At 35.8% G+C, this 144179-nt stretch overlaps 7 protein-coding genes and 1 long non-coding RNA gene across 13 annotated transcripts in view; 5 read left to right on the top strand and 3 right to left on the bottom strand.

Annotated features, from left to right (window-relative positions):
• Nucleotides 1-1078, bottom strand: part of LOC110452518 — a 46310-nt gene extending 45232 nt beyond the window's left edge. The window contains exons 1-2 of the mRNA XM_021501097.1: nt 972-1078; nt 1-6 (exon numbers count right to left, since the gene is read on the bottom strand). The exon at nt 1-6 is cut by the window's left edge and continues 42 nt beyond it. Of these exons, the coding sequence (XP_021356772.1) occupies nt 1-6; nt 972-1026 (61 nt within the window). The 5' untranslated portion in view covers nt 1027-1078. The remainder of the gene's footprint in view (nt 7-971) is intronic.
• Nucleotides 1079-7749: 6671 nt separating this feature from the next.
• On the top strand, nt 7750-45143 carry LOC110452514 (hydroxymethylglutaryl-CoA synthase 1-like). 6 transcript variants are annotated; one of them, XM_021501089.1, is made up of 11 exons: nt 7750-7932; nt 12405-12430; nt 14646-15124; nt 15808-15933; nt 26499-26663; nt 27957-28113; nt 30787-30957; nt 35458-35690; nt 37576-37751; nt 40043-40159; nt 40489-45143. In XM_021501089.1, exons 3-11 carry the CDS (start codon nt 14668-14670, stop codon nt 40552-40554), a joined length of 1668 nt encoding a protein of 555 aa, XP_021356764.1. In that variant the 5' UTR covers nt 7750-7932; nt 12405-12430; nt 14646-14667; the 3' UTR covers nt 40555-45143. The 6 variants fall into 6 exon arrangements, with proteins under 6 accessions (XP_021356764.1, XP_021356763.1, XP_021356768.1 ...); XM_021501090.1 differs by lacking the exon at nt 7750-7932 and adding an exon at nt 11643-12050; XM_021501088.1 differs by lacking the exon at nt 12405-12430.
• Nucleotides 45144-57317: 12174 nt separating this feature from the next.
• Nucleotides 57318-61505, top strand: LOC110452515. The gene is made up of 6 exons (XM_021501094.1): nt 57318-57549; nt 58040-58144; nt 58575-58695; nt 58974-59066; nt 59550-59691; nt 60261-61505. Exons 1-5 carry the CDS (start codon nt 57443-57445, stop codon nt 59649-59651), a joined length of 528 nt encoding a protein of 175 aa, XP_021356769.1. The 5' UTR covers nt 57318-57442; the 3' UTR covers nt 59652-59691; nt 60261-61505.
• A 12356-nt stretch (nt 61506-73861) lies between these two features.
• Nucleotides 73862-76591, top strand: LOC110452516 (growth arrest and DNA damage-inducible protein GADD45 beta-like). Its single transcript, XM_021501095.1, has 6 exons — nt 73862-74022; nt 74368-74472; nt 74658-74781; nt 74969-75085; nt 75329-75466; nt 76077-76591. Exons 1-5 carry the CDS (start codon nt 73973-73975, stop codon nt 75437-75439), a joined length of 507 nt encoding a protein of 168 aa, XP_021356770.1. The 5' UTR covers nt 73862-73972; the 3' UTR covers nt 75440-75466; nt 76077-76591.
• A 4861-nt stretch (nt 76592-81452) lies between these two features.
• Nucleotides 81453-88440, top strand: LOC110452517. Its single transcript, XR_002463198.1, has 3 exons — nt 81453-81502; nt 83664-83804; nt 88235-88440. It is a non-coding gene; the product is annotated as an uncharacterized LOC110452517 (long non-coding RNA).
• A 14224-nt stretch (nt 88441-102664) lies between these two features.
• Nucleotides 102665-105522, bottom strand: LOC110452494 (growth arrest and DNA damage-inducible protein GADD45 alpha-like). Its single transcript, XM_021501055.1, has 5 exons — nt 105332-105522; nt 104520-104624; nt 104167-104290; nt 103734-103970; nt 102665-103574 (listed from the first exon to the last, which is right to left on the bottom strand). Exons 1-4 carry the CDS (start codon nt 105376-105378, stop codon nt 103776-103778), a joined length of 471 nt encoding a protein of 156 aa, XP_021356730.1. The 5' UTR covers nt 105379-105522; the 3' UTR covers nt 102665-103574; nt 103734-103775.
• Nucleotides 105523-107421: 1899 nt separating this feature from the next.
• Nucleotides 107422-114877, top strand: LOC110452549. The gene is made up of 2 exons (XM_021501157.1): nt 107422-107595; nt 113396-114877. Exon 2 carries the CDS (start codon nt 113400-113402, stop codon nt 114015-114017), a length of 618 nt encoding a protein of 205 aa, XP_021356832.1. The 5' UTR covers nt 107422-107595; nt 113396-113399; the 3' UTR covers nt 114018-114877.
• Nucleotides 114878-126261: 11384 nt separating this feature from the next.
• LOC110452492 (growth arrest and DNA damage-inducible protein GADD45 alpha-like) lies at nt 126262-128436 on the bottom strand. Its single transcript, XM_021501053.1, has 3 exons — nt 128294-128436; nt 127441-127765; nt 126262-127087 (listed from the first exon to the last, which is right to left on the bottom strand). The coding sequence occupies exons 1-3, from the start codon at nt 128338-128340 to the stop codon at nt 126983-126985; spliced, it is 477 nt and encodes a 158-aa protein (XP_021356728.1). The 5' UTR covers nt 128341-128436; the 3' UTR covers nt 126262-126982.
• Nucleotides 128437-144179: the final 15743 nt, after the last annotated feature.

Here is a 144179-nt window from a genome sequence, read left to right as displayed (position 1 = left end):
CAGGACCTTCAACGGAAATTACATTTATGTTATATCCATTGTATACAGTATTTCAACTAATGTTCATTTTAGCATAGGCAGCATAGAGCTTATGAATAGATCTACAAACATGCTAATCTTTAACACTTTTTTGGATCTATATAATTTATGTGTATTTAGAAGAGCACCTTATCACTGGACGAATATTTGGATATATAAGCTCATACCCTACACAAAGAAACTGCAAATAAAACTATCAACATTCTATTTACAGGCTAAAATAAAGTTCACTCTGTGTACTCAAATTTTAATTCTCACAGAAACGGTTTGTTTTTAAAGCCTCGTTTTAAGGTTATATGGTACTGAGGCTGACATTAGACACCGCTCCTTCTTTGTAAACAACTTTATCCTGCTGACATCATTTCTCCCACTTTTTAACTCGTAATAAACATTTTGAGTGTCAGTTAGACCCTGGACTTCATGCCCATACTCGTGCGGTTGTTTTTGTTTTGCCACAAGTCACGCGCGTAGCAATGTTAGGAAGTGCGCATTTCATTGACACAGAAACAGATTTTGTGAATTCGGCCGTTGCGTTCATTTTATTTGTAGATTTTACCCAATATTAAAATCATTACAACTCTTTAAACAAATACAACACATTTTCTGAACGTTTACACACGGCTTGCATTAGGTAAATAAAAACTCTAAGATACTTATTTTACAAATTTTAAATGATCGTAAAGCCCTTTATATCGACAGACAAATACAAATGTTCACAAAAAGGAAATTAACATTAAATATATATGTATAAACTATGTAATACTTCATTAATTGTACATTGTATGTATTTTACAAAAGAAAATATCACCTCTGGGGATAATACATCGTTCAATCATAAAAAAATAATTTCGAAACAAAATATTTTTACTAATTGAACGGTTGATGAGACATATAAGGATTATTATTTTTTCTTATATAAAAATTCAAAATACCTGCAAAACTTCCAGCCACAATGGCTATAAAAACTGCCGCTGTGTTAATATCCATGATAAGTCCAGTTCCCACTGTCGGGATGGACTAGTTACATATGTGCGGTGCGCGAGCTGGTTCGAGCTTTATACTCTCTTTGTCAAAATATGGTTCAAAGGTCGAACAGCAATACTAATCCGGACCTAGTACGGACGTAAACTACACCGTGTGCACAACGCTGTATACAAATAGAGGTGATGATGCAGGGATATCCGAACACTCCCGCTCATGTGTATTAAAGGTTAAACTAACACAAACATGTTCTATTATATAATGATAGTGTCTATTGTTTCATCATTTATGTATTTAATTTACTGACAAGGGTATGACATATGATATTAATGAAATTGAGATGTGGTATAGAGGATCTATGACTAGCTAAGATTTTCAAAACACAAATTATGTTCTTCTGATGAAATTATCTATTTTAGGTAAAGTCATATTTATCTCTTTGGCAAAGTTGCTCAGATGGAATTAACACAATTAACACAATTAAGTATCTTAGTTACTATGTGTTGTGAACTAAACTTTATTATTGATTTCAATGATAATTTTCAAATACATATTTAAGGCTATATGGTAACTTACTGACACATACCTTTTTTTCAAAAAGAGTGGCACACAAGTAACAGTATTGGATGGTTATTTATTGACTTGGTTACTTTAAGCGATGAATTGTTGACACTCATATATGAAACATATAATGATAACCAATACTACCTTTTAATAAGGGAGGTAACTCTGATAAAAAATACAATTTTAATGTGTATGATAGCGTCTAATGCCATTTAAGATAAGGTATGTTGGTGTATTTGCTTCCTTGCAATAGCACGAATCGAATGCCGAATTCAGAGTGCTACCTCATTGAAATACCATTACGAAGGCACCTAGCACATACTTTCTACATTTTAGTTACAGTGGGTTAACGGTAAATCAGTCGTTGCGCTTATCCTAAATGCTTAACGTTTAGCAGGGGATACACAATTTCTATTTTAAAGGACGTTGGTATGTCCCGGCCTGAGGACAGAACTTGTTGTCTTCCCCACTTAGGCGAACGTTCAACACTAAAATCAAAATTCAGGTATTTCCAGTAACGAAATAAAATAGCACATGTACTGGAAAAAGAGAGAAAATACAAAGGTCCCAATATTGCAATGAGTGAAGCAGAAAATCACAGTTATGCAAGTAAACATTTGCCTATGATGTGGTGCAATAGTGTGATGAGATAAGATAATTTATTAACCCTGACTTTGCAATTGAACGGCATCATTGACCGGCAATCAGCATACTGAGGTAGGGTTCATCCCAGATTATGAAGATAACTGGGAGATAACATTTTAAATAATAAGACATAAATCTGAAGATTTTGTTGACTTACATACTTAGAAACATTAGGGACGCGATTAGATAACTTCACCGGACCCCAAGTAGGTCAAAACGTAGTAGATATAACTGACAAACAGGACAAAATTAAGTCACCGTGATCTAGATACACGCCAACAAAATCAAGATCGGTTAAAATGTCCCCCCCCCCCTGTGTAAAATTACTCTGAGGTATTCCCATAACATAATGAACATGTTTGCAGGCAAATCGAATAATTACTAAGGTTTGTTCATAGTAAAGATTTTGAGGAGTATAAAGGTCTCATCCTTTTAGCTTTTTTAACGTGTAATGACAAGTATTTGTCTTCCACTAAATGATATCACTTTAGTGAGTGACCGACCAGTTTGTCCCTCAGATAGCACTTTAATGTCAAGCTCATGTCACGTGCACATGCAGACTCATAATCATAACGTGTTTTATTGGTTAAACGCAGATTGAACCGAAAATATACAGGCCCCCTTATGCGTATTCTGTTCAACCGGTTTGTCTGTTTTAAAATGTAACTTTTTCGGGTATGAATTCTGCACATTTTTTATGCAGGCATTGCAAGGTTTTCTCAAGGCTCGCCTGAAAGTAGCATCAGATTACTAGGTCTGACCTTATTTCATAAACGAACAACTCTGGTCCAACCGGTTCAACCGTTTGATCGCGATTAACGAATGCGGCCACAGTCATAAAGTATCGAATCTCAAAGAAAAGGAAAGAATTGGGCGATCAGGATAAAAGAGCATCAGACAAAATCCTGAAAAGAAGTCAACAGCAACTCTTGGAAATTATTCCTTTACTAGATTATGTAGGCTAGAAAAGTTGTTTTATCAAATTCTAGACCTCTCATATAGCCTTCCAACCAAAAAACTTTACTTTGAAAATAATTAATAAATGTGCGTGTATTATGCTTGAGTATATAGCGAGGGTAAGTATTTCACCATACTACATTAATATACTCATTACATGGGATACGCAAGTTTACGGTACGTGTATAAATAATTTTGATGTTCAGAAAATGATTTGGCTTTTGATCCGCGGATTGACTTTGAACGGACATGTGTTTGCTACGTAACATCTATCAAAATTCAACAAAATAGTTCCAGAACTTCTAAAGATTCGACATTCAAATTTAAAGTTTTGCTTGAGGTAGGTATGGACAATATGATAATATTTGCTATGCAAACGTGTTATAAAATGATTCAACAAGCACTAGAAAGCCTTGATACCTCAAACCCCATGAAAAAGTTATGACTAATTGATGCAACGTAATCAAGGCAACGGTAAGGTTTGGTTGATGCAACGTGATAGAGGCAAGAGCTAGAATGGTTTTTAGGCAACGTTATAAAGGCAAACAGTTTAAATGCATTGATGCAACGAGATCAAGGCAAGAGCTAGAATGGATTAATGCGACGTGGTCCATGCAAGAATTATGATGGATTGATAGTTTGCCCTTGTCGTGACTTTGATTTCGAGGGTCTTGTTTCAGTTTCAATGAAGCAATGTTCGTTCAGAAGGTGTTGTCCGGAGCAGCATTGAACTGATTTAACCTACGTGTTACATACACTGCTGTACCTGAGTGGAAACGGCTTTTGCCACGTACACAAACTGGTAGCACCCCGACCTTCAAAGAAATGTTGCAAAGATTTACCGTTCGGAGTTTGGATACGATCAATCCGGAAAGGCTGTATTATTTTCATTCGCAGTGGCACCATTCCCACCGTATAGTAATTATTAGTCCGAATTATTCTGACGTTTTATCGACTTTTTTATATCGGTCTGTCGTCGAGCGATATAAAAAAAAGTCGATAAAACGTCAGAATAATTCGGACTAAGTAATTACGTACCTTTGATAATAAAAAATAAATATATCTTTGAACAATTTCTTTAATTTGGACATTTTATTAATCCTTTTGAAAAAAATCTATAATATACTGGTAAAATTAATCTAAAAAATTAATAAAATAAAATACTGGTTAAATAGGTCAAAACCCGTCAGAATAATGATACGACATCTAAATTATCATACATTTAAAGTGAAGATGTTGGGGATTGTTTTTCTAGTGACCTGACTTGTCCGGTGAGATAGCTAATCGAGTGGCGTGATCACCTTGCCTGATACACTCTTCTTTCTGATACCACTGATCTCTGTCATAGTATCTAATAGTTTACAAAACATTTTATTTCTAAATATAACGTAAAGTGCTGTTTTTCCTGTTATTGAAAAAATCTGTGCACTGCTGAGACTAACTCATCTTCAGACACCAACGGACTACAGCAATACAACTTGCTCTTACCCATTACATGTATCGTAAGAGGCGACTAATGGGGGAACCCCCTGCAAAATTGGGGATTTGCTTTTGTGCCCTTTTTTGGGGGACAGGAAAGCGACCAAAATAAATCTGCTGCACCCATTGCAATATTTGGGATCACTATATTTCTCTCTCCTTCTAACTACCTTTAATTTCCTAGCGCCTTGCTTGGCAATATCTCACTTCTAGCTTTAATGTTGAACGTTCGCCCAAGTGAGGAAGGCAATGGTTTCTGTCCCTATAGGCCGGGACGTACCTAATCCTTAAAATGGTTGTTATTCCCTGTTTAACGTTCAGCATTAAGGGTAATGGCAACAACTGGTTCACCCGTTGTCAGTATAATGTGACCGGGCGGAATGCTGTGCTATAGGTGTTTTTCGGCATGGTATTTCAGTGAGATAGCAATATCACAAGAGGTCAATTACACCAACAAAATCTACTTCCAGCATACAAACATACATGCAAGCATATTCGTACATAACACACAAAGAGGCACGTCCTTTAATGACCTTAGCTGTTAATAGGACGTTGACCAAACGGAGTATACCCTCTGGACTCGAACCACGATCTATACCTTTTCGATAACCACGGATAATTTCGCTTCCTCTATGCACATTATTTATTATAAATAAAGGTATTGGTACCCCATCAATCACTTGGCGAGGAGATCCATCACTTACCTACTTGTACTATTTATTACAGTGAGCAATAATGTAAACAACCGAGGGTATCATTATTGACCCGGATGTTTATGGAACGCCAAATCAACATATATTCAATTCAATTGAAGAAAGGTGCAATTCATTTGAAGATATAGATAGGTACAATTCACCTGAAGATAGTTGCAATTCCATTGAAGATAGGTACAATTCAACTGAAGATAGGTACAATTCCATAGAAGATAGGTACAATTACATTGAAGATATGTACAATTCCATTGAAGATAGGTACAATTCCATTGAAGATAGTTACAATTCCATTGAAGATAGGTACAATTCGATTAAAGACGAATGCGTATTTTCGATTTCTCGTTTAAGGAATGTGTCACGGTTCCCCATTAGATTTTACGTACACGCAGGCTTGCTGAAAAGAAACTGGACTGCTCGTAAACGGATCATTAATACTGGTCCGGGAAATGAGAAATAATTATTTAGCGACACATAAATAATATGAAATGTATGTGCAGACAATTATTAAACAATAGAAAAAAACCCAAGGAAGATGTATTATTAAGAGATTAACTGATTGTGAATATATCAAATGTTGTACATTGCAATGCATTTTGAATTTGAACCTTTCATTGCTAGTTTTTTTGTTCGATCACAACTATCCAACGTGTAGTGAAAACCAAAGTATCAAAAATTTCACTTCAACTGAAATTCGGTTTATCACCACAAAATAATCACTACTACTATAAAATAGTTTCATGCATTTCCTCATTTTTTCTCATTGAATTCAATTGCAATTATTGTCAATAATGTCAATAATTTCAATTGTTGATAACAGACTTCCTATCACAACGCACCCAAACAGTAGTACTTGAGGGCAAACACTCCGACAAAATCCCTGTCTGCTGGTAACCGAAATACTCGTTAGTGAAGCGGACGTAAAACCTATCAATCAATCGACAAAATCCCAGTCACATCTGGAGTGTCCCAAGGAACCTGTTTGGGACCAGTCCTCTTCCTCATATACATCAACGACTTCCCCGAATACATATCACACAGTACACTAAGACTATTTGCAGACGACAGCATACTATATAAAACAATCAACAACAAAGACGATACAACAAAACTACAAACAGATTTAGATGCAGCTAGTAAATGGGAAGAGGACTGGCTCATGAAATTTCAGCTAGACAAATGCACCATACTCACTATATCACCGAAACGCACAAAAGTTAAACACCAATACACACCCCATGACCACACACTAGAAACTGTAAATTCAAACAAATGTCTAGGCATCACACTTCAAAACAGCTTAAAATGGGACAAACACATTAACGACATCACACCAAATGCAAATAAATCGCTAGGCTTTCAGAAACGCAACCTAAAAAATAAATTCACCACACATAAAAGAACATGCATATAAGGCCATTGTAAGACCAAACCTTGAATACTGCTCTTCAGTTTGGGATCCTCATTAAATCAATTAGAAAAAGTACAACGAAGAGCAGCACGATACGTTCAAAACAAATACCATAACACATGTTTTGTCACAGATATCATACACAATTTAAAAAGGCCAACACTACACACATGAAGAGCAAGAATACGAATTATTCTTCTCAACAAAATAATACACCAACATGTAGCAATACACACTAACAATATCATCCCCGCAGACACCAGAACACGTCAAGGACACGACCTTAGTTACAGACATATCTACACACCCAAAGACACATACAGACACTCATTCTTCACATACACCATAACACAGCGGAACCTCCTACCCAAAATAATCATCCAATCAAAAACACAAGCAGAATTTAGGACATGCACCACATATAACATAATCGAACGCACTCACTGCTTTTAACCTGTTTTTACCCTATATAGCAAATTAGAGAGAGAGAGAGAGAGAGTGAGAGTGAAAGAAAAAAAAACCACTGTACATAACAACGCACTAGAGCATAAGACCGAAAAAATCCACAATCGTCAATATTGACGGAGGAAGGATTAAATATGAAGAGATGTAGAAAACAAAAAATAATTTTATTAACCGATAACAGATTTATCTATTAGATGGATTTTCGTAGTTGCAAATTATTTTTTCGTTTATTGGCTTTAATTGTAGGCCTATCACAAGTTACGTTCTTTGATTGTGCTTCTACATTTTTGTGTAACTAGCGCACTACACTAACCGATACGCTTACCGGAACCGATCTTCAACTTGCATTGAAAAAAATGCCATATCCCAACAAGGCTTTAATTTAAACGCGGGAAACTATATCATGTGAACCAATGACAGCCCGGTTAACAACCACACCGTCGGTGTTAGAAGGTTTACTCTGATTGGCTATACTTTCTATATCATTCAAACGTTTGTAGCTAATGACGCATATGAAGTCGTAGCATGATACCGACTGATGAAATAATAAACACTGTATGGTCGCCTCGTGTTTGCCCTTGGATAGAAGAATGACTGTGGTCATTTAAATACCCTTTACGTCACATATGATGTGTTTCAGACGAACATTTACAAGAGGACTTAACTGTGGCCATTTTAAAGGTAATGCTTACTGTTGAATATTGCGAAACATGTTCAACTGAATGAACAGGAAACACGTTGTCACCAGTTGTCCACGACACTGACAGGGCTCGGCCGATAACCGATCGGACGAATGTATAGATAACCAGCATTCAAGTAGGCCTACACAAATAACGAGGAAAATAAAACTGCTTTGACTTTGCCGCCTGTGTTAGAAATGGAAATTGTTACAGTTTGATGCTAAACCAAAATAGCGTACTGCATGCATGCATGCTGAAATTAGTGAATGATAGGAAAATAGATGTTATACTTTCGCAATAAATTAGTTAACTACAAAAAAAGCCTTTCCAATGTATCTTATTCTTTCACAAATAACAAAGAAAGCTGTGCTGTACATGTACTGATAACAGTGTTCTGCACCTGTAACACAGCACAGCATTTTTTTTTTTTTTTTTTTACAAAGAAAGCTGTGCTGTGTTACAGGTGCAGAACACTGTTATCAGTACATGTAACTACAAAACATCTTACAAACAGGAAACAAATTGCCCATGTAACATGTTTTACTTTCAGCATTTTTGACCTAATTCATGAAATTAAATTCAATACTAGACAAGTTGTGATAAATATTGTCAGGGTTATATATATATAGATTGGTCGCTTCCTTATTCTTCTACTACCTCTATGACATGGTGTATGATTTGACCCCGCCCCCAGACACTCGGTTACGAGCAAGGGGAATACAAGCCCCTTTGCTAAATTTTTATTACTTCATTTCATGTTTGCTAATTTTGATGGCAGATAGTTTTGATTAATTTTTGGTACATAGTAATATAACAGAAGAAAGAGAAATTGCACAGCCAGACCGGGGTTCGATCCCGGGACCCTCTGAAATCTAGACGGATGCTCTTCCAATTGAGCTATCTGGTCGCCTACGATTGACCCAGTCAGGTTCCGTTACAGATAGATACAGAAGTAAAGAAGGGATCTCAGTGACTTCATGGTCCACTGATCATGAATAAAAAAAAGCAACATACTATAGAATTCTCTGTTAGGCTACTTACCAATCCCACTAATATAGTCACTGAAATTTGGGTTGGTTGGGTGGCTTAGTGGATATAGTATACTTGATTTTCACCAAGATTATCGGGGCTCGATTCCCTGATTGGCAAAGGCCGAGGGTCACCTCATAGTCCACTTGGGTTTTCCCTGGGTACTCCAGTTTTCTCCCACATTAAGACCCCCTGCACATTACCATCCAAAAACCAACAAGAGTGTTTAATATAATGGTTGGATTTTAGATTAAACCATATTTTATTCAGGTCAATTAAACATGTACAATATCAAAGACATCTAATGGAGATGATTGGGAAACAAGAACTAACTTATTTATGCATAGCTCCTTCTCGTTGGATGTTGTTTCATAATTGTGGTAAATTTCATTTAATTTGTTCTTTTTGTTCAAAAGAACACCACCAATTTCAACGATTGGATTCAATTATGCGGATTGTCTCCAAATGATCTGAAACTGATTCCAAAAATATCCGCTACAAACCCTAGAGAGAAGATTCATCATTTGGCAAATTCATTTTAAGTTGAAAATTTTGCAGGGCAAAATCATTATGATTAACAGTAGTATTATATTTGTATCAATTCAATAACCTTTATATTTTTTTCTTCACATTTTCATTGGTCTGATACTGTGTACATTTACATAGGGCAGATGTTTAGTTATAAAACAACTACATATATATACGTACTGCATTGGAGTCAGGAAACAACCACTTGGCACTTGCAAGATTTGTTCGTACACCTTCATGTAAGGTTATGCTAAAAATGCTGACCTTTATATATATTATATAGGTCTCATAAGTAATAACAACAGTATCATCCAATATTGGCACTGGATCCGAACAAACAAATGTTGGTTGGATGCATATTACTTACATAGATATATGGGGAAGGAAGTAATAACGACAGAATATATATATATACTAAGACAGGTGTAAATTCTATTCAATTTTCATCTTTTCCATTTGCAAATGATCGTCATAACCTGCACAGATTGTTATCAAGTTTAAAAAGCTTCTATATCTGCATTTGCACTGCTTAGCTCAACAATGAAAAGGTTTAAAAAGCACTCTTTAAACTTTAAAAAAACTGTAATACATGTACTTCTGAGACAAGACATATTAGTTAATGAAAAAGCAAATTATAGTTTTATAATTTTAAAAGATTTACTAAGTGAAATGACTGGCATTTTGACCATCTATGACTGTCATTTCGTTGCTGAGAACTTTATTAGTATGTGGATGCCCTAGTACAATTGTATATAGTTGTAGCTTAATGATATGAAAATGGTTAGAACATTTACTACATGTACTTCAAAAATAGAGAAAACAATAATAAAATAATTTATGAAATCCCAGTTATAAAACTGCCAGCCTATAAAATAGTACTTGATGTCGATAGAAATGAAACGTTGATTAGTGATACTATAAATGCTGGAATATATCATACATGTCAGTCTCAATATACCGCACAAATAATTTCCCTACAGCTGTCGACGCCATAAATTCAAGATGGAAACACAACGGCAGTAACAGAACATGATTGTTGATTACCAAGATACATGTTAGTTATGTACATGTACTTAACCTATCACACTTTTACACATGAGAGGGTCTAGAATAGTTTGCAACATACAAAAATGTATTTATTGCCTCTTGAAGCAAGGGGATCAGGAAATAAATTGTCAGATTTATATTGCCCAGGTCAGTATATATATATATTAGTGCTGGGAATCGGTTCCATTTTTATTGAGTATCAGTTGTATATTACTGATTGATAATTCATTATAGTTTGGTTTTGTGGACTGACTTTGGAATGAGTTACAGGGTGAGTCATCCATTTCTCTTGTTGAAAATATAGCAAATTTTGAAAAAATGTAAAAATTACAGGTTTAGAAGCTTTTAATCCATACTTTATCCTTATTTTCTGTTAATTAAATACTGAGCACAGTAATTTAACTGCAATGACAGCCTTTTTTTTTGTCAGTGTATTGAAAATTACCTCTTAAACCTAACTAGATCAAGCAAAAAAAGTAACTAGTTTCGAGATATCAAAAATGTCATGCTGCACCATCATGATATTTCTTGATATTTATTTCTGGACAGTTAACATATTTTTTTTTAAAGTTTCTAAGCCCATTAATATTGCATACAATTTTTCCTAAAAATGCTTGAAATACTTTAATGATATTGAAGAATTTTCCAATATTGTAATTTGATTTAGCAAGGAAGTATCAAAAAATATAGACAGGGCAATGTAATTACAGTAATTATAATCCAATGTCTGCTCTACAACACTGCTATCTTGAGTTTCCTTGGCCCTGTTATGTAAAGCCTGTTTAGCATAGGTCAACTGAATGCAAATGTTTAATCCATTACATGTTAAAATTAAGGAAATGTTTAGCTGAAATTGCCTAAGGACACAAAACACAGAACTATTTCTAATTCTTGCATTTGAAAATTGGGGTTAATGACCTGTGAGGGTGAACAAATTTTGTACAACTGGGCCTTGATTCCATAATATAAATTGTCCTCATAGTGTTATGAATATGTATATAAGTAGCATAGATAGATGAAATAATATAACTATATGTATTAGTGCTAAGTATGAGGTGTACTTTTTAAATGCCTTGCCATCTGTCAATAATGTTTTTTTTTTTACATACAACTTGGTATATTAGTAAACAACAAATTACTGGTATACAGTACTAGTAATACAGGTGTACATGTGAAGAACACTAGGTATTCACAATACTATAAGCTGGTTTAGGTTGGCCACCTTCCATACATACAATGTACGTAGTATCGTACAGAATCAGAGGTTTTCAGTTATAAATTTTGTAAGGGGGAACACACTAATCTAGGTCACTATACCTGATATACCAATCCTACTGCCTGACTGCAAACATCGTTATTGGCCAGGTGAGGGAATTTAATGATGCGACAACCAATAGAAAGATGACAGTAATTATCGAGAGCCAGGATTGATGCTGTTGACACTATAGCTACATATATTACACATGCGTATCTGTTACATTTCACGTGGTGGATCATTATTTACCTGCAGTGATGGTAGGTTGAATATTGTTTCATTCATATGTCAATTTAACTTTTTTGTCATTATATACCTATCATCTCATTTCATTTCAATTCAGATATTGACTTCAGGCCTTACAGCCCATCAGTATACAATACATACAAGTACATTTCATGTACATGAGAGAACAGACGGTAAACAGTTCAATGTACTATGTAATGTAGGTGTTATATAGATTATGTTCTTGGCTTATCTTTGTAGGTGTTACACACCAAGACAAAATGATTTTCGTCTTCGATTCAGTGACAGGCATTGTGGCTGAAAAGAAATACAGAATATAAGGATTTTAGATTAACTGAATCTTATAGATAAATATTTTATAATTTCAGTCCCCTCCTGTTGATGTCGCACAATGGTGAGACTTTCCCAGTTGATATTGTACAAGTTTAATATCAAAATGTTTGCCTGGACATTGTATATTATGATGGATGTTTACAATGCCCTAGTTGATGTTGTAGAAATGTTTGCAATTTTTGGAATCGGTGTGATGATGTATGATCCTTTTGATGTTGTATTGTACTTGTATGTTTTCATGTCAGTATACCAGTTGATGTTTTATAATGGTTGATGCTTACTGATTGTATGCTTGTTTACATGTCAGTATCCCAGTTGATGTTTTATAATGTTTGATGTTTACTGATTGTATGCTCCTTTGGATGTTGTATTATACTGTATGTTTACATGGCAATATCCCAGTTGATGTTCTATAATGGTACATTTATATACTCCAGTAGCAGTTGATGTATTATTACATTTCAATTACCAATGACCAGTTTATGCTGTGTTATAGTAGCATGTTTGCATGTAAGCTCTTTGTTAATATACTGACACTTCTATCATAGACTAACACTGTTATATATGTATACAGTAAACCTTTGTTATATTCTGAATATTTGCCAAGAAAAAAAACAACATTTATAGGGATTTGATGATAAAAAGAAGGAAAGGTATAAAGGAATTCATAGGAAAAAAATGAAAAAATAGAAACCTTGCAATATGTTGGCAGTAAGCAAGGTGGTAAGTGGAACGAGGGCTATTATATCAATGTTTTACTGTATGTCATCAACAGCTACTCTTGGTCTTGAATATATAAGACAGCGTAGATAGCCCTGATTACCACAGTTCTACCAAACTGTAGAAATGGTTATCAGCATCCTAGGAGGTAATTCCAGTGAAAGACGGACGTAGTAAGACATGAACTCGTGCTACCCACCATATGGGGGCCTGTACATCTCTAGAATTAAAACAAATGGAAAATAATATAATTTGGATCTCCTGGATGTCTGATTTAGTTTTAAACTAGTGGGGGATAAACTAATAGAAGAATGCAGTTGGACGGTTGTTATGAAAACCAATGTAGGGGACTTGGAAATAGCAGTGGTTCTGATCCAGTTAGACTTTAAGGCATTTACTATGACCTAATGTTTCAGTAAAATTCCTTTATTGTTTAGCATTGAATGTCCCTATAACATTTTATTGATAACTGGAATCAACTTATTATGTTTAAAGTTCAGCAGAATCTCTGTCTAGCACTCTAGATTTACATGAACTAGTATGAGATGAAACTATTTCATCATATCTGAAGGTGCATGACCTCAATTCTTTATACTTATATTACATCCGGTATTTTGTAATTATATAATGTTCCAGTCCACTGATTTTATTACCTTTATTTTCACATACATATATGTTCAATTTGTTTTTATCTCTTGTCTCGATTCCCAATGACATTCAGCCATTTCTTTGCAAATTTGACAATGAAGAATCCCTGGATTTCCTTCTAGCAAACAGGGTGTACAATATCTGAAGCAATCTACCCCTATGTCAGATTACACATTTAACAAAGAACAAGACACAAATATATGATGCAAAGAACAAAAATTATTTCAAGCTACTTTTTCATTTATATACATGTATGTGGGTACTTATTCAGAGTAGGTTCAGTATAAGTTTTATTTGGTTTAAAATACCCTCTACTGTAAACACGTTCCTTCTTAGTGTTGACTAATAACACAGGTATGTTGAATGAGTTTAGTGCTACTGTACATGTATATATACAATATATATAAAGTGCATAGTTAAATGTAATCTGGGTACCCTGAATTTATGTTTGTCATTATGTAGTACAAGCTGTCTGAGGCATTTTAAATGTCTAGTATGCTAAGTAAACTCTATTTTTATTCTGTATTTGTCATTACTAAATGTAGGTGTACATGTATGTTATTCTATTTATAGATGTTACCTGCTTTCTATTTTGATGCTAAATATAGATACCAGGTATCATCGAACCATTGCTATTTTTGATGGTATGATAGACGGTATTGATATATATATGCATGCTGTAGATTATTTTCAGGTATATCTGTAATTATATTTCAGGCAATATTAACCTGTCAATTTGAGAGTGGATCATAAAAAATGGTCCTTTCTTTGGTTAGTTTCTAATTCAATCTAATAGTGAGTTTTATGAGTCATTGTTTTGTTTTAGCAACAGTGATTGAATCCGAATATTTCGTCACTTTCTTCCAGCGTCAAATTAATTCAGTGGTCTTGTTCATTTGATTTTGTAGGAAAACTTAACAGATAGCAACAATGCCAGGATCAGCTAACATGGATGAACATTATAAACACTATCCGACCAATGTGGGCATTATTGCCATTGATGTCTACTTTCCGTCCCAATATGTTGACCAGGGAGAGTTAGAACTGTATGATGGCATCTCCACAGGAAAGTACACCATTGGTCTGGGACAGGACAAGATGGGTTTCTGTACGGATCGTGAGGACATTAACTCGCTATGTTTGACCGTTGTGGAGCGCTTGATGCGCAAACTTGAGGGTCACATATCTTATGAACATATTGGCCGCCTGGAAGTGGGGACAGAAACAATTGTGGACAAATCAAAGAGCGTGAAATCTGTACTTATGCAGTTGTTTGAGGAGTGTGAGAACACTGACATGGAAGGAATAGACACAACCAATGCCTGCTATGGTGGTACTGCGGCTCTCTTCAACGCCATCAACTGGATCGAGTCTAGTTCATGGGACGGTAAAGTGGATTTATAATTACAAAATTAAGTTAACTTAACTCATTCACCCCTTCATTTTTAAACTGGACTTGCCCAATCTTTACTTTGGTAAGGTTCAAAATCTATTTTAGGGGTGAATGGGTTCAACGCTTCATTTCCAAGAAAATTTCTTTTTGCAATCATGCTTCAAACAAATTTTGAAGAATATATTGAAAATTTTAGTGTTTGAGTTTTGAATCACAATCAATACTCTTCCTATTATGTTGCACTGTACTGCATAGCATTGTTATGATCCCTTGGTGACAAAGCCTTGGAAGCGGATAGTGGTCCATTTCTACATATATACATGTACAGGTGGTCACTAATTTAAGTGATTTGATTTTAAGGTGTATTTTTACTTTATTTTAAATGAGTTCATGTTTCATGGTGCCAATCAAGATCACTTTTAATATTTAAAGGACATTTTGGTCATTGCTCTAGCAACTTAATTTCTGAAAAGATTTTGATCAAACTTTGTATAATAATCCAGTATGAGAATATCTCAAACAAGTTAATGTTTCTGGGTACCAAGGTCAATTTTAAAGTCGGCGCTGATTGTGGCTATATAGTACACATAACTGCTATACATTGGGGGATATAACTTTCAATATACATAATGTAGTTCGAAACCAGAATAACTTTGTGTTTTTTTTTGGCATTTCAGGACGTTATGCTCTTGTGGTTGCGGGTGATATAGCGGTCTACGCGACGGGAAACGCAAGATGTACAGGAGGGGCGGGAGCCGTAGCAATGATCTTGGGTGAATACGCCCCCTTGGTGTTTGACAGATGTGAGTAACAATTGTATTACCGGTATTCAATACTTACAAGCAGTTATAATTAGGTATATTTTTTCAGGTGTCTTGGATACTGATCAGGGAAACTGGTGCAAGTTGTAAATAGATTATCTGGACTTGAACACTAAATATCTTTCTTCTAACTAATTTTTCTTTTTTACAGTGAATTGTATATGCGATTTGTGACCCAATAACAAAGAGAACCATACAAACTTATTGCAGAAAAGATAAAACTAATTTGGAAATATTGTAACCTCTTCATTACTAGCCATATAACTCATTCTAATGGAGTCCAAAAAGTGAGGGTTTAATAGATTTTAAAAAAAAATATTTTTACCAACTTACAAAGTTTATATAAACATATAATAGTACTTAGACTGAGTCTATAAATGGATTTTGAACAGTTCAGTATATATGGAGTTTATACATTTCATTAGCAGACTGTAGAAACTTGATACATGTATTGTTAAATTTAATAATGAACCCTGGTAATATTATAGGGGCTGGTAGGGGAAAAAAAATCAAAATAAATGGGTCTAAATGCGTTCTCTGGCCTTCCAAAAGTTATACCACGGCAATATGATGGTCGAGTTCTGCTTGCAATGTCCAGTTTTGACCACTGAAATCTCGGGGAAGCCCCACGTAAATTTAGCGCAGATCTATTTATATATGTCACGTGGTTGTTTCGAAATGTGCCATGTCGGACTCAACTAGCGGACAAGACAGCAATACTATACATAAATAATTGTTTTCAAAGGTCATGTATTATGCAAGTGTAGTATTCCTACCTATTTGTTGTTGTTATATATAACGGTATTGATACCTCGTGCCTGTCATGACTTTTGCACGCATCTTTTTCTTTCGCCACAATGTTTACATTTGGCCTTGTTGATGACGCGTGTGCGGCAAAATTACTTCACTGATCTGGGTCAATTGAGAGTTTTAGACTGTCAGGTGACGATTTAGGATTTCTTTAATATAATTATAATTTTTACTCTTAGGGAGTGAATTTCAGCAAAATTTGTATCGGTATATTTCATAAGAAGGTATTTTAAACATGTGTATGCCATTTTAGCAAATATGACATTTTTTCCCCGACCAGCCCCTTTAAAGGATGGCTGAACCTCACTTTGAGCCATTTATCAGTTTGTTCAACTATACAGTATCAAACTTCAATGGGTAAATAGTTTCTGTAAATGACTAAATCTACATTAACTTTCTCAAGTATTATTGACCACTTTGATTTTGAATGTATTTCCCATCCCAACTCCAGTTTAATTACAGTCTATGTTGAAACTTATACCTAAACATTTATTAAGAGGCTTTTATAAAAAAAAATGTGTCTGTTAGATCGAATAACAGGTTGTAGAATATGAATTGTGAGTTTCAGTGGCTGACTTTGTTGAAACTGATGCTTTGAAATTCAATACAAGACTTGAACTAAGTCTGTAGAATCTGTAGAAATCTGTGTAGGAATGGAGTCTGTGAAATCATTAAAACTTTCAGCTGTGTTTAGTCCCATCTCCGTTTCTGTAACCTTCGAGTGACACAAAGATGTGCTGTTATAGGTCCACAAAATGAGTGGTAATTTCTACATAATACATGTACATCTACACAGTAAAAATAAGACTTGGCATATTTTCAAGAGAGGTGATTTAGGATGTTGACATGGTGTATGAAGATTGCATGTATACAATTCTTTATGTAGGCAAGTCAATTGATTTTGAAATGAACTCAGTTGGCTCTCATTGTACACTTGTAGTATTGAGGGGGGCTATGTCATAATGATTATATATATACACAAACCTATCAGGACTTTGAACTTAACTTGATGTAACCAAACCTTTGGACTCTTGTACATATATACACACACAGCAGTCCTCCACTGACAGATTTGGCAACAGCCATATTATAGTTTACTCTTAAATAAAGCTCTCTCAGCGTGTGACATGGTCAAAGTCCAACATAGAGGTATTTGACTTTCTGTCGTTTTTGTCAACTTGTGTGAATGTTTCACAGGTTAAATCGGTAATCTGTTTTTGTGTATTACATGTATTTCAGTTTGATTTACATAAAATCAGATCTATAGAAATGGTCTCTATTGAAAAATGTGTCTTTTACCAGTCCGACAATGTGTCGGTTATTAAGCAGGAATATTTCTGAGGATTTTGTTTGCTTCCTTGACTTTGATAACACTTTGCACATGTTTTTAGATTTATTACTCTTATAGTAAAGGTCCAACTGTTATCAAAAAATGCTGACAGCTCTGCACCAATAAATATATAGGCATTGTGAGTGACCTATATTTTCTTCATCACTTATATAATTACTAATGCTACTGGTGACTAGTTATACTCAACCATCACCGATCATTATATGTGGATATCTAGAGGAGTTCTACACTGTTAACCTCAAATCTTGAAAATAATCGGCAGCTTTTTAGGTCACCTGAGCTTTAGCTCAAGTGACCTATTGCTATCCGTTTTCGTCCGTCGTCCGTCGTCCGTCGTCCGTTAACATTTTACATTTCAAACTTAAAGTCAAGTTCTGCTGGGCCGATTAAACTGAAAGTTGGTAGGAATGATCGCCTCATGGTCCTGACAAAGTGTTGTTATTTTTCGGGTCGATCAGAAATCCAATATGGCCGCCACGGCCGCCATTTTGAAAACCTATTTCAAACTTAAAGTCAAGTTCTGCTGGACCGATTGAACTGAAAGTTGGTAGGAATGATCGCCTCATGGTCCTGACAAAGTGTTGTTATTTTTCGGGTCGATCAGAAATCCAATATGGCCGCCACGGCCGCCATTTTGAAAACCTATTTCAAACTTAAAGTCAAGTTCTGCTGGACCGATTGAACTGAAAGTTGGTAGGAATGATCGCCTCATGGTCCTGACAAAGTGTTGTTATTTTTCGGGTCAATCAGAAATACAATTTGGCTGCCATGGCCGCTATTTTGCTACTAAGTTCTAATAGGCCGATCTCACTTAAAATTGGTCTAGGAATGATCAGCTCATGGTCCTGACAAAGTTAAGTTAACATTATACTATTTTTTACTCAAATTGGTACATATTTCAACAACAAAAATAAATACTGTAGACTCAGGTGACCGTTTAGGCCCATGGGCCTCTTGTTTTTCTAGTTAGGAATCATGGCCTATTTTTGAAATTATTTAGATAGTAAGTCTTCAATGACATTTACACTTCCTCCTTTTTTAGCATAGGAAAATATCATGTTATTTTCAAAATGTGTCCTTGATTAGGTTTTTAATCACTTTCCATCCGTCGTCGTCCGTCGTCCGTTGTGCGTAAACTTTTTACATTATCAACTTCTTCTCAAGAACCAGTGGATGGAATTTTTCCAAACTTTGTCAGAATCATCCTTGGTAGATGAGGCTACCAAATTGTAAAATTGGGATTCCTACCCCAACCCTAGGGGCCAGGGCGGGGCCCAAAAGGGAAAATTAGCCAATATTTCAAAAATCTTCTTCTCCAGACTCAGAGGTATTACAGCCATTTTCTCTGCATGGATGGAAAGATCATCAGGGGCTTTATTTAAATTGTAAATTTCAGGACCCCCAAGCTATCCGTTTTCCCTTTGGGAGGGGGTAAAGTTTACTATAGTTTATATATATGGAAACAACACTTTTGGGTATATTTTGACAATTTTCTGTTGGAAATCTTTTTTACTTGGTCAGAATCATCTTTGGTGGATGACGGTATCATGTTGTAAACTTTGAATTCCTGCCCCATCCCCAGGGGTTAGAGCGAGGACCCATAGGGAACATTTACAAATATTTTAAAATTCTTATCCTTTGTTGACATGACAAGTATTGTATTTCACTTAGTTTACATGCTGATTTCCACATCACATCTAAACAATAAAATAAAGCTACCAGTACCTATGATATAACTCAGGTGACCGCTAAGGCCCTTGGGCCTCTTGTTATGTTATTAAGTTAATCGTCAATGTCAGTTTTTACCAATATCCTTTGTAAGAGGTGGGTGGATAAAGATATATTAGATTTGTAAATTCTATCCTCAGATGTGGAATTTTGATATCTTCCCATACCTATATGGTAATAGACTGTAAGTCATTTGTCAGTACTCATCATATGTCCTCGGTATTAGTGTGATATTGCTACTCTTATTGTTGAGAGGATAAGTAGGTCAAGTAACTGTAAACATAGGTCAATGTAGGCTAAGCTCTTTGTGCCCTAACACAATGAATCTGTGTGGACTTCGAACCCTCCATGTATTCATACTTTGATCTTGATTAATCTCATTCCTGTGAATATTGACCAACTTCTGTACAGTCAACCAACCATTAGTTTTGTACAACATACTAAAATGACAAAGGTTTAGCGTGTAGACATCCATAGTAAAAATATGGCAATGATTTGATTTTAAAACGGAAAAAGTCTGTCTGTCTAAAGACCCTGTTTAAATACTGGTAAACATTATGTAAAAATTTGGTACTGTAAGTGTAAAACAATCTAAGTTTCTTTTATATAGCAATCAGATACAATATGTGAATCAGCATACAGTACAATATGTGAATCAGCATACAGTGTTGTTGAAATGTAATGTAATTGTTTACATTATTTCTTTGAAAAGAATATTATTCAATATATTAAAGTAAAATATTTTGATTTTGTACACTTATTAGATATAGCCATATCATATTAACACATGTCAGACATAAGTGTGCAATTAGCTTGTTGAAGTTATTTTACAAACTGACAGATGACGGGTCAGCTGGGTGAACTAATCACACTTCATTGTGTCTACCATATCATTTGTCCCCAGCAACTACCAACATTGATATGTCTTTGTTGTTTTTTCAATGATCCCAGAGCTTTTTCCTTTTGTAGATTATTGAATATAATGATATTATTGAGGCAAGTTTATTGTAAGATAATTTACACATGTTCATTATAAGTCTGCAACAAATTTTATAGAGAAACGTGGATAAACTATAGCTGTGATGTCATCACGACAAAGCCAGGATGTACCTGTAAAGCGAGTCCCTTGATGACTATTGCACCTAATGACCTATGGTGTTATTGTCCAAATGACCTTCGCAACCTTTGAATGTTTTCGTTCAGTTTCATGTACATGATAAGTGGTAGTTAAGTGGTTTGAATTACAATTTTCCATGACCTCTTGCACGATATTATGAGTAATGGCGATGTTATTTTAGAAACTGACAGATGACGGATCAGCTGGGTTAAGTGATCACACTTCCGTGTGTTTACAATGCCATTTATCCCAAATAACTACGTATAAGCAAGCAAATAGGCAAATTGTCTCTGATCTGGTCCAGTAAATTCACATGACAGAAGAATATAAGAGAAGTCTGAATTAAACTTATGAAAACAGGAATCTATTTGCCTGGGAAAATTTTCCTATCTCATAATTTGAAAAAAAATTGACCAGTTTTCAATTCATCCTCTTATTTTGAAATGGGTAACAGTATAAATATTAATTTTCACCCTGTATCAAACTTACCTCTTTCGATGCTAAAAAATAGTTACGATATAACAGGGGCAAACATATCCCATTTAATGATAGCCTTATCAATGTACCATTTGTTTTGACATAGATAATTTCTAATTTAGTATAACCTAATCTCATCCAAGTTCTAATCTTATCCATTGATTGTAACAGATATGGTGTCGAAAAATAGAGAATTTCTAACGCTGCGTTATTGTTTAACTCATTCACCCCTGAAATTTATTAATGAACTATTCCAACCTTTGAACTGGAAGAGTTCAAATGTGTCTTCAGGGGTGAATGAGATACCTAATCTAATGCACTGAAATATACCGTTACATATGATGTAGATATTATATTATAGCCAATAGTTCTTTCATTTTAATCAATATTCAATGTAGACATATTCCCAACAGAACTCTAACGTATGATTTTTTTAATTTAACACACGGATTGGCATTTTTGTAACAGAATATGGATTGAAAAAAGATATGCGGGTATTCACTTTCCCTTATGTTGCTATATTGTGAAGTTTAATGATCGTGTTACACCCAGGTAGAGATTGGATGTCGCAGAATATGGGTTGTTGACATGGATTGATCAGGGACATACAAGGATGAGGACAGGCTCTGTTATCAGGGATCAAAGATTACTAGATAACAGCTGATAGAGAAACATGTGGTCACATGCAACCTCTATCACATGTACATGTTAGCTTCTCCACTGGTGCAGTTATGTAGGCCTACATATCTCAGTCTATACCAGTATTAAAATCTGATACAGAAGGTCTGTGTTGTACACCAACGTGATTTTAATTATTATTCTCCAGCCCACTTATTTCATGGGGTATATCATAATTTCTTTTCTCAGGGCTCCATACTTCTGTGTCTGGGCATTCTTCTGTCTGGAGTAAAAGATCTGTTAAAAAATCTCATGAACCCCTCAACAAATTTTATTTATATTTTAACAATATTATGGTAATGTCATGTTTGATTAGATTTTGGTGTCATTGGGCAAGACTTACGGATCAGAGGTCATACCTGACCATTTTTGAAGTAAAACACTTTGTGTGCATGATAGCTCATGATATCTGAACATATTTAGTTTATATTTACACCATAGGTTGGAAAATTGAGTTTTACACCAACAGAATTTTTTGGAGTTCATCTATCAAGGGTCAAAGGTCACACTTGACCACTCTTGAAGTAAAAAGCTTTATGTACAAGATATCTCAGCAGGGGGAGTTTATAGTCAGATCAATCAATTATGGTTATCGTACAGGACAACTTTCTATAACCCAGAGACAGGGAATAATAACTTGTATACCAAAAGCAGATAAACCAAGGCATTTCATTAAAAATTGGAGACCCATATCACTTTTAAACATTGTGTACAAAATTGCATCAGGAACTGTAGCTAATAGGATAAAAACTGTTCTCAATAAATTAATAAATAATGATCAAACTGGTTTTCTTTCGGGTCATTATAAAGGGGTAAATACAAGATTAATATATGATATTATGCATTATACTGAGGAGAATGACATACCTGGCATGCTACTGATGATTGATTTTGAGAAGGCATTCGATTCAGTGTCTTGGTTATTTATTGAAAAAGTTCTACTTCTCTTTGGTTTTGGTAATAGCATTGTAAACTGGTTTAAAACTTTACATAATAATGTTCATTCAGCTATCAATCAGGGGGGAAACATATCTTCATTCTTTGATATCAGGAGGGGCTGTCGACAGGGGGATCCAATCGCACCGTATCTGTTTATTCTGTGTGCAGAGGTTTTGGCTACAAAATTGAGAAATAATAGAAATGTAAAAGGTATCGAGATTGAAAGTTGTCCTATTTTATTATCGCAATATGCTGATGACACCTCACTTATACTTGATGGCTCTGAGAAATCTCTAAAGGAAGCAGTAAAAGAACTACATGAATTTGCAAAAAAATCTGGTTTAAAAATGAACATTGATAAAACTCAGGTGATATGGATTGGTAGCAAAAAGTATAGTGAAGATTGTTTTTTACCTGAACTTAATTTGCAGTGGGGAAAAGAAAAATTTGTGTTGCTAGGAATTGAATTTAGTGTGAACCTTCATGAAATACCAAAACTTAACTTTGACAAAAAACTTATCAAACTAAAATCTCTAATAAAAATTTGGAACAGAAGGTCATTAACACCTATTGGAAAAATTAGCATTATCAAATCATTGCTCATCTCTCAATTTAATCACCTGTTTATATCATTACCAAATCCAGATGATAGATTTATTAACAAACTCAACTCAATATTATTTGATTATTTATGGAGTGGAAAACCAGACAAAATTAAAAGAGAGATAATTATTCAAAATTATGCTGATGGTGGTTTGAAGATGATCAATCTTGTTGCTTTTATAAACTCTCTTAAACTTACTTGGATCAGAAGACTCTATCAGAGTACTGAGAAATGGCAGGCCATACTTAAAACTTATATTGACATAGATCTTCTTGCAAATTGTGGTTCTGAATATATTCAGATATGTGTAAATAAGTGTAAAAATAAATTCTGGAGTGATGTGCTCAGATCTTGGTACACACTAAATACAAAATATTATGATAAAATTCTTCAGGAAAACATATTGAAAGTTCCCATTTGGTATAATAGTAAAATCAAGATAGGAGGAAGAGCTGTTTTTTACAGAAAATACTATCAGAAAAACATTTTTATTATAAACGATATGATAAAGGTTAGCACAGGTTTGTTTTACACATTTGTAGAATTTATTCAAAAATACCACGTAAACACAATTTTTTTACAGTATCAGGGCCTTGTCTCTGCAGTTAAAGACTTTATTTCATCCCATAATACATACAGATATGAGATAATTTATCCCTACATACCTATCAATCTAGATTTTTTTCTTAGAGATAAAAAAGGGTCAAAAATGTTTTACAACATCATAATTAAAGCGGACAAGATACCATCCGGCACCAGAAAATGGAATACTATATTCGACAACATGGATAAACTAACTTGGTGTAAAATCTACAAAATGCCTTTCTGTGTAACAACAAATACAAAACTCCAGTGGTTCCAGTATAGAGTGATTCATCATGTACTTACAACTAATTCATTTCTATCTAAAATTGGAGTAGTTGTCTCCCCTCTTTGTGTATTATGCAACTCTGAACCGGAAACAATTACTCATATATTATGGGAATGTGGGGAAGTACAAAGATTACTAGAAAGTTTTGACACATTAATGGAAGCTCTTTTAATCCCATTTTCAGTAAACAAAAAATCTTTTCTTTTTGGCCTTCTTCATCAGAATTTTCTTCCCAGTAATCGAGTAGATAATGAAATCATCATCATTATAAAGCAGTATATTTACAGAATGAGATGTTTACATAACTCATTAAATGTAAACGCTCTTGTAAACATAATAAAGGACAACTATCAGATTCAAAAATACATTGTTAATGGTAAGGATGAAAAAGCTAAACATAAATTTGAAAATGACTGGAAAAAATGGGACAAACTAATTAAGCTGTAATACATTTCTATTATCATTATAATTATTATCTTTGAGACATACTCTATCATACATATTTTAAGTTCTGCCCTTCACAAAGCCGATATATTACCTATATATAATATAATATACATGAGTGAATATCCACCTCCTTTTTCCACCATCTCGCCCAACTTTTCATACATTTCTTCTCTCGTTTCTTTATGTTCTCTATTCTCCCTTTCTTTTTATTTTCTCAATCTCTATCTCAATTCCTCTTTCTTATAAAGACAATGCAATGTACTCAGTAGACTGTGCAAATTTTTCATTTACCTTTTTGTGTGGGACTGATATTTTTTCTCTTTGCATAAATTTACATTTCAATAATCAGTACTAGTACATACAGGAATGTCTGAAAATGTCTAATATCATGCATATGGGTTTGTGTGAGTACAACGCATGCGAGTATGGTGAAATCATCTTAATTATGCTTATGCATGGACATGGGTGTTTTTGACATGGACATGAGTTATACAGTATGTGCGGTTATATAAAATTTAATGCAGATATTGTTTCTAGCATAAAGATATATACTGTACCATATGTGATGAAGGTTGATATGTGTTCTATTTTTACACGAGACATAGCAATGAATGGTTGAGACATATATATGTCAGACACATGGATGGATACATATATATAGGTAATAAAATGTTAAAATAGACGGAAATGAGTATGTATGCTATTGTGGTTAAATATCATCGTGAGAATGTATGTACTCTATGACAAATGTGGACATAACAGATATAGGTTTATGTATGTATGTGCCTGTATACAAATGAGTGAACGTTTTGTTATTTATTGTACATGTACATTGCATTGATGAAAAATCTGAATAAAAACATAATTAAAAAAAAAATAAAAAATAAAAATATCTCAGCAGGTATAGTTTATATTCACACCATGGTAGATTTGATGTCTCCACCTGATAAGAGTTTGGTGGTCAACGGTCAAATGTCACACCTGACCACTTTTGATGTAATAGCAAGTGTATAATATAAACCATGAACCAACCCCTCGACGCTATAGAGCATTTTAAGTTGAGGTATATAGTTATGGTGTAACTGGATGATCACCAAGTTGTTGTTAATTTAAGTTTAAAGATCTTTATTCTTTTTGACATGAGGAGATATCTCTGGCAGCAATAAATGGTAGACATGTACAAATACATTCAAAGATACCAAGGCAACAAGTTGGAAGATACCATGAAAGCCAATTAAAAGATATCAAACAAACAAAACCAGAAATGAAAAAATACAAATATTGGAGACATACAGAACCATTTACCCTATTATAGCTAGAGAAGGGAGGTAACTCAAGGATAACACAATTGATAATGTAATACAGTTAAAGTAATGGCTTTAGGGATAATAAAGTAAATTTCTATTAAAGTGGTTTGAAGGAATGACTGAATGTGGAGTGATTCAAGTAGATATATTTATATTTTTGACAGGCGTTTTACTATCATTCTCACAAATACAATGCCTTTCTGAATCTTGTTTGACAGATGCACGAGGAATCCATATGCAGCATGTCTATGACTTCTATAAGCCAGACCTGGCATCAGAGTACCCAGTGGTGGACGGCAAGCTGTCCGTGCAGTGTTACCAACATGCCCTGGACATGTGCTACGAACGCTACTCTGGGAAGGCGAAGCAAGAAGGATTCAAAGGTCAGGACTGACTGACAAAACAGATTCAAACTAGTTACTTCAACTCATTCACCTCCTGAAGTCTCATTTGAACTCTTCCAATTCAAAGGTTGGAATAGTTCATTATGAAATTTAAGGGGTGAATGAGTTAATAGAAGAAAAACATCAGGAAATATTTGTTTATGTTATAATTGGCAAAATGTATGATTATACATGTATATGTAATTTGCTTGCAAATTCAGACATAATGCAGATATTACTGAAACTTTTGAATGTAATGTGTAATGGAACTATGATTTTAATGTGATAAAATTACTGAAGTAATATTCTGACGTGTCGTGAAATGGATGCCCGAGTTTGGACAATTCTGTCCGAGTTAATTGTCCTAAACAAATAATCTACTTCTTTAAAAGTTGTTTGGTTAAAATTGATCACATCTTTGTTAGTATATTTCTAGATATATTTATTAGTCAATAGATATATTTATTTGTCAATCGCAAATCCATTTGCCTTTTAGGTTAATGTATTAATGCAATTTTGTGGGTGCTGTACATTTCATTTTGTATATGAATCATAGATCAAACTATAGGTAATATTCATAAAATTTGGGGTTTAAATCTAAACTTAATTAATATAACAACAACTGTATTATACGGACCAATTAAATTTAAAAAAAAATCTTGTTTGGCCTGGATAGAAGTGTACAGATCTAATATTATTATATACATGTATATAGTTCTTTAAAAAAAATGTCATGTTGGGAAAATTAGAAATGTTTGTACTTTATAATTCCATTTGAATAATATTCCATAATTCTTTCTGCTCGTTAAAAGTCTAGATATGTATATATTGTCAGTGTCTTTTTGATTATTTCTGTATGTGACATGCAAGACTGGTTGTCACTATTTCTCATGACAGACTATATACCTCTACAATAAAACCTCTTTTTAATTGTGACCTCGACCGTTATAAGTGAACAAATTCATAAATTATTATGATTGTTGTAGAATTGCACAACAAAAAATAATGGTCAATCGAAAGTTGGCACTATCCATGTGAAAAAATACCTCTAACTTTGTTATGTGTATTTGCTTTAATTTTTTTTACATTATATTTTTTGTATTTTTTCTATTACAATGTAATAGAGTTACACTCTATTGTGATAGAGTTAATATCAAAAATCATTTTACAATATTTTCCAGAGGGAAGCAGTTTGATAGAAGAGTTAATATCCAAATCATTTTACAATATTTTCCAGAGGGAAGCAGTTTGATAGAAAAGTTAATATCCAAATAATTTTACAATATTTTCCAGAGGGAAGCAGTTTGATAGACATGGCTGATGGAGTCCTGTTCCACTCCCCCTACTGCAAGCTTGTCCAGAAATCCTTTGCTAGGCTCATGGCAAATGATTTTCTCAGCGACCCAAACCCAGATTTTAAGGGTCGATATGCTGGCTTGGAAGCTTTCAGGTGAGACTGAGTCTATTTCTTTTTTATAAAGACAAAGTTTGAAATATTTTTACTGGCTTAGTTGTATGTTCCCAAAAAGTGCTGTTTGATACATGCCATATTTTCCAGTGCAAAATAATGAGATCAGCAAAAGTTTTTGTGAGTTTTGGTCAAAAATAGTGCGATTTATTCTCTCAATATGTGAGAAATTAGCAAGACTTTTAAACAAGTATTTTTTTGTAAATTAGTATTATCTCATTTATGTTGTAAACTAGAAATACCATTACATATAACATAGTATTATCTCCTTTATGTTGTAAACTAGAAATACCATTACATATAACATAGTATTATCTCCCTTATGTTATAAACAAGAAATACCATTACATATAACATAGTATTATCTCCTTTATGTTGTAAACTAGAAATAACATTACATATAACATAGCATTATCTCCTTTATGTTGTAAACTAGAAATACCATTACATATAACATAGTATTATCTCCTTTATGTTGTAAACTAGAAATACCATTACATATAACATAGTATTATCTCCCTTATGTTGTAAACAAGAAATACCATTACATATAACATAGTATTATCTCCCTTATGTTGTAAACAAGAAATACCATTACATATAACATAGTATTATCTCCCTTATGTTGTAAACAAGAAATACCATTACATATAACATAGTATTATCTCCCTTATGTTGTAAACAAGAAATACCATTACATATAACATAGTATTATCTCCCTTATGTTGTAAACAAGAAATACCATTACATATAACATAGTATTATCTCCCTTATGTTGTAAACAAGAAATACCATTACATATAACATAGTATTATCTCCCTTATGTTGTAAACAAGAAATACCATTACATATAACATAGTATTATCTCCCTTATGTTGTAAACAAGAAATACCATTACATATAACATAGTATTATCTCCCTTATGTTGTAAACAAGAAATACCATTACATATAACATAGTATTATCTCCCTTATGTTGTAAACAAGAAATACCATTACATATAACATAGTATTATCTCCCTTATGTTGTAAACAAGAAATACCATTACATATAACATAGTATTATCTCCCTTATGTTGTAAACAAGAAATACCATTACATATAACATAGTATTATCTCCCTTATGTTGTAAACAAGAAATACCATTACATATAACATAGTATTATCTCCCTTATGTTGTAAACAAGAAATACCATTACATATAACATAGTATTATCTCCCTTATGTTGTAAACAAGAAATACCATTACATATAACATAGTATTATCTCCCTTATGTTGTAAACAAGAAATACCATTACATATAACATAGTATTATCTCCCTTATGTTGTAAACAAGAAATACCATTACATATAACATAGTATTATCTCCCTTATGTTGTAAACAAGAAATACCATTACATATAACATAGTATTATCTCCCTTATGTTGTAAACAAGAAATACCATTACATATAACATAGTATTATCTCCCTTATGTTGTAAACAAGAAATACCATTACATATAACATAGTATTATCTCCCTTATGTTGTAAACAAGAAATACCATTACATATAACATAGTATTATCTCCCTTATGTTGTAAACAAGAAATACCATTACATATAACATAGTATTATCTCCCTTATGTTGTAAACAAGAAATACCATTACATATAACATAGTATTATCTCCCTTATGTTGTAAACAAGAAATACCATTACATATAACATAGTATTATCTCCCTTATGTTGTAAACAAGAAATACCATTACATATAACATAGTATTATCTCCCTTATGTTGTAAACAAGAAATACCATTACATATAACATAGTATTATCTCCCTTATGTTGTAAACAAGAAATACCATTACATATAACATAGTATTATCTCCCTTATGTTGTAAACAAGAAATACCATTACATATAACATAGTATTATCTCCCTTATGTTGTAAACAAGAAATACCATTACATATAACATAGTATTATCTCCCTTATGTTGTAAACAAGAAATACCATTACATATAACATAGTATTATCTCCCTTATGTTGTAAACAAGAAATACCATTACATATAACATAGTATTATCTCCCTTATGTTGTAAACTAGAAATACCATTACATATAACATAGTATTATCTCCCTTATGTTGTAAACAAGAAATAACATTACATATAACATAGTATTATCTCCCTTATGTTGTAAACAAGAAGTAACATTACATATAACATAGTATTATTTCCTTTATGTTATAAACTAGAAATACCATTTCATATAACATAGTATTATCTCCCTTATGTTGTAAACAAGAAATAACATTACATATAACATAGTATTATATCCCCTATGTTGTAAACAAGAAATAATATTACATATAACATAGTATTATCTCCCTTATGTTGTAAACAAGAAATAACATCACATATAACATAGTATTGTTTTGTGTTTTTAGATAGATTTCTATAGAAGTACAATCAACAAAACAAATCAAACATTTCAAAAGGCTTTTATTGGCAGGTTTCATAGCATATTAGGGTGCTTCAGGCTTCTGTTTCTGACAACCGAAGTTGATCAGTGTTGTACGAGATATTTTTGATGTCTCGACTTTAAAGTTTTGTATACTAGGCTATATCTCTTGGGTGAGTGCTTTATTCTGATGCATCATTTGTCTGTCCCCAGAGATATGCAACTAGACCAGTGCTACTTTGACAAAGAGGTAGAGAAGGCCTTCATGACTGCAAGTAAACCTCTCTTTGAAGAAAAGACGCGGAAGTCCATGTTGCTAGGCAACCAAGTTGGAAACATGTATACACCTTCCCTATATGGTGGATTAGTTTCTCATTTAGTGAGGTAAGTAATTACCTGTCTTTCTATGTAGGGAAGACTTTTGTCTCATATGGTAGGTTGAGTCTGTACATACCTGGGCTCTATCTGTAGGGAGGACTGGGGTCTCATCTAGTGACATGAGTCTGTACAAACCCGGGCTCTATCTGAAGGGGAGACTTGGGTCTCATATGGTAGGTTGAGTCTGTACATAGCTGGGCTCTGTCTGTAGGGAGGACTGGGGTCTCATCTAGTGACATGAGTCTGTACATACCCAGGCTCTGTCTGTAGGGAGTACTGGGGTCTCATCTAGTGACATGAGTCTGTACAAACCCGGGCTCCATCTGAAGGGGAGACTTGGGTCTCATATGGTAGGGGGAGTCTGTACATAGCTGGGATCTGTCTGTAGGGAGGACTGGGGTCTCATCTAGTGACATGAGTCTGTACATACCCAGGCTCTGTCTGTGGGGAGAACTGGGGTCTCATCTAGTGACATGAGTCTGTCTGTAGGAATATTGGGGTCTCATCTAGTGACATGAGTCAGTACATAGCAGGACACTGTCTGTAGGAGGACTGGGGTCTCACATAGTGACATGAGTCTGTACACACCCAGGCTCTGTCTGTAGGGAGAACTGGGGTCTCATCTAGTGACATGAGTCTGTCTGTAGGAATGTTGGGGTCTCATCTAGTGACATGAGTCTGTACATACCCAGGCTCTGTCTGTAGGGAGGACTGGGGTCTCATCTAGTGACATGAGTCTGTACATAGCCAGGCTCTGTCTGTAGGAGGACTTGGGTCTCATCTAGTGACATGAGTCTGTACATACCCAGGCTCTGTCTGTAGGGAGGACTGGGGTCTCACATAGTGACATGAGTCTGTACACACCCAGGCTCTGTCTGTAGGGAGGACTGGGGCCTCATCTAGTGACATGAGTCTGTACATAGCCGGGTTCTGTCTGTAGGAAGACTTGGGTCTCACATATTGACATGAGTCTGTACACCCCCAGGCTCTGTCTGTAGGGAGGACTGGGGTCTCATCTAGTCACATGAGTCTGTACATACCTGGGCTCTGTCTGTAGGGAGGACTGGGGTCTCATCTAGTGACATGAGTCTGTACATACCCGGGCTCTGTCTGTAGAAAGACTGGGGTCTCATCTAGTGACTTTAGTCTGTACATAGCCGGGCTCTGTAGGGAGGACTGGGGTCTCATCTAGTGACATGAGTCTGTACATGGCCGGGCTCTATAGGGAGGACTGGGGTCTCATCTAGTGACTTTAGTCTGTACATAACTGGGCTAAGTCTGTAGGGAAGACTGGGATCTCATCTAGTGACATGAGTCTGAACACACCCAGGCCCTGTCTGTAGGGAGAACTGGGGTCTCATCTAGTGACATGAGTCTGTACATAGCCGGGCTCTGTAGGGAGGACTGGGGTCTCATCTAGTGACATGAGTCTGTACATAGCCGGGCTCTGTAGGGAGGACTGGGGTCTCATCTAGTGACATGAGTCTGTACATAGCCGGGCTCTGTCTGTAGGGAGGACTGGGGTCTCATCTAGTTACATGAGTCTGTACACACCCAGGCTCTGTCTGTAGGGAGAACTGGGGTCTCATCTAGTGACATGAGTCTGTACATAGCCGGGCTCTGTAGGGAGGACTGGGGTTTCATCTAGTGACATGAGTCTGTACATAGCCGGGTTCTGTCTGTAGGAAGACTGGGGTCTCACATATTGACATGAGTCTGTACATACCCAGGCTCTGTTTGTAGGGAGGACTGGGGTCTCATCTAGTGACATGAGTCTGTACATAGCTGGGTTCTGTCTGTAGGGAGGACTGGGGTTTCATCTAGTGACATGAGTCTGTACATAGCTGGGCTATGTCTGCAGGGAAGACGGGGGTCTCATCTAGTGACATGAGTCTGTACATAACCTGGCTCTGTCTGTAGGGAGGACTGGGGCCTCATCTAGTGACATGAGTCTGTACATAGCTGGGTTCTGTCTGTAGGAAGACTTGGGTCTCACATATTGACATGAGTCTGTACATGGCCGGGCTCTATAGGGAGGACTGGGGTCTCATCTAGTGACTTTAGTCTGTACATAGATGGGCTCTGTCTGTAGGGAGGACTGGGGTCTCATCTAGTGACATGAGTCTGTACATGGCCGGGCTCTATATGGAGGACTGGGGTCTCATCTAGTGACTTTAGTCTGTACATAGATGGGCTCTGTCTGTAGGGAGGACTGGGGTCTCATCTAGTGACATGAGTCTGTACATAGCCGGGCTCTGTAGGGAGGACTGGGGTCTCATCTAGTGACTTAAGTCTGTACATAGATGGGCTCTGTCTGTAGGGAGGACTGGGGTCTCATATACTGACTTAAGTCTGTACATAGATGGGCTCTGTCTGTAGGGAGGACTGGGGGCTCATCTAGTTACATGAGTCTGTACACCCCCAGGCTCTGTCTGTAGGGAGACCTGGGGTCTCATCTAGTGACATGAGTCTGTCTGTAGGAATATTGGGGTCTCATCTAGTGACATGAGTCTGTCTGTAGGAATATTGGGGTCTCATCTAGTGACATGAGTCTGTCTGTAGGAATATTGGGGTCTCATCTAGTGACACGAGTCTGTACACACCCAGGCTCTGTCTGTATGGAGGATTGGGGTCTCACATATTGACACGAGTCTGTACATAGCCGGGTTCTGTCTGTAGGAAAGACTAGGATCTGATCTAGTGACACGAGTCTGTACATAGCTGGGCTATGTCTGCAGGGAAGACGGGGGTCTCATCTAGTGACATGAGTCTGTACATACCCGGGCTCTGTATGTAGGGAAGGGGTCTCATCTAGTGACATGAGTCTGTACATAGCTGGGTTCTGTCTGTAGGAAGACTTGGGTCTCACATATTGACATGAGTCTGTACATACCCGGGCTCTGTATGTAGGGAAGACGGGGGTCTCATCTAGTCACATGAGTCTGTACACACCCAGCCTCTGTCTGTGGGGAGGACTTGGGTCTCATCTAGTGACATGAGTCTGTACATACCTGGGCTCTGTCTGTAGGGAAGACTGGGATCTCATCTAGTGACATGAGTCTGAACACACCCACACTCTGTCTGTAGGGAGAACTGGGGTCTCATCTAGTGACATGAGTCTCTACATAACCTGGCTCTGTCTGTAGGGAGGACTGGGGTCTCATCGAGGGACATGAGTCTGTACATACCCAGGCTCTGTTTGTAGGGAGGACTGGGGTCTCATCGAGGGACATGAGTCTGTACATACCCGGGCTCTGTCTATATGGAGGATTGGGGTCTCACACATTGACACGAGTCTGTACATAGCCGGGTTCTGTCTGTAGGAAAGACTGGGATCTGATCTAGTGACACGAGTCTTTACATAGCTGGGCTATGTCTGCAGGGAAGACGGGGGTCTCATCTAGTGACATGAGTCAGTACATAACCTGGCTCTGTCTGTAGGGAGGACTGGGGTCTCACATATTGACACGAGTCTGTGCATAGCCAGGCTCTGTCTGTAGGAGGACTGGGGCCTCATCTAGTGACATGAGTCTGTACATAGCTGGGTTCTGTCTGTAGGAAGACTTGGGTCTCACATATTGACATGAGTCAGTACATACCTGGGCTCTGTCTGTAGGGAAGACGGGGGTCTCATCTAGTCACATGAGTCTGTACACACCCAGCCTCTGTCTGTGGGGAGGACTTGGGTCTCATCTAGTGACATGAGTCTGTACATACCTGGGCTCTGTCTGTAGGGAGGACTAGGATCTCATCTAGTGACATGAGTCTGTACACACCCAGCCTCTGTCTGTGGGGAGGACTTGGGTCTCACATATTGACATCAGTCTGTACATACCTGGGCTCTGTCTGTAGGGAGGACTGGGGCCTCATCTAGGGACATGAGTCTGTACATCCCTGGGCTCTGTCTGTAGGGAGGACTTGGGTCTCATCTAGCGACATGAGTCTGTACATAACTGGGCTCTGTCTGTAGGGATGACTGGGGTCTCATCTAGGAGTCTGTACATAGCTGTGTTCTGTCTGTAGGAAGACTGGGGCCTCATCTAGGGACATGAGTCTGTACATGCCTGGGCTCTGTCTGTAGGGAGGCCTGGGGCCTCATCTAGTGACATGAGTCTGTACATACCCGGGCTCTGTCTGTAGGAAGACTGGGGTCTCATCTAGTGACATGAGTCTGAACGTACCCAAGCCTTATCTATCATTAGGCTGGTATATTTCCTGAAGATGTGTGTTAACTAAAGATTGAAACATGTTTTGTCCTCCGTTTAGAGATACATAACATGGTAGTATTTTATAAATCTGGACAGGATTGACAGGCAATTCAAGTATTGTGAGTTAGAATTTAATGACATTTGTCTTACAATTATCTGCAAGATGACATAGCTCCAATTCTTGACACAACAAAGCTGAAAAGAAATTTAGCAGCTTTCCACAACTTAGTTTAACACATTTTGATTTAGAATGTGGATGGCATGTATTTGTATGTTTTGATATATGTTTTTCCTGAAGTCACACTGTTGAACAGCTGGCTGGTCAGAGAATTGTCCTGTTCTCCTACGGGTCTGGATTAGCGTCCTCCATGTTTTCCTTGCGCATCACTGATGATACTTCCCTCGGTTCTGGTCTGCAGACACTGTACTCCTGTCTTTTTGACGTCAAATCTCGATTGGAGAGCAGGCAGAAGATTCCTCCGCAAGACTTTGATCGCATCATGAAACTTAGAGAAGATACCCATAATAAAGGTTTGCAGAAAAATATTACAACAATGCTGAAATTTAAAGTCAAGTGCACTGGTGTATAAATTGGTTTACTTGTGATTAAAAGTTGTAATTGAGATGAAATTGAATATATGAATGTCAAGTGAAAAATGGAAAGCAAAATTCAAACCAACATCATCATAGAATATTTAAAGAAAATTTAATATCGTTAATGCAAGGGACATAACTGTGCTCTCATCTTTATAAAATTATCTCCCTTAGACTGCTCATAAATGCACTTAGGGTAAATTAATGCCATATTTCCTGCATTACACTATGCAATCTTAATAGTCAGTTGGGAATATTAATTTCTTTATAAATATAAAAATCAATCTACGAGAAAAATAACTTTTCCTTGTGTCTTTTGTAAGTGTCAAGAGGTAAGCAACAATGATGCATGAAATAGATTGGTATTCGCAAAAAAAAAGCTGTACAAGTAAAAAGTCAAACTTAGCAGTATGATGCATATACTGTTGAGATGATTAGTATTAATCCAACAGATAAGGAAAAGGAAAGTTTAACTTTACAAAGATTTAAGTAAAATCTTGTGATAGTAGGGACTATGATGCCTCTAGGGTTGCGTGAAACTTGTTACCATTCATGTTTTCATGTCTGTGGTCCATCTGTCATTCCGTCCATCCTCAAACATTCCTTGTTAGGGCTATTTATCAGAAAGTACTTGAGGGATCTTTATTAAATTCTACATGCAGGGTCCCCATGGTCATACATTTTTGGACTGATTGAAAAACCAAGATGGCTGCCTTCGGCCATAGAACTGAACAATAATGATGTCATATTTGGAAAAGCAACACATAAACAGGATGTTAATGCTCTAAACAGTATTTTGCTGATTGCTAAGCACCACATTCATAAACAAAAATTAAAAACTAGTAGACCCAATATTGCTTACTTTAAGAGACCTGGAAGACTACATTAGGATATAACAGGTAATTCACAAAAAGAACATGGACTACAACTAGTTTGAAAATAAATGGTTCCAAATAGTCTAACTTAATTGCCTTATAGACATGTTAGCGGTATTAAGCATTTTGTATATGAGTGAATGGATGGATGAAAGTAATATGTTATGTGTATAAAGTTGAAAAATGTCTTTTTTTGCAATAGGTATGTATTGGTACTCCAGCTGTAATAGACATAGCAGCATAAATAATCGAACAAAAGTATATTTTTGCTCTTCAATGCAGAATCTGAGTTTAACAAATATATGATCAAATTGAAACATTCTCTCGCATTGATGTACTCCATTGTAAAATTGTGTTGTCATTGTCATTATATTTTGCAAAAAGGAAAATATAAAAGTGTCAAATCAAAAAAAAGTTTATATGGGAGCTGGGGGTAAAAGTTAGCCTTTAACTTACAGTTTAAGTTTGTATGGGAGCTGGGGGGGAACGTTAGCCTTTGGCTTACAGTTATAGTTTATCCTAGTTATTGCAAGAAGTACTTAAATACCAACAACTCGTGTGTGATTTACATAACAAATTATCTCCCTTAGACTGCCCGCAAACTGTTAGATACATTGTTGTATCAAAAAGCTGCTGAATTAAACATTTCAATCACATCTTTATCTTTTTTAAGCTAAAAAATTATCTAACAATTAATATATTTATCTTAAGTGGTTTTATGTGAAGGATTTATAGATGTACATTTATGAAGATTATAGTGTATTTTTACAAAAGAATTTTTCGCACCTTTCTTATTTCTAATCATTTATGATGTACCTTTTCATATAGAGCCATTGGTCATTCAAATCCCCCTTTGTTCCTCGTAAGTCTTATAATAAAAAGACTCCAGTTTATTTTTCAGTTTGTTCTGATAATTATAGAGGCTTTTGTTTTCCATCCCATTTCAGCTCCCTATGTACCAGTAGGACCTACCGATACCCTTTTCCCAGGGACGTGGTACCTAACAGGGATTGACAGCATGCACCGCCGATCATATGCTACAGTACCACCACTGCCTACATCTGTAGCAAACGGCCATGCCACATCAAGTGTTCAACCCACACCAGTGGACCTCTCCAGACAGGTAAGGTTAATGGTCTGTGTTCTGTACAGTAAAATAGGAAAGAATAAAGTCACAGTGTCAATACACATCGGCAAAATGCAAATTGAAATTTGATAGAAAAAGACGACACAGACGTGAAAATGTGATGAACCTACATGAAAAAATGGCATTAAAACCATGAAGTATTTGCTTGATTTTGATGAATTTCACATTACCTACAGTAGTTACCAAGTGTTAATTTCTTATTCGTCATATAGAACAAACACCAAAACTAGAAGAACATAGATACCTTTTTGAACTTAGGAGATGTCAGAATTTTATGTGATTCTATTATTTGATGTTTTAAGTTATCTTCAAGATCCTGATGTTCCTGTCAGTAACAGTTTTGTATGTGCTACTGTTGTAATTAAAAGTGTATCTGATTGTGTGATTCAACGATATTAAGACAAAATCTAATTTGGGAGATTCACCTTCAAAAAGTATTTAGATTTTTTTTTTAAGTTCAACAAGCTCACTAAAATAACACCAAATTGTTAAGTTATATTTAAAGACTAAAATGCATAATTCAGATACATGTACCATATTTGCCGTAATTAGTGCCCAAGGTGCTTTAAAAAGTTGGATAAAAAGGGGGCGCTTATGGGGATAAGTAGTAGAAAATGTTGTGCAACTTCAACATTCCAGTGTCGCTGAAGTTTCGAAAATAAGATTGTAATCTTTTGCACACTTCATGGAAATCCATCCATGATCACCACACATAAATCTCTGCTTTGAAGTGTACTTACAATTAATCATTGATTAGGCCTGGTCAGGTCTAGGAGGGGGTTTACGTAATTTCCATTCCGCCCCAAAAAGGGGGAGGGGTATTATAAGGGAAGAGCGCTAATTAAGGTGAATGCCGTATGAAATTTCGATGTATATTGAACTTGTATGTTTGTTATCAGACTTCACTATGTAGTTTTATATGTCTTTTAATAAAATATTTCATCCACATCATATTATGCCAATCTCTTGTAATCAAAATAGATGTTACATAATGGTACATTTTCTCCTACCGTTGACTGAATTGTCTCAGGTTCACCAGTTAGATAATTTCTGTCACCCACTAGGGTATGATCTCTCTGGAACAATCAGATATGACATCATAATCAGCTCCTGACAGAAGAGGCCATGTGTAAATCAAGATAACAAACAGTTTACAAATGCTAAAAAATATTGTTTGTTGGCAACTTGGCAATGTAGCAGAGATCATTATTTTTTTAATGCCTCCACTAGGAGTCAAACCCGGAACCTCTGACTCACTAGTCTTATTCTCTACCGAATGAGCTAAAGAGAAATTCTCCCGAGCCAAGTCAGTAGGAAGCGGCTAGTAATTTACCAGAGTGACATAAACATAAAATTGGAGGGATGGGAGAAAATAATCATTTCCTACCTTGAGGGTGTAAGGAAGAGGTCTCCAACCCTCGAGGTCAATATTTGGTCGTCTAACCCTCGACAGTCTCAGATAACACAACCAATTAATAACCCCTCGGGTTGGAGATTTCTCTGCCACACCCTCAAGGTAGAGGATGAGTCTATTAATCCAAAGATCTTACTGGTCTTTTACAAGCTGTATAGAGTGCTACCTTTGTTGTGTCCAGTATATAATTTTGTGTGTTGTTCTAACTCTACCTTAGTTTTGTATTCATGACAAACTTTCAACATCTTTCCATTGTAGTTTGCTGCGTTTTTTATAGTAGATGTTAAGTTGTTGTTGTGTATTTCACTTTGCTTACCATTAGATATCTATTTCTCACCCCTACTTCTCGTTATAACTTTGATCTATCGAGGTAGAATAACTAATCTATATTTTGTTTTACCCTAGACTTAGTTATATGCTGTTTTTTTGTTATATGACATATTTTACCTCTAGAGGTTTAGTCTTTGTAGTTTTATTTTTCACTTCAGGTATATTCTGAGACATTTTGACTTTCTAGATGTTCAGAGGTGTATTTTATGATTTAAACTCTAGAGGTTGATTTTTATGATTTTTGACCTCTTGTTTTGTAACTTCTCCTTGATATAGTCTTTTCTAACCTTTCACCTCTGTCTGTATTTTGGTTTATATAATATTTACTCGCCTGATTTTTCCACGATTCTGCTCAACTATCATAATTTGTTGGATGGAGATTACTTTCATTGTGTGCTTCTTGTTCTTTTATTGTACAAGTCTTTGCCTTCTCAATACTAACAAGTGTGTGCACCTTCCAGTTGATGTCAGCTGTGCTTGGTAGTCAGGTTAATGGTAATTATTGGTTTGTATGTGACTTCAGAGAAAACGAAAGACGGAGGATGAAACAGGAAGTAGCTCTGTAAAAATGTCCTCGCCAAGTTTACCTGGTGATTCCTCCCTGGTTCCTGATGTGATTGCCCCGTCTGCTATTGTTGAGGTACCTATGGTGTTGTTAAAATATATAACAAGATTTAAATACTGGTCAGTTGTCTATCCTCTGATGCTGTAGTCCAGCCTTAAGTGAAATAGTTGGTCTGCATGTTTCTTCTTGTTATGGAATAGGCGCTAGAAATAGGAGGTTTAATCAAAATCTGACTCTCATACGTGATTTGCTTCAGTGCAAGAAAAAGAGGTTTGTGCAAATGATTTTTTTTTTATATTTGCAAAACAAAATAACTTATATATGTATCAGTTCTGTGATCATCACAGACCAAGCTAGAGTGACAATTTGTTAAAATACTTTACTTTTTTGTTTTAATTTTTCAGACAAAACAGTCCTCTGTGCTGGAAGCTTGTCAATCAGGGGTAACGGCGAAAATATCACAATCTTGACGTGGGCTTTCACTACAGCGGACATTTTATTAATATCTAAAAAAAATTGTACTTTAAAAACATCACCTCTGTATATTGATGCCCCTTGCCAGATCACTCAATTGGTGATCCTATTAAATGTCATTTGTCAGTAAAAGCTTACATAAACTGTATGGATATATTTTGTTAACTCATTTACCCCTGAAATTTCATAATGAACTATTCCAACCTTTGAATTGGAAGAGAAAAAATGTGTCTTCAGGGGTGAATGAGTTAATTCACAGAGCTTCTAAAGGAACATTGTTAGCTTTTATCAACAGTAAGTTCATGCCCAGTAATAAAGCAATCCCCTTGTACATAACGGGTGTTGTATAGGAAAATTGTGTTTTGATTTTAAGTCCATCCTTTCTGCATTTTAAGTCAAATTTGAGATTATTAAAGCAGTGTACATTTTACTGAAGGAAATTTACTGTTGTGGAAAAGCACTTTTCTATCTTCGCATTCACAGTATAAAACAAATGTCTGGAATAAGATCGTTTTCGATGTATTAAACGACTAGAAATTGTAAAAGTTTTAAAATATGGTAATTATTATGGTATTAAAGTGTTCACTAGGAGCTAAAAAAAATCTGTTCATGACTAAAAGTGTGTAGAATATTATTGAGCGATTTTCTGTATGATCCTACTGAACTCATTCACCCCTGAAGTTTCATAATGAACTATTCCAACCTTTGAATTGGAAGGGTTCAAATGTGTCTTCAGTGGTGAATGAGTTCCTTGGATTGATAAACTGGTGAAAGGATTGTAGCATGTTAGTGTAAGGATGGAGTTGGGGTAATTCTACATATGACAAAGTGTGTGTAGTGTGGCTGCTAGTCAGTTACCCATAGTAGGCATACATTTCCTACTGTTCCTTTATGTATTAGCAACTATTATATTTCATATTTTAGTCAATGTTCCAGTTAACCAAATCTTACATAATCATGAAATTCCTACTGGTAGACACTAGTAACAATGCATGTTTTTAGGAAGATAATCTTGTGAATAATCCTATTTGTTCAAAGTCTGCTTAGTGTAATAATGAGATATAACCTGTTTATCTGGCTTTGAACAAATGGGCCATCAAATTTTCACTTTTTCCCCCCCATAGGAATTGTAAATGTAATGCATTGTAACATGAATTAATATGAATTGTTATATGCTAATATTCTGACTATGACTATGATGAATCAAGAATATGTATGATTTACTTTCTACATACCGGTATTTCCTAAACATTTATATTTGGAGTTACAAGCTTAAAATGTACGTGTGTCATGTTAATTATTTTCAGGAAATATATTTTGTGATATGTTATTAGTTTCTAAATACTAGCTAGGTTATTATTAGCTAATTTACACAAAGCTTTACCATTAGGTGTTTTAGGATGATATAGGATGCTTTTGAAGATGGCTACTCTGCATATCTCTCTTCCAGTAGTTAAACTCTCTGTGATCAGCCTACCTTATTGTCTGATATGAGAGGGGACTCAAGCAATTTCATTGTTCCCTAGTTTTAATGTTGCCCGAGAACATGATGGAGACGATGACCCTGCAATACTTTGCCTTGTTTGATAGTTATATTCAACTTTATGTGTTAAAGATAGGTTCGTGCTGATAATAGAGCTTAAAAATTTCTGAAAATCAGTGTCATCATTGACAATCCAGAGGTGTTTTTTAACTTAACCCAATGCTTGTTTATAACCTGTCAGAAGGATGTCTGAAATGTATCAAGTACCTGTTGGTAAAAGTAAAACTTATAAAAATGTACACAATCAGCTTGAAAGGTCAATGACTTAACACCATGACACTCATCACCTAGCAAGAGATTGAAAAGTGACAAGCATTTATTGAATCACTGTAGTGTTTGTTTTCAATGTATAAAGCTTGCACACCACTGGCTAATCACAGTGGTTTACAGAAATTTATGTATTTAATTTTTGTATCACAAATTGAATGAATTCCAAATCTTTATCCACGTAGATAGCATTGTGTACACAAAATCTTTGTAGATTTTTACTGTAGGTTTTTTCATCATAGATAATATTATATTAAGTTTAATATATGATTTTTTATATATTTACCAGAAGAAAATGTTTTCATAGGGCTGTGAATGCAATGGGATCAGTATCAATTTGATGCTCGAGACCATTATAAGTTACAAACATTTAGGTGATGTTCCATTATACCAGGATTATCATTTGCACTCAAAAAACAGACACTTCAATACCGCAAATATTAAGGAGTACTAATAAGATCACTAATAACTCTCTAAACTTAGAATGTGAACGTTTGTCTTGATATTCATGCTTGTATGAAAACTAGTCAGCTACATGAGTATTTACAACAAAATGAACCAATGGAATAAATATGTACCTATTAACATGCACCATAGAATATGTTTGCCAACTGCATTCATACTACCGTATACGCCGTCAAAATGAAGGTCAATCCTTAAATGAATGTTTGAGATAATGCTGTTCATTCCGTATGTATGAGAGATGGTCGTTTTATATGTTTACTGTAGATTGTATCATTATAGAATTCTATTAGTTTAACTCTGACCTGCGAGAAACGTTTTGATACATGAGATTTATGTCTTGTAAATAAATTCAAGTTATTATTTTATCGATTAACAGAGCCTGATTTCTTTTGATAACAAAAGTACTGTACTGTATGAAATAACTGAGCATTCTTGTGCATTTATTTTCAGCTTGATAAAAACTTCGGAATTGAATTAGTATTACAGTACATTATTATATATATATGTACAACCTTTGGTATTATAGATTTTTACTTTATGCAGAATGAAATATTGAATGCCAAAAGCAAAAATAACGAGTTTTAAACACAAGTGTATTTTTTACATGGTGGCAGTTTCAAATCCAGAAGAAATTGTCTTAAAAGGTCAGATGTAAAAATAACCTTCTGGTACAGAAATATAAGGGTTTACATATCTTTATAACTTGCCATTTTATTTAGTTTTAATGATTATTATATATATCATGGTGCTCATCATTATCCATCTGTTTGTATATCACTTTTTGAAGATTTTGTTTTTTTGATTCCCTTTATGTATGTATGGTGTTTAATGCTATGTTTTTCAAATTTATATTTATATATGCTCGTAATTCTCCTTAAAATATTTTGCAGATTTATGCTGATTTTAGATAAAAAGGACATAATGATATGATAATCTGACTTCAAAAATTGCCAAGTGAAATTGGGCTTTTAAAATTAAACATTTATACCGGTATATTTGTGTTCATATCTTAATAGATTTAAGAGTCCAGGGTATTACTTACAGGGTACAACTCTCTGTCTGAAAAATCATATATATATATATACCAGGGTGTATTAAGCTTTACATTCTGAACACAATTACTAGCCTTGTAGCAAGTGATATGTCATTTTTGATACAGTATCTGTCTGTAAAAAGACAAATGTATAGGTGTAGGAGTTTTTCAGGTTTATACCTAAACCAGTTTCTTGTTTTAGGTTTATGCATTCTTAGCAAGCTTTGAAATAGCCCAATGCAGTTAGTATCAGATATATTCTGGTAACTTTATATAAATTTATGATGGTAATCCTATTAAAATGTGATTTTTATTACACATACATATTGTATATCAATGTGATGTATGGAGATAGTTGTGTTGTAAATAGAGATTATTATGCTTCCATTAGTTTTATCATTGCAAGCAACAAAGTATCTCTAAACCTGTACAAAAATCTCTTAGTATTGAAATATTTGGAAATAATTAAAAAAAAAGTAAAAGTATAAAATTCATGAAAATAAGTTCCAGATCCTTCCCTATGTTGGCAAAAGAACTGGGAAGTGTTACTAAATATAAAAGTACCTGCGGTAACATTCTTGCTGTTACAGTGGCTAGGTGACCGTATCTAGCCATCTTACGATCAGGAATCCCCAGGGTTGTACCGAGAAGGTTTTAGGAAGCCAAACATCACTGTTTAGAAGGTGGTTTATGAAATGTGTCTGCCTGTGATTCTGTTTAATTGCTGGTTAAAAGATATGTATAGTCCTTGTTAGGCCTGTTTGTGAAAAGTGTGGAATACATGAAAAATAAACTGTGAACTTCTTTGCCCATGTGGCGAAACCATAATATTGTTAGTAGTGTCGCCATGTAATCAATTTGTAAAAAGGAAAAAAAATATACTGTATTGGTATGAAGTACAGAGGCAGAAAAAGACTACTAGGATAAAGAAGAGCACAAATGGAGAGAGAGATAATTTGAGAGATATAAAAAAAAAGATCGGAGAATATACAAGGAAAAGGTATATGATAGAATCCGCTCTGAACGGAGATGTAAAGAGAGTTTTATAAACCAAAAGTTTTTTCTCTTACCATATTATACACATGTAAATGTAAAGCCAAATGGGTTTCGCTTGTAATACCTCACCTTCTATCATATGCTTGTTTGTTTGTTTGTCTTTTCCTTTTTCTGTGAGAAAAGGAGTGCTTTTGTGTGTGATTATGGTATGTGCATGTAATATTTAACGGAGAAGTAAATATGACACAAATCGTGATAAAAAATAAACTGATTTAAACTTATTATTTCGTTGTTCTGTTCATTCATGGATCAATAATGAGGGATGTTACCCCTGTCTGTATCGCTCAAGTATAGTATAATATTAATATAACATTATATAGTAGCATCCAGTTACCAAGATGGTAACAAAGATATAATTGTACATGCATGAAAAAGCATCTCGATATGGTTTTTCATCTCAATAAAAACTAATACAGGATGCAAATAAATTATACTTAACTCGTTGTATGTCTTTTTTTCTGTCCAGATTACTTCATTTAAATATTTTGTTTTACAATTGAATCTTGTTTTCATTGAAGCCAGACTGCATCTAAAACAAGATAAATAGAGCAAGGTATTAACCGTTAAGAAGTCACTGCAGTGGTCCGTATACAGGACTTGTATATTGCCATGTTTCATCACACGAAAAACACCATGGCAGCGGAAAACAAATTTTGTCACTAGCAGACAAGTGCCATTTCGTGAAAAAGTGGACATTTCTAATTCCGCAAGATTTCTTGATGTACTGGTCATATTGACCAAAGCACTACTTTGTTTTCTGAATTTGTGCCAGATTGGAGCTTGTTGAAAAAAAGTCATTTATTCTCTATTCAATTATCTTTCGGTGATTTCATCACTCTTGTTTATGATGAGGTAAAAGGTAATTACATATGAGATATATACTATTAATAAAATAGCAGCACATTGAAAACAGAGTAGTATTGATACCATTCATAAGCAACATTGGAATTAACGTAATGCTAGAAACGGCATTACAGATTAATGATGAGCAACAACAGAAGTTATGGTAATTAAACCAATCTGTGTAATTCTATCCTTTTGTCAGCAAAATGTTTTGTTCTCGTCAGGACATGACTCCCGTTCGAAACTGAATGATATTGAGCTTGCATTACTAGCTGTTGTATGTATTCAATAATTGTAGATTTATCCTCTTGACTAGTACGGTTCACAGGTAGGAAAATATCCTTGTTTTTTTTCACTCAAAGAGAAAGTTATAGTTCTTTAGAAATACTGTTTTCAATTTTGCGTTATTCAAATGATAAATTAGTTTTAAGTTAAGGCAATGTATAAAATAAGCCTCGTTAATTTTTATGTTGTAATAAAGTTTCAAAGAGTTGAAACATAGACCAAATACAAAGTTGATGACTACAATTTCTCCGATTGCTGTATTTCTTTTCAAGCTGCCTCTGTTAATAGAATTTACAGATATCGCAGTTAATTCGTTTTCCATTAGAATCTATAGTATGTTGCTAAGTATGTACCACCTATGTGCCCAGTGGGATCTACATTGATGGCATTTATCTACACGGCTGTCGGTATGCCCGAGATCTCCGTGTGCAGTAACATACATGGAATCGTTGGTGAGCCACGTTCTTTACTGGACACGACGAGGGATACTTTGGCGGGTACCTATGTGATGCCTCATCCGGAGGAAGTGATTCTCGATAAGATTTTGTGGAGGTAAGTGCATAATCTCCTTTTCTTTAAATTTGATGTTGCCTTGTTTCTTATTTTGTTTTTGAATTCGAATTCTGGTGAATTTAAATTTAAATTTTGTCCTTTTGTGTTGACACTGTGGAATATATTTTATTCAATTTTATTTTGTATGCTTGTTCATTTTAACTCCTCAATACTCTGTACTTCTGGTTAATCGACTGGAGAAGCTTGTGACTATATTATCTCTCAGCTGTAAATGATTGGCAATTTTCCTTTTATTCCTCCATTTACTTAGCGCCAATTTTTAGTATTATCCATTTGATATGTATACTATGATTGACCTTTTACCTTTCGTATTAGTCATAATAAGTTTTTGCCGTGACATCAATTTATTGCCCGAGAGAGTATAGTTAATTCATTAAGATCGTTTTTCTTTTTAATAAATAGGACTGTAAACGGTGCAATTATGACATGAAATGAGTAATATCTATTGTTTCAAAGTGTATTGCTATATTCAGTGTATCATAGTGATGTTGTCTATACACACACTCCACGTGTCGATAGCCACGGTCTACCAGTATGATATATATATTCCGGACGTGTCTAGTATCCGGGCCATTCCTACCTTTATATTGGTGTTTTAACACCCACCACCTTTGTATCTTATACACACGCCACACCTCTGGGATATCCCAGGGCTTATCACCTCGTGCTAATATTGTGCAATTCTATCACATTCTTTCACTGGATGTTTTTATGAATGAACGGTTAGCAAACTTTCGTCATTCATAAAAACACGTGAAGTAATTTTAGTGTTGTTATTTTTTCGGTCATGATGACCTCATGATTTTTTATTGTCTGTTTTTGTTTCACGTTTTTTCTTGTTAAGACGAAGTCTGTGCTGATTGTGGATCACCTGATATTGTCGTATTTACTTACTAACCTGTTAACACTAATTAAGTCTTTAGTACATGGGTTTGGTCTATTTGGATCACCTTATACGAAATATATTGTCTTATTTACTTACTCAGCCTGCTCACACCAATTATGTCTGTACTTCCTTGGTTCAGTCGGTTTTCAGACGTTGCATCACCTTACTCAGTTACGTTCTACAGACCCTGGACCGTTTTTCTTTACCAAAAGTGCGTTGCGTTTGCGTTGAGTTTGCGTTTCGTTTCCGTTGCGTTTGCGTTGAGTTTGCGTTGACCGTGTAATATAATCTTGTCGGGTCGTACTCAAATCATTTGTTAAATAAACGTCGCAAGTAGACCCCGAGTAAGCTTTAGTTTGAAAGACGAGTCCGAATCACACAGAATATTTGAAAAAAACCTACAGATTACCGACTGTGTAGCTATAGACTTGGGCGAGTTGACCAACGCTTCCCCGAAGAAAGCAAAACGTACAATGCAATTGTCATACTTTTATTTAAAGTCAGGGTATTTTATTGTCGTGTGCATCATTTGCCAGGTCTATCGAATTGTCTTTTTAAAGTTCTACTTTCCCAATATTAATGTTTTCCAGTTATTTTTCAAGTGTCATAGCCGGGTAAATAGTCTTTCGCGTTCTCGGTACCCGGCAGCCGGGTAAATAGCCACTCCCCCCAAAAATAGTTATATCTATAATAAAGTTTGCAAATTAAAAATAAAATAAATATACAAATAAAATAGATAAATATGTAACGGAACGGCCTGGTCACTTCACTCAATATTGTTGCCCCTTAGTTCTAGACTAGATCGTTTGCTGGTAGCGCAAAAAAGCCAGCTGGTAACGCTCGACTTGAACGGTAGTACTGGTAGCGTACTTTGTAGAACTAACATGAAGTATTAAGTAGTTATGTGTTCCACATAGACTAATTTTATTAAATGACATATATAGTATGATATTCTCAATATCTATCACACAAATCTTATAGTAATCGAACAAACACACTAACCTTATCCTAGGTCTCGACACTGAAGTCTCCGGTAACGTGATCCCCGTAAGTAGAATATAATATAGATAAAATAGCTGAAATGGCTGAACTAGCCAATAATATTTAGATAAAGCTTTCCTAATAATAGTGACGATGTTATGAAACTGAATAATTAATGGTAATTTAGGTTGTAAAGGCCGAAAGAAGTATAAACTATGTCCGAAAGTCTCTAAGTCTGTAAGTCTCTAAGTCTAAAAGTCTCTAAGTCTAAAAGTCTCTAAGTATGTAAGTCTCTAAGTCTGTAAGTCTTTAAGTCTAAGTGTAAGTGATGTTAAAGGAAACATATCACTTTTACTATTCCGGCTTTGCAAAACTGAAATAATATGTATATATATTTGATGCGCCGACAGATCACATAGGAGGGTATAGGTGGTATTGGTGAGTTAGGAAGTACTGGTGATGTAGGAGGGTATATTTGGTATATGAAGTTAAGGTGCGTATGAAGGTATAGAAAGTAAATGTGACGTAGGATGGTATAGGTGGTGTAAGAGGGTATAGATGATGTAGTAGGGTATAGGTGGTGTAAGAGAGTGTATATGATGTAGAATGGTGTAGGTGGTATAGGACACATAGGTGATGTAGGAGGGTATATGTGGTATAGGAAGTAAAGGTGATGTAGGAGGATATAGTTATTAAAGGTGATGTAGGAGGATATATGAGGTTATAGGAAATATGAGCGATATTGGAGGGTATATGTGTTATATGACGTGTAGATGATGTAAGAGGGTATAGATGGTATAGGACGTAAAGGTGATGTAGGAGGGTATAGGTGTTATATGAAGTGAAGGTGATGTAGGAGGGTATAGATGGTATATGAAGTAAAGTTGATGTAGGAGGGTAAAGGTGGTATAGGAAGTAAATGTGATGTAGGAGGGTATAGATGGTATATGAAGTAAAGGTGATGTAGGAGGGTATATATGGTATATGAAGTAAAGATGATGTAGGATGGTAAAGGTGGTATAGGAAGTATAGGTGATGTAGGAGGATATAGGTGGTATAGGTGGGTTAGGAAGTATAGGTGATGTAGGAGGGAATATGTGGTATATGCAGTTTAGGTGACGTATGAAGGTATAGAAAGTAAATGTGACGTAGGATGGTATAGGTGGTGTAAGAGGGTATATATGATGTAGTAGGGTATAGGTGGTGTGAGAGGGTTTAGATGATGTAGAAGGGTATATGTGGTATAGGAAGTAAATGTGATGTAGGAGGGCAAAGGGGGTATAGGACGTATAGGTGATGTAGGTGGGTATATGTGGTATATGACGTGTTGGAGATGTAGGAGGGTATATGTGATATAGGAAGTAAAGGTGATGTAGGAGGGTATATGTGGTATAGGAAGTAAAGGTGATGTAGGAGGGTATATGTGATATAGGACGTATAGGTGATGAAGGAAGGTATATGTGGTATAGGACGTATAGGTGATAAAGGAAGGTATATGAGGTTTAGGACGTATACATGATGAAGAAGGGTATATGTGGTCTAGGAAGTGTAGATGATGAAGAAGGGTATAGGTGGTATATGACGTATAGGTGATGAAGGAAGGTATAGGTGGTTTAGGAAGTATAGATGATGAAGAAGGGTATAGGTGGTATAGGACGTTTAGTTACTGTAAGAGGGTATAGGTGATATAGGAAGTATTGATAATATAGGATGGTATAGGTGGTAAAGGAAGTAATGTTACATTAATACATCACCTGAGCTTTCTTTATGAATTAATATACTACAGCTTATACTGTAAAGGAAGTAATGGTACATTAATACATCACCTGAGCTTTCTTTATGAATTAACATACTACAGCTTATACATTTCTAGAAGTAATATATAATAAAAATGTTTCAATCCGCTGAGGTATAGAAAAGAGATAGAGAATATCGAAGTATAATTCGAATTCGACATCGATAACTAGAGAAAAATATGAACATGAAGAATATTAGCAGAGACTTTTTATTGTTGTTTAACTTGCCGTAACTTGACGTGATTCAGTCCAAATGTGTCCACAAAATTGGAAATCTTGAATGGTGATCCCGCCCCTGATTAGCAGTTATATGGTGCATGTAATCTTCCTATATCTGCTATATTGTATTCCATAAAGGGTACATACTGGTTTCTATCGGTATTAATCGACTGCCCCCATCAACGAGTCTAGAGGCAGAGACGGAAACAACGGTGGGTTCCAAAAGTTTCGAGTTGTCTATATTTCCTCACTAATTTTGCAGACAATAGGAAATGTCAACTCAAGTTAATGTCCGGAGTGAGGTTTTACTGTATTGTTAATCCACGGACTTGTTTACCTAGGTGACGAAAGACCGATAGTGTGACACTGATTTTCAGATTAATAACACAGTGCAATCATCGTTGCTAAACTTTGGAAAACGAATGCATACACGTGATGATGTCGCAAGCCTATCTGTTAATGTCAAGCAGCATCAGGTAAGTATCTGATTGGATGATATACATCATTGTCAAATATGACTGACTTTTTATCCCGTGATAGTTATTTAGATTTAGACTTTTTGATGAAAGAATTTACTGATAACGAATGTTAAACTTAATATTTCGGAGGTGATAAAAGACGTCTTAACGGAGAAGGACGATTTTAAGAAAAAAACAATAATTACACGAAAACCGCTTGCAGCATTTCAGTTGGATTTGTAAGATAATACAGGAATAATACTCTATGCAAACACATCACATTCATTTGCTTTATATATATGTTGATATTCATATCCAATATTTTCCAAACACAAGTTCCATATTTCATCTCCTTTTGAACACTTGCTTTCGCCTAGTTGTAATAAAAACAAACAATAACACGCACGTTATTTAGTTTGTTTGAATAAACTAGACGTATCCATATGTATTGTTGATGTCGAAGAACAATTGTTCAAGACTATTCCTGTAACTTCACCTTGAAATAATATTTGAGGAAAATATAGAAATTGAAAAAACAAGATAAGTGAGAAACCACCAACATCAAATATACTTTTAATCTTATGAATTCATAAAAAGGAATGTGTTTCGGCGTCGTGTAGATTTAGTGATTAGATGGTAAATGTAATGCACTGTTGAGTTCCAAACGGATGCCATTAGAAGTTTAATTCCATTTCAAAACGAACTATCAATAATCACGAAATAATCGGCGGACAAATCATCATTCCAAATTATTTTCTTGGTGCTGACGGGACATGTTGCCTATAAGTATATCTGCATCCGCCGCTGTGCAAATAAAAAGCGAGCGCTGTATAGGTAAATACAGGTCAGAGTTAGGGTCAGAGTTAGGGTCAGAGACCGACACGCTTCCGCCAGCAAGTACATCTAAATCTAAGTCCGTTATTTGTCTGCTATGAACTGCGTTTTAGGAGCGTGTTTAACCAAACGGTTTGTATGCGTTTGCGTTGCGTTTGCGTTGAGTTTCCGTTGCGTTTCCGTTGCGTTTGCGTTCCGTTTGCGTTGCGTTTGCGTTCCGTTTGCGTTTAAACGGACAAGAAAAACGGTCCAGGGTCTGTAGCGCTATGTCTATCCCAATGGTACCACATTTCTAGGAGTCAAGTTTTCTAGAGACTTTCGTTTCATTAATCATGCTATTACTAATCTTGTAATCGCTCATCAGAATGGTTCAACCAAAACAACAAGGATCAATTCAAATTATAGCTATGCAAATAAAAATCAGGTCTTAGCAGTGGGACAGTAATGTAGTAAGATATTATATCAACATAAATAAAAACAACAACAGATCAATCATCTAACAGCTATGACATTGTGGAACCCTACATTAATAACAAAAAGTATCAACAATTTAGATTCATAATGCAAGAATTCATACAGAAATAGCCATTTTTAGATTGCATGGCAAGGGGCATCCTCGATACTCCAGGGGTAACGCTCACTTGCGCTTTCTGCACCCTTGGATTATGTCATGACAAAATCGAAGTACACCAAAAGAATCTTGCGGCCCCATAACGGTATAGTGGATTTGCTTCAAAGTCGGGTGTCGTTCTCTATTATCTTTAAAGGACAGTTATTAGCCTGGCGATTAGTCAGTTTTCTTTACCTGAGATCAATCAAATATCTATCTCCGTGCCTTCAGTCTTGCTATGACATATTCCAGGGATGCCGCTGAAGAGCTAATTGAGCGCATCCTCGATATCCAGGGGTTACGCTCACTTTTCTCTCTCTGCACCCCTGTAATATGTCATTGCAAAAATTGAAGGCACGCTGCTAGCTTTTTGATTGGTGTAAGGTCAAACAACCTGACAAATCACTAGGCTGATACATGTCCTTTGTAGATTACAGCTAACTACAGGAGCAGTATCCGACGTCAAAGCCATCAAGTTTTACCGTTACGCGACCGCGATATTCTTTTGTTTTACATCAAATGATCAAGCTAGTCTTCTCGTGTCATCCACAAGGTGGTGCACACTGAGCCTTCGATTTTGCAGGAATACATGAAACTTCCTAGAGCTGATACTAGCAGTGTCAAATCCATGGCAGGAATACATGGAACATTCTAGAGCTGATACAAGCAATTGCAAATTACATGATAAGTTCAAAAAAGTTCAATGCTAGTTATTTGGTCATTATTTAGGTACTGTTACCCCAGAAAATTTAATATTTAATAAAAAAAAAAAAGTCTGTATATTAGGCTCTTTGCAGACATCTTGTACATACCACCCTTTATTTATTCATTTATATGCACACTGAGATGAATATCTTCTTGCTTAATGTATAATGGTGATTGTAAGCCTTTTTGTTTAACAATTATAATTAATGTTATTATCCATATGTTGTAAAGCGCTTTAGAGTAATTTTTACAAATTATGTAGAGCGCTATATAAATGTTTTATATCATTATTATTATTGTATATTATTATTATAAAAAAAGTTGGTTATATACATCTATCATTTTAACATCTGGAAACTGTAATTTAAGACCTGAAGTCAATAGATATATATAAATAAGGTTCAAAGTTTAACTAATGCATCTGAAATATCAATCTACTTGAACTTTTTATTTCATAGGCTTGAATGTGTGCAAGATAATTAGTGTTTTACTAACAATAGCAATGTACGATTATGTTAGTTTCACACCAACAAATATAACTAAAGCTATTATTGCATTGCACTTGTCTACACAATGTACATCTGATTCAGGTAAAACATACGGCCTTGGTATTGGATTTATATAGGCGTTGCCTGTTGTCTAATTCCATTGTATATTAAGATATAATAACTGAAAATTAAAATGAAAATTCTTCCTCTTTTTTTTTTAGATATGTATTTGGCTGCTACTTCAGAAGATACAAGCACTATATAGTATATATATTATTTTGGTACATTGAAATTTTTATCTTAAATAACAATAGATATTGTACATGTGAGTTGCATTTGTTCATTTCTGCAGACAGTCGATGGCTATAAACAGGTGATCTCTTTGGCAGGTTTAATGTCAGTGTCTAGAGATGCAGTGGTTTCTATTGACAGGTGGTTTCTTAGGTAGGTTTTATTAAATGTTATAGATATGCGGTTGTTATAGACAGGAGGTTTCTTAGGCAGGTTTTATTAAATGTCACAAACATGTGATTGCTATTGACAGGTGGTTTCTTAGATAGGGTTTATTAAATGTTATACATATGTGGTTGTTATAGACAGGTGGTTTCTTAGGTAGATTTAATTTAAATGTTTTAGAAATGTGGTTGCTATAGACAGGTGGTTTCTTAGGTAGGTGTTATTCAAATGTTACAGATATGTGGTTGCTATAGACAGGAGGTTTCTTAGGCAGGTTTTTATTAAATTTCACAGATATGTGGTTGCTATAGACAGGTGGTTTCTTAGGTAGATTTAATTTAAATGTTTTAGATATGTGGTTGCTATAGACAGGTGGTTTCTTAGGTAGGTGTTATTCAAATGTTACAGATATGTGGTTGCTATAGACAGGAGGTTTCTTAGGCAGGTTTTTATTAAATTTCACAGATATGTGGTTGCTATAGACAGGTGGTTTCTTAGGTAGGGTTTATTAAATGTTATACATATGTGATTGCTATAGACAGGTGGTTTCTTATGTAGGTTTTATTTAAATGTTAAAGATATGTGGTTGCTATAGACAGGAGGTTTCTTGGGCAGGTTTTATTAAATTTCACAGATATGTGGTTGCTATAGACAGGTGGTTTCTTAGGTAGGGTTAATTTAAATGTTTTAGATATGTGGTTGCTATAGACAGGTGGTTTCTTAGGTAGGTGTTATTCAAATGTTACAGATATGTGGTTGCTATAGACAGGAGGTTTCTTAGGCAGGTTTTTATTAAATTTCACAGATATGTGGTTGCTATAGACAGGTGGTTTCTTAGGTAGGGTTTATTAAATGTTATACATATGTGATTGCTATAGACAGGTGGTTTCTTATGTAGGTTTTATTTAAATGTTAAAGATATGTGGTTGCTATAGACAGGAGGTTTCTTGGGCAGGTTTTATTAAATTTCATAGATATGTGGTTGCTATAGACAGGTGGTCTCTTAGGTAGGGTTATTAAATGTTATACATATGTGATTGTTAGACAGGTGGTTTCTTAGGTAGGGTTTATTAAATGTTATACATATGTGGTTGTTATAGACAGGTGGTTTCGGGTAGGTTTCGTTTAGATGATTTCGATATGTGGTTGCTGCAGACAGGAGGTTTCTTTGGTAGGTTTTATGAAATGTTATACATTTGTAGTTGCTATAGACAGGTGGTTTCTTAGGTAGGTTTTATCTAAATGTTTTAGATATGTGGTTGCTATAGACAAGTGGTTTCTTAGGTAGGTTTTATTCAAATGTTTTAGATATGTGGTTGCTATAGACAGGTGGTTTCTTAGGTAGGTTTTATCTAAATGTTTTCGATATGTGGTTGCTATAGATAGGTGGTTTCTTAGGTAGATTTAATTTAAATGTTTTCGATATGTGGTTGCTATAGACAGGAGGTTTCTTAGGTAGGTGTTATTCAAATGTTACAGATATGTGGTTGCTAAAGACAGGTGTTTTCTTCGGTAGTGTTTATTAAATGTTATACATACGTGATTGCTATAGACAGGTGGGTTCTTATGTAGGTTTTATTTAAATGTTAAAGATATGTGGTTGCTATAGCCAGGAGGTTTCTTGGGCAGGGTTTATTAAATTTCATAGATTTGTGGTTGCTATAGACAAGTGGTTTCTTAGGTAGGGTTTATTAAATGAGGTGATCTCTTTGGCAGGTTTAATGTCAGTGTCTAGAGATGCAGTGGTTTCTATTGACAGGGGGTTTCTTAGGGAGGATTTATCTTAATGTTTTCGATATGAGGTTGCTATAGACAGGTTGTTTCTTATGTAGGTTTTATTTAAATGTTAAAGACATGTGGTTGCTATAGCCAGGAGGTTTCTTGGTCAGGTTTTATTAAATTTCATAGATTTGTGGTTGCTATAGACAAGTGGTTTCTTAGGTAGGGTTTATCTTAATGTTTTAGATATGTGGTTGCTGCAGACAGGAGGTTTCTTTGGTAGGTTTTATGAAATGCTATACATTTGTAGTTGCTATAGACAGGAGGGTTCTTAGATAGGTTTTATTAAATGTTATGCATATGTGGTTGTTATAGACATGTGGTTTCGGGTAGGTTTCGTTTAGATGATTTCGATATGTGGTTGCTGTAGACAGGAGGTTTCTTAGGTAGGTTTTATCTAAATGTTTTAGATATGTGGTTGCTATAGACAGGTTGTTTCTTATGTAGGTGTTATTCAAATGTTATAGATATGTGGTTGCTATAGACAGGAGGTTTCTTAGATAGGTTTTATTAAATGTATTTGATATATGGTTGCTATAGACAGGTGGTTTCTTAGGTAGGTTTTATTTAAATGTTATAGATATGTGGTTGCTATAGACAGGTGATTTCTATAATAGATCATATATAAATTTCTAATGTAGATTTGTAGTTGGAGACATATGGTAGTAGCTATCTAGACATTTGCTAAAGACAGGTAGCAAATATAAACAGGTGGTACTTCTAGATAGATGAAAGCTTAATACGTGCAGAAGACATAATAATCCACTAGTGGATACGTTTTTGACTTATATATTTGCAATGTTTTCTTGTTATCAGAATAGTTTATATTTTGCAACTTTGCAAATAAAATAAAGACAATAATCACAAAAATATGCAGGAACTAGCCACATTTTTAAAACATATTTCTTTTTGCTATACCAAAACTATTATCATGCAAAAGCAGTAACAGTTCTGTTATTTATCCATTGTTGTATCATCAAACATTATTAAATCAGATAATATGTTTATTATTGAGGTTTGTCCTCATATGTGATACAATGTCTACTGTCCAGTGGACAATCTTAGGTATGTGTTTCAACACGTCTTTACACCTAGTACGGGCCGACACCAGCCAGTTCCCGGTAGCTTGATTTCTCACTATTCCCGAAGATGGTGCAATAACCTCGTTGCTATTAGATCCATGGTTTTTCATGACGAAATATCTTTATTTAGAAATAAGGGGAAACCCCTAAATTAAAGAGAACAAATTCTAAGTAAAAACAATAGAACTTAAGTGTAGTATGTCTAGTTTTTGTTCAAAATATGCAGTTTTACATTATCTAACAGAGGATACTTGAGTAAAACTATAAAGAGCCAATTTTCTTAATCGCCAACGCAGCACAATCGTCGTGGCCTAACCGGTTCGCCGCCATTAGCGACCTTTGTTGTTATAATAACATGCAATTTGACCTTTAAACTCGCGCTGAGCCAACCGGAAAGCTCGAATCTACTTATCGACCCGCCCGGCACTCGCTCAAGTTCTCGGTTAAGGAATTTGCTGACACATTACTCACCTCGCTTAGTAAGCCTAGACGGGAACGTTACCGGCTCCTTCCAAAACGTGGTGAATGATTGTCAAAATAAGCCAACATCTGAAAAATATTGAGAGAAAAGAAGAAAAGTCGACTGTGAATATGACATTAACAGATATTAACAACAATACAGCGGAGCAAAGGTAAGTTTGTGTCAGTACACGTGTAACCAAGGCTTGCTTGCATCAGATCAACAGTCATTATCATACGTAGATAACGTTCGGAGGCCCCATCTACTCTCCTACCATCATTATAAGGTAGTTCAGCAGAGTTACGCATTGTGTGTAGTTCTGTTACTATGATGCACTATTTTAAGGTACTAAAACGTATAAGCTAAAGGGAAACATAACTATTTTGTATATGCTTTATGAAAGATGTATTACATTGTATGCACTTGTTTTATTCAATATCATTGTTGCAACATTATCATATTGATGTATTGTATAAATAAGCATATTGGACATATAATCATACACTTTCTTCATATAATCTATGATAACGTGATGTAACAAAAATCAAGATATATTCATATAAACAGTAATAATAATATATAAATAATCTTTATTTGTTTTAAACCAATTATTAAACAAGCTATTACAATCTTTATCGTTTGATTTGTTATATGTTTTACAGAAACATGGCGAAAATAAGTTTTACATTCAAAGAAACCTTACAACAGGCTGTGAAAGAGGGAAGAATAACCATTGGTGGTTATCAGTGTGCCAAACAAATGCAAGGGTAAGCTTCCAATTTCATTTAACACATCATTTCTCTTTTTTGTCCATTTGTTGCATAATAGTAAATACTCTATTATTCACAGAAATAACGCACAAAGAGAAATAAAGACAGTTCAAAAACATTTCATCTTAATACACATAATGTATACATAATGCATAACAGTCAATTTCCAAAAATATTATCATTCAATGAAATAATGTTCATAAAGGAAAAGGAAATAATGTTGACAAAAGAGGAAGGACAGTTCGAAAAAAATGTATTAATTTCCTTAATTTATCAATTACCTAATGACATCTTACTTCTCAGTACATAATGCATAACAGTAGATTTCCAAAAACACTATCATTCACCCAAACAATGCACTCAGAGAAGGAAGGACAATTTGAAACATTTTGTTGTAATTTCCTCGTTGAATTTTTCGTTCATACAGGAAGTCGGACAGATTTGCGTTCTGTGTATTCCCTGAGCAGACCACTGATGACGCCATGACGAGCATCGAGAGAATTCTATTAGAGGCATATTGTAGGGAACATCGCATTAGAATTGTGAGGGTAAGTAGCAAAATTGTCATACCTTGAAACTACTGCCTATATATTTGTTTTAAATTAACATCGAGATAGTCGATTGAAGACAGTTGTTTGAAGTTAATATAAGGAGATCGCTAAAGAGGTTCGTCTGAAATATACCTCAACACGAGTAACAGTGTTTTTGAACAATACAAATTTATGTTAAAAATAAGGGTTTAATGATAGTTGTTTGATGTAGAAAACAAACAAAATGGCGACTTGATATATGGTGTAATAATATTTGTGTATTTTGTCAATTATAGGTCGACAATTCTAAGAACCTTGGAAAGCTATTTTGCAAAATAGCCAACAAACGTTACAACCGTGAAAATGACTATAACTGCGTCCTTGTAGAGGTAAGTTGATCCCTGTAACTATATATATTTACTATGCATCTTAATATGTTGTATCGATCCATTGACTCTACTCTACAACTCAAAGCAAGGCCATACGTACATTATTGATTATCCACGTGTCTGAAATCCACGTTAGCAATTCTACCTGGACTTTTGCACGCGAAAGTCAATAATGTATTATTACAAGTGAGGTTAAGGTACGGATACAAAAAAACTTTCAAAGGTCTTCAGTGCAATAAGGCTAAGGTACGATACACACTTGGTATGAAAAGTGCACGATATATTCAAGGCATAGTTAAATAGCTCTTTATTATTACACCTGGTGTATTATATTTACCTAATGTTAGCTTTACCTGTACAGCTATAATCGTTACAAAAATAGCCAAATACACCATAGAGAAAGGGAAACCGTACTGAGATTAATTTCCAAAGGTTGTTATAATTGTTTATTTTGTTATTTATTCATTGTCTTTACATTTACAGAAATCACGGAACAGCATAAGCCTAGATGAAGTTTTGTTTATGGAGAGTCACAGACAGGCTATGAAGGCGGATCCTTGGCACGTGACCGAGATCCCCTCATAGACTGGTCTCCCAACCATACCCTTACGACTGGAACCCACAAGTAAGTATCATTGTATTACTGTACATCATAAGGAGATACGTTACTCTGCATGCATGCATTGTATATATATTTATGTCTGTTCAATGTAACGATTTTACTCGAGGCAATTTATCCAGAACATTTACCTCCGAGCGAAGTCTAATGTACAAAGACTGCCTAATGTATGTATACACATACACACATCATCTCGGTATTGCACAACATACACGAAAGAGTTTTCATGGGAGACAACTCGATTTGATATGATGCATATGATCAAATGCATATGATGCATGTGATATCAATGATTGTGTACACGAATCTCGTCGATGATTGATTTTATATGATTGGCATGATAAACATACTGATACAATGATAATAAAGGGCTATCATAACTGCGATTGATTTGGAAATAAATTGCCAGGAAAACTCTTACTCTCTTACACAAGTCCTTTTAAATAGATCAGGCTCAATTTCTTTTGCTACTTTAAGTTTCCTGGTTAATTCTTTACAGCATATGTACAACAGCAGCATAATGCAAGAAATAGTATCTCGTTTACTAATGTGTGTTTCCTTTTGTATATTTTCAGAGTCAAGAAAACAATACGTCAGGACGCTTGAGCTGGCGGGGCCGGTGATGGAACATGCTGTTAAATATCTCATACTACGGACTCTGTCGAACCACCGGTGTTCTTCATGGAAGTGGTGCATTTTATGACACTTCGAGTTCATGGGATATTTCAAATAGTGGGACATCACTGTTATCGAAAAATTACAAAAAAATAATATTGCAATAATATAAATTATGCATATTGTTTTACTATCACATATTATGTGAAAAAGAAAAGAAAAGGGAAAAAAGGCAAAAGAGGATTGCGAAACAAAAAAAGAAGAAGAAAAAATCATAAAATATGTTCATCGGAACAAGGTCAAAAATAGTTGGACTGTTCCTGAAAGTGTGTATATTGAACTATATATGATTAGTGTGTTAAGTAAAACAACTGAAGAATTGACAAGGAGGCCAAGATAAAGAGGAACAGAAATAAAAGAGGATGTGTCAATGTAACAAGTGTGTCCGTGTATTTTATACACCTAAGATGAACAGTTACTACCCGGAAAAAATGTACTTATATATCAATCGTAATACAGTTGTGGTGTATTACAATACACACCGACCTGACTTAGCAACATAGCAGGTCTGTTTACAAAAACAAGCACACGACTGAGTTGCCATATGGGGCAGGTACTGCTACTCGACTGTAAATGTTGTGTATTAAGACATATAGTTTTATCAGATTCCCAAAAAGGAGACATCGTTCGAGAAAAAATTACACAGCATTACATGCTAGTCGTGTAAAATGCTTAACATTGAAGTTGAAATTCTTAATTATATTTTACACTTTAGAAACAACTTCTCGACTATTCATACCTTTGTAAATATCTTTGGTTAGTGATAGAAGCGTATGGAACAGCATTGCATGGTATACTGTTGTTAATATGTTTACACAGTCATGTAAAAAGGATGTTTGTTCGTAATTAATTGGTGTCGTTATTCTTGTACATATTTTTCTAAGAATTCATTCCATTTTTATTTGTAGAATTTATAACGACGAAGTAATAATACGACAAACTACTGATCAGAGATAAGGTATATGCATGTACATTATCATTTAATTAACCATTGTTATGTAAATAAATATCTTTAAGTCAATCTTACTATTTTGTTAACCATTGTGATGTAAATAAATAGCATCATGTCACTCTTACCAATTATTCCGTTGTATATAAAATTTGATTGATATTATTGATTGAATCAATGGAATAAAAGTTCGGAAATGGAGATCTATGTATTTGTTTTTATTATGTAAATACGTAATTCTCACGAATATATCGGCGAACATATATTGAATTTTTAAAAACAAACTGCATAATACGAGTTAAATTTGAATTGAATAGGCATCATACTGGCAAAAAAGGAAGCACTCCCTTTAAAGTAAGTGAAACAATTCTAGCGCATAGATTGATCTGCCTTCGTCAAGATATTTTCTTATTTTCAATTCTCTCATCAAAACGTATTTGGAATACTATGTTTTGACAAAGAGCTGATAGCAACTAATCATTCCACTGAAAGTCAAATTGGATAAATTGGGCTTAATTCTCCTTCATGGTAATTAGGCAAGACAGCTGATATCGCAACAAAAGACAAACTGGAGGTAGAAATTTTGTATTGGGTTTAAAGCATTGATAGATGTGTCTCCCAAATTCAGAAATGAGGGCGGTGAACGTCATGCGGTTACTCACGAAAACATAATACATGTACAACCTTCATTGACTTTGCCTTTAGCATAGATGAGTATGTAATACATGTTTTTTTATGACTAGACGTCCCTTACTTAGAATTTGTTCGACTTTGAGTCACCGTTATTCGAAATATAATTCACGTTGTTCGCTAGCATATGACTGATGATACTGATCCACACGAGGCGAGTCCAAGGTCTATCCAGTAGCCGTCGGTGACTAGTACAGCCCAGAAGCAATACAAAGGTTGCAGCTGATTAGCAGGTCACCTTGACACCAAACGGAAGTTGTTAATAAATGGCCATCATATTAACGTTCCAACACACTTGTGAAGCAATTTACTACTGGCGTAACTTGGAAAGTTACTGCCAGGACTTGCATCTCTCTAGCACGTATCCACACGGAATATTTGTCTACGGGTGAAACTAGTACAAACGAACTATTTAAAGTAGATATATAGATCGCTCGTATTGACCTTAAAGAGACTGTCTGTTATAAATCACGACAGCTGGTAATACTATTCCGCTACCTGAACGTGTGAGTAGAATAACATGTAGTTCAGACTACTTATGTAATCCTTCACTACAGATGGTAATACTATTATAGAAGCCGAACTTTGTACTACAATAGCATATAGTTTAGCAGAGAATGACTGGTGCAAGTGATTAAATAGGACTTTTAAAAATTATCACCACACTGCCCTATACATAATATTTATTATGAGGTCAATATAGAGGTCGATAAGCCTATTTACAGAAACAGAATGAGTAATTGAAGAGGTGCCTTGCAAAGCAGCTGAAGTCACATGCCATGGAGTGTGTTTGCTCTGCCAAATTTGAGTTAAATGCAGTTAAGGAAATTTAGAATATTTTTTAATATGTAGGTATGTACACAGCTATATATCATATACAATGGTAGATTTCACATTTGATTAGCTAATGACATGTGTTCCTGGTTTATTTTCTTTGTAATAACACAATACAAATTCAAATTCAAATTCGAAATTTTTAATTACATATTTTTAACTACAAAGTAGTTTAAAGGCAAAACAGTGAAACACAGTGAAATACATACATAGACATGTACATGTAGAAAAGTCTCAAGGTAATAGCTTATATTTCTAATATACATTAACATGAACAAAGTAAACAAAGCTTCAAATAGAAAATTCGATTTAAACATTGTTAGCTGAAAAGTCTGTACCCTTTACTGTCAGCAAGCCCACTCTCCTCAGTTCTAGAGACTGTTTACGATCTATGTGTACAATATTACCAAACTGGAATTTTACCCCCAGCACTTTCATTAGAAATACGTAGAAAGGAAGCGCCTATTTTGAAATTTACTTTGATGCATAATATCCTATGCACCATTTGATCGTTAAGTCCATTTAGGACACGGCCATAATTAAATCGTTATCTTTTATTGTTGAGATCATGTTCTACCTTGAGGGTATATGACACAGAAATCGCAACCAACCCGAGCGGTCAGATTTTTCAATGTCAAAACCCGAGGGTTGCCGTGGTGATAGTAATGTACTCAATGTATATGATGAGAGAATTCGTGGAATACCATTAAGAAGATCAACAAATATAAACAGTGGTAAGGTAATCTCTAGAAATATGCAGAAATATAATTAATTGTGATTGGTTTGAGAATTACTACACTGCCTCACTCATATATTGATATATATACATAGATTTGTTGAAGTAATGCTTAATTGGTAAGCTTCTTATACATGTCTATAACTCTGTTATCAAACACAGGATTACGTATATTAGGTACGCCATGTCTAACAGCTGTTATATGCATAGGTATATATCTGTTATAGTCCGCATCACTATCACGATCTACATTTCGATCCTGTCATGGCTAGGTGGAATATAATCAATATATCATTCTGTTGAGGATTTTTTTCATAAAGTAGGTCAACTGTTAAAAACTCAGTTCTAGATCAATTATACACACAAGTAGATTCCATCTTTGATTAGTTATAACGAATTCAATGTCGGGTTCCTGGTTTATTTTCGTTGAAATGTCTCAATAAACTATTTTGGTACAATATTTCCACACTGGAATTTACCCAGAGTGGCAAACGTGAAATCAGTGGTGTACAAGTATACACAAAGCTAAAAATAGACTGCTCTGTGAGTCTATGTATATAGGTTATAGAAATTTTCCCTCCTTGGGAGTATTACAGCAGAAAGCCAACCCGAGGCCCGAGGCTTGCACGGTAATTGTAATTATAGTATGTTTCCCTATATTGAGGACATGTCAAAGAAAGCCAACCCCGAGGAGTAAGATGTTTGAGTATCCAAACTCAGGATTTGCCAAGGGTCTCTTTTTTGTCATACCTTCAAGGAAAGGAATGATAACGTTCTCCCCCTCCCCAAGGAGGATGTGTGGAGGAATATGAAAAAACGTTCTACGCCAGTCGTTGTATTATAATATAACGTTAACAATTTATAAAAGAAATACCATACACATATATTCATATCGACGTCCCAAACACGCAAAGATACACACAAGGGTCGACAGGAACATCATTCACAGCTAAAGCGGAAAAGAATCAATGAGAAGTGGGTGACTAGTTGATGTTAATTTGACCACCTAACTGAACATACTGACACCGATATCGTTAATGTTAACCATGTGATTCCACTGTCCTTATTGAAAGGCCAGCTCAGGAATGTCGTTCTAGCTAAGTCTAAAGGATTTTTATTCTGAGGTAGAACTAGGGAGGTCTGAATGAGTCTCATCCTGAAGTAGTCCTTGCTGGGTATGAATAAGTTCAGCAAAACGTAGAAATTGAGTCCTTGTTGGGTCTGAATGAGTTTCATCTTAGAGTAGAGCTAAAGAGGTCTGAATGAGTCTCATCCTGAAATAGTCCTTGCTGAAATAGTTCATCCTGATGTAGAGATTGAGTCCTTGTTGGGTCTGAATGACTTTCATCTCAACCCTTTCACCCCTATGTAACTTTAGCAAACACTTCCATGCATGATCTGGATGAGTATATTATGATCTACAGTGGTGAAAGGGTTAAAGTAGAGCAAGAGAGTCTGAATTAGTTTCAGTTAAGTCTGAATTGTTTTCCCTCTTAATGTGTTCTAGTTAAAAGTTCAGTCAAGTTTGAATACTAGTAGTTATCAGCTCACTCTAGTTAGGTCGGAACGAATTTGGTACTCAAGTTGTGTTAGCTTAGTTTAGTTTAGCTATAAAGTCGTTGTAAGGTTAAAATGAGGTTAGTTTGTCTATACCCTAATTAGTATTGACAGATAAATCAGACACTGCTACCATTTGTAAAGGGGTAGACAAATGAGTGAAATATCAGTGTACGCTTTGACCGAATCATGGACATAATTGATCTTCTACCTGGACATGCTGACACCGATATAGTTAGCATTACCTGAAATAGAATGTAGTCGTGACAGGCTAGGATAACGGGCATACAGAAGCCACAGGAAACTGTGTTCAATTTTAACAAGTTATGATACATACAAACATAGACTGTCAGTAGCAATAGAGTGGTATATATAGCAAAAAATAGGACTTGTCAGAGGCAATTACATGGCATTGAGTACAACTTGTGATGACCGATATCAGTCGCATAGTCACATAAGTATGTAGCATAGTTTTGCATACGTATTACATACTTAAGTAAAATTTAAGGTAGTGCTATGTTGCTAATATCAATTTTTGAGGGTGATTAAAACCCCTTAATTTATAATTTTAGAGGAGCAATGGTTATATGTACGAAACGGTTTAAACCTCATATTTTTCAATGCTAATCACCTTCTGTTGATTTTTTTATCATCTTTACCATTTTCTGTATGGATGACTAACTTCACATTGTCTTCTGTTGATCACCATCTTCTTCTATAGACGATCAAACAATTGTCACATGTGTTACATACGCCCAACATGGCGTACCAGACAATCGGTATAGCTTTGTTCTATATATTGCCATTTTCCTATTTTAATTTTTATGTTTTATTTTCGTTCATTAGAACAGACACATGCACACCTCTTGGATGACTGTTAATGGTTAGAAAACATTGGCAAGGAATATTTGCCTGTTCCTTAAGAACTATCTGTAAAAAATTCTAGAAATTTATTTAATACAACATTGTAAGAATAAAATCTGCTGATATATGACGTAGCAAAACACGTCATTAGCTTGTCTGATCTTGAACTTGTCTGGTACGGTATATATATTAACTTGTGTGATTTAACATATGTATATGACCAAGCACGTACTACCCCCTTCATTACAAACGCTCACATGCTAAGTCAGTTGTGACTGACAAGCCATGCCCATCGTTCCATATAACATGTAAACCACGTCCTATATGATGACCTACGTGTATTGTACCCCAGTTTGCCGATGTAAGCGTGAGCTACATGCAGTTCTCGCCTTCTGTATCGATTTACCTTGTACACACAATAAAATGTTCCGTTACGACACATTCCTGATACCCATTTGTTCAATTACTGTATCCCTCAATATACAAATTCCTGAATTAGTGTATATTTTTTTTATTTTGTGTTGATGACGCGTATAAACCAAGTAAATACCAACCCAGCTTTTCTCCGAAACACGATTTGCATATATACGAATGAATGGAAAACATGAACGCAAACATGTAGTGCTTATGTGTATTGCATACTATTACGTAATACAGAACACAGACTTCCCATTCATCATGATGAAGTACAACGCGCATATGCAGATACAAATGAAGATCCTGTATCTCATGATTCATTTTCAATAACAGAAAATCGCCATAATTGGGGCCTACATTTATCTATTGGTCATCATTTTTGGGGGGATTTTTCCTCCATTTTTTATCCTCTCCATATAAGCTTCAGAGGTAAAATAGAAATGTCATGTTCAGCATTGATATACTTCCAGTTTAACCATGAGCAGATTAAATGTAAAATGCATCGAGTGTTCCCAGGTCATTTGAGTGTGCCTATTCAGGACGACCTCGAAATTGACCCGACACTTCATAACGCGATGAACTTCTCGAAATTGGTCTGTAGCCAAATAGTAATTAGCACATGTATTCTCATAGGAAAAGCCAAATACTTTTATGGGTTTGTCTGGGTTTTTTTTAAAGGCAACAAACGATAACAAAAATCCAATTTATAATGTTAGAATGCTATGTTTTTAGTAATTTAACACTGAAACACCAAATATAGTCCCCATCAAGCTCGATTTGTTAAAACGAAACAAGAACTAAATATTTTGAAGTTCAAAAAATGTGAGATGAAAAATAGACTACAAATATGTTGAAGAAGCCTAAGGCCGGGATCAGTACTGACCCAGCATACTACCACTAGTAGTCAGATGAACCAAATATATATAATGTTTAGTGTAGAATATATAGTTCATATTAGATAATCATTATGTCTAGAATTTCAGGATTGCAGGAAAATCGAATTATGCATTACGAATGTTTGTTAGCGATCAATTTTGGGATCATCAAACTGTTAATCTGAACAGGAAGCAGTCAGATACTTACAGTTAATTGATTTTGACTATAATATGATTTCAAAATTTCATATTTCTTTTCAAAGTTGTGGTTAATTGTCAAAAGATGAAACAACCAACAGCCAGTGCCATTATCTCCAATGATTTCTATGATATATAACTTCACTAATGTAATCACGTAGCTATGCAGAGCAAAAGTATAAATATTTATAAACATAAAATATAAAACACGGGGAATAACATTTGTGTTCCACCTGTCTTTAGCAAGTTCCTCAGGTGAGTGAAAGGGTTTATTTCTGACGTCATAATCATGCGCTATGGTAAGATCAACAATAGTTGATGACGCCATATTGCATATGGCCTAACAAAAACGCATACAAAAATGATAAAGTAATAATAAAACAATATACACTCGGAATGGAATTAATCACTGGGATGTGTAAACATTTTGCAATTGTATTAATCCAGATGTCAGGACCCAATGTAAGGTGTGTAGCTGTCGTTGTGACTCTGGGTCTGGTGAGTCTAAGATGGTAAGTCACGCTATGCCAGCCTTGAGCTGTTCCGGGGAGACAGTTGGATTCACACTATTGCAAGTTAAAGAAGAGTTAGAGAGCTGATTTCACACGTCTGCAAGTTATAGGAATTACATCTAGAAGAGATAAATTTCTAAAGACGAGTTGGCAAGAATTCAGTTATGTTTTATATGTACAATAAGTTAGCTATCATTTACAATAAATGATACACACAACACTGATGATAAATCTAATAACAGTATCTGGTATTATAGTTCAAGTAAATAAAGTAGTTCTTATTTTTCTTCCTATTTTTTTTAATTTGGTAGCGCGATAAGTTACGATATATCATGACACAAATAAAATTTATTTTATAAGTATTATGAAACAAGTTCTTCCTGCTGATAATACTTACTCTGGGTTGAGATGAAAATTATTATTTAAAATTCCCTACGTTGACGGTGTGGTATGTCTCTAATTTACTTTTCATCAATAAATTGTTACCTATATCTGTGTCTATGTCTATAGCTTACAATGTGTAATACTCCTCATGGTCCCGTACATTATGTTGTGATAATATCACAGTTATTGAACATGTTTTGAAATCAATAAAATGTTGTTCTTTAATATAACGAAGTAGTGTAAATGGCTATAAATGTTGGTTATGTGTTATGTATGTGGGAGAGTTACTATCGATGGTTGCTGCTAAGACGTTGACAGATCTAGGCGATCGGAGTGTATGGTAAGGAATCCAAGAGCCTTTGTTCATATAACGGGGTTACTAGGTCACGTGGACTTACTGACGCGGTTATGTAAGTGTGACTTTGGAAGTGTAGTTGCTACGTGTCAAAGATATGTATCTGGTTTTTTTCCCATCAAATTATATGAACTGATTCTAGCACAGTGACCCCAGCATATGTTCTTATCTTTTTTTGTTAACTGTGTCAAACATGCAAGCCAGTGCAGTTTTAGAAAATGGTGTAACGCAAGTGACTATGGTCACACACATAACGTGTAAGGTTCCACATAACCGTAACCCGTATCACAAGTTAATGTGTAAGGTAGCATATAGACTTAACTCTATCACAAACTACAGGTATAATGTGTAAGGTAGCATATAGCCTAACTCTATCACAAACTACAGGTATAATGTGTAAGGTAGCATATAACCTGAACTCTATCACAAATCACTGGTATAATGTGTAAGGTAACATAGAGCCTAACTCTATCACAAACTACAGGTATAATTTGTAACGTAGCATATAACCTTAACTCTATCACAAATAACAGGTATAATGTGTAAGTAGCATTTCACCTTTACTCTATCACAAATCATATGTATAATGTGTAAGGTAGCATTTCACCTTTACTTTATCACAAATTACAGGTATAATGTGTAAGGTAGCATATAGCCTTTACTTTATCACAAAGCACATGTATAATGTGTAAGTAGCGTATTAACTTAACTCTAACGCAAAACACGGGTATAATGTGTTAGGTAGCATATAACCTTAACTTTATCACAAATCAAAGGTATAAGGTGCAACGTAGCTTGCAATGTTATTCAGTGCACATATTAAGGGTAATATAACCTATTGTGACGTCATTTAATTGTAATGATACTATGAAATCACAGTGGAGACATCAGAGAAATGGTAGGAGCTTAAATGGCGTAGAAATTCAAAGTTATCGCAATATTCTACTTTTAATATCACATGGGTCAAATATGTTATTAACTTCAAACGACTTTTTTCCTAAAGAACCAAAAGCCCTAGAACGAATCTTCATATTGTAATTCAAAGCATCATAAATTCATTTCCATTTCATATGAGATTTATGAAACTCGCTACAGGGTTTCCATTTTTACCTCAAGAGAGGTTGACCAAAATAAAACAATCTTAGACTCGTTTCGTTAGTATGATATAAAATGAAGACACATGAACGAGTCTACATACGTAGGATTTATACATGCATAAACATTGATCATCATATGTTCTAATAGCTCACACCGACAGCACGTGATCCGGCCATTATGAAGCCATAACTATTCTACTACTAATGTCGGTAACTGGAACAGGTTTACAATCGCGCCTAGTTGTCCCCCAGGTCGTCCGAGTGGGGTTGTCTTATCGTACCCACAGGTAGACCGCCATGGTCTGCTTTGTGAAGGGAATTATGTGTAAAGTTTAAACAGGTATTTTGTTGATAAGGTTCTTTTCATACGTTTTGTCCAGTTCTTACGTATATTGTTCAAATAATACCAAAGCAGTTTTTTTTTAGAAATGGGTGTGTCGAAACGAGGATTGAAGGTCGACTTTGGCGCATTTCATAATTGCTTCTACTGATAAGTAACAATATTAAACACATTTTCAACACAATTTGAAACAGAGCTGCCTTTATTATTGAATATGTTGCAATGCTGCAAGTAGATGGTAGAAGTTTCACTTAGATAGTAGTTTTCATGAAGGAGGATTTTTTCTGTTAAATATTTTTGTTTGTTGTTTTAAACAGACTATTAAGTACGTTTTTGCTGAACAGGATGTGCACTGCTTCCAGTAACATTACATCAGACGTCATGTGTTTTTAATATCAATTCAATTCAATTCAATTTATTGACTCTAGGCCTTCGGCCCATGAGTACATATTACATATTACATACAATACATAATAAGGATGTGAAACAGCAAGACAAAAGTGGAGTACGAGTTTAAGAAATACAGCTCTTATGATATCATGACCTTGTGATGCAACATACTTCATATATTTAACCATCGATCTATTTACTGAACTTACCTTTACATATCATTATTATATACATTACTGACTCAACAACATACGAGTATCTCAAACAGTATGTACCGTAAAATTTACATAATATTATTTAACGTTGTCACAGTTAATGTAAAGGAACGTGAACAAGCGTGACTCTGAATATAATCAAAACGACATCGTATGATGAATGACACCGGAAAGGTCGTTTTTAATCGAATCTCTTTGTAACAGTGTAATATCTTGATAATTATTGGACGTCGTGTTACTTAAATACAGAAAAATAAAGCATTGTACGTTTACCTATATGATTGATTGATTGTTATATCTTACAAATGTACCTGTATGATTTTTTGTTTCTTACAAACTTACCTGTATGATTGATTGTTATATCTTACAAATGTACCTGTATGATTTACTGTTTCTTATAAACTTACCTGTATGATTTATTGTTATATCTTACAAATTTACCCGTATGATTTATTGTTTCTTACAAATTTACCTGTATGATTGATTGTTTCTTAATAATTTACCTGTATGATTGATCGTTTTTACAAACATACCAGTATGACTGATTGTTATATCTTACAAATGTACCTGTATGATTTACTGTTTCTTATAAACTTACCTGTATGATTTATTGTTATATCTTACAAATTTACCTGTATGTTTTATTGTTTCTTACAAATTTACCTGTATGATTGATTGTTTCTTAATAATTTACCTGTATGATTGATTGTTATATCTTACAAAATGTATCTGTATGATTTATTGTTTCTTACAAATTTACCTGTATGATTGATTGTTTTTACAAATTTACCTGTATGACTGATTGTTTGTTTCAAACATACTTGTATGACTGATTATTATATATTATCTTACAAAATCTGTATGATTTTATATTTATTTTGAAATCACTAAAGCAGGCGTTAACATTGAAATATCGAAGCTTGATTAAAATTAGCATCGAATCATGATTAAAATACAACTGCAAATATGATCATGATAGATTACGCTCACATTGCATCAATCTAATAGCGGTGCGAAGAATTTAACTTCGTGAATAAAAGGTATTTTAACAATAGACAGGTGACATGCTTTATTTTTGAATGTCCAAGTAATGATAACACTAAAAAGGTTCCGAGAAAATGGAAGATATGTTACCATATCCTCAGTGTCCGGTTATAGGAAAAGGTTAATAAGTTAAAAGATAAGGATAATCAGAAAAATATGAGCAGTATTTATAATTATATATATACTATACTTTCAATTATAGTATATCAGTTCTATCTTCTTGTAATATGATGTATATGTACATGTAACTGTTCTGTTTCACTGTGTCTTGAAAAAGGAGCGAATCGCTCCGAAAATTTGACAACCTAAACTTGTCCACACTGTTGGAATTACTTCTTTGCGCCATATAATTATAATTATATATATATATATATGTTATTATTTTATTGCAATGTAAACTACTGATGTGTTCGTTCACTCCACCTTATGTAACTAGTGTTATTTACATTGGTCTTTATGTATATAAGTGGACCTGAAGCCTTGAAAATACATCATTATTACAAAACATGACGTGCTATATGTTGGTCGTAAAGTTGTGATAAGTTATCTCGACTAGAGGTTACAAGTGGCACGATAGCCTGTTCCTTTATCATACGTCTCGTGTCAATTACTCTCGTTATTATACTTAGTAGTAAACAATCCGAACATAGATGTTTTGTTGCTCAGAATGTAGATGAAAACAAATTATATTATGCAATAAAGCTTATGTTAGCTGTGTCCTATATTTTTCGAAATATATCTCCATCTCTTCTTTGTCCCCTCACTTATCTATAACTCTTTCTTATTTATCATATGTATATTTAAGTAGCTCTAACGTTCCGCAATATGCATTGTAATCCTATGATTATTGTCGATAAGGATTTTAATAAGTTGGCAAAATCTGTGTCCGATTTGTTTGCTAAATCTGTTTATTTGCAATAAAATATGTTGTTAATCGAGCACAGATATGCTACTACGCAGAAAGCAGTATAGGTGCTTGATACTGTCAGGAAATGATCATAGACATATATTTGGGAATAGGTGTTTGAACTTTGAAATATGCCTTTCCATAAAGTGATTTCAGTTGATGCTTCCTGGAACAGCTGATAATGTATCTTAAATAGAAATATAAAACTATTTTGCTGGCGTTCGCTGATCGTTACCAAATTTGGTTGTTCTGCAAGATCGTACCCCTACAACATTTACTTCATAGTCAGGACTCCTCCACTGATGTTTAACGGTGTCATATCCAGAAATACTTCAAATAACATATACCAAGCCAAATTCCTTATAAAGAGAATAGATAGCGTTGCAACGTAAGATGTAGCATTTTGAAATGATCACTAAGCAACCTTTTGTTGTCAATGATATAGGTTTCTTCTGTTATTGTTATATTGTCTACTTCTGGTTTTTTTTAATGGAATTGCAACCGTATGAAATGCACTTGCCCACTGCAATTAATAGACGTTCTGTCCCATGTTTTAATTTGTTTTTGTATAATGGTGGTGCTGAAATGTGTTATAGTCTTGATATATGTACCATCAATCATCCAAGAATCTTCTAGTATCTGACATGAATCGTATGTTTTCAAACTAGGTTTGTAATACCTAAATATACACTACTTACAGTAGGTTAGAACCAGCTACTTCTATATTTGTACCCATTGTATAGCCATACACAATCCAAGGATAATATACCCAAAGAAGGGAAAAATACACATGACTCAGACAGGTAATGTACTTATATGGGAAGATCCTTACCTATACTTAGCTTCATATAAGGAATGGTTTGAAAAAATCAATAATAGGATTTAGAAATATAGTACAAACAAAAAATGTTTATGACTGCATATTGCGGATGATAGTATAATTCAAGATAAAGAGTATTTCTTGTTAATTAAACTATAAAATATTATGAAAATAAAAATGAAATATCTATAAATATTACACAAGTAACCAGGTAGTCCCTGGCTAGCCATGTTAACCGTTAAGTCACGACTGTATGTGTATCAGCCAATCAAATTCGTTCTATGTTAGGGAATTCCCACTGTACTGGACTACACCTCACTCGTGACTGGGTTCTGCATTCCTTACCCAGATCTGATTCAGGACAGACGTATTTTGAATTGCGGAAGCTAGAATTTATACTTTGTGCAGGAACTATTTTATTTCACAACATGACTCTACCGGACGAGTACCCAGAGGATAGTGGGGCCCTGAGTAAACAGTAAGTCTTACATTCCTTTAATCTTTACATTTACAATACTTTATATTATGACCTATATTAGTTAGCGCAACCTATATTAGTTAGGCGAAATTTTGTGATGAAATCCTAAATGATGAAATATTTCGTTCATTTTGCTGAAAAGAATTGACGTTTTAATAAACGTCCTTATAAAACTACTTAACCTATGGTTTCTCGAATTTAACATTAAAACACAGACTCATTTGCTAATGCTTTAATGACATGGCGACTCTATACTGTACATGCGCAAAAGCTATAAATAGATTTGTTTTGTTTACACTGGCATGGCTCTTCTGTCATTTAACGGGACAACTTATTTTGTTATAGGGTTCTACATGAAGTGAGTCGGTCACTAGAGAAGTTATTACAGGACGCACAACTGGAACACAGACTGACCACTGGCGTTTATAACTGCGCTGAAATATTGCAAAGGTAATTTTTGAATTTAAATAAATACAATACTTTTCTTGATTTGCATATACAAGTGCGTTTTCAGAAATTCATACTAAAAACGTATATATATGAACTAATTAAAATCACTATAAAAATAAAAATGTTTTGATGATAGTTTATGTATTTTTGCTAATATCTTAATGTGTTTTGTTCGCTCACTCTAGGTGCCCGGATCAGGTCATGCTGTGCATCCTGCCGGATTCCGGACCAGGTCATGACGTTACAATCGACATAGAACACACGCTGATAGAAGCCTACTGTTGGGAAAATGACGTCAGAGTGTTGAAGGTATGCATGCACATAGGCACATATGATATCAATACGATACAGACTCTCATGAGGATAGTGCTTGGTAAATTCCGACAAAAATCTTTGCAAAATTATTCTATTTGTAAAAGAAATTCTGACATTGATACATAACATGAAATACGTCGTTAAAATTGCAGTGTATATTCATAATTCATTGTTTTTGCAGGTTGGCAACGCCCATGTTTTGAACAAAGTGTTTAACAATGACGTTTCACTGAGAGAGATGAAGAAGGTATCAAGGCAACAGTCCCAGGGCGTTGATTTCTCCTGTCTTCTGGTCAAGGTAAGCCTTATCCATGTTTATATGTCATTGCATTATTTTACAACATCAAAGTTGATGCATTCACTGTTAAGTAACTGTCAAAAACATATTTCTTTTGTATTAATTTCCATACAAATGAAGCTTTGCCACTAAATAATTATCGTTGCCAAATTGACAGGTTGAGGTAAAGGAAACAGAAAATTGTATACTTAAGTTCTATCTATATGTAAATTGTTACAATAACCGATTATGTTATGTTTGCAGTACCCAAAGGAGGTCAGAGCGAAATGTGAATGGCTGAACATCGAGCGATTCTGTAACTGGTGTCTCAAACATGACGTGGTACAATACGTTGACATCCACTCTCCAGATTGAAGGATGTTCCATCATTGTAAATAACAGGTAAGCCAAAACCATGATTACTTACAAAGAATTACATAAAACCTCTAGTATGTGTTGCAAAGAATCTAGAGAATGTTTGTAAGTGCAGGTCAACTTAGAGCGAACTTTGCCCAAAGGGAACGAATATTGATCCTACAGATGATATAATAAGCACTATACCAGTGTACTCCCATAACATGAGAGGCCGCTGGTCGGCCTTTTTTCAATCGGATATGATTTTGCCGACTGCGACCTCTCATTTCCGAAGCACTAATTCTTTGATGCAGTTTCCGCCCGAAATCCGGGCGGAACAAAATCGGCTTGAAAAACTCACATAAGTGGTTAACAGTTCATGACAACGATGTCTACTCACGGTTTATATAATATTGATCTCATAAATATNTTTTCTTAATCGGAACTTGGAAAATGTGATAGTCAGCATCGGGAAAATCAGCTATGGGCAGTAAGAGGTTACGCGGCGCCTGTCAAAAGTTTTTCGCCGTGTAAAACCTCTAACATTGTTGGAGTATATACCAGTGATGGGTTTATTAGGTCGGGCAGTTATCTGACGCAATACTGTTAGATTCTACCGAGATATTGTAGACTAACAGTTGCCCTTTTGTTTTTACAGAGGACTTTCCTAGAGTCATCATCTTTATGAAACCAAATACTACCACCGTGGTATACTGGACAACAGTACCCCAGACATCATGACAGTGAGGTCAAGCGGCACTCCGGCCATAAACAAAACATCGTACCTGACGAAGTTATAAGGCTGTGCCCGACAAAGTGTACGTCATAATAACGTTCTACTCCGTAACAAACTGAAGTTCCATGGAAGTTAACTTCACAATTTGTTGTACAGCTGTTGGTCTGTTGGTCTGCTGAAGAAGTGTTTTCACTTCTTATAAGTTCAACACGACGAAATCCTTGTGAAATGGACTACGAACATTCACATCAGAATAGTGTTATTCAGAGACATCTCGATTATATAATATAAGGTTCATACTACAGTCTATATATCAATATAAAGTCCTCGTGCATGTTGAGAATATCAAACTGTGACAGTGAGAGTTGATATATGCGTGCTACAACTGTTTTGTTTCAGGAATGATTTATGTGTTTTTTGAATAAATTGTTAAACATGCAAAATAAAGTTTTTTTAGTTTTGCTTTATGACAAAATTAATCATATATGCTCAATGCAAAACCAACAACAAAGTGGCGAGACACAAGTCGGAACATACGTTGTTTTATCACAATTCAAAAGTAAGTCTACCGGCGTCAGTGATAATTAATATAACGTAGATTTACCTAATCTAAATATTGAAAAGATATTGTGCATTCATGAACCGATTCAAAACAAATTAATATTAAAAAGTGAAAATATTAACCGAAATCAAAGTCGATAAAACGCAATTTATTAACAGAGGAAATATGTTCATTTCCTTGGAAAAAAAGTACAATAAGAATAGGACCCGGTGTTCCAGAAGGGTAAGCGTCTCCTGATTCATCGACTGCGCCCGGTATGTAGATTTAGGTCAAATCCAAGTGATGCCATGTCTTCATATTGCGATCAAGACACACATACCTTCATATCACACAAAGAAATTGCATATTTAGGGTCATGATGGCCACCATACTACTTCTACATCAACCGGCATCTTTGAACATTCTGTGCTGTAAGTTTGTTTGTCAACTGTCGACATTTATCACGGAAGTCATGACATTCGGAGCAGGCTCTTGAAAAATATTTAAAATTTTGTATGGATATATAAAGAAAGATGAACTATTCGATCTTTGATTTTAGAATTAACCGATAAACAAACAGACTAAGAATAACTCCTCAGTAGAGTTTAAGATGAAGGTAAATTGAGACATGAGAGAAATAGATTGCACGATAGGTAATTGAGTCCATACCATTATGCAATGATGATAACTGAAAACTGGCGGAAAATGCCTTATTTTGTGCGCTAGATAAATGTTTAAAGACAGGTACCTAATCTACCTCAGCATAAATAGTAACTTAGTTTAGGTGACCAACTTACTCTTACACAAATTAGAGGCCTGGCCTGTTTCTAGAAATTGCATCAGACGGAATTTGGTATTGTAACAGCATCTGTACTAGGTCAGGTCGGGGGGCTGTTACACTGTAAAAATCTCAGGTCACGGGGTTGATAAAATGTAACAGTGTCTGCGATTGGTCAGTGAAGAAGACTTATATATTGTAACATTCTCAGTGAAAGGTCAAGGTAATTTTATCATCATCTAAAGCAACGGAGGTGTTTTATGTTAAATCTCTTAATTGTATAGTAAATTACTAAAATATATATTAAAAAATCCAATAAATGCAGATTTGCAATCAAATGATTAAACAAAAACTAAACAAATAGCATGTTATTAAAACGACCAAATATTGGTAAAAATGTGTTGAAACGTTGAGAATGAGCTTGTATCATCCGCCTTTCGTATTTACTTCACAGGTTCTTAAAAATGATAACTGTTTTCTCATTACGAATACATTCACGTAGAAACCTTATCAATCTTATATACCAGTATGTAAACACAAAAACAATACAGTAATTAACATATAAGATAAAGCTGAATAAAATTTCATAAACAATGTTTCTGTAAATAATTGTATGATACATCAAACAGAATACGTAAACAATCAGTAAAAAGACAAAGTGATGGATGAAGTAAATTCACAATAAATTATCCATCCGTGCACTTACCAACTTAGTTACTAGAGTAACGGACGAGTTATCCCCCTTTTTAATTATTCAACAAACGTGATGATTTTTTGTACATACGCATACAAAATCATGCTTTTTTTCTTTTTTGTACAGTTAAAATAAGTATGATACTTATGACAATTTGTAAAAAGCACATGCTAATATGTACTCTAATAATCACGGTAAGCGTAATGCAACGTATCACTCGTTAAAAAAGGAAACGTGACGCAGACTATTTTTAGTGATGACTACATAGCTGTACTCACTGGGCTGTAGATGAGGCAATTTATAATAATAGAATCTCGGGCTGCCGACACAATCGGATGAACAGATGATACAAATCTGTTAGCTTTAGCGTCAAACATCACAACTGATAAGTACATGTATATCATATAAATATATATATATATTATTTATATTGATTTTAATTTGCATTAAAAAAGAATACTTCCTTATTATCAGAGCCAGATATTTTCTGTGGTTATAAGGATATACCAGCCTTTATCTACGTTAATGTGTAGTGTTAACCATTCACAATCATTAAAATATGAATTGACATATTCTGAATTTTAAAACAATCAGCATAACCATTAATACATAAATATATTAAAATATATATGTGTGAACATTTAGCTTCATTATTTAGCTTAATACAATACCTAAATACATTTTTTTAAATAGCCTGACAAATATTGTTATGGTATTGGGTGAAGCCGACATTGTAAGTGACACAGAACAGCAGTTTGACAGTGTAACCTCCATCTTCTGATGCGATTCGACAAAACAAAACAATACAAAACAGGCCGACAATGAAATAATTCTCTAGATATGTTACAATCACAAACTTGACATAAATTTTGAACCATTTGATACCTTGATATGCAAAATATATCAAATTGTACTCTGTATACAATTCTATATCTGATGAGTGATAAATTATTTAGTTCATTTTAAAAGCAATGCTTACCTTGTAAAATAAATGCAAAAACTTAATATTTTTGATTGCATTTGCGTTAAATCATCTATTTGAAGGATCCATGAAATCATCTATTTGATGGATCCATTAAATCATCTAGTTGATGGATCCATTAAATCATCTAGTTGATGGATCCATGAAATCATCTAGGTCATGGATCCATGAAATCATCTAGTTGATGGATCCCCATGATCTCAGAGTATAATAATCCATGAAATCATCTAGTTCATGGATCCATGAAATCATCTAGTTGATGGATCCATGAAATCATCTTGTTGATGGATCCATGAAACATCTAGTTGATCGATCCATTAAATCATCTAGTTGATGGATCCGTTAATTCATCTAGTTGATGGATCCATGAAATCATCTAGTTGATGGATCCATTAAATCATTTAGTTGATGGATCCATGAAACATCTAGTTGATGGATCCATTAAATCATCTAGTTGATGGATCCATGAAATCATTTAGTTGATGGATCCATGAAATCATCTAGTTGATGGATCCATGAAATCATCAAGTTGATGGATCTATGAAATCATCTAGTTCATGGATCCATGAAACATCCAGTTGATGGATCCATTAAATCATCTAGTTGATGGATCCATGAAATCATCCAGTTGATGGATCCATTAAATCATCTTGTTGATGGATCCATTAAATCATCTAGTTGATGGATCCATGAAATCATCTAGTTGATGGATCCATTAAATCATCTAGTTGATGGATCCGTTAAATCATCTGGTTGATGGATCAATTAAATCATCTAGTTGATGGATATGGATGTGATCTAAACATCTCCTCACGCATTTAAATTCTTGGAGCCGAACACGTTGGAACAATAAACACAATATACACTTTGAAATGACAGTATCATGAAATATGCTTACAACCCTTGTTTTTGGTTTTGAATAAGATGCATTGAAATTAATGGAATTAATTACTTAAATACAATAAATCGTAAATTTGTCAACATGAAATGGGGCAAAGTCGTCACACCAGGAGAAACGAACTAACATGTGGTAACAAATGACAGTGAAATACAGAAACCGAAGTATTAAATGTGACATAAGGCATGTATCTTTTGATTGTCACGAAAGAAGTTACTTGATTTACCTCGTGACATGAATTATTTCGTGCAAGATATATTAGCCACTTCAAACTACTAAATATTTAGCTCTGCATTGTAACTGTTCTATATATAAGACAATAATGTTCAAATTGATGTTCAGACTTTCAAATGTAGATAAAAAAATAATAATAGGTGAAGAATCGTGACCTTGCTCAAAATGTGACATCATTTCCAAAAATAGAATACCAAGGCACGAGGAGGCAGACTTTAGATCGTAGCGACGATAGCAACGACTGGGGTGAAATTTACACAGTTGTGTCCCTTCGACTGCACAGATTTAAGATTTGCCCTGATTCATTGTACTAGTCACTACAAGCCGCCCTGTGTGACCATACAATGTGCTGGGTAGATTCCGTCACATTTTCATTCCCCTATCAAAAAACATGTCTAAACCCGATAGATATATTGAAATAATCTGAGCAAAACGTTCAGCATTTTCCCTTAAATCTATATTTAGTTAGCTTTATACCAAGTAAAATTCCATATCAGCTTTCTTTAAATAGATTTATTGTTTTCTTTAGTATAAATTTTCCGAATTGAGGTTTGCTTTGAAAAAAGAAGAATACTCTTCTATGTAAGAAACTCGAATAAAAATAGGTTAGATTTCAACTCCATTTGTCCTTGACATAAAAAACCCAACGAGGAATGTAAAACTTTACCTTATGTGTACATATGAGTGTATCGGCATTTTCAGTGAATTCTATTTTTAGAAGCAATTATTTTCTAGTTAATAATCTAAGAACATCATTCCATTTAAGAGCTAAAACTTTCCTTGAATAATAACATGTGATATCGGAAAGATTGCGGAATGTTAAAACGAGTAAATGTATGTTCATGTACATATTATCATACGCAGACTGAGAGGAATGTTACCTATTTTTTGTTCGATCACAAACGATCTTGAATATATTTAATATAACGCTGAGACATTAGTAATGCCATTTCAACCTTGAATGTGGCCAAGGGTTTTCTACTGTTATATAACGATATAGAGTTATACTACAGAGATAGATCATCTGTAACCCTTTCCTGGTAACTCTATATTTAGTTAGTTTCATTTCCAGTTAAAGTCTAATTCCGAATTCTATATATAGATGATTTGTATCTTTGCATATAAAATTTTCTGAATTAAGTATTATTTGGTTAATCAGTAAGTCATGCTGTGTAGAAGCTAAAGGAACATGTTTACTAGGTTTGTCAGAGCAGCATAAAGGTACAATATTTATAATATTCTTCTCTATGGAAATTAGTCATCTTGACAATAATAGACTTCGATGCTTTATATAGAATTGATTTACAGTTTCACAGACTCTAAAATTATCCCACTTCGAAGAAGTCATATCTGTTAACGATTTTACGTTTGTGATAAATCATGCTAGATTTAGCCGTTAGTGTTTTCAAGAAATATTCATATTCCATTTTAGATTGCTGCAATTTCTATCTACAGCTCCTAGAAGAGGGAACTAAATATATTCACTAATGTATTGTTTTGAGTGTCATGGTTTATAAAATACTTTGTTAGTCGTTCGCTGCTTTTGTCCCTATTCAAAGGATGGCTAAAAAGGAAATGGGTCACATAAGTCATGAGATACAGATCCGGATTTTGTTGTTCACATGGCTGCCCTATTGGTGTCGTTTTTTTGGGGCCCGTACATCTTCTATGCAGTAGCTTGATTTTATTTATTTGTCTCGTAACGACTTGATAGATATAAAATATGTATGATCATAGAGTGATTACGTATTATCATATCTCCTTGAATATTATTCATACACAAATAAACTATGGTTAGATATTAAATATGCTTATCTGTATGACATTATTATTAGCTTGTCGTTTCTTTTCTATTTTTTTTTTGTCCTCAAATTTATATTGCAGCTTAAGACATAGCCATAGCAATTTTAAACACGAAACCGAAACCGATTTTTTTAAACATATAATGACTTTACGCCTGCACCCCAGTTCAGTTTCAATTTGCCTCCCACTCAGCTGAGGGTTGATACGGTCATGCCTACCATTGAAACGTTTTCCTCGCATTGCCTATTGAAATATTTTTAGTACCTCCTTTTAATGGTGGTCTTCTTTTCCTATTTCTATTATTAGACAAGAACTCCGTGTATGCGTTGTTTCTGTATAGACACATGAAGGTCGTGTAACACTTTCATAACGTTTTACATTAAGTTATCTTTTATATAAGATTCTAATGAGTTTTTCTTCTATGTGCATATGAGAGGCGTGGCATTTTCCATGAATTCTATTCATAGCAACAATTGATTGTCTAATCAATATTTTAAGAACACCTACATCTAAGGACTGCTTGCCAATTCCTTCATGTTCGTATACTCGTAAATGAGCATTGTCGATAACAGAAAGAAAGCTTAATGTGAAAGTGAGTTTATAAGATATTTCCATAAGCCCACTAAAGATCGTTGAAGAGAAAGTGTATTTATAGAACATGCATACAATTGAGTTGATGTTTAAAATAGCTATGTGCACTCAGGTTTTCTTTAATCTTTTTATAACTACTTGATCTTGATATGACAGATCTACGACATAGGTGAAAACGAAAGTAGATACATTACATGAAATAGTCTAGTATTATTGACGTATCTATATATAGAAACACTGCTTTCCCCAGTACTATTATTTGAATATTTGTGTGAATGCATGTGAAATGGTAATACATTAAAATATGCCGATAAGAGTTAATGTAGACTAAGCAAGTTTGTTAAGAATTATGAAGCATATATTCAAGAAATGAAATGTGAAAAAAATAAAATGTTAAAGCTATGAGTCTACTAATGTTGATAACCATAATGTTACCTTCACAAAAAGTGGTATACTTATTTATAGAAAAGGTTTATTTGCTAAAAACTACAAAACATTTATAGATATACGTAATACAAACGATAAGCTAAAACAACAGTAATTATGATATGGTTGTATAATGGTTCAATCATAGGATATTGTACTATCATGGCGAATATATACGTTTACAAATACAGTACGTTGTACTGCCTAATGAATAGCCGTTAACTACTCCAATATCTATGTCAGTCATTAAATCATATTAATTAGTTATCATCTTACTAATTAGAAAATATACTTTAACACCATGCACATACATGCAGAAGAAGTTAGTGTTTAATATTTTTTTCCTTTAAATATCAGTTATATTAAAGTTTGTATTGTCCTGAAAATGTACTTTTATCAATTTTATAAGGTACATATATGAGCTGTTTCAGCTATTACTTGTTGTTTATTTATAATACGTCGTATGGATACATGCTCTAAAAAATACGTACCAACGCATTGCATCTAAAACAAGTTCCTGAATCCATAAAATGACCTATATAAACAAATTTGTTTGCAACAGATGTACGTTCAGGTGACTGGACAGGACCTCCCGAGGTTTGGACCTCCACTGGCACCTGACATCATTCCCCAGGTGCCCCACGTCATGGCGACACTAACGAAGAAAAACAAGAACAATGCTTATAGTGTTGCTTAATCGCGGGTACGTGTACTGTTATCCCTGATTGCGTGCTTTTTCATTTTAAAAATGTGTATTCCCCTTAACGTGCGTAGAGATTTACTACAACTACAAACTTAATACACACACATATAGGTTTATATATCAAAAGAACGGTTCATTCATGATTCAATATACAAATGATGTAACAAATTCACCAATAATGATTTATAGAACGTAAACAAATAGCAAGCCTAACTTTTTGTTTTAGCTTTCTAATGTAACAAAAATCTACTGCAATTCATGATATAAGGTAAATAAGAAATAACATGGTATTTTTAGACTCCAGGGTTTAACGTAGTCTTGGTTGCCACAGTAATCTCTATTGCGTATTACCATGGTTCATAACATTACATACTTCACTAATTATTTACTTTTATAAATTTACCAGTACTCCTCTAAATTTTGAAATTCTTAAATTAAGCAGTTTATGCATCTATTCTCTTTTTCAACAGTAGGTTAGACTACTTAGATTAGAACTGACCAACGATAAATGATATTTTGTCAGTCAGAATAGTCGGGCATTTAAAGTTCGTGCTGTGAGTTAGCCTTGTATTCAATGCACATCCTCGAAATTCCAGGGATTTTGCTCACTTACGTTCTGTGAGCGTAACCCCTGGAATTTTAAAGATGGCCGTTGGAATGCGCAGGGACATTTCACAAGTTATATAACTGAAGATATATATGAGTGGGCGTCACAGTATATTTGTATACTGTGATTCCCACTAATTATATAAATTGTCATTTATATAGCGTGTGACATGTCCCTGTGTTGCAATACAAGTTTACAAGTTAACAAATTTATTGTTTTTCCTCAGATACATTAAAATGTACAACATGAGGTATCAGAGTATAATAATACACATGTGATGACAAAATGGATGGCAAGTACACAAAACATTAATCATGATACATATTACAACAGTTTGTTATTTTTTTTCCAACAAAAGACAAAATTCCATTTAATACTTTCGTGATACAAAATGACAACTGACCACTCATTTCAATTTGAGAGGTGTTTTTTCTATGATACAAAAGAATATATTTTTCTCTAAGCTCTAAAATTATCAAATTTATACATTTGAATAAATAATGAAATTCGTCGCCTGGATCATTTTTACATAGAGTGTAATTTGAATATTATGACACCTACCCGTTCCAATTGGAAATTTCATATTAGAACATCTAAATTTGCATAATATTGACCTGTTTTTTTCAGAAAGGCGAGTCAAATAGGGCTCAAGTTCATGTTTCTTCTTAAAGTTACCATAGAGTTCACCACGAGATGAATTTCGAACGTTTGCATGCCATCTTTGTAAAAATTGATCAATACAAAATTGTTTGACAGTTTATATCTGATACTATATTCTGATGATCTAGTATTATTCTCTGAGACTGTAGGTCTCCAAGATATGCTTGATAATGTAGAAAATTATTGTACTGAATGGAATTAAACTGTAAATACTGAAAAGAAATTGTAGTTTTTAGAAAAGTTGGAAGATTACATAATGATGAAAAATAGTATTACAAAGGAAGTAAAGTCGAATGTGTGGATCAATTCCCTTACTTAGGTGTTATTTTAAATTACAACAATAAATTCACTTCTAACCAAAATCAATTAGCTATCCAAGGACAAAAGGTATGTTTGCATTATTTTCAAAATGTTCATCATTAAACTTAAATGTAAAAACTATGCTCCACTTTTTCGATACATATGTAAGCAGTATCTTTTTTATGCAAGTGAAATTTGGTGTATGCACAAAGCTCCAGAGATAGAACATGTACATTAACATTTTTGTAGGAAATTACTTAAAGTGAAGAAATCGGCCAATAACAACATGGTATATCTTGAATTGGGACGGTTACCTCTAGTTTTGATGAGAAAAATTAGAATGATAAAATATTGGTTTAAGATCTTAAAATCTTAAAATTTTATTATATCCACTTCCTATATATTCTTATAACAATGTTGTAGTAGTAATTATTTCAACTGGGCTAAAGCAGTAAGAGATGAGTTAAATAATCTAGGTCTTAGTGATGTTTGGTTAGATCCATGTATTTCTCAGCAAAATGTGTTATAACCATTGATAAAACAAAGTATTTTTTTATCAAGGCATAGCATTCATAAGGGCCACAGTGGAAAACTCTCCAAAATGTTTATTGTATCATTACAATTTTACCTCACAAAATATATACCAAAGAAATATCGCATTTGTTTAACTCGAATCCATACATCTACCCATTCTTTGGCTGTAGAAGTTGAAAGGTATTATTACATACACAGAGAACGTAGATATTGTAAACAGTGTAACTCCCCCTCTGAATTAGAGGACGAATTTCATTTTTTATTGGTCTGTTCTAAATTCCAAAATCTCTTATTCCAGTTTTATCAAAAGCTATTATTGGAAAAAAACATCTGTGTTTAAAGTCGTTCAGTTATTGAGTGTCCATAATATTAAAGAATTGTGTATACTAGGGAAATTCATCTATGAGGCAAACACATTAAGGGTATTATAATGGAATATGATTGTCTTCATTCTCTGTGCATTGTCCACGACTTGTGTATGATAGGTATCGTATACTGTGGGCCAATGGCCTAAAGTTTGAGTAAAACTTGGAAACTTGATCACTTGAGGTGGATATCGATCTCACTAAATCGCATATGGAGCATAAGGATAACAAGGTCGTAAAATCTCTCATTTAAAGTACACAAAATCTATTCTATTGACAATTAGTCAGTTGTCGTCGTGTCCACTGTTTATGTTTGTCGATAAATTCATGTTAATAACACCCAAAGAAAAGGTTGATAAGAATACTTGGGAGAAAGTTCCGCTTGCTGCCTGACAACATGGTTAAAACATATAGCACGATATAATCAAAGCTGCAATAACACGAAAATAGCGTGCATTTGTTTTCTTAGGCGTCAGGTGTTAGCCGCAACAAGGAGATAATATCTCCATGCCAACATGTCATATTTACAACAATTATTTGTGTTCAATAACACATGTATTATATCAATGTCTCGTATAGCGCTTCTTTTACTGTTTGAAGATTGTTATTGCAATAACGTCAAGTTGTGTTGTTTTAAATATCGCAAACATCCGAACAAGTAACACAAACCAAACATTGACAACCACGAACACAAACGAACAAGTAACACACCAGACATTGACAATCACAAACAACCGAACAAGTAACACACACCGAACATGGACAATCACAAACACAACCGAACAAGTAACACACACCAAACATTGACAACCACAAACACAACCGAACAAGTAACACACACCGAACATTGACAATCACAAACACAACCGAACAAGTAACACACACCAAATATTGACAACCACGAACACAACCGAACAAGTAACACACACCGAACATTGACAACCACAAACACAACCGAACAAGTAACACACACCAAACATTGACAACCACAAACACAACCGAACAAGTAACACACACCGAACATTGACAACCACGAACACAACCAAATCAGTAACACACAACAAATACAGTGAAACCACGACAAAAACCCAAACACGTGTAATACATACTAAATTAGGACAGAAAGCGTCGAAATACGAACAATGAGAAACCCTTTTAGGACGATCCATTGGCTATACTATACGCTTCCACTTTCACATAGACAACAACATCAATATCATAAGCAAGTCATATATACTGTTAATTGGTGATCATATCCCTGTGATATTATTATAGTCAAGGGGGGAATTTCACCAAAGATGTTTTATTGTAATAGCATTGGAGATGTTATTTTATATTTATTGGAAAAACCGATAGAGATTTGTTTTTTTGCAAATATCGTCAAATACCAAAGGACTGTTACTTTTTATAGTAATAGTTTCAACAAACAAGAAGATAAATGTTGTTTACGTAATAAAACACGTGCTTATATTGCCAATTAGAGTTATAATCCAGCGTCAGTACCATAACACCGGTATATTATTTATCTTATTGTCCCCTCTTTACGGACACGTTTTTTTGGGGCCGCGGTGGCCGAGTGGTTAAGGCGTCTGACCGTCTTTATCACTGGGTCGCGGGATTGAGGGACAGCTGCCAGGTACTGGCCGCAAGTCGGTGGTTTTTCTCCGGGAACCCCGGCTTTCCTCCACCACCAAAACCTGGCCTTTAATGACCATAGCTATCAATAGGGCGTGAAACACAAACAAACCAAACATTTATCTTCCAAGGGCTTATTATCATACAAAATCAATTCAGCAAAATTTTATATGAAAATATAATATGCAATGATAAATTCAAAAATGACTTTTAGATACAACACTATTACAAAGTGTTTTAGATGGAATACCAGAGACGTATTGGCTTTATATGTCTTTAGGAATACCAAGCATTCACATATGATAAATGAGACATTTTTCTTTTCACAGAAATGAGAACCGGACACATCACAAAAAACGGTATCTGCATGAGTCACGTGTCCAAATGTGTTAGACCCACCAGAGATATATCGGGTTTACTTGGAAATGGTAGCGGTAGTTGTGCTGTTATCATTGACTTACACAACCGGACGGGCACTTCAATGTGTACATGGACGGGATGATGCTTATTCACTCTTTACTTAAACCATTTACTACACTCCAAAATATATGTAATCCTTCAGATAAATTATGTATGTACTGTGTGTATTTACCTATTGGTTGAAAAAAGAAAAATGGTTTTAAAAATAAATACCGGGTAAGGTTTTTTCTTGGAAGAAATTGTTTATTGTGATTGATTTGAGTGTTATCCGTGTACATATGTTTAAGTTTGGCATTATTTATTGTCAGCTACAAAGGATTGTCAATAAACAGTGAACCAGCCGTCTAAAAATACGTACAATAAAGAGGTTTTTATAAAACAAAATCTAAACCAGACCCATTTGCTGTATACAATTTGTTTCTTGACTTTTTATAGAAACTTGACCCGGCGAGCAATATTTTGTAACCTCAATGTCAGCCGAAGTCACCTGTCTACTGTTCTATGCCATACAACCACTCGCTCGTAATGACGTCATTACTAATCAATAAGGGTTACATACACTTGTCAATTAGTCGCTGTAAAACGAATGTAGTAAAATTAACGTTTAACGATATTAGGTATTTAGTAGCAATCATTTTTGTGATCGTTACAAAAAAATATGTCAGTTTCAACGTGATGAATACATATTGTGGCATGATCAAGTGTATATCAGGATCATAGCATAGTTGGTGAAACAGTATTCAAGTTGCTTTAACTGATTTGCAGACAATGCGATGCATGCGTGTCTCTCGGGAAAATGAGGTGTTCAAAAATAGTATTATCAATGTTTAGACGGATTTTCTAATACGTGTGTACGAGGTGTCGGCCGCTGTCGGCCATTCTAGATTTCTTTGTCTTTTCGAAGTTATTTGTTATGTCTAGGCATGAAGTATTGAATCTGTCCATGTGCCTTAAAATACATTTTTGCTCATTGAAGAACATAATTATAATTTGTCTAAAATGTTGCGGCTGACTTTGGCGTTCGTCTTTATCCTTCTGATAGGTACAATTACATACCAAATGATTTTTATACAAAGAAAATGTCAACCAGTACAGGCTATAAAGATAATCTACTGCGGAGCAAGATGTAACACGGCAAATCTCGTGCGTACGTATTAGATCGCTTCGTCATCAACAGAGTCATTCGGGCGTGACAAAAGTTTACCTTGAGCATTGTGGACAGCAAGTTACCGTGACAACATGAAAGTTAACAGAAATCTACATCTGCCTGGGTACGAGGTCGAGCTAGCACAAACCTGTGTGACTCCATGTTGTCACACGATCAAATAATGACACAAAGCAGGCTTTTATGATATTCCAACCTTTTACTGAAAGTAAATTCACTTTATACATTTAACTTTAAACACATTGTGATAAATCCAGATAAAAAACTTTTTAAAATACAAACTGAAGTTTCTTCGTGCATACGCTTGTAACTGCACAATCACCTTAAGTGGAGTCTCTAACCAAACCATAGATATAAATCGACTCTATTGTAAAGTTTTCATCTAAATAAACAAGTAGATAAATATCAAAATGGACAACACATGGTACATAAATATGCAAAATGCATACCATCTTCGCACGGTATGTCCTTAAGTATTGAAACTGGCATTATCTCTTTATCACCATGCAACAATGTTTTTCATAAAATAATATAATCGATAAATATATAAAAGAAGCTACTTGCAGCTAATATCTAGTATCATAATGAATGCTGAAATGCAGACACACTGTATAGCGCTATGCATCTGCCTTAGTTGACAAGTCCAATGACAGATTCCGTATCGATATACTATTCGTTCATTAATGTCAACTGCTTTATATAAGAAAAGAAAACAGACTCTGCTACAACGCCAACACAAAAAGATCAAATCTGAATTCAACATCGATAGTACCTGGAAAGACATCGTGAACATTTATATAATATGGAGGCGACTATTCGTGTTTTCTTCATTATAGACCATGGAGATTTATGCACATTTAGAAGTTAATGTTGATTAGTATATAATGCTAATGTTATTTTCACGTCAACAGGCTAATTTGGGGTGTCATTATTTTTTTTCAAGTGAATGCAAAATTGCCCTGGGATATCTGCAAATTACCTTTCCTTTCAAAATACGAATCGCTTCCCGGAGTTGTCGACATTTAACAAACGGATAACGGGATGATAAAAACTGCGGTAAGGGTTTGATAATGTAATAAACGGGTGAAATCTAACGGTTAAAGATAAGTTAATATGTATATAGATTAACAGACTCTGTCATATGTTACGGCTAGAGACAGGTTGATAAGTATTTAGCAGAATTTAACTGCTTGAAATATATGAATAGATGTATTTGAGATATTATAATAAACGTTTCAATTATGCAATTAAATTAAGAGGTTTTATTTTGGAAGTAGTGATCAAATAACTAGTGATGGGCAACTTTTAATTAAGAGACTATTGAAAATAGCAGTAAGGTAACTTTTAATCAAGAAACACTGTTGGGAAAGTGTAAGGCCACTTATAACAGAGCTGAGGAAAGATGCAGGGATGTAAGGATGTATCGCCGTGTGGTTATTAGTGACATTTAATAACAATAGGACAAGGCATGAAATCGCCATAGTATTGGGATACTGTGAGGGGTTACATTACATTTCAGAGCACTGCATTAACTGTTGATAGGATAAATGCATCAATTGTTTTAATATGCATGCATGCTCAATATGGGACAGTTTCTATATTGGGTTGTATATTAGATCAGCTGCCGGTAGAAACAGCGATGTATGCTATGGTATCTCTGAACACGTATTCTTAGTTTGGTATCCGACGTCCAATCACATTGGGTCTTTGAAGGTTCTAATTTGCATGGACAAGGCGTCTGTAGAGCGACAGGTGTCCCTATCACACACTTATTGAGAGAGATACAACAAAGACAGGTAGTACACTAGACTTTATACGTACGGGGATTCAGCCGGGACCTATAGTAACAGGTGTGGACAATGAGTGGCACGCGACATCTGCCGCCACCTTGGCTCTCGATCTATTGTTAAGCAGTATCTAGAATAGGTATACTCAGTCCGCATAAAATTACACTAATGGTAACGGCACGGGTTCATCTGAGATAACCAATTGACGATAAAGCAGAAGCCATATTTAAAAGTTTTGATAGTTAATAGACAAGGGCTGTAGTGTCAGCGTGGAGGTGGGGACCTAAACATCGCTTAAACTTGTTATTTTCCATGGAAACCAACAGGTGGCATACTCAGGGTCTGCACGCCACGCGAATCTCGTGATAAATTGAGGACCAATTATGCTGTTTACATACCCCCTTAACCTGTCGCGGACAAAACGGGGTTAGGACACTTATAGTAACAGGTAACATTCCACGAGACAATATCTCCATTATATCAAAAGCACACAACTTGACGCTCAAAAACGCCGGCTGATGAAATTAAAATACGCGTGGCTGGGGAGTTTAAATATACAAAAACGCTGATCCGTTAAGTTGGAGTGGCAGATGTTCCGTTTGCAAGATGTTTATACATTTCAAAATAGAGGACCGTTAGCTATGGTTACAGGCTAAATAAGTTGGCAGGGCACGCGACCGGCGTACGCCAAATGAAGTTAGGACGCACCATTCAAACCCGAGACGAGTTTTTACTGGATAACAGTAGATTGACAATTTACAAACGCTGAACATATGGGCGATCAAATACTTGAGATTTAAAAGGTCAAGAACCCGTTATTTGTTAATAAGTGGATATTGGGTAACATATGGGCGCCGGAAGCGACATGACATTTTATATTGTCATGAAAACTGTTAAGATTTAGCTGGGAAAAGGTTCGCACTTCCACATGTTATATGAATAAACCTGTTGACATGCACTTTAATTATGCTTTAGATAACTGTCCGATTTCAATACAGACGGTAATTCTTCATTTATGTAGTATTTTCTGAAAATTAAGAATATATGTTTAGTACTATAAGGATGAAACAGCGTGATTTGGCATGCTGTATCAGTTATCAATTGTTATGGCTATAATCACGTCTATATCTTATGTTGATCTTGGTCGTGTACCGTTTTCAATAGAAAAGAATATGCATTTTTATAATTTCGTTATTTAAATAACACGAATTTCAGCATTCAGTATTAAGTTTTTCTCCGTCAATAATTATGCATATTTATTGTGAGCCATGACGTCAAAATGACAATGCAATTATTCTGGTATTGCATCTGCTTCAACAATATTTTTTATTTTTATTTTTTTTATAATTTCTACTTTTATTTCTTTTGTATGAGGCAAAAAGGTCCTGGGCCTGTATTCATGGAACCGTTGAAACCGTTCTCATGCATAAACATGGATTCTGTGCTCAGCTATTGTAACTCTCTTGCAACTCGCTTAAATCATGTGACACGTCCGAAAGTCCAAGCGTGCATATCAAGAAGACCTACGGCTTTCAGTCTCATTCATATCATTGAGAAAAAGTGTGTGTGTTTTTATGAATTTTTCACCGGAACAAGAAATCGAGCTTTGGCAGAATCTGAGTTTGAGCATGAAAACGGTTTTATTAATACGGGCTCAGATAATGAAAACCGTTTTTACAAATTAACAAGACAAAGTTAAAATAGAATAATTACAACTGAAGCAGCGTTATTTTCTGACATTTAAGGACAACCACCTGTTGCTCCAGTGATTAACGGCACATGGCACGTCTTCTTTAATTGTCAACGCACTGAGATGCAAGAATTCCAATATTCAATATCAGGCGAGGCCAACGACCGCAGAATGTGGAGAGGTGTTAGGTGAGAGGTGTTTTGTTTCTATAAAGAGTTAAATTGGTAATACATGTATCTAAAAAGAAAAACACTCTGCTATTGTCTTAATGGTTCTATTCCCGAACAGGTTTAGTTCGGAGTTTCAATATGTTTGAAAGTATACTTAAGGAAAAATTTGCATTAAAAAAGAGTCATGAGTCTCTGAATTGCTGTGCCAAGTTTTCCTGCACTTTCCCCCCTCAGCATATATTTGAAACATTTTAGACTTTCTTGTACCCTGGATGAATCTTTTTTAAAAAGACGAAATGCACATATGGTGAAATTAAATCTTTGATATGATTTATGATGCAGTAAAATATTGACTATGTTTGGCTTTCAATATCGGAAAAGTCAATGTGCAAATAGGTGCTACTTTATATCGTATTCTTGGTAATTATCTAACAAACAAGGTGGTTGACTCTGCTAATTAATCATCAGTCCCTGAGGTTGGTCTTCATCTTTCGACTTATATAAATATAAGCTTTATTTATTTTACGACAATTATGAAACAAGTTTTCACATTCGATTGGGGAATCGAACACCGGCCGCCTTGGTGAAAGGCAAGTGCGTACCCAACTTGAATTAATTCCGGCGTGGTTTATATGAAATAATAAATAAGTAATAAATTATCTGATTTAGCAAAACGTTGAAAATGTGTAGCATTGTAAGTGGTTTTATTGGCACCTTTGTCAATTTGCTGTAATCTACATATGTTTCAGAACACTTTAGACTTAAGCTTTCATTCCTTTAGTACCACTGGTCAGTCCTAAGTTGTCGAAATGGTCAGAAGGTACAGTAAAATCGGTGATTCGTTATTTCGTATGTCTATTTCTCATTCAGTACTTGAAAAAGAACTTCCTAACAATCAATAACTACATATTCTATGTCATCGTCACTGTACATGCACTTTAAATATTGTTTTTGTATGTTTATTACCATCAAGCATCTAAATAGATATAGCAAACAACAAGCATGCATCGATATATTACCATTGAGAATTATATTTGTGCATGCTGACATTACAAAAAGCTATGTTTTTAGCACTCTGAAACACGAATAAGGTAGAATGTGATCACACAAACATCAGATTTGGGCTCAAATGAAATGGATGCGTCTCTTTATAACTACAGATTCTATATCATCGTCACTGTACATTAACATTATTTATTGTTTGTGTGTTTTTATTACTACCAAGTATGTAAATAGATGTAGCCAACGAAAAGCATGCATCGATATATTACCATTGAGAACTATTTGTGTGCATGCTTACATAACAAAGAGCCATGTCTTTCGACATGAACATTTTCTCATGTCGAAAAACGAATAAGGTGTATAATGATCGCGCATATATCAGTTCGGGGCTCAAATGAAATGTATTCATCAAAAAGGTCTATTATTGTTTTAATTTCATTTTAATTCTTGCTCTTTTGTATGTATTATCATTTTATTTTGTATATAAAGAGAACTCGTTCTGTAATAGCAATACACTATAAATAAATGATTGCTTAAAATGTCAATTATAAAATACATTATCTAAACCTATTACTGGAATGCCTTTATTGGTACATGGTATCCAGGGACGCTACACTGTGTTATTTACGTAAGATGTTAATCCGCATAGATTACATGGACAATAGAAAAAGCAAATATAAGTTTTAATGTGACAATAACCACTGCTATTTCTAAAGGTATACACACATGTATATATATATATATTAACGAAATCAACATATCGAAATGATTAATACATGCTCGGGTCTGGTCCTGACTCAGACGTGTTAGGTTATTATCGGTTTCTTCATTCACGATATATGTATAAGTTATATATGTGTGTATGACAGTGACTAATAAACCAAGTTTGATACACTGCCAACCCCGATCGGACGACCACTATTCTGGTCTATGTGTCATCCTGGAACACACCAATTTGTTTTAGTCATGTGAATACCAGCAATTTTGGAAACCGTACGATAAAATTAGGTAACACAATCACAGCCAGCCATGGAAGCTATTGCATAATATTTATTGGAATAGTTTTCTGAAGTAGATAATTATAAAAATAGCAAAGTGTAATCATAAATTTATCAGGTGGTTTTATATGTATTGATTAAAGGTTTCTCCGTTAGGCGTATCCCAACTATCTATTGATTTGGGATGAGACAGAACCGGGATGTTACAGATATGTTAGGAATGAGGAACTAACGTGTCGGGTATGGACTCACCCATGGAAGCATATAGTATATTTATTTTGCATGGACAATCCCGTCAATAAAAACATCATTTAATACAAAACAAAGACAATTGGTGATATCCCAGAACTCAAAGTTAAATTAAAAAAAACATTTCGAAAGATGACACAGCAATTTATGTAATGACACTGCTATTTGCTATTTGAATCGGTGTAGATGAATTGTTTTGTTCCCTCTATGTCAGCCGGTACATATATCAGGAACAAAACACGTTACTTAGTAAACATGCGATCGACCTCGTGGCTCTCTGTATTGGGGAAAACCCGGTATGAATCACAAACAGCATGACGTGGTTCCTCGTTCGACGGCAAACGATCACCTGGGCCGCTAAAAATAGACCAGCCTACCATGACTCTGCAGCCAAGTCACATGATCACAGAATTGATCTTAAAATAGATTCATATATAAAGGAGAAAAGTCGGCCGGGACTGCCTCAGTTCATCACGACTCGCCGTACGGAAGACCTGGCGGTGAAGCGTGGGAGAGGGCGAAAGCATCGCTTACCTTCCGTTCTCATTTGATTACTAGGGCGTGTTTTAATCCAACCCCACTGACCTTTCATATGACGAATGACCTTTCCCTTGTTTGATCTTGGTCATCACTTCACCTCTGTTATCAGGAAAACGTTTTGTTTAAGCAATGATTACTGACTTACGTAAGGGAGAGGTGTTGTCTAGAAGTGTCATCGCCTGTCTCGTGAAAACTTTGATATATTTCCAAGTGCAAAGTAATCACATAAACACTTATTCACTCGAGCTTCAGGTTTAAATTGCGCTGATGTTTGCACGTAGATAAATGGATGAATAATACATTTTGCCATAATTTCAAATATATGCAATCAAAAATTTGCATAGTAAAAGCAAGGAATTAAATTGCTATCCAAGTCCGTTTTAGAAGAAATTACAGAAACTTAAGTTTTGTATGGAATGGTGGTTGTTTTAGAGATCACTAACTAGTTCAGAGATATGGTTAATCTTTAAGTCCTTACAGATTACGTACAAAAGGGTATGGCAGTTAAGCGCCTGTCTTCTTTTATAAAGCGGACAGTTAAGAACCATTTACTAATGGAGAGAAAAAAGAATTATAAAAATATGAGGAATAAACAAGTTTGAGCAAGCTAAACATAGAGAAAGTGTACGAAACTGTATCATGTATCGGAGTGAAATGTTACGAGCGAAAGGTTGCGGTATCACTAGTATTTACATACACTGTTAATTTGACCAAATAGGCTACCTTTCCAAAATCAATGTGGTGTCACAACTTTAGAACATATCAAATATTTACCACCCATTGACCAACTTTTTCAGTTTTCATAATTGTCTGCGAAATAGAAAAGAAAGGAGACCTGGTCTCGCGACGGCAAAAAGCTCAAAATATTTGAAAATGCATGAAGTTAACAGTTTATATTCAAATATACTCTTGTTCAAGTTATGAGCGCCTCGTGTTCTAATGGTTAGCTCTTCGTAATATCGTGAAGGTGTTGCTTACGTCATTCTATCAGTATGTGAAGCATTAACACTATTACCAATGTTTGTTAATTAACTAGAATTAATACGAGTATTGATTTGTTTATAAAACTTATACAATCGCTCTAAAGGATCCGACGAATGTGGTTTATTATGCCAAAATCTGGTAAGAAATGTTTGCAGACACCTATTACAAATCTGAAGCCGATCTAATTGTAACAGAACCAAATATTACGAAATAACACATCTCAAATTCATTATCTATAAATCTAAGAATGAAGTCACAAGGGATTCGGTTTCTCTTTTACAAAACAGCTGTGATGAAGCATACTGACTTAAAACAAATTGACTAACATTTAAATCACCGTAAAATGCATCGGCAAGTCTTTCGTTTAGTACTGATCCCCTTGTGACCTAGATAGATAAAATAAGGCCATTTTGTAAAATGCGGTGTTGTTATAAAATTATCTTGCCATGTTATAAACACTTTAAATTACTTTTACTATCTCCAACATTATTAATCAGTAGATCAATGAAATTTACACATCACAACAAATTATCTGTTACATGATAGGCTGCAACTGAATAACCAGAAGAGAAAACTTAATACATATCCGGTTTGTTGAACCTTAAACCATAACTATTTATCAAATAAAATCTATTATATTAAAACAATATCATTATTACCTTGAATTGTTTTATTTAACCATGATAATAATCATCAGATGCTGTCTAACGAGATTACATAACTTGTAAAGGTATATTGATATATTGTCATAACAAATCTCATAACCAGGAATGTGTGCCTTATCCTTTTTTGTAAGGCATGATTGACTTGATTTCGATATTGGCTAACTTTCAATGCCGTTCTATTTTCGATGCTACAGAAAGGTGTCATTGACAAATCAACCTTCTTAAGATTACCATTCTGTTTTCTGCACTTATTAAATCAAATTGTCTGTGCTTTTTAAGGACATGTGAAATTACTTGGAGGTTTGCTATATCTTCCCCTAGCCCACATGCGCATATCTTCCTTCCAAGCACTAAGTCCGTCAAGGTCTCGTACAGGTCCATGAGGACTACACCCACAAAATGGTTCCTGACCAAAGCCATGCAAGTAGCTAGGTAAAGATGAGAAATAGCAACAAAGAGAATGGTAGTTTGATCGTGAATGATCCTTTCAAAATCTATAGAAAGTGAGTTTTAGGTACTAACTGGCCTGTAATGTTCCGTGCCTAGAGTCATTGTCCTTACAGTCTGTGTAACCCGAGACTACTCCATGGTGTCCTGGGAAGGGTCCTACCTCTGAAGAACGACGAAAAGGGTTGAAAGTTATACAGAGCAAGATTTCAAAAAATAATTCGCAGAAATTCAACTCAGACTGTTTTCTTTACGACCTTGGTGACGCAAAGCTGCAGAAAGATGTATAACTCTCCAAGTTCTGTTTCCTTCGATAATAACCATCTTATTGTGAGTACAAAGATGAAGGTTAGTCTGGTCAGTGAGCAAATTTCACTGGCAACATTTACAAAATAATTGTTTAATAGTGTCAGTGACACTATTTTGATTGTGTACAGAGGCTGAGTTTTCTTCAAGCATAATGGAATATTGGCATATGATTTTTTTTGTTTCGAAAAAAAAAATGGATTTATGACAGGCAATTGTAAAATCAAATGACTGCGGCCCCTTCGGCATCGCAAAAGGTAATATTAACAGCTTGGTACCCCCTTTTTTTATATGAATCCAAATTTGCTCGGGTCTTATTTTTTTCTTCAATTTGTTGATTAGTAAGCTCTTTTTAAGATGCTTTTCTGTTACCTCATTTTGTAGTTCTAAAACTAGCGTTTGTTTGGGAATATTAAGACTGGTATTTCATTACAGTACCGAAAACATCGCACCAGTCACTTACCCACAATAAAATAAAATATGTGGAAATGGAATTGTTGTTAATTTGTCAAAACTCCATCAACAAGGGAAGGAAATGTCAATATAACCCCAAAAGTCTGATATGTCATATGAAAGAACTACTCATTTTCTTTCCTGTGGTTTTATAATGTGATTAAGAGCTTCCATTACCACAAGATACGTATACGGCTGGGCATTGCATAAATTTTAAGCTTCAATAATTACTTTCATCAGCGATGTATTATTTTATCTTATTTTGTTCGTGTGATGTGATGCATCGTACTATAATGAATATTGATTAGTTGATTGATTGATTGATTGTTTGATTGATTGATTATACGTTCAAAACCATTTTTCCTTGCGCTTTTTCTTACCTAGAAGTGACGCTCATTAAATTTACCTCAGAAGAAATCTGTATATATAAGTATAAAAAACTTCGGACTGCTATTAATAATTTAAAATGTAATAAAATTAATGTCACAGGACCATATTACGTTTAAAACCGAAATGTGAAATACTATGGTCATGTATTGGTGATAGTACTAATGAGATGTTATATATTGTACTAGTATTCAGGATGCAAATAACTGGACAAAAATGTGATTTCCCGAAACCTTATAACTAAATGTGTATTTCATAAATGCGATGTGTCCAGCAAACTTGCAACCGAATATCCTGGTAAGGCTCAAACTAAAACGGAAGTTACAATTTTAATTTAGTAGGTGTGGGACTAATATTAGTCTTAATGATGCTAATAGTACAGGGCGGAAACGATTTAAGTAGTGTTGGCCTATTGTGTTTAACATAGTTCGTGTATTTTTACCTTTAAATCAACACCATGAATGAGTTGTGACAATGTTTGATCTTAAGTTATAATTCTGTCCTGGTCTAGGACTATAAATAAAACTGGTGACGTCAAATTCGCACGGACGCTAGCCCTAGGAACTTCCGAAGTTAAACTGTCCCGTGTCTAAGGTAACAATGACGTCACGTCGGGGGTCAAAGTAACAGCGAGCTAGCACAACGGTGTTAAAACTAGAATACATGTGTCACGGCGCTTGTCACACAGCTCCACTAGCTGAGGCGTTAGCTGACTTGCTAAACCGTGGCACTTTGCATAAAACTCTAAATTTGAAGTTTGTGACAAACTATAGCATGAATATCCGTTGTGTGAAAATATCAGCACTTATGTAGAACAATGAGTTCGTGAAATAAGCTGTTTTTCATCTCAAAATGAGCAAGAATAACGGTATGTCACAATTTGTTTAATTAAAAACAGAGTTATTTTTTTTTTAAATAGTTATGACAGAACGGCATGGAATTCTGGTTGATTCAATGCCATTATATATTGCCAATTTATTTATAGCTACACACCAGCGGCCCGCGTTACATGTTAAGCTGTAAGTATATATATAAGTAAACGTATGAATATTACAGCCATAGCTCTTTCCTCGTTGATATGTAAATAGCTATTTCTGGCGCAGCTTAGGCTAAATATACACTGCCGTTGCCGTTTATAGCTACACTCATTTTGTCCATTTAGATTATGTTATCTTTAGCGGGCGGCGATGGGAGTCGAATTATCCTTAATAGCGCTTGAGAGCGATGTCAAATGACAAACTTGATTTAAGACCGGTTGACAAAAGACACGTCCACAAGTTTCCCTTTGTGTCTGTGAAAGAGCACGAACTATAAAAGGAACGTTCAATGGTAAACAGTTACGTAAACGTTCGCTTTGTAACATTTACTAACATGTTTATACATTAATAAACCTTAGTAAACCCTTTATAAATATTGTCAACCGATACACGGCCATCAAAGGCTGTCCAGATTTTATTACACTGAACCGGATACGTTTAACTATTGATCGTTGTTGGAGACGTCAATATTATTGCTATGCTGATATCTAAGCTTAGAAGCCGGATAACCTACTATAATTAATTGTCTTTGTATTCGGAAGTGAATAAACAGACTCTTGACAAGGTTTCAGCCATCTCTATTTTCTATGGATTTTCCCTCTGTTCAGCTTCTTCGTAGCTTTATCTAATTTATTAGATGTATACTTTGTGTGTGGTTGTCTGGAACCTTCGATAAACTGTTGCTGTACATGATGGTGAGTGGTGATGACGAAGATGACGCTGATGATGATGTCATGATGATGATGATGATGACGATGATGACGACGACTGTGTATTTAAATTTGACAGTGAGAGATGCTTATCTATGCAAAAAAACTGGAGCTGGAATATTTTCTTGGTTACGTAAACCAATACGGATATGATGTCACATAAGCAATACTTTAATCAGCTTCAAATTTACCAAGATTTCCCATCGGCAGGAATATTTAAGTCCACAAAAAATCAAATGGTTTCATCAATAAAATTTCATAAACGTTTATCAGCTTATATATAACTATAAGGAAGACATATACATGTATAAATGGCTTTAATGGTATCCAGACATCGCAACTTACACTGGGAAACTGGTCTTGGTTTGAGAAAAAGAAACATTGGATAATTTTTATCTAGATTAACGGATCCTCACTGTCAAAATGTTATCGAATTACTGCCCGACTACCACTTTATGCATTGTTCCTTGCTCAAACCAAAGCTATGTCTGTGAAAGGATTCCGGAAATTGATGACGTGTTTGATCGTCACAAGGTGTCATTTACTGATCTTATACGTGTGTACCTAAGTAGTAAAGGTATATCACATTTTACCTAAACTAATACCTATGTACACAAAGTCGTGTTCGAGTACTCAGTATTGCTTCCGATGACGTCACTGTGACGTGCATTTGTTCATAACCGTTAAAGTTCGGGTGCCTCGTTATTTCTGCCACGTTTACCGTTATGTAATTACACCGTTAAAGTTCGTGACTCGAGCGCTGGCTTTAGCTGGCACAGGTTATAATGTATAGACAGGCCACCTAACAGGCGATTTGTTGTCAAAACAAACAGCGCCGTTTACCTACTGTGTCTACCTGTAAAGTTTCCAACGGCTATCCTGCTCAACCCGAAGTTTAGTTGGAACTTCGTCCCGGATATTGATTACAATAGATTGAACGGAGAATTTGATTGGCTGGTATAAAGAGATACAAGTCCTACATTGAGTACAGGGTGACAAGTGTGTATTACCTTCTGTTTGCAAACATTGTCCTACCTAAATAATGGAAAGGTACCGAACCGGGCTAACATACCTGGGCTACATATTGTATTACTTTCTCGAGCTGAAAAACAGGTCAAAGGTCTATATTGCTTCCGATATGTGACCTATTAGTATCTTTTAGTCTACATTCTGTTGCCAAACATAGTTTTGTAATAATACATAGCAACACTTTGGACTTCAATCACGGCGGTGTCTTATGCACATCAGCCCGTTGACAGAAAACCATGTCCAAGTTTATTTAATATGCGGACAGTCTTAGTATAACCTTAGCCCTAACGAGGACGCAAAACGCAGAATAAATAAAATGATGTTTTATCACTTGTTTCTTGCCTCCTACAACCGCGAACTAAATGTTACGATCCAATATCAACATATGACGCCATTAGTTATCAAGAGATTTAAAAAACGATTAATTTATCACAGCTTTTATCAGATCAGAGGAAATATCAGTGTTGGTCCAGGATGTTGACAGATTCAATGACGTCACTGTCACACATCGCCATACATCGATCCAACAATCTGTGAACACGTGGTTGACGAACCTTTACTGAAAAATTCTTATTATGCTTAAAATTGATATTAGGCAAGTCGTCTTTCATCGGCGTCAGCTCAGCCGCTGTAAACGTATCAGAAATCTGATTAACTATATATATTATCATCATGCTAGTGATATGTTGATTGAAAATACAGTGACAAAGACAGATGTTAGTTTCAATATTTTAATTATATATCACGTAATTTCAAAATGTATCTATATGTTTAATACGTATTGAACATCATTATTGTCCAACTCGACAATTGTCTCATTTTAATCTCGCTTTCAATGAAAGTCTACATGGATGTTGGTTCACACGTGAACTGATTGGCTGAAATATGTCTCTGATGATATTTATATGTAATAATAGAACGATGTCAGTTTCAGCTGCACATATCAAGTATACACAAAGTTCCGACAGTGTATAATTAATACTTGTGGTGTAATTTGTCTCTTGTGGTGTAATTTGTCTCTTGACTGTAAATGTACACTAGACAATAACAGGTGCGCGAATACAAGAGTTCCAACGGTGTACTGTTCACACCTGACTATGTGTAGTGCATTACGGACAGGCCCTGTCCAGTAGTACATGTGGATGTTACAATACCGTTGATGTCTGCCGTTTCATATAGCTAGCACTGTTTATCACACACATATTCCACGTCTCATCCGTTCACAATTTGCCACGTCGTGTCAAAATCTGTCGTGAAGACCTGTCTGGTAAGACCTGTCTGCTCTTTGACTGACGTCTCACTGACGATGGTCACTGACGTCAGCCTCGTCGAAGGATGTTTATTATACTATAGTTCACACCTGGCCGTTATCGCGATGATAACAGGCTGAACCGGTACAGTAACGGTTCTCTTACTCCTGTAAGCGATGAGGCGTAACCTCGCCCGTCCAGGAATAGTTGTGATGAAACGCTGCGCCCCTTCTGAGGTTGTCGGGGACGACGGAGTCTCGCCTGGAGGAACTTGCATCCTCAGTTTTTGCTGGGAGATACCTGTCGTCTGCTCCGACTGTTGGACCCTCTGGGGCACCCGCAATGATGATCAGTAAATGATCGTCCAGGAAATCGGATTCCTATAAACATACAATATAAATATTCCTGTAAGTTCCAACATTAATTTGAATAAAGTATTCAAAGGCAATACAAATCGGATATCATGATTAGTTAACTTTTTTTGGTGAGTGTATAAATATTTTTTCTCCATAATATTTTCAATTTAGTAATGTATGTACCTGGTGAGAGAATATGATCCGAGATGGGTCAAAGGTCGACTCTCATTCAGGAAGCTCAATGATTGGATGGTCAGTTGGCTCCAGGAGCTGCAACAGTGCTGGATCTGTAATTGGGCTAAGTGCCCGGATGAGGACACAGCTGAAGTCAGCATCCACGGCGCAAGTGTTTGCCACGTTGTTGTTGTCCTCGGGGAATTTCATGGTCAGGATCTTCGACAATTTTTTCATGGTATCGACCTGAAACATACAAAAGTACGAAGTGTTATTCAACTCCAGCGACATGTGCATCAAGGGGAATTTTTGTTAAATAACACAGCAGTTCTCAAAGGTTAACATCCAGCCGGTTATCACATCAATATATTGTAGGTAACATGTTTACTCTTAAAGTTCATGGATCGGAGCCAGTTTTACTGGTACAGGGTGTAACACCTACCTTGATAACTTTGATGTCATTTTCCCAGCAGAAAGCTTGTATGAGGGTGTGCTGGATCTGTATTGTAACGTCCTCCTGTATCGGATGTACGGGTAGCACACACATCACTACGTTATCAGGATCACTGTAATACACAAGGCAACAACACATTAGTACACGGTCATTAACATATACAGATATATAAAAAGGTCAAATGATTTAAAACATATTCAAATTGGATAAATCAATTGCCTTTAAAATATTTATTTCGAGATTATCTTATTCACAATCAATCACATTTCCATTCAAATAATTTAAACTTGTAACTCTCAAATGATTAAAACAGAAGAAATAATTAAGTTTGAAAAACTTACTTTTGTAGTTGCTGTGCGCATTCGAATGCGCCGCAAGTAACACGGCTCTCCAGCATGGCACTCGCTAACACCGTCTGCATGGCATCGCCAAGTTTCAGTGAGGTTCTGGAAAAAAACAGAATAGTTTGATTAGTATTGAAGTGGAACGAGGAAATCGTGTATTATCTAACGGTATAACATGTAGAAACTGATTAGGGCCGGGCACCTGCCGTCGGCTTACGATAGTGAATCATAAGACACTGCCTAATTATGATACCCTATGATCTCACGAGTGAGTCACAGGTCGCAAAATCCAGGAACGACCTGGTCTACAATTATCATCAATTAGAGCCATGTCTATACCGCATCTACAGATATTTACACTAACGTGTTGCATTAGGTGATGTAATTGACAATGCAATTGACATATGAGAAATGGATCCGCCGTTATATGATTGATGGGTCGCACGCCCGAATTCAATCAATTTATTCTAGTTACATAATTGCAAACACAATATCTGATGTTATCACGGCATATGCCCCGTGCCACTACTTGACCAGTCACAGTCTGTTACGGCAAGATAAACTTACTACGAACACTGCCACGAGGGACTTCCCCTTGCGCAAGACCTCGTGACCAAATATAGATAGATGCCGCGTGCACTGTATCCAGCAAATTCATTCATAACAGGATAACACCATACTTATTAATTCAATAATTGAAACCAAAGCAATGATAAAATACCAATAAGTTATAGTATACACTAAATAAAATCCCATAGTTTTAATTAAAGCTCAAGTGAACTTAACAAATGAATTGATAATTGTCTTACCTATTAGGTGTTGGCATCGTTGATTCAGTATCCTCGGGGAAAGTCATCTCTTCACTAAATATATCCAAAGTGAAATACAATGAGTAAATAAATATCCAATTAGGCACAAAGTAGAGTAAAATCTCGGAACAGTAGAATACGTCCTTTCAGCACAACGTCTAGCTGTCATATGGCCTATGTACGTGAACACAACGTATATATCCGAGTAACAGATGGGTAGTAACGTCCGTTGTAACGAGCGCTCTGATTGGTCAACGCCAGGTGTCAGAAGAGTTCAGTGTACCGAAGAAACTCCCGTACGGTGGCCAACGTTTCTCAGTCAGAGGTCGAAGCGTATACGTTAGTACCAGATAACCGCGTATTATCTACCTGCCTTGGATGTATGTCCTCATCATTGTCGTTTGTCCCTGAATTAATTAAGAAAAGCTAATACTCAGCACGACGAGGTCGATGCCTGGATCCTCCTATTCGACTTTAGCAACATGTCTGGTATTGTACTACGTACGCTGCACTAGGGGGTCTGTATTATCGCTCTCCATCAGCTAAAATGTTGTAACAATTGTTCATTGTCGAACTTCCATGCTTTCACCTGTGTGAGGCCGTACTCGATGACTAATTACAGGTACACGGACAATAACCATCCATAGGGTGGACCCACGGGTAGTAAGGTGTAACACCTTATCGCTAGCAGTTATGATGACCCATATTTTATTGTAAACGTCTAATTCTATTATCAGACCTTTACTTTGTTAATTGTATTAGCATGTGTCCGAGCACACTACGATATAAATGGGGGAATATAGAATATATGTGAGTGTTATCAAAGAAATAACTTCTATCCAAGTCCATGGTTTAATGTTAGATGAGGAAGACGTGGCATAAAACGCATACTCAATAATCTCATGCCCATTACAAAAATATAGGTCACATTTATATTCAGGAATAAGACACGGGGGAGAGAATATACATGCAAAAACGAAACGTATACATAAAATATAGGTCATAGTAATTAAATATTTACGAAAAATCCATATGAGCAATGAGACGCTAAGGCCCGGAGACCGTACGGGGTATTGAACTGCAGTGGGTTCTTTGTCCTGAGCAGGTCGGCGGCCAGAGACCTTGAGCCAGAGGACGTTAACATGCCCAGGTAATTGATTTGGAAAGATATCTCGCGGTCAGTCGTCTTTTTTATGGGTTTAATTCATGTTTTAACAAGATGTCTGCAGCTGATCAGAGTTGGGTTAGTTATGGTGTCGTGAAGATGTAGTCAGACAATTCCCGGGCCATTTATTTTGTGCCACACACATGTCGGGCCGAGACAACAAAGGCACCGCGTCAAATCGAATGAAAGGAAATGTTCAAGAAATTAAACGGAGATGCATCAGACACCGGAATACAATGTAACTAAACCGGCTGTTACTGGCCTGGGAGACACGCTTTACGTGTCCTGTCGGATATATGTACGGCTACTGGGCGTTTATTTGACCTGGCCAACACGTGTGATCAGGTGCGCGAGGATCCTCCGTCGAGTGCTACGAAAAATAGGCTGCTCTCGTGCAGACTTGATGGACTCGGGCAAACGTGTCTGTCTACACGGCAATCCCCTGCAGTTCCCAACAGTGGTAACACGGGGAGGGAACACACAGTAGGGTACGGGTCATTGGACTGTTTCCACGAATTGATATATCGAGTATCTATTTATTGTCTGTAAAGCATCTTAATCCCAGCTAAAAGTGCACAAAAAACGGGCCTCGTGCAGACTGAATGTAAACCCCCAATTACAACTAGAAATACTTCCATTAGGACACTGATTTGACCAGATTTAGAAACTGTGCGAAATGCATGTATTGTCATGTCGTTTAAAATGACAATTTTCCACAAATTGTTATCGCTATTTTGGAAAAACGCTGTGCCATCAGTGTATTCTAAGACTTTGAACCTATGATGCATTTCTTAGTCTCGAAATGCTGCAACAGTTGGTTACCCGGTATGGTACGAAATGAAAACTAAATATAAACACACAAAGGATTATTAACATATTATTGAAGCGGTTGATTCTTTGTTAATTACATTGTTCAATAAATGATCGTTAGTATAGACTTGCTTTAGTTATTTCTTTGTAATTAGGAAGTAAGAGTAGTTTTGATTGGCTAATGAAAGAAGGCATTTCATTGGATGGCTAGGTATATAAATAGAGGTTCCATCAGATGAAAAGCTGCTCTTGCTCTGGCGGTCGAAGAAGAAGGAACAACTCTAAAAAGGTAATCAGTGACCAAGCTGTATAAGTTTGGGCCTAGCTGCATAAGCTAGGGTTCCACTGTATTCCTTTATAGTACATGGTCAAAATAAATTGTGTTACAGTATAGTGTGCATAGTCACAGGGTATCACAGTACAGGGCGACGTACTGTTGATACAGGGTGTCAGGTACCAAGACACAGGGTTTACCAAGGCATAGGTTTTATAGTGGCTAGCTATAGGGTGACTTGGTCAAACGGCAGTCGCGGTAAAGGGTGACGTGGTCAAGGTGTGTCGCGGTAAAGGGTGTACACAGTCACGGGTGTCGCAGTAAGGGGCTATTTACTGTTGATACAGGGTGACGGATATATTGTGATACAGTTGTTTTAGTTGGCTTTTTGACTATATTAGTGTTAGAGGTATATTAATGTAAAATATCTACCGGGTGTAGATTAGGTAATAGTTATTTGAGTCAGAAAGACGGCCGTTATTTTGTATATATTGTCGGCACTTGTTTGTTACAACAATTACTGGGTCCAAGAAAGAACTTGGTAACGAACTGTAGGCACGCATCCGTTACATATATTTTGGTGGCAGCGTAGTGGGATCCAGTCACTGTTGTGATAGTTTTATATATTTATCTATAAAGGCATTATAGTGTGTTGGTAGTTTAATTTTACATTCTTTGAAATAATAGGATCAGTTGTTCACAATGAATGACTTGGACAGCGAGATAAGTGATTTGGAGGAGAAAATAGCAACGTTAAGGGAAAATAGTATTAGGCTCAAATCACAATCAACCCCTTTGTCCAGTATCGTTAAACAGGTAGAAGGTGATAGACCTAGGGACTCTGGTTTAGGAACTACACGGCGTTCTAGTGATATTGTTGGTCATAAAGATACTAGGGGAGATGTTACAGACCGGCGTCCATCAGTAAGGTTTGATGATACTCCCATGCACACCCGTACTCCTGATGAAATTGGACGTATGTCTCAGAGACGCAGTGAAAGAAACAGGGATATTGTACATGAGAGGGATCAGAACTACGGAGAGACTTGCTATAGTCCGAGGAGGGTGACACATGATATTCCCATGATAGAAGGACATGATTTCAACGATGAACGTGTTACTGTGCGGCAAAAGAAATCAAATTACCAGGATCAGGGGATGTATGATGAAGCTTTAGCTACGATGCAGAAGCCAATGTCTAATTATATGAAACCGGCAACATATGATGGGACAGGGTCCTGGCTGGATTATCAGGCACATTTTGAGGCATGCAGTAAAATCAATCGTTGGACCGAGTCACAAAAAGGGTTATATCTTGCTGCATCATTGAGGGGACATGCACAGACAGTGCTAGGGAATATGTCAAAGGACGAGCCAGGTCAATATACACTATTGACAGCAGCACTGGAGGCGCGGTTTGCTCCGACAAACCAAACGGAGTTGTATCGCTCAATGCTAAAGGAAAAGAGATTAGGCCCATCAGAGACAATTCCTGAATTAGGCGAAGGAATCAAACGATTGACATATCTGGCGTACCCTACAGTAACGAGAGATGTTGCAGAGATGATGGCTAAGGATCACTTCATTGACGCTTTACCAGATTTCGATATGAGACTGAGAATTAAGCAGTCAAGACCAAAGACTTTGAACGAGGCTGTTGGATTAGCAGTTGAGATAGAGTCGTTCTGTAAGGTGGAAAGGGACAGAAGGGACGAAAAGAAGTATGTTAGGTCTGCCTCTGGTGAGAACGTTTATCACGATACCAGTCAAGGGAATAAGGCTATGGAGAATCTGACAACCATGCTTGGGTCCCTACAAAAGTCTATTAAGAAACTTGAAGAAGAAATGCATGATTTAAAAGCAACGAAGAGAGATACACAGGGAAATAGTAAAAAGGACCAAAACAAGCAACCATATGATGCACAGAAAGGACGCTACAGTATACAGTGTTACTTCTGTAAGGAAGAGGGTCACATGAAAAGGAAATGTCCCAAGTATTTGGCAATGATAGCAAAGGACACGACAGATAAAACATCAAACGCCAGTCACTTGAAATGTGTACAAGGATGTAAAGGTGCAGAGGCAGGACTTTTTGTACACTTGGATATCAATGGAGTTCAGGCAAAATTCCTGATAGACACAGGTGCTACTGTGTCATTAGTATCAAAGCAAACATACAAAGCTATCAATGACCGGAACCGGCTAGATCTTCAACCAATGACGCGGGATATACTTGGAGCCAATGACCTACCCTTGGCAGTAGTAGGGAAAGGAAGTTTTCGCATAACTATAGACTATTACAGTTGTGAGTGTACAGCGGTTGTGGTTGACATGCAGCTAGATGGAATCATAGGCTTAGACTTCCTGAAAGAAAGCAAAAGCATTATTGATTGTGCGCAAGGAAAGATGAGAATTGGTCGGAATGACAGTTCATTATCATGGCAAGGTAATTTGGGATGCTACCGAGTCAGTATGAAGGAGACGCTCAGTATAGCGCCAAGATCAGAGATAATTTGTGAGGGAATAGTGCAAGTTCCTGACAATGAACAACTTCGTGGTGAAGCCTGTATCATGGAGTCTTGTGAGAAGTTTACGAAGACAGGAAAGGCTCTGGTAGCTCGGGCCGTTGTCAAGGCACAGAAGACTGTTCCTGTACGCTTACTCAATCCATCGGATCATGCTGTGAAAGTGTATCGTGCTACACACATTGGACAAATCAGTCCAGCTGAGAGAGTACTTGACCAGGACGTGGTTGATGATACATGCTGTTTTAAATATCAAGATTTACCAGAACATCTTGTGCAACTCTACAATGAAGTTAGAAAGGACTTGGCTCCAGAGCAGGCAGAGCAGGTCAAGCAACTCTTATTGAGGTCACAGGATTTGTTTGCCAAATCAGACGATGATTTGGGAAGAACGAGTATGGTGAAGCATACAATAGATACTCAGAATACAAGGCCTATTAAACAACCCCCAAGGCGATTTCCACACCATGCAGCAGAGGAAGTTAATCAGCAGGTCCAAAGTATGTTAGACAGAGGAATTATAGAACCATCGTCTAGTCCGTGGGCATCGGGCGTAGTCTTGGTACAGAAGAAAGACGGCAGTTTAAGGTTCTGTGTGGACTATCGTGCCCTGAACAAGGTAACGATAAAGGACGCATACCCATTGCCCCGGGTAGATGAATCACTGGACAGATTGTCGGGAGCAAAGTGGTTCTCAACACTGGACTTATTTTCGGGATACTGGCAGGTTGAAATGGACGAAGCAGATAAGCAAAAGACTGCATTTGTAACCAGAAGTGGGTTTTACCATTTCAACGTGATGCCGTTTGGACTTTGCAACAGTCCAGCGACATTTGAACGCCTGATGGAGACAGTGCTGGCTAAGCTTCATTGGGAAATATGCCTGGTGTACATTGATGACATCATTGTTTTAGGGAAAACGTTTCATGAAGCAATAGTCAACTTGGAAAAAGTGTTCGACAGACTACGTCAGGCAGGACTAAAACTCAAGGCCAAGAAATGTCATCTATTTAGAAAACAAGTGTTATTCCTGGGTTACATTGTTTCAGGAGATGGCATATCAACAGACCCAGAAAAGGTGAAAGCAGTGAAAGAATGGCCACTGCCTGTGACGCAGACAGATATGAGGTCATTTATTGGACTTTGTAGCTACTATAGACGTTTCATTCACAGGTTTGCCGAGATCGCAAAACCACTTCACCAGCTGACAGAGAAGGGAACATCTTTCACTTGGACAGACAGATGCCAAATTGCATTCGATACGCTTAAGAAATGTTTGATCACAGCACCAATCTTAGCCTACCCTGATTTTACCAAACCATTCATCTTGGACACAGATGCGAGTCAATTTGCTATTGGTGGAGTCTTGTCCCAGTGTATTGATGGCAAGGAGAACGTGATATCTTACAGTAGTAGAGCACTTACCAAGTCAGAAAGGAAATACTGCGTAACCCGGAAGGAGTTACTAGCAATGGTATATTGTATCAAGCAGTATCGACCATATCTCTACAAACATAAGTGCATAGTGAGAACTGACCATAGTGCACTCAAGTGGCTAATGAGATTCAAAGAACCAGAAGGACAGTTAGCTCGTTGGCTCGAGGTCATTTCAACATATGATATAGAAATCCAGCACAGAGCAGGGAAGTTGCACCGAAACGCAGACGCAATGAGTAGGATTCCCTGTCACCAGTGTGGATTCTATGAAGATTGGGAACGTGACCAAGGGGAGGGACCACTTCCTGTACGAACGATCAAGAAGGATGGTAACCCAAAAGTGAATATTGACAAACAAGATGAAGATACAAGTACATTGAAAGAAAAGCAGGAGGCCGATAGCGATCTGAAATTAGTAACTGAATGGGTAAAGAGCGGGAAAAAGCCAAATCCAGGTTCGGTAAAGCCTCTGAGCAATGTGGTAAAATCCCTTGTTGCACAATGGGATCAATTGACTATTGACAACGGTTTACTGTGCAGACGTTGGGTAAACCCTTCAAAACACAAAAAGAGTCAAATAGTTGTACCATATGAGGAAAGACGAACCATGCTGAACATGTGTCATGACACAAGAACTAGTGGGCATCTAGGAGTGCACAAAACACTGAGTCGTGTGAGACAGAAGTTCTACTGGCCTGGCTTGCAAAGAGATGTTCGACAGTATATTGCTGGGTGCAAACATTGTGTATGTAGGAAAGAATGTGCAAAACGACGAGCACCTATGCAAATAGAGCCTACAGGATATCCCATGGAAAGATTGGCGTCTGACATACTCGGACCATTACCGGAAACAAAGGACGGAAACAGATATATTTTGGTAGTAAGTGATTACTTTTCCAAGTGGACAGAAGCTTTTGCCATGCGAAATATGGAGGCCAGTACAGTTGCTGCACTCATCGTGGAGGAGGTTGTTGTTCGTTTTGGTGTACCAAACGCCATACACTCGGATCAGGGGCGACAATATGAAAGCAAACTGTTTCAAGAGATGTGTCTTTTGCTTGGCACCAAGAAAACGAGAACTACGCCATATCACCCGAAATCGGACGGTATGGTAGAAAGATTCAATCGGACTCTTGCAAGCATGCTTTGTGCCTATGTTGATGAGTGTCAGGATGACTGGGATGTTCACATACCTTACGTTATGATGGCGTACCGGTCAACAGAACAGGAAAGTACAGGGTTTACTCCAAACATGCTTATGTTAGGGAGAGAGGTTTCTACCCCAGTTGATCTGTTCTATGATCTCCCTAACGAGTCTAAACCAGTTTTGCAAAGTCAATGGGCTTGGGAACTTAGAGAGAGGTTGGTTTCGGCTCATAGGTTAGCCAGAGAAAACTTGGAAGGGGCGATGTTGAGACAGAAACATTACCATGACCTGAAACTAAAATGGGATAGTTACGAGACGGGGGAGTTGGTCTATGTGTTTTTCCCTCAAAAGAAGGTTGGCAGGTCATCAAAGCTGATGAGTTTTTGGCAAGGTCCTTTCAAGGTAGTTGAAAAAGTATCAAATGTCATTTACAAGGTTGTTAGTGATGAAAACAAGAAAGAACATGTTATTCATGTTGACAGGATGCGCAGATGCCAATCCCAGGTTCTCAAAGGTGAAAGTGAGACTCGTACAGATGTCGAGGTTGACCAAATACAAAATGGATCAGAGTTCGAGGTGAACGAGATTGTAGATCTTCCAGATAGCACAAAAGGCCGTGTCAGAAGAAGACCAGTCTGGATGACTGAATATGTACTGTAAAAAAAAAAAAAAAAAAATGATAGATGTGAATCTTTGTGTGTTATAGGAAGATGCCACAAGTGAAAACAACTCCGAGAAAGCCAGGTTTGGTGTGTCCGCTGTGTTGCGAGAGACTTCCATCAGATGAAGAGTGGAAAGCGCACTTGGTGATCTGCGGAACCAATGCAAGAGAAAAGAAGAAGTTTGAGTGTAATGAGTGTAACTTTGTCACGGAGAAGAATGTTTGTCTGAAGAGACACAAGGAGAGGAAGCACCCAGTACGAGAAGACTCGTTGGATGAACATGATCCAGGGAATGTGTTAGATATCCTAGGGGAAATATCTGAGGACGATCCAGAACCTGCATCTAAGACATCTAAGATGGAAGAAATGATTACTGTGAGAAAACCCTGTCGTCCGAACCCTGTATATACACCAAAGAGACCTAACATTCCACAAGATTCTGCACGTGTTTCGAGTATTGCTGTGAAATCCGTCACAGGTAGTGTACGTGAACCAGGACTACAGACCAGAGATACAGGGACACAGTTAGGCAATGTAAAGACATTTGTGGATGCAGCTGTCCAGGTGAACTTTTCAAACCACAGGAGAACCATAAAGACAACGACATCGTACACGGAGAATGGGAAGTCTGTTGTCAAGGTTGAGGAAGAAGAATGGTTCGACTGAGTGATTCAAAGACATTTACAAAACAAAACAAAAATATACATTTGCTCTTTTACTTACTGTGAATGCGGGACGCATTGAATCAGAGGCGTGGGTAATGAAGCGGTTGATTCTTTGTTAATTACATTGTTCAATAAATGATCGTTAGTATAGACTTGCTTTAGTTATTTCTTTGTAATTAGGAAGTAAGAGTAGTTTTGATTGGCTAATGAAAGAAGGCATTTCATTGGATGGCTAGGTATATAAATAGAGGTTCCATCAGATGAAAAGCTTCTCTTGCTCTGGCGGTCGAAGAAGAAGGAACAACTCTAAAAAGGTAATCAGTGACCAAGCTGTATAAGTTTGGGCCTAGCTGCATAAGCTAGGGTTCCACTGTATTCCTTTATAGTACATGGTCAAAATAAATTGTGTTACAGTATAGTGTGCATAGTCACAGGGTATCACAGTACAGGGCGACGTACTGTTGATACAGGGTGTCAGGTACCAAGACACAGGGTTTACCAAGGCATAGGTTTTATAGTGGCTAGCTATAGGGTGACTTGGTCAAACGGCAGTCGCGGTAAAGGGTGACGTGGTCAAGGTGTGTCGCGGTAAAGGGTGTACACAGTCACGGGTGTCGCAGTAAGGGGCTATTTACTGTTGATACAGGGTGACGGATATATTGTGATACAGTTGTTTTAGTTGGCTTTTTGACTATATTAGTGTTAGAGGTATATTAATGTAAAATATCTACCGGGTGTAGATTAGGTAATAGTTATTTGAGTCAGAAAGACGGCCGTTATTTTGTATATATTGTCGGCACTTGTTTGTTACAACAATTACTGGGTCCAAGAAAGAACTTGGTAACGAACTGTAGGCACGCATCCGTTACATTATTCATCTTTACTAAGATTCATGATTCATGCAGTTATTGTGTTCCTCTGTATGATGTTCTCACGAGATTATATGTATTGTTGAGAATTACATTCATAAACAATGCTTTAAATATTTATCTCGTGTAATATAGTAAATAAACACATTCCAAGGACATGATACTAGTACAACATAAGTGTGGCCGACACTTTCTCCTGGTTAGCTTAAGTGCATGTACAAGCATGTTACGCTTAGTAGGCGGCCTGCACGGCTCGCTGAAGGACTCGGTACCAGCTAAATAAAGTTACGGTATGCGAGTCCTAAGTTTCCGCTCGCCCCCTAGCCCGAGTCTGACCACAAACCTGTTGGAATGTGACTTTTACTTGTGCAAACGTGGGAACACAGTACATCAGCTAATTGCTGACATGCACAACATCTCTCAAAGTACAGTTCATGACTTAGATTAATAAAACGCGCGAGACACGGACTATTTGTGAGGATTGTTCTGCAGCGGGACGACAAAACGTTCTTTATTGGTAGTGTACTGTTTGCAAATGTGCATTAAGCATTTTTCATATTAAAAGATCAAAATGATCGATTATGAATGTTCTTATTGCAATTTAAGTGACACCTTTTAAAAGCTCTTAGCTTGTTTCCAATCCTCTTTATACTATGTTTTGACGTTTGTTTAATGTGCATACATTGGAAATAAGATAATGTTTAAACTAAAAACACTTAATTTGAAATTCGACTGTGACCTCGTCTAACTAATGATTTCCTAGTCCCATGCTGTTCGGGACGTCTCTCTCCCGTATCGTAACACAGTCGGAATACGATGAATGTTATCACGGTTACCGATATAATATGTAAATGTTTCGCGCTGTCTACCCTTTGTAGCATACAAACATGGATAATTAGCCCCCTCTTACAGCCGAGAGGGCTCCGTAGTCACTGCGAAACATCAATGGTATGAGGCCGACTGCTGCTGAGCTCGGGACACGCGTTGTGAAAAGATACAGCGGCTGGGGATGTCTGCTAGAGGTGCCACTCTGACCCCAATACTCCACGAACCTGCCGCGAAAACCTTGCACAGGGATACTGTCTACTTCAGTTTCTGCATGCATTTCACAGTTCCAAACCGAAGCAACATTCCAGGAATTTTCATATTTACATTCAGGATTTTTAAACTATTTGCTATTTTTGAATTGACCTTTGACAAGTGACAAATTGTGACCTGCTATGTATGTTGTTCACAACACATGAAGCCGAAATGTAATGCTTCTGTTATTCTGAAATTTTTATATTTTCTCAGCACCATATTTTAAACAACAGAAATGGTACAATTTGCACAAACTAAAGTAGGACACAGCAACGGACTTGTAGAATATGAGAAAAACTGTAAGAGCCCACGTCTGAACCCTTCCCTCCTGGAATAAAGAATGTTTCCCGGATCCGATAACCTACAGGTTTCGGTATATCCCCCTCACTGCTGTTAAACTTATTTCCCGTACCCACAAACCCACACAAACCCACCCACCTACCAACGTGGGTAGCAGGTATCTCCCTACACAGAGGTAAAGCGTGTCTCCCGAACCCTCCACCTACAACACACACACACCAACCCACTCGGGTAGCAGGTATCTCCCTACACAGAGGTAAAGCTTGTCTCCCGGACCCTCCACCTACAACACACACACACCAACCCACTCGGGTAGCAGGTATCCCCCTCTACAGGGGTAAAACCTGTGTACTTGAAATTACTAAGGGTTGAAACATTCTCCATCCACCCATCAAAGTTTCCAGATAGAGAAATCTCTTAGATGTTGTAAACCCACGGAATGTAATCAGACCATTGAATTAAATTATTATCTCAGTCTCTGTAAAACCGGTGATTTTATTTAATTATCCACCCGGAGATACCCAACTGGACCGGAACCTAAGCGAGTTTTGCTGAGTGCGGTAATCTGCACTTTAATCTTAGTGCAATTTAAGTTTATATTTAGTTTGTACTTTTGTACTTTCGCGTGTTTTACTAGCTGTACTTTACCGACTGTCCTCACACCGAGTTGGCCGACCACGCCTCGGCTCACATTTTCTTTGTCTGGGGACCAAGCACCCTTACCCGCGAGCACCCGGCTATCTAATCCGAGTACAAAGGATCCGACACCGGTCCGGAGCGCTACATAATCCGGGTAGACGCAGGGTGATATAGGTGGTGCTTCTCATAGTAGCGTGTCCGGCGGATAACAAAGCAGGCGTTTGGTGTATTGAGTCACCAGAACTGATGACTATTTTGGTATGTGTGTCGGATTGTAGGATCAACTGACTTACACTGATCAGTCGGTGTATCATTGGCTGTACCGTGTACACCGAAGCCCCTACCCGTCACAGCCTGTACCGCTAAGTACGCTCAAGTACAAAGCTACCAGTTAGTGTATTGTGTCTTTGTTCATCAGTGTTATAGCGCACTGGGGAGCGATAGTATATCGGACCTTTTGTCAGACAAAACCTGTGAGTGCGCGGGTGTGTTAGTTTTAAACGTATCTTTGTCCGTGAACAATGTGACACAGAAAGCGGTAAAAGAGCCATTGAAAAGAATTTTATTTCATAGCATTACATTTCAACATAGTAACATAACGACAATTTCGCTGATTGCAACAAACTTTTGGTATACCCTTGTCCTGAAAGCTACAATGTCGAACAAGCATTCATTGTCGTGCCTTACAAAGCAGATTCACGAGACTCTGCACCCAGTAACCGTGGTTATGGCATATGTCTACCGCGTTGCACCCGTAACGCGACTTGATATTATGCTACATACTAGGTTTCTTTGTAGTAAGTGTTGCTTTGTAGTGCTGTATTGTAGTCTTACTATACTCTAGCTTTCCTTTGCAAACTAATTTTGATTTGCTTGGTTATAACACCCGACTGTTGATTTGTATTAACGAATAATTGATTTTGCAATTCTGTATCACTCAAGCGTTGTTTTGCGGTATTATAGCATGACTTTGTAGTATCCGAGATTTTTGTTAAAGTACTCCTATCTTGTTTGCCATACTCTATCCTTGATTTGTAGTACTGCAGCTAGCTCATCCTCGATTCTCCAGGGGTACGCTGTACAGGGAACATGAGCGTAACCCATGGAGGGTCGAGATACAGCTAGCCTTGCCTGGAAGTACTGTATTCCGTCTTTGCGTATTGCAGAGTATTGATTGTTACGTCACTTGTTTGTGAGAGGAACGTCTTCAATTTTTGAGAAAACGACGTATTTTTTTCACACAAACCAATGACGTAACAATCAATACCTGCTCCCAAGAGAAGATAACTCTGCAATATGCAAAGACGGAATAGCTGTTTTGTAATACTATAGTGTTCCTTCGTAGTACCTTAGCTTAGTAGCATTGTTTGTTTGATAATACTCATGTGTCGCTTTGTAACTTGTAGAACGCTTGCGTCGATGTGTAGTACGCTGTCTTTGGTTTGCAATGACGAAATACAACTAGACGAACGTCTCGGTGGTAATGCAATAAAACACTAGTAATGAATAAAAATGTCAATTTCCTGTTTCAATACCGGTTTTGGTTTGTATATTGTGTTTCAAACAAAGATTGATCCATGTACTAGTATTGCTGTAGTTTGTTTTCATTTTATTTATCTCCTGGACTCTGAAGAAAGACAAGGTGCTATCAGAAGACACTAACGTAATAAACATCCTCATTGTATGAAAGCGTTATTCGTTTGTTTGTACGCTTCCTTTTTTAAACACAGCTGGCATCATGGCTCAGATTTGGTAGGAGTGATTTAAATGATGGTTATTTTATATGTAGCAGTGAGATTTTCCGATTATGATTTGTGACATTTTGTTTCCTTGTTCAGAACATTACACTATAAGCTGATGTTAACATCAATGGTAGTTTGTAAGTAAAAGATTAACGTATGGTATCTGTATTTTGTTTCCAAACATGACCAATATTGCTCTCACACATCTGAAAATATCAACCTTCAATTTGACGAACTATGTTTTACACATATTTAAAAATGCAACAAATCTAGTATCTTTCATACATCAACATACAGACTCGATAAACATAGGAGTGATCAGGAACTGAAATATAATTACAGAGCTTACATACTTTGTTAAAAATGTGATGTACATAACCGAACTTTTAAATAGGTGTACATGTATGTGTTTGTTTTTGGAAACATGTTTGACTTCAACTAAAGAATGGCGTTTTTATTATATTGGGAATTTATTATTTTTTCTTCAATCTTCAATGAAATGATTACAATGCAACATTTTAGTAAATCTATATAGAGTTGAGTTAGTGTTGCTATAGTTTCAATTACCAATAATAAATCTCACACAAGAGGTAAATATTTCACTTTAAATTTGGTCATAATTATAAGTGATTTTCTCTAAGATAAAACAAAATTTCTTTCATTTTTCGACTTTGGTAGACATTTTTCTGTTAAAATTTAGATATTCATCATTGTCAAAAAAAGAAAAAAAAGAAAAAAAGAAAAAAAAGAAGTTTTTTTTTGTTGCACTAATTTTTAATTCTAACAGTAGATTTCAATAGAACAGCGGTCTACCAACGAGTAGGAAGGATATTGTGTGCCTGGGTGAACAACAGTCCACGACCTAGTAGGATACTACACGTGATATCGACTGGTAAACTTTATTGTTTAGACAGAAACACTATCAAAGTTAAACATTGGTAACAAACACGACACTGAAACACTCATCTCCTTTACAACCTAAGTTGAGTTTTATCTAACTTTTGCAGGACTCTTACTAGTACTGTAAACAAAAATTCGCGTTAAAAGAATGCAGATTCGTAATATCATTGATAGCATAAACATTGCAACCGGACTTTCCCGAGAGTATCAACATTTAGTCAATGATAGGCGTATGCTATTGCAGCACTTAAATGTCTAGAGTATTGAGTGCGATTTAGTATTTACTCCAATGTTTTAGACATGTTTATCCCCTAATCAAATCCAGTAATACTATATAAATATGATAATCATTTATGTATCATTATTTTGTCTGTTTTCAGTATTATAATGAAAATATTTGACACGAAAAGACACTTATACATTGTTATACTTTGTATCTCATATCCTGTTGGATACTTTGTCAGTAAGATGTTTATGAAACACAATACCAGTTGCTTTAAGATGTTCAGAAAAGATTGACACGTATTAGCTTTGCCTTATATATATATATACACTTCTTATTCTTTGACTGTCACTCACACTCCGCACCTTAATCAGTAAATTTACCAATGCTTCTTCACGAACTGTTATGGATCTACAATTTATCTCTTAGTGCAGCGATCAGTTGAAATGTTTTTATTTATATTTAGTTTATGTCTGCCTATTCATGTTAGATTGCTTCGTGACGTCGATACATCATGAGCTGTAGAGTTCAACTCAGGATAAACAAATAAATAACATTATGTCATTTATTCGAAACGCACAAAGGTCGAGTCTTAATTTAGGATAATGGTGAATTTAGCTTATCTTGGATTCGGACAACATCCTCATCTGTTCCAGCTGAAAAACGTCAGTTGCCATTGTATTCTTATAACTAATTATACTTAGTATGATAATGCTATCACCATTTTCGGTGTCTTGTGCTATTTCAAGCTACCTGTAGGTATTTCTGGCAACACCTTCCGTATCTTAAAAGGTATACCACATGTGGCCAAGTAAATGATTTGATTTATACACGTCATACAAAGCCCCAAACAATGGCTTACCTGTGCCTACCTGTGGTCTCTTACCTACAGTAGTCACACACAGGTAGGGGGTCTACCTCTGTCCCCCATGAGGCGATAGAGAACTGATATATACTCCCCCACTGATGGTAAACATGGGGTGGGGTAACTTGTTATGATGTTTTTGTGTGACAGAAGAGGAAAGGGTGGAGCCGCTGATGAAAAGGAAACACTTATTTTGTATATTAAGCATTACCGAATACTGTGATGAAGCGATATTGAAATCGCTAATTTAATGTAAGCTGCATCTGAATTATTTTAAATCTTCTTAATGACTTTTAAAAATTGGTAGTCAATAGTTCCTGATACCTGCTATTCATATATTTAACATCGGACGTTGACTAACATTGTATATCGATGATGGGTTATCTGCTAAATGATTATAATAAGCTTCGCTCAGTCTTTTATTCAGAACGAATAGAGAGGAAAGTTCGTTCCCGATCATCACTGAAAAAACATAGCACTAGACAAGGCACCTACACCTCTAATAACAAAATTGTTCATTTTTCATAAATAATGATACCACTCTGATGCATGCACACTGACCGGACGCATGTGATACAGGGTTACAATTGTTCATATCACATGTGTCCGGCCTGTGGAGATATGCCTTTTTCCAGCTTATTATCTTTCGTCATGAGTAGATCCGACACTGAATGCTATAAATATGCTACCGTTACATATCAAAGCGAGATCGTGCATCCGTTCACGTATCACAGTCTATTTAACTTGTAAAACAGGTAAAAAAGAATGGGAGCTTTGCCAACACACTAGTACTTGTTCGCGGAATTCAGAAAAGGAAGTAAGAAAATCCCACCAGGGGCTTCCCCGGCGAGCCGGACAGGAGGAAGCAAGCTACCCTTGTTGACACGAGGAAGCACCATATCTCGTTCACGGCTAATTGTTCTAGATAGGCCCGCCAGCACATTGTTTAGCAGAACGATACGGGATCCTGCCTCCAGATAAAACTGACAAAACTATTATATCAAACAGATTACATCTATGCTGCAGGATGGAGCTCTGTATGTTTGTCCCGAAACTGAAAGTGCTACATCACGGTTATAAGTCTGTTCGCACGTACGGTTAGAATTATGTAAGCGGTCTATTAAATTTGGAGGTTTAAAGGATGTTTTGTTTTAAAACTATGACCAATCATAAAATAAATGCGTTGACAATGTGTCCACTGAAGTAAAGATAGTATAATAGATTTGATAATATATATCAAACGAAGAAAACATAGAAACATTGATTAATTAATTTGAATGATGTTGAAATGTTAAAACAAATTAATTAAACAATAAAAAGATGAATACATACATAATGAACATAAACCAATGACCCACAATGAAAATTATGTCATTCATCATTCTCTTTGAGGTTCCAATTGGATTCTATCCCCCATCATCTTTTGGGAGGCATGTCAGGGTCGGGGTGCCCTGGGTTTCATCCCTCATACATAATGAAATGTCAGGGCCATGCAAATCGTCCTCTGCTGCTAAGGGGCCATTGACGATACAAACAGGTATTTTCTGCACCAAACTGACATTTTTGATTTTTGATTTTCTCCCTTCAAATTGAAGTTTTTCCATGACACGAAATTCTTTCAACGATTTGCTTGGCCCTGAATGACAATATTTTCATTGTGGGTCATTTAGAAACAAATGTTTGATTGACAGTGTGTACTAGAGGACAGGTTCATCACCACTCTTAACAGCTGTTTCGAACGTTTAATGCTACTACAGAGACAAATATTCATAAACAAATCTATTTTCTTTATACAGCTTTGTTATCACTCATTGCTTATTCAGTGGGTGCATTTCAATACAACCTTTTTTAGACATTTTTTTTCTATTTGAATTAATTACATTTAATAATATATTTAAATTTGTTATTGTATCTTAAATTTGATGTAAATTAAATACATTAATGTAATTAAGTGTGTCCAGCGTAATAACAGATAAATGTAAGTGACGCCCTTAGATCAAGGTAATGTTCTATAAATAACTGACATGTCCGGATAGTGATTAACATCCTTCTATTGCTTACGCCTCCGAATTTAGATTGAGCTACAGTCAATTCGTAAACTATTTCATTTAACGTTACACGTGGTTAAAGAACTTCTGGAATGTTAGGAATTCAATACGGTATGTGACAAAAATGTCAGTATTTCTTGAAAATGAATAAATAATGCCTAGAATAAAGCCTGTTACTAATGATATGGTTGGGGACCTTGAATTGGCTCTTAATCATCAATATTGTTTGGTGTGAAACCCGAGTGATTCATCCCGTCAATGTTCCTATTCTTGAGTCATACACACATAAGTACATTTGGCCGGGAATATACATCTCGGTTCAGTAGCAGTAGCGGTCCCAGCAGCAGCAGCAACAACAGAAACTACCTGTTCAATATACAAAGTGTTACACAGTACACTCGGCTGTGGTGGTAAAGAAGGTTATAAAGGGGGCCAATGTAGTAAACACAACCCCGGTGTACCTAGTTACCCCGTACTGCCTCAGCGTATATACCTCTGACCGATCGATGTTACTTACTACTTCACCGTTAGACCCCTGGCGGACTTAAAGCCCGATTCGGATAGGAAACTTAATAATAAACATTTGTGCGTGCACTCTAATATTTGATATATAATACGGTTTATTTGCGTGCTGTGTGTAATGAGACGGAGGAAACTTCAGTTTAGGGCCTCTTGATATCTCAATATCAATGAGAAAACTAGGTTTAGTTGATAATATGTCGAATTAGATCGAGGCCTGTCAATAAAGCAAACTGCGTTTAACCTCTTTTAGTGCAAATGTTATGTAAGTTTAAAGAAGGTAAACAACGCTGTGACGTATTATTTAAGGGCTTCAATCATGATATGGCAAGTTTACGAAATAAATAACATCGGGTTTAAATGATTTTATGGTTTTTTGATATTGTTGGGAACAAAACATATATGATATTTATTATCCGTAATAAACATTCTTTAAGAAAGTCTGTGATTGTTAGGTGTCAGTTACAGTCCAGGATTAATTTGTGGGGAAAGTATTGAGAAAATACACGATAATTGTTTTGATGATAACCTCCTACACACCCATACTTTTTTAATAATTCATTAATCTCCTCAGTCAAACTGATTACCGCGCTATAGAAAATCATGTTTCAGCTACAGTCGCCCTGCAGCCTGACATTTACTGACATTTCCCTAAAATCCCACAGCACCCATTACCGGGGTAGTTTTGCGATTTATTTTCCAATCTACTTGGTCACAAAGTCGACGTGTCTTTTAATTTTCCTGACACTCCCCCGCATACACGCGGCAACAAACATCACTGGCTGGCCCAGCTGTTCGTCTATTACTAGAACGTCCATAATCACGACTTTTCTATAGCAGCTGTTTTTAAAGAAAAATATACTTACAACAGGCATATGTAGAGCAATATTCTAAGTGTAACATAATTAAATTTTATCCCGGGTTTTATGTTTTATAGGCGACATTATCTATATTACCAGATTTCTCTTCATCAGGTTCAATTAGATCGAACACACAAACACAAATCCCTTTATTCGTTAACAGAAGGCAGTTAAATGTCACCCGATTGCACTTTAAGGCATCATATTAAATGCGTTTTATGATTAGCTGTCTTGCATCAGAAATAGCTCCTCAGCAGCCTGGTAGACGAGTTTATCTACCTTACTGTCAGATATTGTACTGTGAATGTGAGGCTAATTGGAAAGGTAATTATCTTTCTTAAATAAACATGCACCAGCTAGCTATACGACCGCCACAGACAATGCAACTCGCCAGAAGAAAAACCTGTACATCAAAGAGATGCATTCGGTGTTGTTCATTGAGCTGGGAGCCCCGCTGTTACATATTGCATATTTAGAAAGCAATACGGACCCGAAAGCCCGGAGACAGTGTTGTGTAATGTTATTGGTATCTCTGCAATACCGGGTCTAACGATATGTCGATTCTGTGTAAACCAATTGACTCTATTATCCAGAACATTATGCAAACTACTTGTGATTTTCTTTGATTATACCGAGAACAGTATCCGCCGCACATTTTAGCCTGATCGTAATGAAAACAAATTATTTCCTTATTCTTAGAACGTAATTTGCCTGGGGACTTCCCCAGGCGATACCACTAATATGAATTTTTATTTTTTAACATTGGTTTATAAATAAAAAGGAAACAAACTACTTCATGATGACATTTATGAATTGATTTACGTTCAGATATGAAACAAAAGACATTTAATTTAATTAACGTTTCAGATAGCGTCCTAATAACCTTATGCATGCCCTTGTTTTCGGTGTCGAGTCCTTTGATATATCTGGCAGTAACTCTGAATATTCTTTTTCTTCCAGTAAACCACAACCCACAGGAAACACAACTGACAGTGTACTGATCGACCGACTGGCGCAACGAGCTTAACCTACCTGGTGTCTTAACAAGGTAATTTATTAAAGTCGTTATGATATAACGCCAGGACGTGTCAATTAAATTCATAGAGACTAGTTCACTCTGCTTGTATGGAGACGACTCCACGAGGTTAAGTAGTGCAAACCGTTCAGTTCATGAATTTCACGAAATTTACCTGACCTACGTAGAAAGATAGAAGCTTGTACATATATTAGTATATACAGATCAATCAATACCGCTAGAAGCTCAACTACATTAAATTTAGTGTCAATGAACAACAGCCTGGAACAAAGGTCACTCAGTTGTATGCATGCACACTTATCACGTTCTTCTTCTTCATTGATGTTGTTGTTCTCTTCTTCTCTACTTCTTCTTCTTCTTCTTCTTTAGTCTAAGTTTTTTGTATGTTTTCAAATGACCCTGTTTTTATGATACCCCGTGCTTGATTATATCTTCTTCTTCAGTCTATTTATTGTTTCATTTGTTAAATTGTTGATAAATTTGATAAATAGTCAATGACCTACAATGCCGATGATGCCCCCATGCAGTCCTTACACAAAATGCATAACATTTATGTCTTTGATAAACAGTTGTTAAGGGATAACTTATGAATAATGATCTGATGATAACACATGTTGTTGTTGACACTGCCAGGGCGTAAATAGGCCCATGCATTTGCCAGTTATTTTATTCGCTTGAAGTCAACGAGTATCGTTCTGTTCTAGCATAGCTGTGTTCAACCAGTATAGACATGTACGTCGTTGCACATCAGCAAATTTTATGTGCATAATTATACACCCTTTATCTGTAGCAACACAAAACGAAAACTCAAACATATCGCCTTCGTTGTGTGCATGCAAACTACACTTGTTTCAGTTTTGAAAAGGCCATGAGAATATATTTCAATGAAAAAGTAACTGGTTTCGGAAATTGATAAACCTGTAGACGACACTGTTACATTGAGCTTATGATTCGAGTTATCAGTCTACTGTATGCTGGGTTAATTACTATAGGCCAGACACAGCTGACACCGCCGGCTAGCAATACACCTGCATGCAGACACTCTGTATGAAACAATGGATTTCGTGCGACAAACACGTATACACACTGTTAAACCGGATTGCAGCACAGATGGTGCTCTGTGTAGTTTAATGACTCTAATGTACAGAGAACAAATAGAAAATATTGAATGCAAGTGATTTTTATTAATCATAAATGAATTGATTGCAGTAAGCAAATAAAATAAAACATGCATTGGTTTTATAGTCAAAAGTTCAGATTCGCTACGTGTCTCTCCCACTGTAGGTGTCTTGTGATGTGGCGAGACGCATGCTCAGCTTTTCCACAGTTTTTGCACAAGCTGTTGCCATGCACAGATACAGCAATGTTAATATAACGGAAGTCCATCTTCCAATTAACATATTCAAATATTGTTTGTAATTTGTATGACAATAGTCCAAGGCAAACGATAACGCCTTTCCATGTTTGGAACACGACAGCTGTCCGCATGTGACAATGAAATTAGTCCGTTAATACTTGAACGTTTGTCAGGAGTTAGCTATTATTGGCTCAAGATCAGCATTGTGATAATGTGTCCTTAGCTTTTCATATGATCCAGCACACTTAGAGTTTGTCCTCTTTTTGTCCGGTGCGGGGTCAGACAACACCACGTGTTTCTGGGCAGGTCCAGATATGGCCACGGTTGGCCGCGTCACACGTGGGAATGACGTTATCTGACCCCAGATTGTCCGTGAAGATTTCGGGTCAAGCACGGGATTTCTCTGGACCGAACGCGGGACCGTTGGTCAGATGATACTTGTCTAGCCAGGATGACCATGGGTTGAGTTTTGATCTTTCTCAGGATGGGCTTCCTGAGCAGTTGTCAAAATAACTGACCGATCACTGGTCAGACTGGTAGCTGGATGATAGGTCGAGGGTAGATATCGCTAGCCATTACATCGTTATAAAACTTATTGACAAGGACATCTTCTTTTGAAGAAGAAACAGGGTTCTGGAAAGACAAAATCAAAGAAACAACATAAGTAATCTGTTGCCATGTGTCACCACATAATATAATTTTATGGATATTTAATTTGCAGTAATAGCTTATATAGTATTATAAAGAATTAATCTGCTGTAAGGCTTTTTATAAGCATTTCCTGGTTAATTGTAATAGGATCCGGGATGTTACCATGAGAGGCGAGGTAGGTTACACTACGATTATTTACTATTCTATATCCTGGTTTCCTAGAATGTGACGTCAGATTAAATATAATCTTAACAGAGCAGAAGCTACAAGAACCCACAACACACCACCCACACAATCTAGTGTAGATTCAAAATACAATAGCAAAAGATGCTTACCTGTACAAGAACGCAGCTGGTGTCTGACAGCTCGGAGGCGTTGTTATTGGTGGCAGTGGACTTGAGGATGGCGCTGAGTTTGTCTCCACTATCCACGCGGAGGACAGGGATGTCGTTCTCCCAACAGTAGGCCTCCAAAAGTTTATGCTGAATGTTGATACTGACATCCATTTGTGGTCCGACGTCCGGCAGGACACAGACAGACACGTCCTCAGGCTGGGTATTTAGGAGCGTCACACAGGAGAACACCCCACTGGTCAGACGGTTACTGGCCAAGGATTTGACCAGAACCTCTCTCAGGGCTATTCCAATGTCAGTTGGCCTTCTATAATAACAAAATTAAAACGACATTGTAATGATATTGTTTGTGACCAAATAACAAAGTTGTAAGAGAAGTAAACATGTTTTTTTCCAAGGATAAAATTGCTAAATCTTGTTTACGTGGCGGCCCTAGCAATGCTATTGTCGCTATTGATTTGTACTATAGACCTAACGCACCATGTGAAACACCAGCCACATGATTTCGTCATAGCTCGTGACCCCAATGGATCGTCTGCTCAGTTATTCGGTACAGCCATATGGCAGCCACGAGGCTAGCTTATCATGGGGCAGGCATTCAAATTTTATCCGTTGTAAGCCTTAAATCTAACTTTAGTCAATTAAAATATTCTGCTCTTGTCTATAGATTTAGTTTTACAATTACAAGTTTACATAAGATCACTAAACCAATGTGTAATCATGTGATGTGGCCTACCACAGCAACTGTGGTAACGTGGTGACTATACCATGAACGAACTGGTCTTATGTTAGACAAACTAATTGAAATGAAAGACAAAAGTTAAATGAAACTTACCTTGTGGATTGCTCAGGAGCACATTCGACGTTATCTGGTAGAGTCATGTTGTTAATTGATGTGATATAATCCGTATTGTATTATCCAAGGTTCAAATGTAAGCACAGAGCGAGATACGATGCGGACCGATCAGTGAACAAGCGTGTAATGGCAGTCAGTGGGAGTAACAAAGTATTTATACCCCGGCGGGGCCTTATTCGTAGAAACGGCTCTTCTGATTGGCTGTCCCGCGTACGGAGAAGTCAGCGACACAAACATGTGTTGTACCGAGAAAACAATGACCTAGAGGTTGTTTTGCTTCAATGTGCTATTTACAAAGGACACAACAAACGGATTATATGCTATACGTTTTATGAAAAACATAAATTCATACCAATAAATTAATATCGTGCAAAACAGTTACATAAAGCAAAATTGAATAGAAAAGTCGTTCATATTCGTGGAAAATACTTCAGAAGGGGGTTCCCCTTTTTAAATCTCTGACAAGACTTAACATGTTCTCTGGGGTATACACATGATCGTTCTCGTAGGTATATGACCTAGTAACAGCCGGCTTGTGAAGACACGGCCAGAGTACTCTAGGGACCTCTTTTGTTGTACCAACCGCGTGTTACAACTATGCCAGGTATGCCACCAATGTTTGATCGCTCGTTAGTAGGAACTATGGCCATTTAATCGAACGGTTAACTGGTGGTACACTAAGGTGTGAGGGCGTTGATCAAGTTATGTAAGGAATGTAAAATATACTGTGGGAGCAACAAATTAGGATACAACCACTTCAAACCAGACACAGTTGTATGTATCACAGTCGCGGACACGGACTGGTACGGTCATCGGTTCGGGCGGGTAACTGTCGTGCATTCTCACGGTCGTCTTATTATAAAGACATAAGATATGACACATATTTGTGATATTTCTTTTGATGAAAGTCTTGAATATTTGTTTTTACTTAAAATTAGTCTTTATCTGGGACCTCAGAAGGACAAAGACGCTTGTATGCATCGCCGAATGTATGTTTTAAAGTCAGCGAGTAAAGAACGTAGGATAAGAGGATAAAAAAACTGATTAATGATTATAAAATGAAAAGAAATAAGATGCCGTACCCTGTATTTAACGCCCTGGCAGTGTGTCATGTTAAGTACATGTATTCAGTTGTTTGAATATGACGTTTTGAAAAATTGGAAATCTTTGAAGATAAAAATGACTTTGAATTTGATTCAGAGGCAGACATAGACCAACTCACATCCGAATGATGGAAGCTGCAATATCCAATTAAAGAGTGTCTGTAGTAAGTAGACACTCGTCAAACATAAATAAAACATAAAAAGCTGGTTTACTTTGAACATTTCTTTGTTTGAATCCGACTGAATAAAAGCTTGCAGACCGTTTACTGTACAGACAACCAGACATCAAGGTCCATCTAATACAGGAGTTAGATTTAAACGATTACTTACAACATCGTTCAAAGCTTAGCTTTTATGTGATATCTACTTTTTAAGATTGGAAGAGAAGAAACCTTCAATGTTAGATATGCCACACCTGGATGAAGTGCTATGTCAGAGTAACGTATTCTCCTAGAGGCCAAGGTAACCGGAACTAAGGTGTTCCGCACTTGTATGAAGTGGTGTTTTATGGTAAATAGTGGTACGACGGTGTGTGTACCAGGTGTACCAGATAAAATCCACAAGTGACAAGTGACAATGACGACATGTCAAAATGCTATGATAATCTACCCACCATTTAAAGAAAGCTTTGTTTTCTTAAACTGCTTTTCACTTACATGTGTTATTCATAAACCAGACCTGACACATAACAACACATACGGTTCTACCAGAATTCACGTGGGTAAAGCGTTACAAACGATTAACAATTTCAATAATGCTCTCAAAATGTCAGAAATGTTTTGTGAACTTGGCATTGAAGTTAAAAAGCAATTGAATGCTTCACTTGCGTTGCACTGTTTCACACAGTTGGCATACTGTGGCATTAATATGATACACAGTGCTGTAATATCAGTAAACAATGTACCAGCTCCTGAAACCAGTAGCCAGTACAGTGCACAGCTGTCATTGACGTGTCACTGCGTCTAGGTACACCCTAACATGTAACCTACTCAATGGACAGCGTGTGTAACTACTGCCAATATACGGCATTCTGTCTCGGAACTGGATTTTCCCATACGGAAGTACTCAAAAGACCTTGCAGTTTTTAGATTATCAGTCACAGCTATTGTAATAAAATTAAAAAAATATTTTAATGTTCCCGTTAAAACACATATCAAAATAAATCATTCTGCCAACTGTGAAGCAGTAGAAATAAGCACACAAATGTTATACATGTAGACAGTTCATATACTTACCACGGGATCATAAACTTTGTGGCTTCCACAGTTTAATTGCACATAAAACATTCTTAAGGAAATGAACCTATTTTTGTTTTATGATGCATAATTACGATAATTTTGATATATGTAATGGTAAAACACTGCAAAATTAAGCAGCACTCGGGACTTATGTCATGATCCAGGGCTGAAGATGTTAAACATAATTATACAGAACTACTACAGCATCGTTTCATGAGATAATTGCTGAAAACTCCATGTGTAGCGCATTGTTAGTGAAAGAAACGATATTTGTAGTTGCACTTTATCCTTGAAATATTGCAAAGAGTGCGGTTAAGAACTACCTTTAACATTTAGACTGAAATAGCAAGAGGACACTCCTACAAGCTGCAGACAGTAAAAATCAATTTTAAAAGATCACCCGCCTACAACATCGTAAGCTGAGCACTGCAGTGCCATTTCGGTTACCGAGTATTGATCTCGGCGTTGTCGTTATAGATAGTACTTTGCATCAAGGAAGTGACAACAAATTAATGTATTTTGTAGCGTAACTATAGAGTGACAACGTGTAGGCTGTGATGTCATGTATTGTTAGATGTGTGGTGAACATCAGCTATGTTTCAAACAACTAGATTGAACCTTATTACGCTACACCTACACATATCATTGCAACGGAGATCATGTGATTTATAGGGCCCCTCAACAGCTTATTCCATAACTCTATAGATAATCCCGTTCCTGGCAGCAGCACTTGCCCGCCTCTTTACAGTTTTTATGCCTTCAGACAAATATGGCCTGTTTCAAGGACCAATTATGACATCAATTTATAATAACATTTGAAAAAAATTATCGATTGCATTACTAAAATAGCAATTGATATTAACTTGATACCTGATAAAACCACTTATGTGGGTTTCTTCCTTATATAGAACATTGAGCTGTGCTATTTTTATTCAAACAGCTTTGTTAGATAAGACATAAACCATATGCGTTAATATGACGCTGTGAACAGCCCAGTATTTTGTCAACGAACCTTTGTCTATTGTCGCTACTGTGCATATGAAGCATCAGCATTAAAATATCATATAACACCTGGCACGTATGGAAATCAAATTGCATATATATATCTAAAGCATAATCAGAGTGATTGGACAGTACAAAATCCTTTTTAGTGGACTCAAATTTTAGCGTTTTGGTTAAGTTTTACAGGTTGGCGAACATGAAACTTTGAGCACTCAAAATATATCTAATTATTAAAATTTACAGGAACTTCAATTAGCGCAGTCATAATTTAGCGCAAGACTTAAAAAGCGAAAAGTGTTGAAATTAGAATACCGTTTAAATATTAATGGTGACAGTACCAGAATAGTATGTTGAAATATTTTCATGATCCACACATATAATATAAATCAATGCAGTTCAAGAAATTAATACTGGTGACATATCAATAACCTTACATATACAGTTGTATAACATAACAATATTCTCATTTATTACACAGTAAAATATTTATATTTCTTACATCATCATGTTTATTTATTTATTTTACACCAGATTTACCCACACACTGCCAAACCCATAATCATGAAAGCAGAAAATGCCATTTTGCTAACTAATAGGATGTTTATACCCATTTTTTTTATATCACCAACAAAGATACACTAAGCAAAGTAACATGTTCACTCAATATGGTTATAGTAAGCATTTGATCATTATTATTTTAAGATAGCTTTCTGTCAGTTAGAGATTTATCATGATTGCGTGATTTCTAAACCAGTTAGCTTGGCCCAACAAGAGATGTTTCTGTAATACCTGTAATGAAGGTCAACAACAGGCAATGGCTAGTTTTATTTATAACAATGCTTAATGACAAACTAATATGTTTCGCTTTCGTTTTCAAATTAAATCGGTTTTTAACAATATCTATCACACACATTAACCATAAGGATTTTGAAAACACTTTTCTATTGATGCATATGTATTCCTTGTTAATAGAAAAAATAATAATAATATAATTAATTCTGTGTCGTTTTTATAAACTTGAAACAGTAATAGGTTTCAGTAGATCCCAGATGGTTGCTATGGTTACTTGTTGGTAACCAAAAGCGAAAGGTCATCGGCCAGTCTGGCACTGTGTCAGTGGGTCATGGTTACGGTAGTGGCGCCTTACCAACCTAATGACAGTACTAGGGACTGTGTCAATTTTAGAGCGAAATCATCTACATATTGTATCGAGTCACTGACCTGAAGGTTAACCTCAGAGCGTTAAGGCAATATAGCACGGCTGGTTAGCTGGCCGCAGCCCCATATAACCCTCACGGCAACTATCGAGAGGGTAGTGATCTCACGACTCTAGCTTCCAAGCTAGAGACATGCAGCTTTCGTCGATCTTTCTTTATCGGTATATATACGTTAACAATAAAACATCTATATATACAAATTGATGGCAGTAAAGGTCCTGTCATTAATGTCCTTTGCATTGTTGATATAGGATTAATATCATGTTCTATAAAAAGAGTAACTTTATCCAGTGTTACAGTAATAAGCTAACGTTTCAGTATCAATGACAGGAACACTGCAAGATGATGTTTGTTTTAAGCTGTAATGATAATACGTTGTAAGATATTATAACGATAATTTGTTTTAAAATATGAGCAAATACAAGTTTTGGGCTGCAAAGTATTTGAAAAAAACATCGAATTACTTTTTCGCTTTGTGAAGTATAAGAGATTAAAAGTAATATTAATAAATAATACAGAATTAGCAGCACAACAAAAGGGTTTCCAAATTACGCATGTTACAGAAAAAAATCTTTACAAGTACACTGTATTTAATTTAGTACTTCACATGGTTTTTATGCATACAAATTTGTGCATTTAGATATTTACATATGAAAAAATATTACATTTAAAAGCTTGAATGAACTATAAGTTGATCTTGAATTTTTGTTTTCTAATGCAATCTGGCTGTATTAATTATCAATTTCCAATGATCCCCAGGCTTCGCATGACTGACAAAAAAAACCCATGAATGTGGCACTTTTATGAAATTTTAGCACTCGTAATTGTATTTCTTTACTATGTTAAACATTTTGTTTATCGATCCTGATGTAAAGTCTAGATAAATGCTACGATAAAGGCAAGTGATCAATCCATTATGATTTTATCTACTATATAAGTAGCAGTACTAACGGACACATTATTCATGTAAGGTTTAGGCCTACAGGGCTAATGTCTTATCCATCAAGACTGTGTCAATATAAGGTCCTTAGTGACACTGGCCGCTAGCAGGAAGTACGATATGTAGCTCGGCTGATTTACATAGCTTTGCCTTCTTCTTCAACGGTCAATCGTACTATTTCGTCCACACCAATAATGCATTAAACTGAAACGAATATTTACTGTTGACCGGGCAGGGGTCATTGCTCACTTTATTTCGTAGGTATACAGGTGTATTACACAGGTAGATAGGTTCAAAGAAATATTGGTCATTAGATACGAACACAGGTGACGTCTGAGGTCAACTTACCTACGAAACTTTAGATTTGGTATGCTTTTATTCCCCTGCTTTAATATAGATAATTATCTTTTTTAAACAGCACACCATCACAGTTTAAATTAATGATCACATGTATGCCAATAGTCTGCAATGCAAAAACCACAAGTATCTCTACTGTAAACATGTATAAAGCCAGATGCTCAATTTTAATTTGTCAAATTTCAAAATAACATTGTTGATTAGCCTCATATTTTAATATAAACAGCACGATAATGCTCAATGATTTGTTATACAATATGCTCCAAAATAACCCTAATTGTATTATTTTATTGTGCACCGAAACACCACACATGGGTCCAAATGCACGGCAAGTGCGCAACCCCACAACTTACATAACGCATACAGATGCCTGCACCGGCAATACACGCGTATTAACAACAACGGGAGCAATGATGTATCAGTCATGTTCTCTGTGCTACTGAAAGTACGCCAAATGCACGCATATACCGTAATATGTTTCCGTATATAAACACACACTCTAATGACCTCGCTGTTTACCCACAGAATGACAGCTGACATCCGTGTACCGCGACATATGTACAATGGCGGTACTGTTGTAATCTAACATTAGTTCAATTTCGTAATCATTGTTTATGATATTTAGTTATGAACTTGACGTTGTTGTTTACATGTTAAAATGCGTTTTATAGATATAGCATTATATTTACATACTCTTATCTAAATCAGAACAAATGATAAACAGATTGCAAGTAACAAATTGAAACAAAACAATATGATAACTTGTATTTGTTTAGGACAGGGAGCATTTATCAATTCGATATAAACATTGTGAAATTATTGTTTCCTTGACAATATTAATTTCAGCATTGTTTGTCCCAACAGTTTGGTCGCCAGCATTGCTGATATATTATAAACAAATAAACATGCATGTCCTGTGAACTAACTTCGGCACGTTGATTAACCAAATTAGAAGTTTATTTTCATTTCTTTAGCATTTTTTTTAAGTTATCTTTTTTTTTTTTTTTTGCTAGCGAGTCAGATAAAATGAAACGAGGACCAAACCTTTCTTGCTGTAAATTCTTTGGTCGATAACATTTTTGTTTTCGCCGGAAAATCAATTCTTCAACAGACTCGGCACCAAATCTGGACGATGACTTTTTAGATATTCTTACATGGATGACATTTTACATGGGCTATTTATAAAAAGTGATAAAACACTTTTCCGATTCTTTAATTATAACCATGTAATTGTATTTCGAATGTAATTATCTTCCATGTGTGGATGTTCAGCTCCTATTCAATAACAAAGAGAACAATACCGAGAAGCTAACAAAACCGTTATTTGAGCTCAAAACCGATAAAATTAGGTCAATATATGACCAAATGAAAGATTTACATAGAGACCATTTAAAAACTATATATATTGTATATTGTAGAAACTTGTGCCCGGACTGTTCCTTGACCCCGATCAATATTCTCTTACTACCGATAGACTCATTAAAGCCAATCGATACATCAATGGTTGCTGATCTTACCTTATTAACTAACTTAGTATTTTATATCTGTGTGTGAAAATATCTATTTGCGAATTCCAAAGGACGCCAATTGAACACCAGTAAAATCGACAGCTTTTCGTGGTCATTCCTCTATCGGAGAGGGCTACTGACCTCGGAATGTAGAGGCTCCTGTTGTACCGGACACACGCGGCTGCACAGCTGACGTTCATCTAATAGTCCGTTTCATGATGGGTTCAATACATTATGTTACATTTTTATTCTACATATATCGATCCAATATCGCTTTTCGGATGATTTACACATGATTAGACTATATGGCTTATACTAAAAAGCAATTAAAACAGAATTACTTTCTTTTGACTCTGGCAGTATATCGTTCTGTAGCGATGTGCTATTTATCATACAAGATTAGATGTATGACAGAATTTTCATTTACTTATATTCAGAATCAATCTCTTTTTGTCAAAATACTCCAATTTTGCAGGTTGCTATTTCATTGTTGTAGTCACAAGATGAAATCTTTGGCGACTTTTCGCTATATTCACTTTATTTGAAGGAAATAATAAAAATGACTATTTTTCATTTAATAATGGTGTTACTTAATTGTCATGCATTGCAATGGTGCCACTTAAAGATACATTGGACAAGTTCAATCTATGAAAGAAATGTTACAAAATGTATCAATGTAATTCAAAAGTACATGTACATAAACATGTTTAGATGGAATTAAATAATGTGAATCGCTCAACAAACAAAAGCTAACAACATGATTCTCCTGGTCAATCCACCTGTCCGGTGTTGGCCAGGAGTGGTCATTGTATGATACATATTCTCCTGAACAGGACAATCACCCTCTGTTTATATTCCGACATAAGGTGCTACGAATTATATTAGTACCTGGCCCTGCAATAGGTAGTGAGGCTACACTGTCATGCTGGCTGCAAAATAATGCATATCCATGAGATAGTTGCAAAAGCATTGAAAGAAAACGTCAATATCATGGTAGCAGACGTCATAATCATGGTAGCGGACGACACAAACATACTAACACACGGTACAAACAGGGTAGCAGACGGTAGAAATGGTAGTATATGACAAAAATGGTAGCAGACGCCAACTATGGTAGCATACGTCATAGTCATGGTTTCAAAACACACACATAAAAGCAAACGCTACAAACATGGGAGCAACCGGTAAAAATTGTAGCAGACGACACGGGATCATGACAGCAGACGACACAAACATAGAAGCAAAAGCTATAAACATAGTAGCAGACGACACCAATGCATTGTAAACGTCTACAATATATAGTAAATAATACAGATTTTTTAATAAACAAACTTTGCTGAAAATAATTTTAATTATAACTCCCATTCTGACGCACTTACTTTCTCAAATCTACTGGGCCATTATGATGATTTACTTACATGAAACGCCGACATACGTCAGTAGTAAGGGCAAGGGTCACTTGTAAGAGTTTAATAACACATTGATATCAATACTGATGGATCAGAGTTGTATGAGGCCAGTTTACACACACATGGACGTAAATACAAAACAGAAAACATTTCATAATGCCATTTGATGCTATTTACATACATTATATATATTTTTTAATATTCCAAAGATTGCAAATTGTTTTATAAGATACAAATCCCTTTAAATGAAAGCCTTTTATTTACTATACATGTACAGGTGGTCGCAGTTGAGAGTATTATTATAGTAAACCTACTTGGAAGCGACCTTTATAGAGACGTGGTAGCTAAGGCCGGTTTAACTCGACTATATTTGTTATAACGTAAAATACCTTTACAGAAATACAAATTTTGGCTTGTGGGTTCATAGCCCCATGAGACATGTGGACAGCGATGACCATTGTATACAGTAGGAGTATGTCGTGCGGTCATAGGATTGTGACCAGTAACGGCAGGGATGTCATTCACCCCAAAACTACAAGTCGTATCCGCAGTTTAAACAGAAAGAATGTATTTTCCAGAAATTCAACTGCAAAAAGTCCTCACAGTTCACAGATTGATAACGTCTAGACTAGTAAACAATCCATGACGTGCTTGCATTATTTATGTCTGGGTTTTTGCATGCTTGGCAATTACAAATGTATATGTTAAAGCAAGTAAACCAATAACCTGTATACGTGTATTTATCATATTGCTTCATTCATTGGTGTTGGTTAAAATGCAGTGTTGAGCAATTCTAAACTGCAACACAGTAATCAAGTTTAAACAGCAACATATAAGTTCTAGACATCAACTCAGGAATCAAGTCCTAACATACATAAAGTAACCAAGTCTAAACATCAACGAAGTAGCCAAGGTTAAACATCAACAAAGAAATATATCTTAAACATCAACACAGAAATTCTTAATATCACTATGCTTATGAAGTCAAGCAATCAACACAGTTATCAAGATGAACATCGCTTGAGCAGTTAAAACAGTTAAACTGTAATTATCTTGCGTTTCAGAGATACAAAGTAAATAAAAAAATAAAAAAGTAGAAAACATCCCAGCCGAATTAATAAATACATTATTAATTGAACTTGTAGAGATAAGTTACTATGTAATTTAAACATTAAAAACTAACATGTCCCCGACTTACAACGTTAACATGTCACAGTTGATTTGGTATTCGTGAGCTTGCTCCAAGCATATTACTTTCCGATGATAGATGTCACCTGTTGACGAACAGATTTATAACCCAGTACCTCCAGAAATGAAGGTTAAAGGACGACTAGGAGCAGCTTTGGTCATTCTCGTTATCGCATTGGGAATATTACTTTTTACTGTGTGATAATAAGGTGGCTGGTTTTAATAATGCTCATTAATGTGCCTTATTGTTTTGTTGTCACTACCCCGGTTCGCACAAGGAGGACGTGCCATTACATGGATTTGACCTTGATATACATGGGGGGTATCGTTGATGAAGCAGAGAACGTTTACCTTTCCGGAACACATAGTCTACTTGGATTTCTTCAAAAGACTCCAAATAGATACTCCCTTTCAGGTGCCCCGAAAAAATGAGCAAATCATACAGAACTTAATAAAGAAGCATACAGAAGCATAACATGATAACGTTTGATCTCATCGACACTTGATTCAATTGACAAAGATACAATACATTCACTGTAACGTGGTTCTCCAGTATTTCCTCTTCATGTTCATCCTATTTTGATGCTTGGTAATATGGCGATCATTGTTGGGAGCTGTCTTGACGATGATATGTGTAATATAATACGTGGTGAAATGACGATCATTGTTGAGAGCTATCCTGACGAGGATATGTGTAATATAATGCTTGGTTAAATGGCGATCATTGTTGAGAGCTGTCCTGTCGAGGATATGTGTAATATAATGCTTGGTTAAATGACGATCATTGTTGAGAGCTGTCCTGAAGATGATATGTGTAATATAATGCTTGGTTAAATGGCGATCATTGTTGAGAGCTGTCCTGAAGATGATGTGTGTAATATAATGCTTGGTAAAATGGCGATCATTGTTGAAAGATGTCCTGACGATGATATGTGTAATCGTTTACTATGTTGACAAACTGAGGTCAGTATATTATAGACACTTGTGCTCAGACTGTTCCTTGACCCCGATTAATATTCGTTTACTACCGGAAGACTCATTAAAGCCAATCGATACATCAATGGTTACTGATCTTACCAATGAAGTTAAACTTATTAACTTACTTAGTATTTTATATCTGTGTGTGAAAATATATAGCGAATTTCAAAGGACGCCAATTGAACACCAGTAAAATCGACAGCTTTACGTGGTCATTCCTCTCTCGGAGAGGGCTACTGACCTCGGAATTTAGAGGCGCCTGCTGTACCGGACACACGCGGCTGCACATACTCCAAATAAATACTTTCTTTCATATTTTGTCCTAGTTCCTAGTTGTATAAATATTGAGTTCGAATTCTCCTGCTATGTGTTTTCTATGGTAAGTGAAACGGTTGGTTAAATATTGGTTACTGAATAAAGCAGTTGATTGTATAATGAACGATAAGGTTGATTTTATAGTGTTAAATGAGCGATCGGTTGACTTTCATCGAATCTACGAGTTAAGGTGGCAATAGATCGGCAAACACAATTACTTCAGATAGGTTACAAAACTACACTGGGCAAAACAAAGTTATAACTTTATAAGTACGATTGGATATTACGACATTGACAAATATGGCAACTGAGGCACGTGCGATAAAGAAACTAATTGTAGAGAGGACAGGTCGCTCAACTGCTAGGTCCAAGTTCTTTAATTCGTGGGAGCATCGATTTACTTTAAAATGTGGCTATAAGATGAAATATGTATTATCTGTACGTTGCATGCACGTGTCATCTGTCTAGATGGTATTCATTGTGCTATGAATACCAAGTAAATAAAGAGAAAATTTACAATCGAGGAAAAGTAATAGTTTGTGTGTTGTGTTTGTAAAACGTTTCAGGGATACGTCATTTCATCTCCAATGCAAATACTCCAGACTGGTTAGATAAAAGAGATATTAAACATTATCTAGCGCCTCATTATATTAACAACAGTAGATCGTTGACTGCCGATTCTATAGGACTAGGTGCTGGGTACTTACGGACAGTGGTGTTTCCATTGTGTACGAGATATATGAGTAAGTCTGGTAAGTGACCAGTGAGGTCAGTGTCAGTGTATGCCTATCGCTACACCGCTCGAGCGGTTCAATCACCAGAGGTATTCGCCCTGATAATAGGAAGGAAACCTGCTACTAGTATTCATGACTGTATTTTGTGCCCCACGAAACTATGAAAGGGTGTTTCTTAAGTGTTCTTACCGATATCTAATGCATTTCAGGTACAATGTTATATTCAATATATCATTACAAATTGAACATACATGTATAAACGCGTTGCTGATTGTTTTATACATAAACCTTCCTACTATACATACTTGTCAATCTGAAGTAAATGTTGAGAAATATTATTACCATATGTTACCTTTTTCAATCTTTGTATTTGTTTTGGCCATGACAGAGGTAATACTATAAATCATTAAAGTATATACACGTATATGTGTAAAAAGCTTTGGACTTTCATGTTTGAGTATAATTACACATTAACATACTTCTTAACCATTCTATCGTTCTATCTGTTTTTTCACTTTGTTTACATTACCAATTAATATATCAGCTACCATCATAATAACTCGTGTCGCTAGATATGTATTGGACTCTGAACGATTTAATGCCATTTGTTGACTTTTTCACGAAACCGGACTTCCGTCCCGGATCGCAGTCATAGGGTACATCTCTCATAGGAGACTGTGTGATGGATTAAACCCGGATATTTTGATGTCATAGCCAAAGCTTACTGGAGAGGATAATGAGACCGAATAAATGTGTTCCTCTCCTGGTGTATATGTTACATAAAATAAGTAATACTTTCTTTTCGATAGCGTAGTCATTCACAGTGTATTATAACTTTTTAGATATTAAACAATAAGAATCTTAGTGTCATTAGAATGCTTTATTGTTTTGTTGTTGCTACCCTCATTCTCTTTTTGAAGACGTGACATTACTTTGTTTTAACTTATATTTACAGACTTAACGCAGAAGGAGAAGGCGCTTGCTCTTCAGGAATACCTGGTCTTCCTCTTCTTCTAATTTTTCAAGTGTCTGCTTGTAAATCTTTTCTTCCTCGATTTTGAGTTAAATTTACGGTTTCTTTCTCTCTTCGGTATTCTTTTGTTGATATCAGGAGTTATTTTCAGCACTAACACCCGCATTCAATATTGACAAGCATTTTTAGCAGAAGACACTTATAACTAAACCCTGCTCATTGACGCCCTCTGTTAAGAAACATTGCATCTTGTGTTTCTGAGGAGATATATACAGAGCATTAAATTGCATGAAGCAACAGGACTACAAGCAAAAAGACATATCGACCAGGACGAATTTATCGTGTATTTAATGCTATACAATATACACCAACGATCACAGCTCAAGTCAATGAACTTCTCGTCCAAGCAGGTGAATGACCAGAGCCGGTCGAAACTGCTCCGCGGCGGATCCATGCATACTATCAATATACGGACCTTACCGGGGTTGATAGACATTACAAAGTAAAGTGTTAGATAGTGTCACGGCAAATTTACGAACATTTATAACGCAAGAGCATGCGACTGAAAGTCTTACAATGCTAATATGGCGCAGTAGTGCATTATTTCAAGCGCATAACGTTTAACATTAAAAGTGTTGCATGGTACAAGAAGCAGACAATCAGCTTACGAGCATGTGACTGAGGTAGCTATGATCGATACATGTTCGGTCAATGTCCGTGGTATTCTGTATAGCAAATGTGATCAATACATACATATTTACGCCATTAGTCGGTCAGTTTCATTTTTACATGGTGTTTGTCTTTTTTAAGACATTTGATATGTGTCACAGTCCATTTGATGGACTCAGTTTACAGAAGTGCATGTTTGATGTCGGTGGCAAGCCTGCTTTTTTTATCAATAACTATGTATTTACTTAATTTGATGCTTGGTTGTTTATACTGTACTGTAACATTTCCTTGCTATGCAATTTATTATTCTTCACTACTTGTCTCTCCGTGCAGTTTGCTTTATCATTCATGCTTTAACTATTATTCTCAGTTAACTATGTCCATCCTACTTACACTTCTAGTCTGTCCGTGCAGTTTACTATGTCTATCCTACTTTCACTTGTAGTCTGTCCGTACAGTTTCCTTTGTCCATCCTGTCTTCACTACTAATCTGTCCGTGCAATTACTTTGTCCATCCTGCCTTTACTACCAGTCTGTTCATACTGTTTACTATGTCCATCCTACTTTCACTATTAGTCTGGCCGTGCAGTTTGCTTTGTCCATCTTACCCTCACTACATATCTGTCCATACACTTTGCTTTGTCAATCCTTCCGTCAGTACTAATATGTCTGTGCAGTTTGCTATAGCCTTTAATACAAATCTGTCCTTACAGGTTGTTTTGCCATTTCTGCCTCCATTTCTTGTTTTTCTCCCCGTCCCTTCATCTCTCTCGTCTTTCTTTATGTCGTTTCCTTATACAATCATATGTCTGCCGATAACTTAAAAAAAACCAATGTGTTTGTTACGTTATGTATGTATTTGTCCCCTATCAGGACACTAGAAGTGTGTTGATAATCACCCCTACAAATGTATATACGCTTTAGTGTAGCTTGTACTAGTTTAAAATTCGCTTAAACAGAAATAAGCATATTTTAATCGGTAGCAGTCTTGCATAAAATTTTAAAGCCGAAGTTATATCAAACCTGACATTTCATAAAATGATTGCTCTGATTGAGAATCCGGGAAATTCATTTGAATATGGCGGTGATAATTGAGGAACCAATTTCGTCAATGCAAATTATAATAACTACACTAGCATATATCAATTAACGTTATGTACAAACTTGAAAGATGTCCCGTCTTCCAGCGTATTCTAGATGGCTATTGGAAATTAAAAAGGCAAACTCTATACTGAACAGAACATTGGTAGAAAAATAAGTGAACATTAAAATTAATCGTTTAGTTGATACCGAACCGATTCATAGGAGGTTCAGCTGTAAGGACAAATGGCTGTGAAAATTAAACATACGACAAGATGAAAACTGTCTGGTCCACAAGTAAAGCTAACTGTTTGCAATTATTGTGTTTTGCTTGGGGTTTTACGTCTCTTTAACAACCAAAATCATATGAAGACGATTGTCCTTGCCGGTTGACACCGCCAAAATGAGTAGGCAGGAAAGGAAAGGAAAGAAAGGATAGAGGTCCGGTGTCTTGAAAATGGGGAAGGCTGTTGAATTTTGTATCTACAAAGCTGATCTTATATCCAAGCATATATTGCGAAGTCTGACTGTTAGAATAGTGTGGTGTTCTAGTGAAACCTCTCGAAATTGGTCTGATTTTCAAATAAAACAAATGTTAGTCATAAAATCAACATACCGTTGTGAACTTCAGATATGATCTTTAAAGCCTTGCTTATGTAGTTAAAAGAAAGACGGACAATACCTGCTGTACGGTTAAACAGTCAATCGTGTTCCGGGTCTATACTTCTGAGAAAAGCTTACAGTTGTAATTTTACGGGCTGTCAATATCAGGCACCACAACAGAACTGTTAACCTCAGTAATCAATACATCTGTACTTGGTGATCTGGGAACATTTGCAGGACACTAAGGAATTCACTGACCCTTGTAATTAAATATATAATTGCCAACCGTTTAAACAGTTATACAATATACATGTGTATGATAATATGTTCATTGATCCAGCCTGTAATCAAAGATGACTAGCTTTTTCTTAATGAAGTAGAGATAAGATTCGAATTTTGTAGGTAATATGCGGATTGTATATCCCTGGTCGTTAGAGATTTGCATTTTTCGTGATATTTTACTATATTTGCTATCTGTTTTGTCCATGTTGTGTTCTAAAGTTTATCGTTGTTGTCGTTGCTTTCTTTATACTGTTTTCTCTGTATGCTTT

Source organism: Mizuhopecten yessoensis, unplaced genomic scaffold (assembly GCF_002113885.1).
Source record: "Mizuhopecten yessoensis strain PY_sf001 unplaced genomic scaffold, ASM211388v2 scaffold6719, whole genome shotgun sequence".
Classification (NCBI taxonomy): domain Eukaryota; kingdom Metazoa; phylum Mollusca; class Bivalvia; order Pectinida; family Pectinidae; genus Mizuhopecten; species Mizuhopecten yessoensis.
The sequence above is the reverse complement of the archived record's forward strand: the minus strand, read 5'-3'. Positions and strand labels throughout refer to the sequence as shown.

What these genes read in the sequence shown, in the direction of transcription:
- LOC110452515 (XM_021501094.1), top strand. Translation starts at nt 57,443, where the DNA reads ATGATTGTCAAAATAAGCCAACATCTGAAAAATATTGAGAGAAAAGAA. An exon ending in TGTGCCAAACAAATGCAAGG is followed by an intron (nt 58,145 to 58,574) that starts GTAAGCTTCCAA and finishes TCGTTCATACAG; the next exon opens with GAAGTCGGACAGATTTGCGT. An exon ending in ATCGCATTAGAATTGTGAGG is followed by an intron (nt 58,696 to 58,973) that starts GTAAGTAGCAAA and finishes TGTCAATTATAG; the next exon opens with GTCGACAATTCTAAGAACCT.
- LOC110452492 (XM_021501053.1), bottom strand. Translation starts at nt 128,340, where the DNA reads ATGACTCTACCAGATAACGTCGAATGTGCTCCTGAGCAATCCACAAG. An exon ending in GCTCCTGAGCAATCCACAAG is followed by an intron (nt 127,766 to 128,293) that starts GTAAGTTTCATT and finishes TTGTTATTATAG; the next exon opens with AAGGCCAACTGACATTGGAA. An exon ending in CCAGCTGCGTTCTTGTACAG is followed by an intron (nt 127,088 to 127,440) that starts GTAAGCATCTTT and finishes TTGTCTTTCCAG; the next exon opens with AACCCTGTTTCTTCTTCAAA.
- LOC110452549 (XM_021501157.1), top strand. Translation starts at nt 113,400, where the DNA reads ATGCCACAAGTGAAAACAACTCCGAGAAAGCCAGGTTTGGTGTGTCCG.
- LOC110452494 (XM_021501055.1), bottom strand. Translation starts at nt 105,378, where the DNA reads ATGACTTTCCCCGAGGATACTGAATCAACGATGCCAACACCTAATAG. An exon ending in ACGATGCCAACACCTAATAG is followed by an intron (nt 104,625 to 105,331) that starts GTAAGACAATTA and finishes GTTTTTTTCCAG; the next exon opens with AACCTCACTGAAACTTGGCG. An exon ending in ATGACATCAAAGTTATCAAG is followed by an intron (nt 103,971 to 104,166) that starts GTAGGTGTTACA and finishes TGTATGTTTCAG; the next exon opens with GTCGATACCATGAAAAAATT.
- LOC110452514 (XM_021501088.1), top strand. Translation starts at nt 14,668, where the DNA reads ATGCCAGGATCAGCTAACATGGATGAACATTATAAACACTATCCGACC. An exon ending in TTAGTTTCTCATTTAGTGAG is followed by an intron (nt 30,958 to 35,457) that starts GTAAGTAATTAC and finishes TTTTTCCTGAAG; the next exon opens with TCACACTGTTGAACAGCTGG. An exon ending in CAGTGGACCTCTCCAGACAG is followed by an intron (nt 37,752 to 40,042) that starts GTAAGGTTAATG and finishes ATGTGACTTCAG; the next exon opens with AGAAAACGAAAGACGGAGGA.
- LOC110452516 (XM_021501095.1), top strand. Translation starts at nt 73,973, where the DNA reads ATGACTCTACCGGACGAGTACCCAGAGGATAGTGGGGCCCTGAGTAAA. An exon ending in AGTGGGGCCCTGAGTAAACA is followed by an intron (nt 74,023 to 74,367) that starts GTAAGTCTTACA and finishes ATTTTGTTATAG; the next exon opens with GGTTCTACATGAAGTGAGTC. An exon ending in ATGACGTCAGAGTGTTGAAG is followed by an intron (nt 74,782 to 74,968) that starts GTATGCATGCAC and finishes TTGTTTTTGCAG; the next exon opens with GTTGGCAACGCCCATGTTTT.